Here is a 144,179-nt window from a genome sequence, read left to right as displayed (position 1 = left end):
GCTCTTTTGGAATTATGTTTATACCTATCCACCCCTGCTGAAATGCTCATCTTCATATCTGCCTGACATTTCTGGCTAGCGCCCTCTATAGGTTAATTTTTCACTATATTATTTTATACTTTTTATTTGGTATTCTTTTCCTTGTTGCTTTGGTTTCCTCAATGAGACTGTAAATGCAGGCCTTCTATTTGTGACTTCCCTTGTACTATCTCCTCTAAGGCCTAGTGTACCTACAGTGCCGGGCATACAGTAGCCTGCCATAATAAGTAAAGGCTTCCCAAATGGCTTCCTTGAGTCAAGATTGTTAGTTTGAAAATAGCTTTATATCACCTGATCTAAAAAAAAAACTGCTTCCCCAGGTATTCAAGTAACCACTGGAAGGGGCTTTGTTAGGGGCAAGATTAATCTCAGTACCCTGTTGGTTTGGGTTTGATATTGGGTCAAAATGAGGCACTCATAAGTCATTAAACAGTTAACAAAAGGAGTTTACTTTGCCCTAATACTGCAAGAATATGCAGCAAGAATACAGTGAACCTTAGCTTCTCTGGACATAGCTCCCTTATCTCCATATGGAAACTCATGGGGTTAGCAGGGCACGGTAGGTGACTCGAGTAATCTTCAGAAATCTATCAAGTCAGAGGGGGTTAGACCAGTGGTGGGATTCAACCGGTTCTCCACTGAACCAAGCCAAGCAGCCAGCCCTGCCCCTCATGTGGCAGGCGCCCCCTAAAAACTGGTTAACGAACTCAACCTAAAATTAGGTAGTGGTTCTACTGAACCGGTGCGAACCAGCTTTATCCTGCCACTGGGTTAGACTCCACATGAGTGGGGTTTTTAATACCTTTAGGTGATCAGGGAGCTGCATTAAGGGAAGCAGAGACCAATCACGTCTCAGGGACAACTTTATTGTCTTTTAGAGAAAACTAAACCCCTTTTCACGGAAATGGGGGAACTCTGATCCTATCACATACCAGCCCCATTTTGGCAAGGTGCTAAAGATCTTCTAGCACAGGTTCCCAAAGTGGGCAATACCGCCCCCTGGGGGGCACTGGAAAGACCCAGGTGGGGAGGTAGTAGTTTGAAATGATGTAGATTAAAAAAAAAAAAAATTAAAGGGTTAAAGAAAGTAGATTTCCAGGGGGGCTCTGAATAATTTTTTTAAAGGGGGTAATAGAGAGGTATCAAAAACATCTCTGTAACACTCTAAGTATTCAAAACCAGATGAAAATGTAATTGGGAAATATTCCACAATGTAAATAAAAATACAATAGAACATAGAAAAATGCAAGATATGGTTTTCTAAGTCAATGTGCTTCCCAGAAGGGTCCTTATGTGTTGTTTAGTGGCCCCTGTTTCTATTTGAGTTTGACACCACTTTTCCAGAGGACCATCTACTATGATTTCAGATTTTTTACTGGACAATCCCCCTAGTATAGGCTGTACTAAGAGGAAAAGAAAAGAAAAAAAAAAGCTACATCCCTCTCCTCCTAAGAGTCAGCAAAAATAAAAAGGAGAAAAATGTGGAAGAGGAAAAAAGTTAGAAATTCTAGGATTTTTCTCCCTTCCTCCCCGCTCAAAAAGTTCAAGTCTCCCATCTCAGTGATCTGCTCTGTATGGTGGCTGATGGCACATCTTCCCAGTTCATAGAGGGCCTCCTATTGAAAAGTGGAGATGATGACCCGGTGAGTCAATGAGGCAATGCAGTACCAGAAACATCAGGGCCATAACACAGATGATGGCACTTCTGGAATAGCCTATCATACATCAGGGTCATCTGTAGCAAAGTGGCTGAGATCATAAGCGGTGTGCCAGTAAACATTTAACTGACTTGGGGGTTCAGGTCAGAAGTATACTGCAGGACACACTTTTAAGCTTAATTAACATAATTAACATTTTTCCCTGTCACTTTTTAGTCTAGACAAGCAACAAAACAATAAAAAATACCCTGATTTATAGGCTTGGTGATTTCCATGGTGTAAATGCTATGACTGAAAATTTAAAAATTGACTCTCACAAGCTGGTTCCAACACAGTCCTGGACAAACCTTTTGTCTTCAACATTACCAGCTTCTGCTGGGATAAAACTCTGAAATTCACTCCAGATGACTCTTCTCAAAGTCCTCCTGCTGGCCTGGCTACAACATCAAGCCTGGATTCCTAGAACCCCAGATTCCTGTAGTTATGGTTCCAGACTTTGAAACTCCCGAGGTCAGAAACCTCATTCCCTCTACCTAGAACAGAAACAGCGGAACAAAGAAGCCAAGGATCCTGACTTGTTTCTTGGGGGCCATATGGCCTGGGGGAATGGGGAAAAGGAGGCCCTAAGGCCCTTCTTCCTTTACTGTGTGGTCTCATTGGTAGTGAGCTAAGAAGTTACCTCAGTCTCCCAAATGCAAATGCAGCAAAGAGAGATCCCTAGAAGTGCCGACTCAGGCCTATTTAAAGAAGCCAACTAGAACCAATTACAGAATGTCCACGTGTGCTCTGGTCATCTCAATTCTAGAAGAAGCAGCCTCGTAGCAACCTCCACCTAAAGATGAAATCTCAGCAAGGTGATGGGGTCTACACTTGTGCCCTACCCCTATTTCACATTCATTTATTTGTTTACATGACGAATATGAAAAAGACACAAAAACATGGAAATTTGAATGAATAGATACAAAGCAGAATCAGAAATATACATAGTGACTACAGTGATGTAAAGGGAGAAAATAACAAAAAAATTCCTTTGAGTGCTCTGACTAATTATAATAATCGAATTTGTCTCCAGAGACAATATTGGAAAATGCTTCTCCCTTCTTTGCAGAGGTGGAGAACTAAAGGTATGAAATGTTGTATATACTGTTGGCTCAGCTGACGGACTGATTAGTTTTTGCTGACCTGCTTCCTTCCTTCCTTTCTTTCTTTCTTTCTTTCTTTCTTTCTTTCTTTCTTTCTTTCTTTTTATTCTTTGTTGCAAGGTAAACCCATCGGAGGGGGGAGAGAAGGATATATTCAGAAATGAGGGTGATATAAAAACAAAATATATCAAAAACCAAATTCAAATGAGCTCTCCATTAGAATCATTAGGGAATTTTGGAGGATGTTTATCCTCTCAGTGAAGGATTAGATTAGCTACCTTCTAGTCATTTAACTTCAAGTTCTTTCCAATACTGAGATGCTAATATTTTGATGCTATCGATGCTGGATGTGACTGAAATGACCAATGCATGAAAAACAGCTCTTTCTACACCATGTGTGCACAAGTGAAGTTAGCTCTTTGTGTTGTACTTTATTGGATGTTGGCAGATTAAATCATTCCACGCTAAAAGGGACTTTAGAGTTCCTTCATTTTAAGGAAATCAAGGCCCAGAGACAAGAAGTACTTTATCTGAGGTCACATGGATACTAAACAGCTCTGACTTCATATCGAGTGCTCTTTTCCTTCATAACAGTAGTTCCCAAAGTGTGGTCCACAGATCCCTGAGAGTACCCAAGACCCATTCAGGAGGTACTTGATATAAAAATCATTTTCATAATATTCATAATACTACTAAGATATTTTAATTTTTAATATGGTAAATATCAATAGATATAACCCATACAAACAAAAGCTCTTTGGGGTCCTCAATAATTTTTAAGAGTGTAAATGTATCCTGAGACCAAAATATTTGAGAACCACTATGCTACAACACACTATTTCTTAGTCTTCTGCTGTTTACAAATCTTATCTTTAGACTTGTGATTGGACTGAAAATCCTTCTACTTTTGACTGTTCCTTCTACTTGCTTTTTCATTTTGTGTGTTTTTCAATTTTGAATTCCAAATCAACACCTCACTCTCTGGCAAGAACCCATATCCCTTTTCTCTTTGGCTCTCACGTGCTTGAAGAATGGGATTTGTTTTTAGCTAAAGTTGAATGAAGGTAAATCTGATGGAAACCATTCCTAAGTCCACTACATTTAAAGTATCATGAAGCATGGACCACTCCTATAATTCTCTTTTGGTTGTCCATGGCAACTTGCATATTGTCTCACTGTAATGCCAAGCAGGGTGGGACTTTTGGATGTTTTTTGTTTGAGTGCTCCTCAGCATTAAGGCAATTGAGTGCCTTTCACTGAGTCTTGCCTTTGTTTCAATCAAAAGTCTTTCATTGAATCAGGAGTCTTTGATACCCTGCTTAAGTCACAAGAAAGCCTAAGTTGAGTGGGTTTGAGTCACATGGTAGTGATACCCTCTGACCCTGAAGAAGTGTATATATATACTCTGTCAGCGTTTTGCTTGAGGCTCTCACTCACTGGAAGAGTGTTGTGTGACTTGGCCAGACCAGACTCTGGGTAGCCATTGTCAAGGAACTCCCTGGCTTTGCAAACTCAGATGTTGGTGCTTCTCTCTCTGGTAACTGTTTATGTATTGCTATGGTCAGGCAAAAGCCCGTCTGTTGATCTGTTTATATTTTCTCTGTTTGTAATTTCTGTTTGTATTTGCTCTGAAGTTCAGGGTGCTGACTGTTTCCCCTGAACCAAGTGAATGATATATGTATGTTTAATTAAAGTAAGATTATTAACTCCTTAAAATTGCTTTTCTTAGAAAAGCAGATCAAAGAATCTGTGCTAGTAGCCCTCCTGTGTGCTGGTATTATTGGCCTTTCACAGCCACAGTACTGGCAAGTGGCATTGTTGTTACACTTACATATACCAGGATTTTTAATAAATATTTACTGATTCTTAATTGTTATTTTGCATTATCTATATTAATGCCATTACTCAAAGAATAGTTGGAAGTTTACTATACTTTAATAGCTACATTTCTTAACTAAACCCTTAATCTGTACAATAAAAAAAACATACCCAAAAGTTACCCATCTTATGACCTCACATTTTTAGAAAGAACTTTAAAAAAAACCCAAAACATTTTTGTGCTTTAAAAAGGCTGCTTCTTAGTAGTAGGCTGGATAATGGAGAAATCTAATGCCAGTTGTTTTTAGGTAGAAAGAACTAACTGGTTTGTGAAACATCAAAACCCCCAGAACCTACTGACTCGTTTAACATTAAATGAAGATGCAAATCCAGTACCAAATCCTCTTTAATATTAGGTTCCTGCATTGTAGTTTCTTACACTTGACATTTCCCTTTCATTATGTTATATTCTGACATTTGAGATAGAAAATAGCAGGCTCTTTTGTTATTATTTGTGGAGAGCTGACAATGTACTCAGAACTATTTAAAAAAAAACTATTTAAAAAAAACCATAGAGGCAAGTGTGATTTTTATCCCTGGACATGAGAGACAACAAGCATTGAGCAAAGTTGTTTATGTTCTTGCTACTTCAGCATCCTGACCTCCTGTCTTTCTATTTATATTGTAAATCCACAGACTAGTGTCTACTCCCATCTAGTACCTAAAGTATTGTTGACACTGTATGTTGTTGACACCAGAGTTAATGATAGCAGGATCCTGACTTGGTTCCCTAAGTACTGGAGTCTGAGGTGGTACAATGGAAAGCCAGGTGGGCAGAAGAAATGCAGCCAAGGTCCAGATGCTCCTAGGAAGACGAATCTGGCTTTATGACCCTTCTGCATAAAGGATCCAGAAGGGAAATGTGAGAACACTTGGATGAACTGATGGAGAGTGGAATAAGCAAAGCCTGGAGGACCATTTTTATAATAACAATAATACTGTAAAGAAAAGCAATTTTGCACATCTTGAGAACTCTGATCAATGCAATAACCAATTTCAAAGAATGGATGATGAAACATGCTACCCACCTCCTAATGAGGTGATAGAACTTAGGATGCAGAATTACAACAGGTGGGTTTTTGGGTTTTTTTGGAAATAGACTATGTGGGGATTTGTTTTGCTTGACTACACATATTTGTTTTTCTTTTTGTTTAGTTGAGGGGAGGGAGGGGAGAGGGACAAGCACTTATTAAGCACCTACTATGTGCTAGTCACTGTGCTAAGCACTTTACAAATATTATCTCATTTGATCCTCACAACCCTGTGGGCTAAGTACCATTATCACCCTCATTTTACAATGGAGGAAAATGATCAAAGGAGATGATTATTGTAAAGCACTTTGGACAGTGCCTGGCACTGCTATGTAAATGTTAGCAGTTATTATTAAGGCAGACGAAAGTTAAGTGACTTGCCACGGATCACACAGCTGAGTGTCTAAAGTTGGATTTGAACAGTTTTCCTGATTCTGGGCCCAGCACTCTATCCACTGCACCACCTAGTAGCCTCTAGAGAGGAGAGAGGAAAAGAAAATAAATGCTTGCTTAATTGAAAAAAAAAAGTAAAAAATGAATGATACACAAAAGCATGTTTTCAAAAGGTGATACAAGAGAATAGCAGTGCGGTTGTGTGGCAAATACTAAATTGAGAGTCAGAATCCCCATTCTCACCCCTGTTCTGCCCCTCACTATCCTTGCTGGGTCTCAATTTCCTCATCTGTAAAGAGAGGAATGGACTAGACATTTTCTAAGATCCAGTCTATCTCTAACATTCTAGAGTTATTTTAAAGACCTAACTCTAAACCGCAGAGCTAGGGCAACCATAGCTTTGACCAAGATGCTGACATCCCTGACTCTCCTCCCTCCGCTGATATCTGGCTCCTCACCTTTCCCCTTCCCCTGGGCTGCCACCTTCCAGAGGATTTTCGGCCAGTGCTCTCCTCTTTTGAGAATTGAGTTCCTCCAGATATGCCAGCTTGCATAGAGACCAAGCAGGATGCTAATGGTTACAGTGAGAACCCTTGGAGGAATCAGCTGTGATGACAAAACACACTGGCCCCACTGGCTAATTCAATTCCTACTTTCTCTCCCTATTTGTGATGTTTCTCCTGAAAAAAATTCATGTGAAAACAGAAAGAGAATAGATTCTTAACAGAAGCAAGAATGGAGAGATGGTCTTGGAGATATTAATTTCTCCTTTGAGAGAATGGGAGGGTGAGAAGAGAAACGTCTAAAATAGGGACCACTAGCTCTATTCTCAACAGAGTAACACATACTGATAGGCTCCCTGCTAATGCTCTGTTCAGCTTTCTTCAGCCTTGATCAATGGTCTGTGTTATTTTGATACCTCAACATCCTTTCATGCTTTGTATTTCTTGGTCATGGCTCAGGCATGCAGGTTATATCAGGGGTGGCAGCTTCTTGCCCTCTATCAGAAGCAACAGAATTCCAACTCTCTCTGTTGGGAGTTCTGTGAAGGTCCCTATGGCTACTGTAAGGGTACTTCTTGCATCTTTTGAGATTTCACAATCTCCCCCTTGACCTTAGAGAGCAATATTTCTTTAATTCTCAATCCTCTGAGCTTGAGTAGAGGGGAACCCTGGAAGCCTCTGCCCCCCATCAGATATTTTCTCCAGCTCCTTGTACATTCCTACAATCCACTGGGAACGTTGTCCAAAACTCCATCCTGGGCCTTCTCTTCTCTTTCTTTCTATGACTATCAGTTCCCATGGATGCAATTATTCTTTATGAAGATGGCACTCAGATCTATAGTCTTTTCCTTGAATTTTAGAGTCCCTCATGACCAAATACCTACTGGACAGTTCCAACTGGATGTCCCATAGTCACTTCAAATTCACCATGCCCAAAACAAAACCCATTCTCTTACCTTCACACAGACACAGACACAGACATACACACACAGACACAGACACACACACACACACACACACACACACACACACACACACACTTCTCTCCCTTCCTAACTCCCCTAATTTTGTTGTGGGCACTACCATTCTTCAAGTCACCAAGAACCAAAGCCTCAAAGGCATTTTGACTTTTTTTCTCTAGACACTCCTCCCCTTATTTCTTTATCAGTTTCCAAGTCCTGTTGATTCTATCTCCACAATATGCCCAACATTCATCCCTTACTCTACACTGTAGCAACCAGCCTTACTTGAGGCCTTATCACTTCTCTCTTGGCCTATTTCAATAGATTCTTAATTGATCCCCCTTCCTCCACTTTCCCTTTTCCAATTTATCTTGCACACACCTAACAAATTGATATTCCTAAGTAAAGCACGTGTCTGATCATGCCATTTTTCTGCTCAAAAAGCTTCTGTGGTTCTTTATTGCCTCTAGGATAAAATAAAACCCTTCACAATCTGGCTCCAACCTACCTTTCCAAGCTGATTTCACATTATTCCCCCTCACGACCTCTGTGTTCAAACAAAACTGAACTATTTGCTATTGCCTATACATAATATTCTATCTCTTCTGTCAGTGCCCATGCACAGGCATTCCATACCTGGAATGCTCCCTATTTTCATTTGTGTCTCTTGGGATCCTTAGCTCCCTTCAAGACTGAGCTCATATGCTATTCCCACCATCAAGGCCTGTCTTTCCCACACATACACTTCTTTACACTCCCTCAAAAATAACTTTGTATTTGCTTAGGTGCATACATATTGTATTCCCCAATACAATATCAGCTCCTTCACAGTAGAGATTGTTTTATTTTTGTCTTTGTATTTCACTTCCTAGCATGGTACCTGTCACATAGCAGCCATTTAATAAATATTTGTGGAATCAGATTCAATTGAATCAAAAATTCAAGCTTTTTATGAACCAGAAATCTGTCAAAAAAAAAGTAGAATCAAAAGCAGGATCATATTGAGTAAATACAATAGTGACTTGCATTACTAATTAAATTTTTGTGTGTGTGATAGAAAGGAACATTGGTTAACTTTTGGTCCCACAAAGATAATAATCTCTATAATAATACCAACACTCAACCAAATTAAGCCATCAAAAAGTGTTTTTGGTGTCCAGAACTGTGCTAGACACTTATAGAATAAGAAAGAAAATAATGTGAAAATAGAACCCTTGCCAGGAAAGAACTTACAATTTGGTTGGGTAGATAAGACCTAGCCTTTTGAAACAATGAATAAGACAATATTATGTACAACCAACCAGTAAGATATAATCAGTCTCTAATTTGGTACAATTAGAGAACAGGGCAGTATGAACCAAAAGACATACAATGAAAAACATTTTTATTTCAAATGCATCATTTCTATAATCTGCAAAAGCAGCAAGCAAATATATGAAGTATCTATCTCCCCCCATTCCCTTTTTTAGTACCAAGCTTTCTCATCCCCTATAATTCTCCTCATCTCCTTTTCTTTTCACTACAATAGCTTCCCCCCCGCCCCTGTCCCCCGCCCCAGTTCATGGGTATTGCAGTAGACAGAATGCTGGGCTTGGATTGTCCACTTACACCATTTCACTTGGTGATCTCATTGACTCCCATGGATTCAATTATCCATCTCTATGCATATAATTCTCAAATCTACTAATCTAGTCCTAACCTCTTGCTTATTGGACATCTTAAATTGTATGTCCTGTGGGTATCGTGAACTCAACATGTCCAGAATGGAACTCATTAGCTTTTCCTCCAAATCCATCCCTTTTCCAAACTTCCCTATATGCTGAAGGAGGATACCAAACTCCCAGTTGCCCAGGCTCAAAACCAAGATATCATCCTCAACTCTTTATTATCTCTCATTCCATATGATGTCAGCATCCCTCCCCAATAGCCAACAAATTGTCAAATGTTGTTTCTATCTTTGTAACATCTCTCATCTATGTCCCCCTTCTCTCCTCTGACAGACATCAACCTGATGTAGGCGCTCATCAGCTCACACTTGGATTATTGAAATAGCCTGCTGATGGGTCTTCTCCCTGCCTCAAGTCTTTCCCCACTCGAATCCATCCTCTATTCAGCTGTCAAATTAATTTTCCTGAAGCCCAGGTCTCACCACATCATCCACTCATTCAATAAACTTCAACAGCCCCCTAGCAGTTCCAGGATCAAAAATAAACTCCTTTTTGGCATTTCAAGCCCTGACACTGGCCTCCTTGTTTCTTGAATAAGGTATTCTATCACCCAACCTGGTCATTTTCACTGGCTGTTCTCCATGCCTGGAATTTTGTCCCTCCTCACCTCCACCTCCCGGCTTTTATGGCTTCCTTCAAGTCTCAGCTAAAATCCCACCTTCTGCAAAAAGACTTTCCTGTTGCCCCTTAATTCCAGTGCCTTCCTCAGACGATTGTCTCCAATTTATCCTGTACATAAACAGTTCTTTACATGTTGTCTCCTGAGCAAGCTCCTTGAGAACAGAGACTGGCTTTTTCCGTTTTGTGTATCCCTTAGTGCTTACTTAGCCCAATGCCTGGCACATAGTAGGCATTAATAATGTTTTATTGACTACTAATAGAAAGACGAGTTTGACTCCTACCTCAGGCACTTTAAAAGCTGTGTGACCTTGGCCAAGTCACTTTCTCCTCTCTCAGCCTCAATTTACTGATTTGTAAAAAGTGAACAATTAATAATAATAATAGCACCTCACAGGGTTGTTATGATCAAATGAGATACATATTTAATAAAGACTTTAGAAGAGAGCTGTATAAATGTTAGCATTACAATGTTTAACCACTCGTTAAACAATTATTTCTTGAAGCCAGGAAATAAGCATTTATTAATTGCCCAGGGACTGCTTAAGCACTTTACAAGTATTACCTGATTTGATTCTCACAATAATCCTTTGAGGTTGGTGCTATTTATTAACCATATTTTACAGCTGAAGAAATTGAAGATTAAGAGGCTTATGCAAGGCAATTCACCTAGAGAGTCTCTGAAACCAGGAGCAACGTTCTATCCACTGTCCCACCCAGCCACCTCTTACAGGCTTGCCACAACTGAAGGGCTTTATGTAACTGCTAGGTGGGAAGGGTTGCAAATAATGACATGTGGTTCCTTCCTTCCCTGCAACTACAGCTGGGCAGATACGTAAATATTTTTCTTTAACAAACTTGTTTTCATTAATGGGTGTGCTCCCTCTGTGTATCAGATTACAATCCCTCTCATTGGTGGATGGTATTCATAAATTACCGTGGTCAAAAATTTCGTTGTCAGGTAGCCCACTGTCTGGTAACGAGCCCCCGCACGCATCACTATGCTGATCCTAGGACTAGAGACAGCACTTTTCAGCCTTGCTGAGTTCGGGCCAATAGCAGGAACGGGTCCTCAAAACCCACGACTCATCACCCCTACTCCATCCAGGAGGAGCCATTGCCGAAGTGCTGCGTGTCTGCGTTCGACGACAATTGCTAGGGGGATTAGGAGAGGAAGGAAAGCGAGTCTATTTCTTTTTTATTTATTGTTTATTTATTACTCTGTTTTCGCCACTTTCTGTGCCTGAGGTCTCAATTCCATCCACAGATTCTCGTCTCTGTCTCTTTAAAGCGGAACTCTGGGCACTCTACCAGCTTCAGACATGGCCACCCAGACTTCTCACGTCCGGCAGTCTTTGCGCATGTGTTCTAAACGGGATAACAGGATTGGTGGAGGTGACGGGGGTTGGTAGCGTCACAAGATGGCGGCTCTCAAGCCGGTAGCAACTACACTTCCCGGCGTGCTTTGAAGCTGGGGCCCGAGCTGGGCCGGCGGGTGATGGGGCTGAGTCGGCTGCCCAGGCCGAGTCAGGGAGAGCGGCCAGAGGCAGCAGGCCTCCGGAAGGAGGAGGATGGAAGCGTGGCGCTGTGTGAGGAGGGGCTACAGCCGCTGTGCGGTGGGAAGAGGACGGTCAGTGAGGCTGGGAGGAGGCGGGGGCGGGCTGCTGGGGGGCGGGGGCGGCCCGAGGTATGTAACCTGAGGCGGGGCAGGGGTTAGGAGGAGGAGGAGGAGGAAGAGGGGGAAGGGGAAGAAGAAGAAGAAGAAGAGTGGGAGAAAGGTGGAGGCCGCGGCCAGCGGGGGACCTGGACGAGGTGACTACAGAAAGACCCACGGAGGTTGGGGGTGGGGGTCGGCCCCGGGCCCCCGGACCGGACGCGGATGCACTGGCGGCCTCTGTCTCCCTCAGGCCGCAGTCTTTCCTCTCCGATCCCCCTCCTCCCCGGCCCGCCCCCAGATCCCCAGCCTGCGGCGCCTCCTCCCCAGTCCGCCTGTGAAGGGGGAGGTAGGAGTGTAGGCGTGAAACTACTCTAGATTTACTCGTCTTCGTTTGTGGGGCGACCCCCTTCTCCCCGGCACCCCCAAAACTTTAGCTCGCAGAGGGCCAGGGCCGTTGTTGCTGTTTTGCCTCGGAAGCCTCTTCCCCCTCCCCCTGCCCTGCCTGACCTGGTGCCTGTTGATTTAAATATCAGCTTTTTGGATTTGGTGACGCCTCACTCTGTTACCCGATTATTAACATTAAATCTATTAATTTGTTTTTGGCACAGAAAACTCCTGGTGATAGGGATAAAAGTCTAAATCTCGTCGCAGGTTTTTTTTTGGGGGGGGAGGTTGTGGGGGCTTGTTTTGTTTCTTTTTGTATATGTAGTCTGCTTTCTTTGCAGGTAGGGAACTCTTGAATGGGAAACATGCCCCAAGTTCAAATGACGAGGCCTTAGATGCGTGTGTAACCCTGGGCAAATGGCTTTACTGCCGTCAGCCTCAATTTCCTCATCTGTAAAATGGATGTAATAATAGCGCCTAGTTCCCCACGTTGTTGTGAGGATAAAATGAGATATTTGCAAAGCTGTTTGTGTACCTTAAAGTACTGTAAGTGTTACACGCTGCAGCGTCTACTTTGCAGTTTCTAATAATAGCTAGGTTTGTATAAGCCACTTGCCCAGGGTCACACAGGTAGTGTCCAAGGTGGCAATTTGAATTCAGGTCTCTGACTTCAAGTAAGGCTAACACTCTGTTCACTCCCTCTGCTAGTTACTTCCAGATTTCTCCTCGGAGAATTTTGGGGGAAACTGAGAAACTAAAGTACTTGCCCAGGGTCACAACAGCCTAGGGTGTCAGTGATGGGATTTTGACTGGCATGGTATATCAGATTACTTTTAGAAAAACTGCTTTCTAAATAGTTTCCAAAGTAGGGTAGATTCCTTAGTTTCAGTTGTTGTATTTATTATGACCAACTTTTTTTTTTAAAAGAAACTTCTTAATGTTATTGCTGTTAAAATCGTGTAGGAGCCCTAGCACCAGCTTGGTAGAGTAGAAAGAGTATTGGATTTAGAGTCCGAGGATCTGAGTTTGAATTATGGCTGCCATTACTACCAGTATGATTTTGGCCAAGTCGTTAAAAATTCTCAAGACTTTCATCTGTAAAAAAAAGGTTGAACTAAATTACCTGTAAGGTAGAGTTGTCAGACGCATGGCCAGGCAACTCCTGAGTGCGGCTCTCCAGATTAAAATGTAATTGGGAAAGGTTTGATACAATAAATAAGAATACAGTACAACATAGATAATTTTAATTTGTTATTTTCTAATTCAATATGTAGCCCACAGATCTGTTTCTATTTGAGTTTGACACCACAGCTCTAAGGACCCCTCCATTTCTAAATTTATATATTCTATGACCAGTTCTTTCAGTAATTCAGGAGTCCCTGATGTATGTCTAACATTGCTTTGCATTATGGGGAATACAAGAAGCCTCTGTGGTCAAGAAATTTATATTTAATTGAGGAGAGGAGGCAAATAAATATAAAGTAACCAGCCAAACACAACAATGTACTAAACAATAATAATAATAGCCTTTATGTAGTACCTACTGTGTGTAGAGCTGTGTTAAGTACTTTACAAATATTATCTCATTTGATCCTTGAAACAACTGTTGGATGTGGGTGCTGTTATGATCTCTAGTTTATGGTTGAAGAAATGCAGGCAGACATAAGTTAAGTGACTTGTCCAGGGTTACTTACACAGCTAGTAAATTTCTGAGGCTAGATTTGAATTTACATCTTCCTGGCTTTAGGCCCAGCACCCTACCCACTGTACCATCTAAAGTTGCTTCAGTGTATAGACGTATGAATCTGAGTAAATCATATAACTTCTTTGGACTTCTGTTTTCTTACTTGTAAAAGAAGGATGTTGGTTATTTTATAATGTACCTTCCAGCCTAAAAATTAAAATTAAACTAATGTTTAAATATCATTGTTTTGAGTGCAGGGGATTCACAGATGGGGTTAAAAAAAAAAACCCAACAACCACCAGCATTCCTTTACCTCAAGGAGTTTTTTATCTAATAGGAGAATAATGGGAGAATGTAATAAGGGTGAAATCTAGACAAAATACTGTAATATATTTAAGGAGTGCTCAGTTCCTGTTGAGTGGAAAAGGCAACTTGGGCTTTGAAGGAAGAGCAGAATTACAGCAAGTGGAGATTTTTATGATAGGGGTTTATTCTAGCTGTGCTGGCCTGTGCAAATGCACAAAGGTAGGAGAGGGCAGAAAGAATTGAGTAAATAGCTAGTAGTCATTCAGTTTGGCCAGAATGTGGAGCACGTTAACTTTGTGAGGATCAGCTAAAAGTGGAATGGACTGCCTTGTATGGGTTGGAGTAGATGAGCTGAGGTCCCTTCTAGCTCTCAAATTCTGTGATTCTATGATAACCTCTCCTAAATAGTCTTCAGTGAAGGTTAGATATGACTCACTACTTATTTGGGGATGTTCTAGGATTCCTTTAGAAGTATAGGTTGAACTAGAGGAACCTTCCAACTTGTATTCCAGAAAGGGAGTACAATAAGAGTGGAAAGGTAAGTTGGCATTGAATTGTAATTGACCTTTGGTGCTAAGTCAAGGAATCTGTGCTTTGAATTGATAGGTAAAGATTTTTGACCAAGAGAATTACATGGTCAGACTTGTACTTGAATCAATCAATAAACATAAGCATTTATTAATCATCTATGTGTCAGGCACTAGCTATTATTTTTGTGTCTGTGGAAAGGATGGCTTAGAGAAATGAGAGAGTAGTTTCAGGGAGGCCAAGTAGAAATTGACGTGTGTGATAAGTGTGATGTAGGGTGAGTAGAGAGAAAGGGAGTGCTGCGAGAGATTGTGTGGAGCTAAAATTGACAGGACTTCATAACTGGTTGAATGAAGGGAGCAGTACACAGAGGGAAGAGTTCAAGATGATTCTGAAATTTTGAATTTGGTAATTGGATTGTTGTAATTTAATGATGTCAACAGAAATAAGGAATTTGAAGGAAGTGTAGGTTTTAGAGGGGAAGATGAATTTAGTTTTGGACATGTTGAGTTTGAAATGCTATTGAAATATCTAGTTAGGCAATTGGAAATGTCAAACTGGATTTTAGTGGGAGGGCTGGTTTAGACATAGATATTTGTAAATCTCTGCGTTGTCATCGTCGAAGATTCCTGGTCTCCAGCTTCAGGTGAGAAGAGGAGCAAAACCTTACTCTGACTTTGAACCTTCCATCTCCTGCTGCACATGTCTGCTGAAGGAAGGCTACTAGGAACCTGCTTCACAACTTCTGTTTGCACCATCAAAAGGAACTTCCATCTCCTGCTGCCAGCCTGCTTTTCCAGCTTGGATGTGAGAAGAGGATCCAACTTCCCTTTGACCTCAGGCCTTCCATCTCCTGCTGAGCAGGTTCGACTTCCATCTCCCCTTGCCTAATCTCCAGCCTTTGGAGGGAAGAGTAGTGAAACAGGACCTCCCATCTGACCGTGTGTCTTCCATCTCCTGCACCATCTTGCTCTGTGCTTGTCTCCTGCTTGATCTTCAGCCTCCTCTAGGAAGAGGAGTAGCACCTTCCACTCAATGATGAACATTCTTACATCTGGTCATACCCTACATATTACAGTGATTCTGAACTCCTGTAGATCATCATTTAAACTTCATTCCCCATCTTCCACCATCTGATTCCTTATTGCTACCCCCCTCAACCTTCCCATCCCAAAGTCCCAACCAAATGTCACCCACACCTTCCACTGTGCCCTCTAGAATGCCTATTCTATAGGCAACAAATTTCTCTTCATCCTAAATCTTTTCATCTTCTATTCATTCTATTTTCTACAGTCACTAAAACCTGACTCCCCACTGATGATATTGCCTCCTTGGCTACCCTTTCCAGCACTGGCTACAATCTCACTCATTCTCCTTATCCCACTGGTTGGAGGAGTTGAAATAGTTCTCACTCCCTATTGCCACTTTCAGGTTCTCCCCCTAACTCTGTCACTTGGTAACCTCACCTCCTTTGAAGTTCATGCAGTTTATATCCACCACCCAAACAAAATCCCGGAATAGCTGTTGTCTAGACTTCCTGGTCACTCCTATTCCTTCAACATGTTTGGTACACAGATCACAATTTTTCTTTCTGTCCTTCCTATCTCCTGCCCTCATGCTTGGGATTTCAACATACGTATTGACTTTCCCTCAAACACTTTAACCTCAACCTACTCACTTCCCTTGACCTATTCTTCTACCCCACCTCAACCACACACAAATGCACCCACCACCTCCATGTTTAAGAATTCCAAAATCCATCTGTCTGATCATAATCAATTGGCTTTCCACCTCTCCCTCTGCCTTTCCTTATCAAACTCTACTCTTTATCTTTACTATGCCTCCATTCTTTGACCTCTCAGTTCTCTCCCAGACCATTTCCTTTTTACTTGCTGCTCTCTCCTCTTTCCCCTATTTTGACCCCTTGGTGAACCAGTTCAACTTTACACTGTCCTCTTGAGTTCCTGGTCCCATTATAATATTACCAGTTTCACCTCACCAATCCTTAGCCAATCATTGCCAGCAATCTACTGCCTTCATTCCTACACACACATATGTGAATAAAGGTATAGAAAAATCACAGAACTGTTATGACTGAGCCCACCACAAATTTATGTTACACAGCCCTTCGCTGCTTCTAGGCAATCCTTCTGCATCTTCCTTAGCAACTTACTATCCCGCTTTCCAGGAGCTTACAGTCTAATGGGGGTGACAACATGAAAACAGTATATACAAGGCAAACTATGTGTAGGATAAATAGGAAATAATTAATAGAGGGAAAGCACTAGAATTAAGAGGGGTTGGAGCAGGCTTCCCGTAGAAGGTAGGATTTTAGTTGCGACTTAAAAGAAGCAAGGGAGGTCAGTCCCTCCAAGGAGGGAGAGTGTTTCAGATGTGGAGGACAGCCAGAGAAAATGCCTGCATCTGAGAGATGGAATGTCTTGTTCATTGGATAGCCAGCGAGGTCAGTGTCACTTGGTCAGAGAGGGGTTGAATGAATTGGATTGGAGAGAGACTTGAGACAGGCAGACCCATGAAGCGGATGTTGCAGTAATCAAGAGTGGTGGCAGTGTCAGAGGGAGAAGGAGGCATGTTCAAGAGATGTAGAGGTGACAACAGCTTGGATATGAGAGTTAGAGATAGGGAGGAGTCCAGGATGATTCCTAGGTTTTGAGGCTGAGGGACTGATATTATTGCCCCCTATAGTAATAAAGTATATGTGTGTGGCAGGGGGAGGGAGGAGTGTTTAGGGGGAAAGATCTGTTTTGAGTTTTAAGATATCTACTGGATATCTAGTGTGAGATGTCTGAAAGACAGTTAGAAATGTGAAATTGGAAGTCAGCAGAGAGCTTGGGGCAGGAAAGGTAGATTTGAGAATTATTAGCATCGAGATGGAAATTAAATACATGGGGACTGATGAGATTATCCAGTGAAGTAGTATAGAGAGAGAACAGAAGAGGATCCAGGACAAACCCTGAGGGACACCAGTGGTTAGAGGGCGTGATCTTGGAGAGTACCCAGCAAAGGAGAAAGAAGAATGACCAGATGGGAGAACCAGGAGAGAGTACTGTCCCAAGAACTTAAGAGAGAAGAAAGTTTCAAGAAGGAGAGGGTGACCAACAGTGTCAAGAGTCTGCAGAGAGGTCAGGGAGAATGAGGATTAAGTAAAGGCAGCCAAGTGATCTTTTGTAACTTTCAGTGGAGGGAGAGATCAGAAGCCAGGGGGTGGGAGGTGGGCAGGAAAGTGGAGGCATGTATTGTAGATGGAAATATAGGGTATGGAAGGATCTGGTGAGATTTTTCAGGATGGGGGAGATATGGACATGTAGGCAATAGGAAATGAGACAAGGAGAGACTGAAAACAAGTGATGAGTGGAGATGACAGAGGGGGCAGTCAGTTGGAGAAGACTGGATGGAATGGGATCACTTGATAAATTGATATTTTGATTCTCCTACTTGTGACTTACCAAAATCGTACCTTAACTACAATATTTATTTCTTTTAGATATCCCATGTTACCCTATCACCTGCAGAGTCTGGGCAGAGACAGGATTACGCCATGGGATATTTCTCAAAGATTTTGCTGGAACAGACACATCTCTAGTTGTATGAGGTGGCCTGGAAATTATTCTTGGGCTTCTTATCCATACTTCAGCAGTCAACATTGCCCGCTAAATTGGAGGCCACCTTATTTATTTCTACCTAATAGAAGTCAGTTTCAGCACTGGAATTGGAGACCTGACAACTTTGCACATACATCTTTGTTTCACCTTTCTAGTTACATCATGGATTCTGAGGGAGATAAGCCATCATCAAAACGTCAAAAAACCCAAGGTAAAGTCAGTACACTGTGTCTTGGGGCAGAAATGACCTTTAGCCATTAGAATGAAATTTGAGATTTTTTACATTTTACCCTGGAAAAAAAAAATTAACTCTCATAGGTGTTTGGGGCAATTGGTACTTGTTTCCCACTGATTTTAACTGTATAGAATGCCTTTCTTTCCAAAATTGTTTTGATTTTTATGTTCATTTAAAAACAACTACCTGGAGTAAAAATGGAAGCCTGTGATTCCATGGATGAGATACATTTGGGAATGAAAAGAAAAATTAATATAGCAAGGTAACTCTTAATTTTTTGTAGACTACTCACTTCTCTTGCATCTTTTGTCTGCATGTATTTCCTAAATTTGGATTTAGAGATTGTCATTTAATTTCATTTGTGTACATATTCCCTATTGGGAAGGTTGGTTAAATTTTGGAAGTATTTTATTGCAATTTGACTCATTTTGTCTGATCACACTTCCCCAAGTGTCTAATTAAGGGAATATTTCTCATGTAGTAGATTTAGAGATGATTTTGTCCAACCCCCTGATTTTACAGATGAGGTACTTGAAGCCCAGAGAAATTAGTTAACTTGCCCAAGGTCTCAGAGTAGAAAGATTGTTTTTATCCTATCAGATATTTCATGGCAGGATAAGGGCTATCAGTCAAGAAAACAACAGTGACTCACTTTAAGGTAAAACTTGAAGAATTTTGCATAACTATTATGGTTCTAATTGGCACCCTAAAATTGGATCAAGCCTCCCACTTTTTTGCTCTGATCATGGTATTTCTCCTGACATTTATAGGTTATATAAACTTTTGTTATATGACTTGAAGCATATCAAGTCTAAGAACCATACCTACTATATCTCAGTGATTCTTGTATTATAACAGGTTTGGAACCCGAGCATTTCATGAATCACTTTGGAAGGCTTGATTTAAAAAATTGCTCAAGATCAACTTGTGTAAACTGTGCCTGACTTGAGCCTTTCTCTAATATATCTCAGAGGTGGAACAGATTGCATAAAAAAGTGCAGGAGGGGTCCACAAACTCTGAAAGCTTCAAAATCCCTACCATAGATTACCAGTAGCACTAACAAGACATTGTGAAAGTGAGTTTGTAAACTTTATGAATGATAAGAATCGTAAAATCCTTATTAAATTTTCAGCGTATGCATGTAGGTCTGCATCTGTATATGCACCATTGTCCGTATTTTAATAAGGCATTTCAACAGTCTTGCTATCCATTTGTATGACTACAGGTTATAATATTCTTAGAGAGTCTTGCTCTTTACATATTATATACATATGCAGACTTTTTGTTGTTGTTCTGTGGTGAAATGCACCATAGGCAGTACCCAATTTATGAATGAATAGAATTGTAGAGGTTCATTTTTAAACTAATTGTTTGGACCTTTGAAGATACTTTTCCACAGAAACAAAATTTAAAATGGTAACCCCAAAAGCCTTTTTTAATCAATCAACAAACATTTAGTATGCATCTAGAACTGTACTACTACCACTAGGTAACAATAAAGACAAAAATAAAACAATCCCTGCCCCCACAGAGCTTGCATTCTATTAGGGGAGACAATATGTACACATGTAAATAAATATACTAACTAACTAATAATATAGGTAAATTCTAATATTAATAGTTCAAATTATGGATCCAAAGAGTAGGGAAAAAGAAGGGAGTTGACTCCTTTTTTCTTGGGTGCAGGACCATAGGCAAATTTTGAATAGGCTCAATTTGTTTTTGATAACCTATTCTGTGATTGCATAAATTTTTAATTTAAATCCAAAAGAAGCAGTTATATTTGAATATTCCTATAATGGAGCTCCTGATGTTCAAAACATAGGCTACTTGAGATGCAAAATTTTTCGGTGTATAATAATAAATTTACTCTCTCTGCTTCTTAAGCTCCCCATTGTGGTAGTTTCCTCTTGCTCTCTAATAACCCTTCACATCTCTAAACCCTACTTTTAGATTTCATCCAGATCTACTCTCCACCTCACCCTAAAATGTTCCATATTCAAAACTTGTCTACCTCACTACCCCTTCCCATCTCCAAACCACCACCCCCAAAACAAAACTAAAAAATATACTTTTCACATTTCATCTCGGTCACATTAAGGGAAAAAATGATGTAAACTATTCTCCTAATATGTATGATTAACTACCTCCTACCCACCCAGGAATATTCTTAGTTTAAAGAGAGGATGCTTATTAAAGGCCTATTAAGGAATTGTTGGATTTTAGGCAATGTAACAGTGAAGTTAAAAAAAAAACCTGCTGTGGGGAAAAGATTTGGAAGGTTGGAAAGAGAGAGTCATATTGTCTCCACTCCTCCCAGGAATGAGTTGGTGGAAGTTAGAGGGAGAAAGATTTAGCATCAGTATCAATAAGAATTTCCTAAAGAACTGTCTGAAAATGGAATGGGCTACATTGTGAGTTTGTTGATACCTTGTTACTAGAGGTAGTCACATAGGTTGGAAGATCACTTGTTTGGGATGTTGCAGAAACTGATTAATGTTTTGGGAAGGGGATTGAAGTAGATCCCTTCAGATTCTTATATTTTTGCTAAGTATTCCTCCAGTGTTAGTTCTTCTAAGATGTTCTAGAGCTTCTACCCTTTCTTTGCTTTTGAACTCAGATTCTCTAAAAGTTTGAAATTTTTTTTCAATTCTTTCAAAACAACTTCTGTGGCAGCAGGGCCTCCACTAATGTGGAGAACATGTCAGAACAGTGGCAGACTTTTGTCAGATTGTTTGTAAGTCAGTGACTGCCTTTATTTGTAATAGGCATGCATTGTATAAGGTATCTCTGATTAATTTTGTCTTGCAATCATGTTACTAATACATTATAACTAAGTCCCACTATAGTCATGAAGGCATCCAATCCCTATAGCTATCAATTTCCACGTCCCTTTGATTGGTGGAAAACAGGCACAGTATATGCCCAAACATCTTTAATATACATGTCAATCAAAAAATAGTTGCTGGGCCAAGGATCTTCTCTAAATTATCTCTGTATCTCCTCTGGCCCCACATTACACACATAGGTGTATAGTAAATAGTTGTCAGGTGAGCAAGTCCAAGGTAGTATCCACAAAACTTAAAAGGATTCATCTTCCTTTCTCTCCACTTGTTGGACCTAATGCCCTTGAGGTGTCCATGTATGCTATAGGCATGGGCTCAGCAGGGATGGGTTCAGACAGCATCTACCAAACACCCTCCAGTCTATGACCTTAGGGCCTCTATCCCTTATGGTCTCTGGCAGGGAAGGGAAAAATATTTAAGAGAATTCTGCTAATTGTTCAGAGTTTGAATGCTGTATTCCTAGGACTATAGTTTCCAAATTATTATAATGTTCCTTCTTAAGGAACTAAGTTTGTCCTAAATATGGTATTTCTTCTAACATTGGAACCAGATAATGATATTTGGTGGGATGTGCCTATAACTGCTACTGTTTGAGGCTGTGCCTCTTCATCTTACAGGTTGCCTGATGACTTTATTGAACATAAACTACCACGTTTCTGTTTGCTTCATGCCAGATTGATCTGCCAACCATGGTTGTTAAACCAGCACCCTGCAGCCATGCCACATCGCTTGACTTTTGCATTGGTGTGTCCTGATAGCCTTTCTTCTGCCTGGACTGAATCAGAGTTACTCTGCTTCAGCTTAGCAAACAGCTACTGCCTCAGTGTTTTCATCTTTGACCCCCTCTTCCCGTGTATTTCTCCCAGGATGCCAGGCTTAGGAGCCATTCTGGCATGAAATCACTTGTGGATCTTGTCCTGAGGGAATTTAAGTGGAGGATTGGGATGGGATGGTTTAAAAGAAAAAAAGGGTTAGAAATTACTATCTCTGAAACTAGTTGTGTGACCACAAATTCTCTGAGCTTTGGTTTTTCTTCATCTGTAAAATAGGCATTGTATTGACACTGCCTACCTCCCAGGGTGGTTGTGAGCATCAAATGAGATGATGTCTATAAGGTTCTTTGCCAGCTTTAGAGTGCTACATAATACCAGGTATTATTATTTCTAGACTTTTAATTTTTTCAAGGTGCATTGTGCCTAAAGGACTTATGTCCCTGAAAGGTCCTCAAACCTCTTTTCTTCTTCAGGATATCATTTGACTGGGGGCTGCCTAGGTGATTGAATTTGGTAACAGCTTTCCCTAGTGTCAGGGAAGACTCTTGGCTATACGTAGTGCTAGTCTAGTGATGAGGTTGCCCTGAAGTTAGAATTCTCAAAAAGCAGAGAGTTGTATATATAGGTAAATGTGTTTATGCTTCTGAGATTAATTCTTTATATTCTGTCTACTGTATTTTGACAGGCGTGATAAAGCGGCATTGGGAATACCTCTGTCACCATAATAAAGAAAACATGAAGATCCTAGGAGATAAACATGTTGACCAAAAATATAAAGATGAGAAGGAAAAATTTGAGTTTTCAGTCATGTCCTATAATATCCTTTCACAGGATTTATTGGAGGATAACTCGTATCTCTATAGACACTGCCGAAAGCCAGTCTTGATCTGGGGCTTTAGGTTTCCCAATATCCTAAGAGAAATTAAACACATGGATGCAGATGTAAGTGTACAATATCATTGAAAATGCCTCATACAAGAAAAATTCGAACTCTAAACTTTATAAATAATTTAATTACTTAAGGAGTAGGAAAGGAAGAAGTTTAATAACAGTTATAAAATTGATTTTTTAAAAAGTACAAGACCTGCAGAAAGATTTTAATGATACATTGGTATATTTAGACATATACCTTTTCTAGAAGGGACTTATGGAATAAGTATACTCAAAAAACAAAGTAACATTCTTGACAGGGAGCAATTTAAGAAATGGTAAGGGGTATTGAGCACATATGTTCAATAATACATTAGCCAGCTAGCACTTTCTAAATGCCTACTGTGTACCAGGCACTGTGCTAATCATTGGGAATACTAAGAAAGATGAAAAACAGTCCCTGTTCTTAAGGGCACAGTCTAATGGAGGAGACAACAAAATATATACAGAGTAAATTAGAAGTAATCTCAGAGGAAAGGCTTCTTGTCGAAGGTGGGACTTCAGTTGATATTTGAAAGAAGACAGGGAAATTAAGAGGGAGAGGATGAGGAGGGAGAGCATTCCAGGCATGGGAAACAACGAGTGAAAATAATTGAAGGCAGGAGATGGAGTGCTGTGTTCAAGAAACGGCAAGGAGGCCAGTGTCATTGGATCGCAGAGTATATGGAGGGGAGTAAAGTATGAGAAGACTGGAAAGGTAGGAAGAGGCCAGGTTATGAAGGGCTTTGAAAGCCAAACACAGGATTAAAAACCAAACAAAAGGATTTTGAAAGCCAAACATCAGACTGATTGGAGGATTGGAATTTTCATGTAGGTATAATTCTAGATTTTTATGTTAAAGTAAGAGAGTTGATTTGCTTTTAGAGACTTTTGTGTAATATGATATAGCAATAGTGAGAATTTTATTTTTTAAGATTTAGGGCATGCACAGTAGTAATTAAAAATATTTTACTTAAAATGTAATTCTCATATTAGTATAATTTTAAAAGACTTTTAAGACTTTGTTAAGTCTTAACTTTCAATAGTGAATGAATCATTTAATGTATTTTTTGGTTCATATATTTTTTGGTTCATCTAATCTTAAATTTGACCACAATTTGGTTCATATAATCTTAAATTTGACAACTCTTCAAACAACCCCCCCAAAACCCTGACCCCCAAAAACAACTAAATCTCTTAAGTCTTCTCATTAACTTCTAATATGATTAAAAAGGTAAATTCACAACCAGTGGAGATAAATAAAAGGAATTATGACATAATTGTAAACGGATAGTTTAATGGAATGGATGAATATTTGCAAAAATATAAGTTGCCCAGATTCTAGAATAGGAAGTAGATTGCTTTAATGGCCCTATCATATAAAAATAAATTGAACTAACCATAAATGAACTCCCTAAGAACCATAGGACCAGATGGATTTACAAGCGATTTCTAACAAACATTTAAAGAACAATTAATTGCAATACTGCGTAAGCTGTTTTTTTTTAAGTAGGTAAAGAATTCTACCAAATTCTTTTTATGATGCAAATTTGGTATTGATATGTAAACCAGAGAGAGAACAGAGAAACAAAATTGTAGACCAATTTTCCTAATGAATACTGATGCAGAATTTTAACATGAAATACTAGCAAGGAGATTATCACAATATATCACAAAGATCATATAATATGAGTAAGCTAGATTTATACCAGAAATACAGGGCTAGTTTAATATTAAGAAAAGTATAAGCATAATATCGACCATATTAACAACAAAAGCAACAAGAAGCTATTAATAAATCAATAGATTTAGAAAAAGCTTTTGACAATATGTAATACCTGTTTCTGTAAAAAAAAAAAAAAACACTAGAAAGCACAATAATAAACAGAGCTTTCCTTAAACTGATAAGTAGTATCTGTCGTAAACCAAAGCAAACATCTGTAATGGAGATAAGCTAGAAACCCTTACAGTATAATTCAAGGACAAAGCAAGGATGTCCATTATCACCATCATTATTCAATATTGTGCCAGAAATGCTCACTATAGCAGTAAGACAAAAAGATATTGTAGGAATCAGCATAGGCAGTGAGTAAACAGAACTATCACTCTTTGCAGATAACAAGATGGTTTACTTTGAGAACCCAGAGAATTAAAAACTAATCAAAACAATGAACAACTTTACTAAAGTTGTAGGATATAAAATAAACCCACTCAAATTGGCGTTTTGTATATTACTAACAAAACCCAGCAAAAAGAGATAGAATGAGAAATTCCATTTAAAATATGTACAATTGGGGCGTAGGTGGTGCAGTGAGTAGAGCACTGGCCCTGGAGTCAGGAGGACCTGAGTTCAAATGTGACCTCAGACACTTGACACATGTACTAGCTGTATGACCGTGGGCAAGTCACTTGACCCCAATTGCCCTGCCCAAAAAAAAAAAATATGTACAATTATAAAATAATTGAGAATCGTTTTGCCAAGAGAGAGAACTATATGAACACAATTAAAAAAACACTTTTCCCACAAATAAAGACAGATTTAAGTAATTGGACAAATATTAATTGCTCATGAGCATACTGAGCCAATATAAAAATGGCAATACTATCTAAATTAATTTACCTATTCAGTACTGTACCAGTTATCAAATAATTACTTTATAGAGCTAGGAAAAAAATTCATGACAAAATTCATCTGGAGAAGCAGAAGGGTCAAGAATATCAAGATGATCAGTGGAACAAAAAAAAAACTTGACCCAGAAACAAAAAATTGAGAAAGGGGCCTAGCAGCCCTAGATCTCAAATTATACTAAAAGGCTATAATCATCAAAACAATTTGGTTCTCTGATAAAGGTCTCACTTCTAAAATACATAGGGAACTGAGTCAAATTTACAAGAATAAAAGCTGTTCCTCAGTTGTTTAATGTTCAAAGGATATGAACAGACAGTTTTAGGAGGAAGAAACCAAAACTATCAATAGCCATATGAAAAAATTCTGTAAATAATTTGAGACATTTGAATGAAAACAACTGGGGTAACACCTCACACTCATTCAGATTGGCTAAGATGACAAAAAAGGAAAATGACAGTTACTGGAGGGGATGTGGGAAAATATGTACAATAATGTACTGTTTGGTGGAGCTGTGAACTAGTCCAGCCATTATGGAAAACATTTTGGAAGTGTACCCAAAAAGCTACTAAACTGCACATACCTTTTGACCCAGCGATACTGCCACTAGGTCTGTACCCCCAAGGAGGTCAAAGAAAGAGGAAAGGGATCTGTATATACAAGAATATTTATAACAGCTCCTTTTGTGGCAGCAAACAATTAGAAACTGAGATGCCCATCAGTTGGGGAATGATTGAACAAGTTATAGTATAGGAATGTGATGGAATACTATTGTGCTCTAAGAAATGAAGGAAGAGGTGGTTTCAGAGAGACCTAGGAAGACTTGTCTGAACTAATGCAAAGTGAAAGGAGCAGAACCAGGACTGCAGTTTACACAGTAGCAGCAATATTATAATCAACTCTGAAAGACTTAGTAACACTGATCAACACAATCAACACAGTTCCAAAGGACTCCTGATGAAACATGCTATCTTCCAACATAACTCACAGTGCAGATTGAAGCATATTTTCTTTTTTATTTCTTGGAATATGTCTAATGTAGAAATTTATTTTGCATGTCTATGCATGTTAGTAGTGTTTTTTAAATTTTTCTTGCCATCTCAATGGATGAGAGCTAGAGAGCAAGGGAGGGAGCACTTTGGAACTGAAAATAAAATAAATTTGATTAAAGCTAAAAAAAAAAGGAACCTAATATGGCAATCATAACACTTTGGAAACTTATTTTTAATGATCAAAGGAACATAAAATTTTTTTTCAGTATCCTTATTGATGTGCTGAATTCATATGTTACTTTGTTTTATTTTCCTTCCAGATTCTTTGTTTACAAGAAGTACAAGAAGATCATTATATAAAAGAGATCAAGCCAAATTTGGAATCCTTAGGTATGGTATAATGTTTAGCTAAATTTATGCTTCTAACAGTTTAAAATATTAAATTATGATGGTCAAAGTAGAGCTGTACATAGCATGCTTGGACAAAAAAAATTCCAAGTTTTCAAAACTATGGCACCATTTATTTAAGAGATATTTGAAACATTAAGTATACCAATTGACTGTGTTATACTAATTTCCATTTTTCAAATTGAAAGTTCTACATTAATCTTAAAAATAGTGGAGTAGCACAGTATTACTTCTATGATTAAAGCTAACAATACTAATTAAACTTTATTTTTTATAGGATATCATTGTGAATATAAAATGAGGACAGGAAGGAAACCTGACGGCTGTGCCATTTGCTTCAAGTGTTCCAAATTTACACTATTATCAGCAAACCCTGTGGAATTTTACCGCCGTGACATACCGCTGTTGGACAGAGACAATGTTGGACTGGTATTACTCCTGCAGCCCAAATTTCATTGTACTGTCTCTCCTATATGTGTAGCTAATACACATCTATTATATAATCCAAGGAGAGGTGATATTAAATTGACTCAGCTGGCTATGCTGTTAGCAGAGATTTCCAGTGTTGCCCATCAGAAAGATGGCACTGTCTGTCCCATCATTATTTGCGGTGACTTTAATTCAGTTCCTGGCTCTCCACTTTACAGCTTTATAAAGGAAGGAAAATTGAATTATGAAGGACTTGCCATAGGAAAAGTAAGTACGCTATATCATTTTTTGCTAACTATATTTTTTATTAAAATTTATTATCTATTTATTTTAAGCATTCTTTTCTTTTAAATTTTGAGTTCCAAATTCTCTTTCTCCATTCCACTTTCTCCCACACCTACTGAGAAGGCAAGCAATATGATATTAATTATACATGTGAAATCATGGAAAACACATTCCCACGCCAGCCATCTTTCAAAAAAAAATGCAAGAAAAATGAAGTGAGAAAATTATACTTCAATTTGTGTTCAGAATTGATCGCTTCTCTCCGTGGAGGTAGATAGCATTTTTCATCATGAATCCTTTGGAATTGTCTTGGATCATTGTTTTGATCAGAGTAACCAAGTCTTTTCACAGTTGATCATTATTACAACATTGCTGTTACTGTATGATAATCTCCCAGTTCTTCTTACTTCACTTTGTGTCAGTTCATATCATTCTTGCAATATTTTTCTGAAACCACCTCCTCCTCATTTCCATAGCACAGTAGTACCCCATCATCATCATATGCCACAATGTGTTCAGCCATTCCCAATTGATGAGCAACTCCTTGATTTCTAATTCTTTGCCACCACAAAAAGAGTGTCTATAAATATTTTTTGTACATTTTTCATTTTCTTCGATCTCCTTGGGATACAGAACCAGTAGTGGCATTGCTGGGTCAAAGGTATACACAGTTTTATAGCCCTTTGGACGTAGTTCCAAATTGTTCTCTAGAGGGGTTAGATCAGTTCACTCCACCAGCAGGTCATTAGTGTACCATTTTTCCCCTTATCCCCTCTAGCATTTTTCATTTCTAATAGGTATGATGTGGCACCTCAGAGCTGTTTTAATTTGCATTTGTCTAATCAGTGGTGATTTGGAACGTTTTTTCATTTGACTATAGATAGCTTTGACTTCTGAAAACTGCCCATTTATATCCCTTGAACTTTTTATCAGTTGGGAAATAGCTCTTATTTTTACAAATTTGACTCAGTATGTATTTAAGAAATGAGGCCTTATCAGAGAAACTGGCTGTAAAAACATATTTTATATACTTTATTGTCCATGGTACCTTTTAGCATAATGTGGTTTCTCCAATTATCTCTTTTAATTAGGTTTATTTTTGCTTTTACTTTGTCTGAGATCATGATTGCTACCCCTACCTTTTTTTTTTTTTACTTCAGCTGAAGCATGTTAGATTCTGCTCCAGCCCTTTATTTTAACTGTGTAGGTGTCTTTCTGTTTCAAGTGTGTCACTTGTCGACAGTATATTGTTGGATTCTGGTTTCTAATCCATTCTGCTTTGTGCTTCCATTTTATAGGTGAACTCATCCCATTTCCATTCAGAGTTATGATTACTGACTGTATTTCCCTCTATCCCATTTTCTTCTATTTCTTCCCCCCCACCCATTTTTATTCTCTCTGTCTTCAAAATTACCTGTAACCACTGCCTTCTGTAATTTGCCTTCTCTTTTATCATTTCCCCACTCCCTTTCTATTAACCCTGTCCCCTCCCACTTTCTTGTTGGGTCTGTAACATTTCTATACACAACTGAGTGTGTATATTCTTCCCTCTTTGAACCAATTCCAGTGAGAGTGAGATTGAAGCATAGTCCCAGCCCCACCCCCAAATTTTCCCCTTCATTGTAAAAGCTCTTCTTTGGGCATCTCTTTTATGTGAGAAAATTTTCCCCATTCTACTTCTCCCTTCCCCCTTCTCCCAGCACATCCCTCTTTCTCACCCCTACATTCTTTTTTGGGAGATCATCCCAATGTAATTGACTCAGACCTGTACCTGCTGTCTATGTAGACTCCTAATTGCCCTAATAATAAAGTTCTTAGGAGTCACATGTATCGTCTTCCCATATAGGAATGTAAACAGTTTAACTTTATTGAGTCCCTTATGATTATACTTCCATGTTTACCTTTTTATGCTTCTCTTTGAGTCTTCTGTCTGAATGTCAAATTTTTTATTCAGTTTTGATCTTTTCAGTAGGAGTGTTTGATAGTCCTTCATTTCATTAAATGTCTAGGTTATTACATATCTAGGTAGGTTATTCTTGGTAGTCATCCTAGCTCCTTTGTCTTCTCGAATATCATATTCCAAGCTCTCTGCTCCTTTAATATAGAATGGCTAAATCTTGGGTGATCCTGACTGTGGCTCCATGATATTTGAATTGTTTTCTTTCTTGCTGCTTGATGTATTTTGTTTTTGACGTGGAAGCTCTGGGATTTGACTGTAATATTCCCAGTAGTTTTCATTTTGGGATCTCTTTCAGAATGTGATTGTGGATTCTTTGAATTTCTGTTTTACCTCTGAATCTAAGATATCAGGATGTCTTCCTTGACAATCTCTTGAAATATGATATCTGTGTTATTTCTTTGATTTTGTCTTTCAGATAATCCAATAATTCTTAAATTATCTCTCCTTGACTTCTTTTGTCATTTCTTTCCAGTGAGACATTTCACATTTTCTTTTGTTTTTTCATTCTTTTGACTTTGTTTTATTGTCTCTTGATGTCCCATGGAATCATTACCTTACAGTTGTCCAATTCTGATTTTTAAGGAATTGTTTTCTTCACTGAACTTTTGTACCTCTTTTTCCATTTGGCCAATTTCTACTTTTTAAGGCGTTCTTATCTTCACTGGATTTTCGTACCTCTTGTACCATTTGACAGATTCTGTTTTTTAAGGTGTTATTTTCTTCAGTATTTTTCTGTGCCTCTTTTGCCAAACTGTTAATTCTCTTTCCATAATTTTTTTGCATCATTCTTATTTCTTTTTCCAATTTTTTTCTCTACTACTCATTTCTTTTTTATAAACTCTTCCAGGAATTCTTATTGGGTGTGGGTCCAATTAGCATTTTTCTTTGAGGGTTTTTTGGTAACCGCTTTCAAATTGTTGTCTTCTTCTAAGGTTAGATCTTGGTCTTCTCTGCCACTGTAGTAGCTTTTTATGGCCAAATTCTTTTTTTTTTGTTGTTGTTTGCTCATTTTTTCAGCCCATTTCTTGACTGTGAACTTTATGTTAAAGTTGTGTTCTACCCCCCTGAAATTAGGGAGTCACTATTCCAAGCTTCAGACATTTTTGTGCTGTTTTCAGAACTAGTTCTTGGGGTCTGCAAGTTTTTGGTGCTTTCATGGTGGCGTGATACTGGGAGAGGTATGGTCACTGATCTCCTAGTGTACACTCTGGTCTTTACCCTTGACAGGCCCCTGATCCCCTGCAGCCACAAGTGCTAGCGCTCCTCTTTGCTTTGAAATTATGACCAGGACCCCCGTTCCCTTGTGGCCAACCGTCAGTGCTCCTCTCTGCCCTGTAACTGTGATACAGAACTGTGCATGGGCAGTGCCACAGTAAAAGCTGTACCCATTACCAGCAGAGGATCCCCTGCAATCTTTATGACCAGTTGTTCAACCCCCCCTTACCATCTCTAGGCTATGAATTCCCAAAGTTGCTGTTACTGCTGTTGCCATTGCTGTGTGGGGGAGGAGCTGCAGACTATCTTCTACCCTGGTATTACAGACTTCTCTTGCCAACTTTTTAAGTTGATTTAGGTTGAATTTTTTAGATCTCACCCTGACATTTTGTTGGGTTTGCTGCTTTTTGAGGCATTTGATTTGAGGCATTATTTGAAAGTCATTTGGAGGGGAATGTTGAGGGACATCAGCTGGGTGACTGCCCCTAATGTGCCATCTTGCCTGATGACTACTATTTATTATATCATAAAGAGTTGGTACCAAGTTACTGGGAAGGGCATTTAATTGTATTCCTTTTACCTTACTTCAGTGTGAGGGCAGGGGCAATGTGTTTTGAAAACCACTGATAATCAGTAGCTTCCTTGTGAAAAATTTTAACTCTTCTCTGGAATTGTTAACAAGTAGCCAGATTGGCTAGTTTGATATTCTTCATCCTAAAGCTGAGCTTTGAAAGAAAGTAGGGATTCTAAGGTGGAAGGAAGGAGAGAATGTAATCTAGGCATGAGAGATAGCCTGTGATGGAATGTTGTGTGTGAAAAACAGCAAAAGGTTCAGATTGACTGTCTGGAAAAGTACATGAAGCGGAAGTAATGTATATAGTATGATTGGAAAAGAATGTTAGAGGCACTGTGTAGTGGGCTTTATATGCCAATCAGAAGAGTTTGTATTCAATTAGAGATATCTACTAGAATTTATTGAGCAGGGGAGTGACATGGGGAGCTCTGTGCTTTAGGAATATCAATTTTGTATTTTTTGGAGGATATATTGGAGAGGGGAGGAATTTGAAGAGTGGAGACCAGTTAATTGCCTATTGCAGTAGTTCAGAAAACTAGTGATAATCAAGGTCTGAACTAGGGTAATATGAATGGAGTATGAATGGAGAAAAAAGGTCAGACGCAAAGTATGTTGAGAAGTAAAATCACTTGGCAGCTCTTTAGCAATGTGGATTTAGAAAGAATGAAGAGTTGAACATATGAACCTGGATGACTAGAGGGATGGTGGTACCTTCAGTAGAAATAAGGAAGTTTGGAAGAGGGTTTGGTTTTGGGGAAAAGCTAATGAGTTTTGTTTTCAACATATTGAGTTTGAAGATACCATGTGACATCCAATTAGAAATGTCCAATAGGAAGTTGGCAGTAAGGGACTGAAATTCAGGAAAGAGATTAGGCTTAGCTAGATATATAGATCTGAAGGTCAACGTAGAATATAATTGCATCCATGAGAGCTAATGGAGTCACAGAGAAGAGAAGAGGGTCCAGGACAGAGCCTTGGGCAATATAGACAATTAGAGAGTGGGCTATAGATGGTCTTCCAGGAAAGCAGACTTGAAAAGGAGAGGAGAAAGTAGTGACAAGTGTTGTAGAGAGGTCAAAGCTTTAGGATTGAGAAAAGTTCATCAAATAAACCAATTAAGAGATCCTTTAACTTTGAAGAGAGCCAGTGATGAGATTGGAAAACATACTATAAGGGTTGAAAAGTAAGCAAAAAGGAACATATTTAACTCCTCAAAAAACTCTTTTAGGTGTACATTTTGAGAGATGGCAAATCAACTTTGAGTAAATCCTCAGGAATTAAGAATGGAAGTTATAATATGGATAAGATAAAAGAAAAAGAAAAGGTGTTGTATAGACAAAACCACAGTGTTCATACCTTGTTAAAAAATCATTCTCATATTTAAAGATGATATTACATGAGATAGAGGAAAAATGTTGACTTCAAATGTAAACGTTTAAATTATTTCTTAATTTTAAGCAGATAAAGTTTTGAGGTGTTAAGCCATTTTACATGTTGCTTAATAAAAGTTGCTTTTCCCATTCTGAGATTCGATTTCATGTTACATACTTTATATAGCAATTTCTTTGAAATTAAAAAATAACTATTTAAGAACCTTCACCAAAGTTTTAAAGACCTTATGCCTCATTCTGACTCGATTATCCATGGTTCTTAAAGGCTATGCCTGCTGAACAAAAATTTTTTCAGATTTGAACCATTTAGACTTTCACTGTGGTTTTGGTGATAAATTATGTATCTGTCATCCTAAAATCAGCCTAGCTCAATTCAGAGAGGCTGATCCACCAGGAGATTGGCCAACAGTTGGTGAAATTTTTTGGCCATACAAGCTCATGAAATATTTACTGTTTGCTGAGGCATAGGGGATGGAGGTTACCACATCTCCATTGGTGGAGGGAGTACTTACACTATTGAAGCATCAGATCTTTATTAAAGTATTAATATAGTTTGTTTGAATTTTGTTTTAGGTTTCTGGTCAGGAACAGTCTCCCCGGGGACAAAGAATTTTGTCTATTCCAATATGGCCTCCAAGCTTGGGTATTTCACAGAATTGTGTCTATGAGCTACCACAAGTAACAAGAGTAGAAAAGACAGGTAAGTTTTGACAATACGTTAGGCCTTCTTTGTGTGTGATAGAAAATATAGAAACATTTTTTTTTAGGGATTTCTAAATTATCTTTAACAGCAAAAAGTTGAACTTCAAAAAAGTCTATAATAAATTGCATGTGATTTTGGTTGTGTTTGTATTTTATTGCTATTCAGTAACCTTTTCTGATCATCAATAATATATAGCTCCTTGGATGAAACATATAACATCTATTTAAAATATCACTTAAATATACTAGATATATGTGAAAAGAATGAGCTAAGAACATTTAAATCAGCACACTCAGATTTTAATGTTTCTCTTACTTTTATAGAAGAGCATGATGTGACAGAAAAACAGCTGGAAAAAACAGAGGTCCTAGTGGCAGCTAAAAAGTGAGTTCTGAAAAATGACAAGCAATTCATCTGAAGGCATGGGATTGTTAGAGTTAAAATACATTTATTTTTTAAAGCCTTGCCACTTAAAATTTCTCTTGTAGCTGATGTTATGCTTAAAGAGTAAAGGTAAAGACTTATGGATAGGATTGAACAAGGAGAGATGTTCATTGAAATTCACCACCACTTACTTGCCATGTTTTAATACTAACTAAAGTTGATTTAGCATATCGAGACTAGGACTGACTACTGAAAATATTTTGATTAGAAATAAACTAGATTTCAGTTAATAATTGTATATGAGCATATACTCTTTTATTCTTATCACTGGGAGTTGGGTATGTCTGAAGATAATTTACCTAATGAATTTAGGGGTTGTTGGGTGCTTAGTGTTTAGAGCTGTATACTCTCAATTCTAGCAGTTAAGTAAATATCAATTTAAATCAGAAAAGTTATGATTGACATAAAACAGGTTGGACACAATTTTTTTTTTATTTAGATTATCTTCAAACTTACACCACCATTTTAGCTTGTCATCTGTATATTCACATTACCTTCCCAACACTGGAATTCCAGAAGTGACAACTTGTCATTCAAAAAATGCTGTAACAGTGGATTACATTTTCTATTCAACAGAAAAGGAAGCTGTTAACACGCAGCAAGGTAAAAATGGTTTATCTACTAATGTTTTCACTAAAGAAGCACAATAGTTAATTATTTTTTTAATAACTCAGCTAGAAAAAAAAGGTTCTGGGTTTAGAAATTAATTCAAGATTTTTGACAGGGAGTGTTCATATATATTGTCTATTCATTTTTGGTTTAATTACATACTGGTTAGGTGGGTTATAGAGAATTACAAAACAGATGATCATTTTGGTTTCTTTCTTACCACATGAGGAAAAATAAAGGCTGGGGTTAGGTGAAGATAGGGTTGAGTATTCCTGGGGAGAGGTCACAGAGAAAAGAGGCTTGAAGGGAAGAGGCAATTGGAGTTTGCTTAGTACCAATTGATTGAAATACTTAATGGGTTAGAGGGTCATAACAATGGTGACTGTCAAGGTAACAGCCCCTAACTGGGGCATGAGAGGTAATTTGTGGTCAGTTTGAGTGTTACACTGGTACCATGAAGGTATGAAAAGAAACAGAGGACCTCCCAACATATTGAATGGATGTTTTCTGAAGAATTTAGGGAGGGAGATGGAAATAAATTGCATATAATGAGAAAACTTAGAAATCTGCACTAGCAGAAAGCATATCTACATAGATGATATGACAGATCCATCAGAGCACTGAAACCATGAATCACATTTCGCATGGGAAGAAATCTTTGTACTCTGCATTGCACAGACAACATCATCTGTAGTATCATGTTCACTTTTAGGTGCCACGTTTTAAGTTGAGCATGCTCAGAAGAAACTAACAAAGATAATAAGTAGTGGAGAGGAAGTGTTCTTAAATCCTGTCACATGAGGAATAGGATCTACTGTGTTTAGCTTAGAGAAGATGAGATTGTTTTCAAATATTTCAAAGATTGTTATGTGGAAAAGCAGTTCAACTAATTCTGTCTCTGGAAGGAAGTCATATCTAGTTGGGAAGGAAGCAGATTTCAGTTCATTATGAGGAATAATTTTCTAATGTTGAAAACTGTCCAAAAATGGAATAGTCTGCTTCCTAAGGTAGTCGTTCTCCATCAGTAAACGTGTTCATGTAGAGAAGAATCCAGCCACTTTTCAGGAGTGTGAAGGAGGAGGGGGTTGGATTAAGGAACTTCTAAATCCCTTTCTACCTGTATGAATGTATAGAATAACTGGTGTTTTTAAAAACATTTATCTGTGAGGTATTGAAAATGCCTGTCCAAATCAGAGGTAGGTAGCCATTCATCCAAGGACTTTGGTCCGTATCTCTCTGCGTCCCTCTCTTTTTTCATTCTGCGCGACTGTTGAATTCTGTTGTTAGCATTAGTCCTTGTCCGCAATCTGGCTAGGTCTGTCAGACTCCTTTGGCTTTATGGGCCTTGCCACTTCAGCAGAATGCCACTAGGTGGTGCAAGAGGATTGTGGCATAAAATCCAACAACTCAGGATTAAAGGAAGAAAAAGAGCCTTCTGCTCCGACTAGTGCTACTAAACTTGATTTTGTGGAATGGCAGAATGGTTAGTGAATGACATTTTTATGTGGTCCATCTTAAATGATTCTTTTTGAAAATTTCCTATGGATAAGTCTTCTGTACTGGTGTATTTGCAGAGCTTGTCATAGGAAAAACTTTAAGATCATAGGAGCATAAGATATAATTACCCAATAATAATATTTCATTAATATTTGAGGAATTCATCATGCTAATCTTTTGGTGGTGTCTCAAATTTCATTTGTCTCTGTCACTAGAGTGTTAGGGCTGTTTAGGATATGAAATAGTTCATAATTAATTTTATGCAATCTCATCAGTTGTTTTCTTCTTATGTAGGAACAGAAGTTGCTTTGGTTGGTGGCTTGAAACTTCTAGGTAGACTGTCACTTCTGACTGAAGAAGACCTATGGACTGTTAATGGACTTCCTAATGAAAATAATTCTTCAGATCATCTGCCTTTATTGGCCAAGTTCAGGCTTGAGCTCTGACGCTATTTCTTTCGTGCAGTCTTCTTCCTTATTATTCCATTCAAGGAATAGCAGTTTGCATGCTGATTTTGTGTGTATAGTTTCTACAGACATGGTGTTAAGTAATTATAGTAATTTGTGATTTAACATAATATAGACCTAAGGTTTTACATTAATGTTCTTTTTTATAAACTATTTGCCAGACTAGTAAGAAAATGGCATTTTTTTCAGAGATGTAAATGCTTTTTATTGTAAATTTCAGTAAAATTGACTAGTTCTTAAAAACAGTTCACTTTCCTTAGTTGTTTTAGTAAATTGTACACATTTGAAGCAAGTTTTACTTTGGGCCCAATGTAGCTTTCCTGTGATTTTGATGAGCAGTGTTCTTTCAAACTACAACTAGCTACCTTTCCAAGTACCCTAAATTTTATTGAGAAGATCCCATGATTACAGAGCACTAATTAGTTCAGGTCTGAAATTGTTGTGTGGGGAAGTTATATTTACACATGTCCAACAAAGTATGTTAAGCATGCTTTAGAAAGGACTTGAAATTTTTTTTTCTTAAAAATACAAAATCTAATTCTTTTATTACCATTCTGAGCCTTCAGTATGCCTTCATTTTGCTGAGGAAAGGTTTGGAAGACCCCTAAAAGGACCAATTGCTTTACAGGTATTCATTCTTTTAGGCCAGGGGTGGGGAACCTGTGGCCTTGAGGCCACACATGGCCTTCTAGGTCCTTGGGTGTGCCCTTTGACTGAGTCTAGATTTTACAGAACAAATCCTCTTATTAAGGGGATTTGTTCTGTGAAGTTTAGATTCAGTTAAAGGGCCACACATGGGGACCTAGAGGGCCACATGTGGCCTCGAGACTGCAGGTTCCCCACCCCTGTTTTAGGCTCATCTCTGGAACAGAGTAGTCAGCTTCATACCAAACAGACCAAGGCTGCAGGCCACTTAACTGCTGTTGAGCTGTTCTGGGCTTTCTTTTGTCCTAGTCACTCTCAGGGAAGGATCAGCCCATTCCCCCTTCTCTTTTTAGAAGGAACACTTGCTTTTATTTAACTAACTCAACATTCAGTAGACATTCCTTTCACTAGCAGAATTGCAGCTCCTGCCTTCAGCAGATACTGTTTCAGCTACTGAACAGATTGCTTTTTCTTACGGCTGCCTCAGAAATTTGAGGAAACCTGTAGATCTGTGGGTGGTGACAACTGTGACCTAATAATTTTTCATTACTATTTTTAATTACTTTAGTTGTTGTTTACTCATTTATTTCTAAGTTCTTGGCTATTTTTTTTTTATGAACCGTGAATCTGCTTTTTAAAAAAGCCATGTTTATTACATACATTTTTGGATCAGATCAAATGAATGCTGAAAATAGTTTTCTTGGACTGTTGAATTCAAATGGAAGAAATAAATTATTTACATATATATATGTATGTATACACACACATACACACATGTATGTATGTATATGTGTATGTATGTTTGTATGTATAGCAATTGAGGAGGAAATCTCCTTGTTTGAGAATCTGAATCAAAAGACCTGTACTTTTTAAGAAAAAAAATTGGTCCTTTTAGTCTTATTTTTATGGCTTTCTTTTTTAACATCACCTTTATTTCCAAATATGTCCTTTCCAACTCCCTTATCCACTGAAGAATACCTTGTAACAAAGATTGAAAAAGAAAGAGGGGGAAAAAGTATTCCAGCAAAACCAACCAACACATCAACCACCAGATCCTATACTTTTATACTAAGTAGTCATTTTGTACTTGTTATAAAAATGAATTAACAATGAATTTCCTTTACCTAGGATACTTCTGCCAAAAGATGAAAGCAGTAGGGAAAAAGTTAATGCTCTTAAAAAACACTTAGTTCAATGAGTTTTTAAAAATAAACTAAAAGATATACCCAAAGGAAGTAGACCTTAGGGAACCTGTGATGGCATATAAGGATTTGTTCAGTAAAAATTTTACCAAACTACTACTTGTTCATGTTTATAAATTTATTGGGTTTTGAAGTAATATATTAACTGCATTTCTAGGGTTTTCTACATTTCTTTTGTGCTGTCAACTTCAGAGCACTACTGAGATACTCCATTTTATGCAAGTTAAATACAGTAAGTATTAAATCAGAATGACATGAGAATCTCATTTTAGTGTTGGGAAAAAATGGTGACTCATCACTGATTGTGGTTGTATATGAATGAACTAACAAGGACCTCTTAATAGATTTCTTGCTGTTTTGCTATCAAATTAAGCATAACTCAAACTGTGATTATACAGTTTTCAATGTTCTTTAAAATAATGTGGCTTTAAGGCATTTTTTCATATAATACTTTGCTTTGGCAGATTGAAGATATATTGCACTTAATTTTGGTATCCTCACTGCAGAATGAACTAACTCTTATTTTTGGACTCAAGCCAAAGGCTCTCAATAACATTCTCATTAATTATTGGAACTTGAGTAGGAAGAACTAATTATCCACTTTTCTTGATTGTCCTGACTCTTGGTCAAGTGGACATTTCAGCTCCTAGAAATTGGGCCTCATCTCCACCAGCTAATGGCAGCAAAACCTGATAATACTGAAACAGAATCCTACTAGATTGTTTTTGGTTCTATATGCTTCATTAAGAAGAAGGGGCTATGAGGGCAGCTAGGTGGCGCAGTGAGTAGAGCACCGGCCCTGGAGTCAGGAGGACCTGAGTTCAAATGCAGCCTCAGACACTTGACACTAGCTGTGTGACCTTGGGCAAGCTACTTAACCCCAATTGCCCTGCCTTCCCCCCTCCAAAAAAAAAAAAAAAGAGACTATGAAATACAATGTACACTTTTTAAGTGAAAAGCAAAGTCATGGCTTGAAGAAAATGTTCAGGCATTACCTTTGGGTATCAGGATATTGTACATGACAATTAAAAATTAACAATAGTCTTCGTTCTTAATGATTGACTGTCCCACTAAGACAACTTAGATAGCCTGTTAAACTATATTGTACCCCAAACTGAAAGGTTAGTGATTTTCTAGGAGTCTGCGGACACCATAATTGTACTCTTAATACCTGTTTGGTGGTGGCACCAATAGAGAAAGTACGGACTTTGTGAATGTAGTAGGCCATCCAGCCTTCCCATGACTCCATTATTCTCTTGCCCTCTCAGGTTTTAAGATCTAATATGCTGCCAAGTAATAGGGGAGCTATTCGAATATTTAGTCGGAAAGATAACTTGTATGTAAAGAGGAGGTGGGGTGGATAAAAGTACACCATAAAGAAGTTTGAGAATTTATAGGATATTTGAAGTTCACATGAAGCTTAAAGGATAGTGAATTACGCTCTGTATTAGACAAAAACAAATCACGCCAGTTCACATTTTTATAAGAACTAAACCCCTGAACTTTCAAGACATTTTTATTAAAGTTCCATGCTGTGTAGAAACATACAAGTGATAATAAAAGCAAAACCTGAAACATGCACCTGTCTGGTATTCCCTAAAATACCATTGTACAGGTTTTCATATACCTAGAAAAATATTCACTGAAACAATCACAGTTTTTCATAAGTATTAAAAAAATGCATTTTCCAGAACAAAGTCCAAGAGAATAAACAAGATTCTGATTGTACTTAAAAAAAATAATACAAGTTTTCACATGGCTATACAGCTTATAAAACGTCAGGTGTAAGAAGACTGAATTAAATTTTAAAAGCTTTATTTACCAGTATTAATAACATTTTTAAGAAATAATTGACTTAGAAAAAGTGAAATACACATAATTATAGAATAATAGAAAATACTAAATATCACTTATTGAAATCAAGTGCACTCAAAACAGCACAAACCATATTTAAAATCAGGGTTTCTGATACACATTTAAACTTTACATGTATTTCCATGATACAGTTTGATAAATTTCTCTCTGGATTAATAATTGATTTTGTTTACAAGATTACAAAGTCTTGAGAAAAAAATTTGCCATACTTGAGGCTGTTGGCAATTAAATAAAACTTGATCAGTTTGAGGTAAAACAACATTTTTCTTACCCATTTTAATGTTTTCTTAATGTAAATTAATTTTCATCTTTGATCTTGGAATATCAGTACATACAGGTTTGGTGGTTTAAGCTATCAAGACTTGTGCTTTGTTCAAGCCTCATTCCATAACTCATAAAAAGGAAAACCTGTAGTTCAATCCAACCTATTTTTGGATTCCCTCTTTTAAAAAGAGCAGAATACAATAGAAAATCACAGTGATATACTGATTTAAGATATACTGCTGATTAAAGAACATTTTAAATGTACGTACTACTTACACATTTACATGACTACTTAGCCCTTACTTTGGAGGAGTGAATCTCCAAAGTAAGGAATGAATGTGGAGGACATAATTTATCAGTTGACTAACTAAACAAGTTGGCAGTTTTAAGGATTTCATATCAGTACATTAGAATCAGGATACATTCTTGTTTGTTTTTTCCCCTTCTCTCACAAATGACAGGCTGTGCCACAATTTGGTATTGCTTCATATATATCCCTCCCCGCTTCCTAAGATGAGTTTATACTATAACAGTGTTACAATAAATCTGGTTACAGGCTCAAGAAGAATGGCTTGCAACTTATTCAAAAGCATACTCACCACCCTACAAACCTTCAGATGGTGTTGATGAATGTACAAAAGCAGTTATGCAAATATGGGCACCAGTTCTATAGCACTGTTTATGATCTACTTAATGATCACTACAGGATGTCCTTGAACTCTGGACACAGGAAAATTGACAGCAACGTGGAGTTATTGCATTGAGTTCACGTGAATCTTGCAAAGCGCATCAACCTTTGCATCACAAATGATGGCAATCATATTGAAGGTGTTATTTGTTAATATTCCAATTAAATAAAATGTGGTTGAAAATTTCATTCATTTCCTTTCTTGAAAATATGCATTTTTGCCTATGTGTCCAGACTTTAGGAACACCCTATGTAATCTGAATTTTAAGGGCCAGTAAGGTCATAAACTTCTCTTTTAAAAGGTATAGAAGAGTAACATTTTAAGATATTCAACCTGATAGGTATTTTAGAAGACTGTGTGGTTTTATTTTGCTGGCTCTACTACTTTTTAATAATAGTAAGTTTTCTGATTATCTCATGCTGTGTGATTTAGACCTCCCAATCAATAATTGCCACTAATTCCAATTTGTTGAAAGTAATCTTATTTGTGCATTAATGAATATAAGGAATATATTAATTTCCATCGCATTCACCAAGTTGTAATTAAGGTTTATGTTGATTTAGGACAGACAGGTTCTCATTTTACCTACTTTCTTATTCTTCTGGCCAAATGAAAGAAAGCAGAAGGGGAAAATCCCACTTGCTAAAAAATAAGCTTTGCCTTCCTTTTACAACAGCAAAATCCATCTTTAGCTTTGACCTACTAGTAAAGAAGTACTCTATGTCATTGTGCTGCAAGAACTATAATCTATAGCCAGAAGTTACATGGTAATCTGGATCTTAAGGCCAGAAGTTAATGGATAAAGTTAATGGATAGTACTGAATTTAATGGACAAAGATAGCACTATCAGATGTTTTGCTGTACTGGGACATAAATGCTTAGCAAATTCTTTCATTTTTATCCTCAAAAGTTTTGTTTTAATCATATTCCTAAATTCATTCTACTTGCTGAGTAAATAGATGGAACGGCATTGATGAACAAGGGTGACAAAAGATCATATTGTCATGTCTAGTCTTAATATAAGACATCAGGAAAAAGTCTGTGCATTTAACAGCAGTAAATCCTTTGGAGACAAGGCCTGGCTCAGTATCCATATTAAATAAAACATGAAAAGAAAGGTCAAGTGGTGCTCAAACACATTAATTCATTCTTGGCCTTGGCCCACTAAGAATATATGCCACTGTCAGAGACAATCCTAACAGCACCAACTCTACCTCAGAGAGCTCCCAGACATGGGCTTTTTGCTGGAATCTATAACATTTAAATGTCAGTGACAAAAAATAGAACAATGTGTTGTTTTTTTTTAACCCATTTGTCAGGGAATGCCTTTAAGGAAGAGAGACAGGATAGTCCTGGAGATGGTTTCCAGTGATGCCAGTAGAGTTCCATTGCTTTTGAAGAAAACACATGCATATAATAATACCTTAAATTTCAATATAGGCATGCATGATGAGAGCCTCAGATTACAAGGAAATCCCTACTATATAAATGTTAGGGAAACAACACAAATCAATTACCAGAAAAATTTAAATACCATCAAATTTGCATATCTATCAGGTATTGAGGTAATATAAATGCTTTTAAAAACCATACCCACCTCTGCTTCAGTTATTGCTGAATATTGCTAATACTGATCATGAGTTAACCCTTCTGTGTGTGTGCCAGTACTGTCCAAACACCAAAAAAGGGAGAAGAGACTTCATAAACTTGTCTCTAAGATTACCAGTGTAGCACAGCATTCAGCGCCAGTTAAAGGAAAGAGAGAGAAATTATATGGATCCACCATTGAAGTAGTAGTCCTCTCATTTTGGAGTAAAGGAGATAGTTCAGCCCCAGGTAGGGCTTATCATAATCATAATTATTATTTTTTGTCTTTTCGTGGTTGCCACTTGATAGGTTTTTTTAAAAAGTAAATATCACCCACTTATGCTATTTCTAGGTGACTGCTTAAAAATAAAATTCACAGGATCTTGATAAAGAGTTGCAAATCCTCCCGAAGATGCCATGTGCTGGGTAAAGTGCAGACAGAAGCACCACTGGCCATTATGGCTTAGTTAAATTCGGATCTGATAGCCTACTTCATTCAGAGTACTGAGGTCAGCCACCTTCTTATTTGGGAGTGCTGGCCTAAGAATAAAAGAAGGAAGGGGGAGAAAGGTAGTTAGCTTCTTTGAACAGGGCTTTGTTCTCGAGGCCCTCAGGCACTTATCTATGCCTTCTCCCCATTAGTACTTAGTACCTACCACAAATTTGGGTGACATACTTTTCAGGGTCAAGTTATACATTTTCAAATTTGATAGTCCTTCTTCTCCTAAGACTAGTCACACTAGCTAAAGCATAGCTCTGGCTAAAAGCCTCATAAAGACCTTAATAATAAAATAAATTTTTGTGGAAATTACAGAATGGGCCAAATTTTCCTTAAGAAAATGAACATCACTTTTTGATATCCCTGATGTGGTTTAGGGAAACAACAAAAAGAGAAAAGGGCTGTATGTGTATCAGATGTTGTTATCATTGAAGCATGGTTAATTTTCTAGATTTAGAAATAAAATCAAAGTGCATGTTTTATATGAGATCATGAGGGAAAAATATGGTGCTATGAATTTTTTCTATTGTTTGAAAATCACGTGCCCATTTCCCTCACTGTAACATAAACTCATAAGTAAGAATGAACAAGTAGAGAGATTTAAATGTTGCAGTTTGGAAGAAATAGAATTTGCTTTTCATTGTCCTCTCTGAATGCTCATATACTGAGCAGAATATGATTGGAAGAGTATTTATTTGATGATCTACCACCTCTCTTTCTTAAAAAGATCAATCCCTTCCTACTATGTAGACCAAACCTCAGCATTCCTACAATTGTCCAACTAAAAGATAGTGAGGCCCCTTTCACCCTCTTTCTAATTCTTTGGTAAAAGACATCAAGGCCTAATAAAAAGTTTTCCATGAATGACTGATTCTATTTCAGTGGGTTTTGTACTTTTCCTGAGAGGATGAGATTTCCCAGTCGTAAATGAACCTAGTGCTTTTTTTTTTTCCCACAAATGCTAAAGGAAGCCCAAAATGAAAGTGTGATCTTGTTAAAGAGTTCCTTGATTGATGTCTTTTAAGGCATTCTTTCCTTACAGTGAATGATTTTCTCTGGTATGAACATGGGTGATGTAATTTCATATTGATGGAACTAGAAATAGGTAAACAGCCAGGTCTCACCACTGCCTGAGCCAAAGATCATAGGTTCCTGGACTTCTAGAAGCAGAATCTTAACTGTCCACTGAAAGGTTGGGGAGGAGAAGAGGCAGGGTAACTTGTCAACAATTTGTGTTCTCCTTATCCTTCAAAATAACTAAAAAATTCGCTCCCTTGGAAAATATCTCCAACTTAGCTCCATCCCAGCTGTCTGCTTTTCCATCTTGTTACAATAACTTCTATTTATTGACATGGTACATAGTGTCAGCTTCATGTAAATATCATTAACTACCCTACCTCACAGGTTGTTGGAAAGATCAAATGAGACAGTGAATGTGAAAATGCTTCATAAATTGTAATGTGCCTTTCAGGAGTCACAGATATCTCTTATAGTTCACATTAAAGAAAAAGTGGTCTAGGGACAGTAGTAGTGCATCAACTTCCAATTCTTTTTTCCAGCAGCAGAGATCTGTGAGTATTAACCAAGGTACACCTGTAATGTATCCAGTCCTTAATTAGATATAAATGGCCTTTGTGTTATCTAATGTTTTTAATTATCCAAGCCTCCAACTCCCTTCTGTTAACTTAGATGACAGATAACCATATTTCAAAGCTGTTCATTAACATTGTGAATTGGTGTCAATAGAAAAATAAGCACATTTTGGCAAGTCCTTTATAATTTACTCGAGTAAGGACAATTGACTGTCTTTTAAATTACTCAGATTTGGGGGTCTGGGTATTCCGTTGAGATTACTGCCCTTGATTCTTTTCATTAGTAAGACAACTTGTGACCTCAAACTATACAGAAGCCATGATGTCTCCTCAGCTCATTTTAGCGCATTCTTGGTTTTTTTTTGTCATTTAGCACAAGATTCCCTATAGGCCTCTCAATTTGTTTACTTCTCCTGTTGAACTTTCACATACACTGGGGAGGGGGGAATGGCATATTCATTTATATGGCACCTATACTATGTGCCAGGCACTGTATACTAAGCACTTTTTACAAATATCTCATTTGAACCTCACAACAATCCTGAGGGGTAGGTGCTATTTATCTCCATTTTACAGTTGAGGAAGCTGAAGCAAGCAGAAGTTAAGTGATTTGCCCAGGGCCACAAAGTTAGACAGTGTCTCAGGCCAGATTTGAGCTTGGATCTTACCAACTCCAGGGGCTCTATCCAGTGCCTCACCAGCTGCCACATGGCATATTACCGACCTGGAATGTATTAACTCTGCTTTATCCTGTCTCTGTCAAACTGTAGCCATAGTTTGTCTATTAAACCCTTTAAGTAATGTAGAGACACTTTGCATGGATAAACAGTTCTGAATATGACTTTTCCTCCTGTCAAACCCTGCCCCATACTTGGAATTTGCTGCTCTTTGCATAAATAGTGACCTAGGGACCTGCCATCAATACAGTATGAACTACCAATTGTTTTTCCAGCAGATGCAGTAAATTTGCATAGAACATCCACTCTGTTCTTTCTGTGGCCAGCTGTGCACATCTGTAAGATGATAGGGCCAGTGAGTACGATCTAAGGCCATGGGAGGAAGGGGAGAAATTAAAAACCCCATACCTACAACCCTGGCTTTACTAGTTTCATGCTCTACCAAGCTAAGCTAGCCTGCAGACACAACATCCTTCATGAAGACTTCCAGTTAACTTCACCTGCCTTTGATAGCATCTTTATGTTTTTCCCCTTTAGCATTACATTAATTTGTACTACATGCTGCTTTGTGTTCTGGAGGTCTGTGAGAGAGAGTGCGAGGTGATGTTTGGTAGTAGTCGTGTGCTCATATTCCCACATCTCCTCTGCCCGGGGCTGGCCATAGGCACACTTGTAAAGTACATAGAATTCCTATTTGGAAGCTTCACCTCCACTGTCTAACCTGTCTCAGCCCTTTGTTAATGAAGGCTTTCTGCCACCCTATATCCTTAAGCTGCTTCTCCCCAGCGTAAGGAGAACCAGTTGTCAAGAAGTGGTCTAATAGTCATTTTACAATTCCATATAAATTGATACGGCTTTATGTAGTTGCGTAGCTGTCTCATAGGTAACTTTCTTTGAGTCAAAGAAATGAAATCTAATGGTAAAATTTCAAGCATAAGAAATAATAAAGGAGGCTTAGTTATTTTTCTTGGCAGGGGAGCCTTTTTTGGCACCCCTCAAGTTATGACACAAATGTAGCAGTCTCCCAGGCTTCCTGGTGAGTCTGATGCTGGTTTTACCTCCCATTATGCTAGGAGCTCCCCCAGGGCATGAGTTGTGGTCCCTTTCCTCTTGATCCTTCCCAGGGTTTGCATTATGATGACTACCCACAAAGCATAGTTACTGCCTGGCTGATCATAGTAGTATAGCTTATATTTGGCTACTTGTAATGCTATCTCTGTGGGGGAAGCTACAGTGATATTAGTGATGATTAATCACAAAATTCATTGTTGGGTAATGAAACATTTTTCCTCCTAGCTACTACTGTACCTGTAGTTTCCTTCATGAGGGAGGGAAGTTGGGTTATGACAGATGGCCACTGCAGGTGAGGGTTTGCCTAAATTGAGACAAGTTGCTCTTCAACTTTTGCCATCTAATTTTGCTAGGCCAAACCTGAGAGAGTAAGCTATTATGTGTGAAGGCCTCCTCTAGTTTCTCCCTTAAATATAATTAGAAAGATTACAAATAGATTTATTTTTAAGAATCACAAGTGTTGAGATGATGATTTTAGCTGGGGTTGTACTTAGCCAAGAACCTTTCATTAGATCCAGAGTATTTTTAGGGATTAGTCTGAACACCCTTTTTCCAAACCCCTTCTCCACCCTCACCCTCTAAAAATGGGGAGTGGAATCAGAGATTTCTTATGTCTTGTGTTCATGGGGAAAATAGAAGAAAACTGCCTCTTTTAAACTAGTTTTCTTTTTACTCATTTTATTTGGAGAAGAGGGCGAAGGAGTCTTCATTTTTTCCCTTACTGAAGGACAAGCTGATCATTTTGGGGTATTTGTAGTACTAGATGGATAATTTTCTAGGGAGCCTTAGAAATATGGGTATTTGCAGGGGGAGGGAGGAGGGAAGTAGCTGGCCAAAAGGACAGCAGACAGCATGCAACCATTTCTAAACAAGTTGAACAATACCAACCCTGCCATTCTGCTGTGGTGAAGAGGACATCACAGAGATAAGAGTGAACCTGGATAAAACCGCTGTGATCCGGCCCCTCCTTGGCCAATTCCCCATCTAGCTCAAACCTGCTGCTACTGTTACAATGGGTTGGACTATTCCAGCCCTAAAATTCTTTGATTCTGAAACGTCAGATACAGAGTTTGTCCTAGGCTGAATGGAGACTGAACAGGTATTCTGTTCTCTCTAGAGAGAAAAAGCACACTGATAAATGAAATAATATAAAAAAAACACTTTACAAACCTTGGTAAAATTATTATTATTATACTGTGGGCTAGCTTCAGACTGAGGAGACTTTGGAGAAGAATATGGGCTCTAAGCATCAAAGAAGCTTCAGAACTAGGAAGTTATGTCAGGGACACCTCTGATAACACATTTCCTGATTCTAGGTTGGGGTGGGATGAGACAAGTTGGTAAAGTGGAGATGAAGTGATTTTAGGGTAAGGAGGTGACTATAAGAATTCTAGCTTCCTCGCCCCTACCTCCCACCCCTATTACTCTTCCTCCTTTTTCAGAGCTATGCCTGAGATAATTTTTTCACCCTGTGGTTGCTATCTAATTGGAATGACTCATTTTACTGAAGAGTCTGGGGAAATTTTATGGTCCAATCTTCAGGGAATTGGGGAGAGAGGCCTTTACAGATCCATAAGGTAAGTATCCAACAGGTAACTTTTTAGCTCTTGCTAAACAGATTAAACCAAAAATATCAGCAATAGGAAGCTAGACTATGGTCCCAGCCCTAGCCCCTCTTTTGTTGTTAGGTCCAATGGGAAATTGACAGTGGCTAAATTCTAAATTTAAAGTGTTATATGCTTTTGGGGAAAGGACAGTATAAAAAGCAGCCTCAACTAGGGCAGATGCCTGATGAGGGAGATTTCATTCACACTAGTCACTCTCATTGAAAGCCAACCTCCTTCCCTCACATTCCTTACCCACTATGATTACAAGCACAAAAGGCAGCTAACCAGCTGTTAAGGCCAACAGCTGAAGTTGCTACATAAACAGACAGGCCTTAGCCAGGCCAGGTTTGGCCTCTGTCACATTCCCCATTCTTTGTCTCTCCAGCTTGTCACTAGTTCAGATGGCAGGCTCTGATTAGAGTTATCAGACTGCATGTCAACTTTTATGGCCAGACCCAGTGTTCAACTCACTCCTCTCTTCAACTTGTCACCATGAACCACCTCTATAGCATGGTACTAAATGGCTTGGGCCCTTCAAATACTGTCCTTCTGTCCTCACTCCACCCCTGGACCATTTAACCAGCCAGGGCTTGGCAGAGGATGTGAGCCAGGACAATTCTGAGAATTCTATTTTCCCTTTCTCCTGATCTCCTAATTCTTCAGGTACACAGTTTGGTTTTTGGAATGTAAACAGCAGGGAAGAGTAGCAAAAGTTTCCCCTGGCACTGAGAGTTAATATTGCACTTACAACGATGATGGTATGCTAACTTCTGTCTTCTGTAGGCATGGTCCTTCCATTTGGCTGCACAACAAAGTAGCCAGAGATTAGGGAGTTAAGCTTAAACTAAAGAAACCCTGGTCTGGGGACATTTCTACTTCCTGGGCCCACAAAGGAGGATGGCAGCTTGTGCCCCATCCATGGCAGGGTCCTTCACTAAGGTCAGACTGTGAAAGGCAAGGTCATTCCATTTGACCTTATTGATAAAGCCAAAACAAAATTTCAACAGCCCCCAAGCTCTACCAGACTCAATGTCCAAAGACACTTTTTACAATAACTGGGTTGAAGTTAGAGCTAATAGTGGAATCTATGAACTTTATTATCCCATCTGACTGAATTAAAGCCTTGGGCTCTATTATGGTTGGAGGCTTTACTTTAGCTCAGAGTTCAGTAACCTCTGAGATCTTTAATCACATTTTAGCTGGAGGGGGAGGAAGGGAGTGATTGGCAGCCATAAGGGAGAAAGAGAAGGAAGACAAGAGAAAGTGAAAACAAAATTCCCATAGTTCTGGTGACAATTACCATAAATTGCCCATTGCATCTTAAAAGAAATACTCATTTGCTCATTCTAGAGAGCGTGGCTTGTTTTGGCCAGACGTGGTTAGAGCATCCCCTCTATCCTTTAACTGGAGAGAGAGCTCTAACACTCAGAGCCATGTCACAGGCATCAGTGGCCAAGAAGGGTAGTCCTAAGGAGGAAACATTTGGCACTTTTGAAAAATATGTATTTCTGTAACTCCTCTTTGCCTCCTCTAGGAACTGAAATGATGGGATAGGACTAGATGGATCTCTAAGGTTTCTTCCAGTTCTAAATCTGCGAGCTATAGGGTGAAACTTTCTGTTTGGTGTAGAAAAGGTTAACACTGCAAGGAGGAAAAACTGAAAAGAGTGGAGGGGACAGAAGATACGATGAGAGTGACCTTAGCTTCTGTTTCAACCCGCTAATACTAGCCCAGCAGTTGCTAACAAACCTCCCAGTCATCTGACCTCCTGTGTCAAGAATGGGACGTTGATACCACTTTCCAGAATGAATACTCAGACAACTGTGGAAAGGGCAAAAGATCTGGAGCTGGAAATAGCCCTGGCTGGATGAGGACCTGGAGCCATCTGTACTCTTTACATACCCTTACTGGGAATAGGGCATGTAGCAGATGGGCTCTGTGTCCAGTGAAGTGCCTGTTGTAACTTTTAAGCTTGCCAGCCATGTTTAATTCTCAGTATAGGCTCTGACATTTAAAAATGACCAAATGGTCTATGAATTGCTAAAATAACTAGCAATGAAAAAAGGGCCCAACCCCCTCCAGACCTGAATGGGGCTCAGAAAGTAGTGTGAGCTAACACTGAGTAGGAGTCAGACCTGAGTTTGAGTGCTGGCTTTGTCACTGATGAGACCTTGTATGTTGGACAAGTCACATAAACCTGAGCCCGTTTCCTTATTACTAAAATAGGGCAAATAACGCCTACGCTGCCCACCTCACAGGGTGGTTGTGAAGACCAAAGGAGAGAATGCACATAAGGTGTTCTATTATTTTGTCTCATCAGAAGCAACCGTCCCTGGAGAAAATCCTGCTTGATGAAGGAGCTGAGAAATGACTATTTCCCTGGACGTACTGTAGGAACAAGTCCTCTGTTTTAATTATAGCTCACTCTGTGGCGGTGCTAGAGATGGAGGAGCTGTTGTTGAAGTCATGGGGAAGAGACGCTTGGTTTCTTTTGGAGGATTTATTCCGGCCCCCACCTCTCCAAACCATTCCTGCCACCTTTGTCTCCCTTGTCTGTCTCCCTTGTCCATCCCTCACCTCTTTTTACCACCCTAAAACCCAAAGCAGTATCAGGATTTAACATAAGAGCAATTTTGGAACTGTAATAGACCTTAGAGGTCATCTAGTCCAATCCTTTTACAAATGAGGAAATGGAAGCCCAGAGAGATTAAACCACTTGCCCAAGGTCACACACATAGCTTGGCAGGAATTGGGGAAAGAATTATTTTAGTTCCATTTTTTCTATTGACTTCATGCCCTCATCAGTAAACTTTGGCCGTGAAGCCTTTCCTAATCTTCCCTCTCTCCCCAAACTGTTCATGCTGTCTTCCTCCTCAAATTACCTTGTATCTACTTATTGAGTATATATTATATCCACCCAGGAAAATGTACGCTCTTTGAGGGTAGGAACAGGGCCATAAGGTCATATATAACAGACATCAAGCTGGAAGGTCCTAGAGGCCATCAAATTTGACACCCCACCCCCATTTTATTTCCAATGAGAATCACAGGGGTAGAGTGACTTGCCCAGGTTCCCACAGGCGACAGAGCTGGGATTTGATCCCAGATTCTCTGACTCCAAATCTAAGGTTCTTTTCACTGTACCCAAGTACCCTGATACCTCACCAACTGTTTTTGTATCTACAAAGCTTAGTACAATGCTCTGCTGCATAATAGGTGCCAAACCAGTGTTTGTTGACTTTGATTGAAAACTAAATTTGGCGAGGCAATGGAATTCCAAATTCCTTCAGTGATAGGCAAAAGGTGAGGTTAGGGGTTCCTGTAGCATTGACTCTGCTTTGACCTGTTTCACATTCGCTAAAAGCTTCCTCTTCCAGTAAGGAGTGGGGCTAAACATCACTTTGATTATCCAACTGTGGTCAAGGTCAGCAAATTTTGGGTGGGAAAATTCCCCATCGCCTTCTGTCGCTGGGAAGAGTTTCTGTGAGAGGCAGCACAGTGTAATGGAAGAACACTGGATTTAAAAGTAGGAAAAGGCAGGTTAGAATCTTGCCTCTGGGATTTACTGGGTTTGTGACCATAGGCAAAATACTGAATGCCTCCACTCCTCAGCTTCCTCATCTGTAAAATGGGAATGATAACCCCCCTAGTGTCTGCCTGTCTTGAGAATCAGATAATGAATGGAAAGCAATATCAAATCTTTCTTCTGGTCTCACTTTCCCATCCTTGTACCTAATATTTCTGCCTTTTCTTTGTCCTTCCTCTTGTCCTTAGGACCCAACATTCTTCAGGTAACCAATCTGAACTTGGAATCATAGGTGGGAGGGAGGAAGAACCGGTGTTTCTCCTGCCACCAAAAGTTAAAAATGCACTCACAATGATGCTGGCATGCTAACTTCTGTCTTCAGTAGGCCTAGGCATGGGCCACTTTTGCTGCAGGTTGAAGTAGTTAGAAGTTAGGGAATGGAGTCTGGGCTAAAGATTCTAACAGTGGTCTGAAGAAATTTCTGGATCTAAAAGGAGAATGAAAACTTGGACTCCATCCATCAGCATCTTTAGTAGGAACATGCCAAAGAAACTAGAGTTATTTTTTCCTGTTACTTTACCCTGTCCCCCCTACTCACCCAAATTGGACCTAATGACTTCTATTCCACAGTCAGAACTTGTGATATTATCTGAACTTGTGACTCTTCTATCCACCAAAAAGACCTGGTTTCCTCATTACCCCATAAGCAGGTAGAACTTCTGTCAGACCTAATGGCCTGTTTGTCTCTCATCAGACTATCTGACCACAACTATCCTCCCATTTATATTCTATAACAATTACTAAGCCCCTATTAGATTGCAAACACCCTGAGAAATGTTACCTATCTTGCTATAACCAGTACCTAACCCAGCGCCTTTTTCATATCAGATGATAAGTACTTATTGAGATAAAGTGAAATAAGATGAAAAAATCCTTATCTAAAAGGCAGTTATGACACAGTGGAAATAGTACTAGACTTGCTGTCAGAAAACTGACTTTCAAATCGTGACTGATGTGTATTAGCTCTATTGCGTCTCTGAGCCTTCCTTTCCTTATCTTTAAGAGGCGGATAACATACCTCCTAGGGTGATTGTAAGGATCAGATGAGATCATGTATGTAAATTACTATAGAGATGACCAGTTAGACCAGGGGTGGGGAACCTGCAGCCTGGAGGCCTCATGTGGCCCTCTAGGTCCTCAAAGGCAGCCCTTTGACTGAATCCAAACTTCACAGAACAAATCCCCTTAATAAAAAGATTTGTTCTGTAAAACTTGTACTCGGTCAAAAGGTCGCACCCAAGGACCTAGAGGGTCACATGTGGCCTTGAGGTCACAGGTTCCACATCCTTGAATTAGACTTTACGCTATGGTCTCCTGGTCAGGCCCCAGCATCTAATCAATCCTACCTTTAGATGTAAAGTCCCTTTGAGTTCCAGCTAAATAAACTTGTCCCTGGAGTCAGTCCCCATATTCTTCAATCTATGAATAGGTCTCCTGTGCTAGCTCAAATGCTTAGGCCCAGAACCCTGTTCTAGAAGCCATTACGAAGGAGAGGATGAATGGAACAGGAGTTTGAGGACTAACAAGTTTTTGCTAGATATTGGGGATCCTGTTGAGTTGGTTCAGGCTCCCCTCTGACTGAGGCTGTGGACTGTGTATAAACCTATCAACCTGGCTATTAGCGCAGCCAAAGGGAACTTCGGGAGTTCCTTTCCTTTCTACCGTTTTTTTTTTTCCTTACCAGACCTGTGATTTCATTAACATGGGGAGTTCTTTGAAGTTATCTGATTTACCTAAGGTCACACAGCCTTTCTATGTGATAAAGGGGACTTAAACTCAGGTTTTCCTGATTCCAAGTAGGCTATCTACTACACCATGCTGTCTCTCACCCCTCTACCCTGTCTGATTGAAATCTCTCCAGGAAGCAAAGGACCATTGGCTTAAGTTAGTACAGAGATCACTAGATTTTAACTGTCACCTTAACTCACAAATGCACCTGGATTTAGTTTCCCAAACAACCCAAAGCAGGAGATGGTTAGGGTTAGTAGTGGTTGGAGTGGATGGGATTGGCTCAGAAAGTCATCTTACTTCTTGCCTAAGGGGCCTGAAATGATCCTATTTCCTCAAAAATTCTTCTTTAAAAAGAATAACTTATAAATAAACTATCCTGCTTTCTCATTTCTCTTGCTAAAATGATATCCCCTTTCCTTATTTCTCTGACTTCAAGCAATGAATACCAGCTACTTTTATCAGGAAGGGTATCATCCTTGGAGTTAATACCGGGACCTCTACCATTATGGAGAGACTGAAGTCATTTCTATTTCTTCCTTAGATATTTTCCAAGCACTGAGCCATAAGTCTAGAGGTCTGGGTTGCAAGCCCAGATATTCCACTGGTTTGTTTTGTGATCATGAGCAAGATACTAAATTTCTCTGTGTCAGTTTCCTCATCTATAAAATACCACCCTGCCCAACTGCCTTCCAAGGTCGTTATGAGGCTCTAATGAGATAACAGATGGAAAAGTATAAAATATTATGTCTGTTGTATTATTGTTAGTGACAGTTTTTCTAGTATATTTGATCATTATCTTTCAATCTGTCATCCATTTTATGAGCTATATTGGGATACCCCTTTAGCCTCTCAACTGCACCCATTTAGGTCCTCTTGAACCAAAAATGGGTGTGGGATCACTGGCCTCTGTCCTCCTTGAAAGAGGACTAAACCAGAAGAGGTGAATCAGGACAGGGATGAATATGTGGATGTCTGGGTGTGGGTCTTGGACTTAAGTTCCCCAAATCAAACAGGAATGGTTTGCAGGTTATCTTTTTTTTTTAAGTATTACCTGTGCTTCTCTTTCCTCCATTTGCGTAGATGATTGAGAGCTGACTATTGTCCATACTATAATGTGGTTCACGTTTGTGTGGTCATGTGTAATGATAATAGATGGTGTTCACTCTACATTGTGTCAATTAAAGGAGATATATTCCTCTTTCATTCATCTCTGCTTATGGATATCACCATCTGATTCAAAATGCCAGGTCCCAGAAGTAGCTAGCTAGCATTGTCCCCGTGGACTAAGAAAGCACCAGATTTTGAAGCATTAAAGCACCATAGGTGGGACCAGGGGAAACATTACTCACGATTTGTCTCGCCTCCCAAGCCGTCTTGTAGGGCTTGATTGTCTCCGCCGGGGAGATAGTGACTTTCCTCGACTTCTCTCCAGGGGAGGAGAGTGGGCACTTGTGGGTTTCAAGATCTAAGAGAGAAAAAAAAAAGTGCCATCATTGATCCCAAGAACATCTCCCCACCCCCTACCCACACAGCATATTTTTCTATAGCCCCAGTCACTGCCTCCAAGACTACAGCCTGGGAGGCTCTAAGAAAGGTGGCTTCCACAGGGGGATGGAGGCATCCTGGCTTAGGATGTCAGGAAGAGGATGCGTCACGCCATAGATGTCACTTTTTGCTCTTTTCCCTTAGCTCAAGAGCACCAAAGGCTTGAAGCCCTGCAAGTTTGGTTCCCAAAGCTGAGGAGTTCTTCCTCCTTCACTTCCAGGAGGAGGAGTCACTTTTACAGTGTTCATGACAAGCAATATAGTTCCAAATAATCAAGAACCTCTCCCCCATTTTCTCCCAGAGATGAGAGGTCAGCTCCCCAAGTAATAATCACAACAAAACCTCTGATGGGCATTGTCCTTTCCCCTCTCAGAGCCTAGTTTTCACATGCATAGTAAATACAAAGAAATCGGCTCATGGAAATATGGATTTGGGAGTTCCTCTATGACTTATAACTTACTTAGTAGCTAGGTCTCAGGGTGATGCCTGAAGCACATGTAGGTTAAGTGACTTGCCCAGGGTCACCCAGCTAATAAATGTCTGGGGAAAGATTTGCAAACAGCTCCTGACTTAGAAGTTCTAAAAAATGAGGAACAGGCAAGACAAACATGATGGGAGCATCACGTTGTTTTTGAATGCCATCTTCTAGAGAACACAAATCCTGTTTGTGTGTGGTCTGGACAGAGCTCAGCACAGTGATTTCCAAACTTTTGTGAAGCTACGGTGCTCTTCTTTGTTTTATCTTGTCACATCAGGTCAGAAATATATCATGTTAAGCCAAAGGCCATTGCAAAACATAGAGCAAAAAATAAAGTTTTGTGGGGGATTTGCGTGTGTGTGTGTCTGTGTGTGTGTATGTAATGAGGCCTTGGAGCGGGGGTGGGAAACCTGCAGCCTCAAGACCACATGTGAACCCCCTCGGTCCTCAAGTGCCGCCCGTTAAGGTTATGGTTAGAGTCAGAGGCATTTCAAATTAGGGTTAGGGTTAGAATCAGAGGCATTTAGGTAAGGGGGATTTGTTCTGTGAAGTTTGGATTCAGTCAAAGGGTCACACTTGAGGACCTAGAGGGCCACAAGGCTGCAGGTTCCCCACTCCTGCTTTGGAGTATGCCCAGATTGCCTACTGTAGAAACATTCCCCTACCACATAAGTGGGAGTAACCTTCAGTTGGCTATGTAGCCATAACAGGATGCAGCTTTAAAACTGCCAGACTTGAACAGCCTCTCTCTTTTCCTTTGTGGTCTTTCCTGCTTTCAAAGGTTAAAGATCACACACAATTCACCTACTGTGCAGGCATCATGAAGTGAACCAGGACATTTTGTTTCAGGTGCCAGCAGCAAATCCCACCAGATATGGGAGTTCGAGCCATTGCAACCTTGGAACTAGGATTCTTTGTGGGATATTGCAACCAGCCAGCCTGGTAGGGAAGAACTGGAGAAGCTAATCCCATAGAGAAATACAGAAAAGTATGGTGTCTCATATTAGGCAATCTGGGCTGTTTTTGGTAAAGGATGGGGGAATTGAATTATATTCCTTAGGATAAATTGCTTCCACCAGTCATGCTGCCTTTCTTCTGTCATGCCCCTTGCCCTTATACCTACCTTCATTCTCAAGTCCCTGGCATATTTCTCCAGCTCTTTCCTTAGGTCCGACCTCATCATCTTTGTGACATTGAGAACCAGTTGCTTCCACTCAATAGGCTGGAAGCTGTGGGGCTCATGGGGGACATATAGCCCAATTTTGACTTTCTTGACTGTGTGTAGATATTTCTTGTAGGAGTCTTCAAAGTCAAAGATGAGGTCACTCAGAGTCCGAAAGGTTAGAGGTTTGTCCATTAGGTCGGACCTCCGGCTCATGCCCAGTGAGCCATAGCGGCCATTGCAGTAGATCCCCAGTACAACATGATGGAAGTAATTTCCTGAGAATTGGGTTTTAAAGCTAATGGGGAATCGCTCAATGGAAGGCTGCCCATTTGTTAGGTATCTTAAGTGGTCCAGGTTAAGGAAGATGATGATGATCTTGAAAAATCATAGAGGTATCAACTCTGAGGAAGACAATGAGATCTGAGTCCAGGCTAGCCAACCACACCCTTGTTTAGCATTTTACAGTTTATGGGGGCAGGGCCAAGATGGTGGCTGGAAAGCAGCGACTTGCATAAGCCCCCCTCCCCAGGTCCCTCCAAACGCCTATAAAAATGACTGAACAAATTCTAGAGCTGCAAAACCCACAACGTAGCAAAGGGAAGCAGGGCTCCAGCCGGGGACAGCCTGGATGGTCCCTGGGAAGGGTCTATCACACACAGCTGGGAGCGGAGGGGAGCAGAGCCCAGCCTGGGCCGTGCCTGGACCAACCAGACCAGGAGCTAGGCTGAACAGACGTAGCACCCTGAATCAGTAAGCTGTGGCAGTTACCAGACTTCTCAACCCACAAATGCCAAAGACAACAGAGAAGGTTAGTGGGAAAAGCTGCTGGGACAGAGTGAAAGGAGTTCACAGTCGACCACCACCCCAGGGAGCAGTGGAGGTGGTGCAGCTCAGAGGCTGCTTCCAGAGCTACAGCTGCAGTTTCCTCTGGCCCGAGGCCCGCCTGGTGGGAGGAATTAAGCAGCAGATTAGAGCAAGAGTGCAAAACCTGCTTTGCCCAGCCTGAATCTGGGCCATAATTTTGGTTGGCAGTTCTCGGGGGAGAAGGAGCACTGGTGTCACAGAGCTTGCCATGTAGAAGTAGCTCTGAAAATAGCAGCACAGCCCCTCAAGCTTGGAACAAAGTACTCTTCTCCTCTACAAGCAGTCTTACCCTGACAAAAAACGCAAGGGTCAAGTAGTTGGCTGGAACAGGCAGCCAAAACGGTCTCAGATTCAGACTCAGACTTGGGAATCTTTTTTGGTGACAAAGAGGCCCAAAACATATAGCCAGAAGAAGTCAACAAAGTCAAAGAGCCTACATCAAAAGCCTCCAAGAAAAATATGAATTGGTCTCAGGCCATGGAAGAGCTCAAAAAGGATTTGGAAAAGCAAATTAGAGAAGTAGAGGAAAAATTGGGAAGAGAAATGAGAGTGATGCGAGAAAACCATGAAAAACAAGTCAATAACTTGCTAAAGGAGACACAAAAAAATACTGAAGAAAATAACACATTAAAAAAATAGACTAACCCAAATGGCAAAAGATCTCCAAAAAGCCAATGAGGAGAAGAATGCCTTGAAAGGCAGAATTAGCCAGATGCAAAAGGAGGTCCAAAAGACCACTGAAGAAAATGCCACCTTAAAAATTAGATTGGAGCAAGTGGAAGCTAGTGACTTTATGAGAAATCAAGATATTATAAAACAGAAACAAGGGAATGAAAAAATGGAAGACAATGTGAAATACCTCATTGGAAAAACCACTTACCTGGAAAATAGATCCAGGAGAGATAACTTAAAAATTATTGGACTACCTGAAAGCCATGATCAAAAAAAGAGCCTAGATATCACCTTTCAAGAAATTATCAAGGAGAACTGCCCTGATATTCTAGAGCCAGAGGATAAAATAGAAATTGAAAGAATCTACTGATCACCTCCTGAAAAAGATCCCCAAAAGAAAACTCCTAGGAATATTTTCGCCAAATTCCAGAGTTCTCAGGTCAAGGAGAAAATATTGCAAGCAGCCAGAAAGAAATAATATGAGTATTGTGGAAACACAATCAGGATAACACAAGATCTAGCAGCTTCTACATTAAAGGATTGAAGGGCTTGGAATATGATATTCTGGAGGTCAATGGAGCTAGGATTAAAACCAAGAATCACCTACCCAGCAAAACTGAGTATCATACTCCAAGGCAAAATATGGATTTTCAATAAAAGAGGACTTTCAAGCTTTCTCAGTGAAAAGACCAGAGCTGAATAGAAAATTTGACTTTCAAACACAAGGGAAGCATGAAAAGGTAAACAAGAAAGAGAAATCATAAGGGACTTATTAAAGTTGAACTGTTTTGTTTACATTCCTACATGGAAAAATTATGTGTATAATTCATGAGACCTCAGTATTAGGGTACCTGAAGGGAATATACATATATATACATATATATATATATGTGTGTGTGTGTGTGTGTGTGTGTGTATATGTATATATATATATATATAGACAGAGGGCACAGGGTGAGTTGAATATGAAGGGATGATATCTAAAAAAATATATGATTAAGGGATGAGAGAGGAATATATTGAGAGAGGGAGAAAGGGAGAGATAGAATGGGATAAATTATCTCACATAAAAGTGGCAAGAAAAAGCAGTTCTGTTGGAAGAGAAGAGGGGGCAGGTGAGGGGGAATGAGTGAATCTTGCTCTCATCAGATTTCACTTGAGGAGGAAATAATATACACACTCAATTGGGTATCTTACCCCACAGGAGAGGAGGAAGGGGATAAAAAAGGGGGATGATAGAAGGGAAGGCAGATGGGGGAGGAGGTAATCAAAAGCAAACACTTTCAAAAATGGACAGGGTCAAGGGAGAAAACTGAATAAAGGGGGACAGGATAGGAGGGAGAAAAATATAGTTAGTCTTTCACAACATGAGTATCATGGAAAGGTTTTACATAATGATACATATGTGGCCTATGTTGAATTGCTTGCCTTCTTAGGGAGGGTGGGTGGGGAGGGAAAAGGGAAGAGAATTTGGAACTCAAAGTTTAAAAAGCAGATGTTAAAAAAAAAAGGTGCAACTGGGAAATAAGGTATATAGGCAGTGGGGCATAGAAATCTATCTTGCCCTACAAGAAAGTAAGGGAAAAGGGGATGGGGGGGAGTGGGGTGACAGAAGGGAGGGCTGACTGGGGAATGTGGACAATCAGAATATGTGCCATCTTGGAGTGGGGGGAGGGTAGAAATGGGGAGAAAGTTTGTAATTCAAAATCTTGTGGAAATCAATGCTGAAAACTAAAAATATTAAATAAAAATGTAGATATTGTAAATAAAATAAAATAAAATACAGTTTACAAGGAGCTTTCATATCTGTGATCTCATCTGATCCTCACAGCAACTCTTAAGGTAGAAAAGGTATACATTATTCCTATTTAACAGATGATAAAACTGAAATTTAGAGAAAGGAAGGAACCTCCCAAAAGTCACACAGTTTGTCTGGCTCATTCGCTACCTGGCAGTATGGCCTTGGGGAAGACATATCTCCCTTAGGAGCTTCTGTTTCCTGGAATGTAAAGTGGGAGAGTTGATCGAGGAGGCCTGTACAGGGTCCCTCCCAGCCTTCAATTGGTGGTCTTGGAATCTTATGGAACGTAAGAGTGGGGAGGGGAACCTTTGAAAGCATCTGATCTAATGAGAGGCAACTTTTCCAGGGTCCCATAGCTAATGAATGAGAAAGCCAGAAGAAAACCCAGGTCCCCTGACTTCCAGTCAAGTATTCTTTCCACTATGCTATGCAGCTTTCTCCACCTTCTAATTCCAAGTCCATTGATTTTCCTACTGCATTGGACTCTCTCTAGAAACCATTCCAGACCAATCAGAATACAATCCTTTTATAAAAGATCAAAATCTTGCAAAAGTGGGAAAAGCTTCTGCTCTCAGCATGAGTTCTATGTAAGAACTGGCCTCTGTACATCCATGAAAACTCTCTTACATAATCAGTCCCTTTTGTTACCATTGGCACACATTGGGTTTACGGATACAATTTAGGGAAGTTTTTTGCTGTACTAAGCTACTCTTGTTTTCCAATACCTCTTGTAAACAAATTTAACCCCCTCCCCATCACCAAAAACCATTCTGTCATTCAACAACTACTTGTTGTGACTATTCTTCATATCTAACATAATTTTCTCCTGTCATAGCTAAAGTCTAGACCAGGGGTGATGAACCTTTGGCCTCAAGGCTACATGTGGCCCTCTAGGTCCTCAAGTGTGACCCATTGGTCTAGAATGTTCTTTCACCTCTACATAGGCTGAGCATATCCTTCCAGAGACAGCTCAGATCTCACTTCCTTCAAGGAGCTCTTCCTAACTACCTCCATCCACAGTCATCTCTTCCACCTCTGAACCAGGGCACATATTGTCTGTTCCAGCCATCTGGCACTTTTTGACATACTGCCTAGTATTGCTATCCTAAAAAAAAACCCCAAAACCCAAAACCTGTAGGTCATGTAAGCTTCTTACTGGCAAGACTCATGTCATGTTAATCTAGGTTTCCCCATACCTTACCTAGCATCTGGTCTTGTAAAATTAATGTCTGTTTACTGGCATTTTTCTATTGTGTCTTTCCCTACACTGAGGTCACTGGGGTCTGCAGTAGCTAGACAGCATTTACGTGGTACTTCAAAGTTTGCAAAGCAATTTACAAATATTATTTCATTTAATCTTCACAACATCCCTGTATGTTAGGTGCTATTATTATCTTCATTTTACAGGTGAGAAAGACTGAGGCATAGAGACATGAGTGACTTGTCCAGGGCCAGACAGCCAGTAAGTATCTGAGGCAGCATTTGAACCCCGTATCTTCCTAACTCCAAGGCCAGCACTCTATCCACTGTGCCACATAACTGCCTGCTTAGAATAGAACACTGCAGCTTTAGAGGGGCAGCACAGAGACCCCAGAAAAGTGGCTGGGCACACCCAACAACTCTAGGAGGCTGAGGCTAAAGGTGGGCTTCAGAACCCAAGAGTGAGAGACAAAAGGTTACAGAAGGCACCTTTCCTGGCAATAGACTTTACCAGCCTTATAACTATGAAGTACAAAATGACCCTGTTATGAGATGCAGCCTTATGAAGTGGATAGGGAACCAGTCGGGAAGTCACATGTTCAAAGCTTGCCTCTGACCTCTTCACTGTGTCTTTAAGACTCTTAAGTTACAGACAATTTGCTTATCTGTGTGGATAGAGGGATTTTCCATATTTGGAGTTCTTAACATTGTTGAAATCATAGGTTCTCACCAAAAAAAAATTATTAAAACCTAAATCCTGTTAAAACAGTTCAGTATTGCTGATCATTTAGTTACATTATGGGTCCCAAGGTCATTGGATTTGGAGCCGCAAGGAGCCTTAGAATTTATCCAATCTATTCTCTTCATCTTATGGTTGGGGAAACTGAGGTCCAGACAGGGTAAAAGATTTGCCAACTCATCATTCAATTAGTGGCACAGCTAAGGCTAGAACTCAAATTTCCCAACTCTTGGTTCACTGTCCTCTCGACTACATAGGCTTCTCTTAACTTAACTCTTAATCTTCCTACTGCATAGGGTTATCCACTCCTCAGAACCTAATCTTATTCAGTTAAAACTTGAGCTAACATGGGCTGGAACCAATATGTCAGATCTGTCCCTCATCATGATGTTCTTTTTGCAAAAGGAGTTGGATCTAGTGCATAGCTGTGCCATTGGCCTACTCTTACCCACAAGAGATCACACCAGCAGGGAAAATGAAATTACAACCTTCTGTCTAGTCTTGTGTTCGCTCAGCTAGCTCGGTAAAGAGTCTCAGATGGGTCAAAATAGGGAGGCAGAGGAATGGACCTCTTGAGTGTTGCCCAACCTCATCATCTTAGAATTCCCTGATGTTTTTATTTTTTTCTCCCCTGATGTTTTTAAAAGGGTTTGTCCCTTTGTTAAGCAGAGTTCTTGTGTTCCTCATTGATGGCAAAAGTACACCTGCTCCAGAGGGTCATTCAGATGGGGCTTTTGGTGCCTACAAGTCTGGGAGTCAACTTCACCTTTTTCAAAAAGGGGAGACCTGAGTGCCTAGAAATCCCCTAACCTTCCAGGAATGTGCTAGACTACTCAGATCTCACATCTAAGGACACACAGCTGTTCAAGATGAAGCATCTGATGACAGCTGCCCATGATTTGGAACATAATAGGGAATCAAAGCTCTATCTGGCATGTGTAGATTTACACAGGGCATACCCACAGGACCAAAAAGACAGTCAGTAAAAAACCTCTTGTGCTACATTAACCCGGGCTATGACTTGAATCCAAAAAAAGGGAAATAAATTATCTTGCTTTCAGATACAGAAAAGCTCAATAATAACTCATTATATAGGGCCTTCAGCTTTATATAAAGTGCTTTCCAGATAACACCCCAGTTAGGAAATAATGGGGTATTATCCTTCTTAAAGATGAGGAAACTGAGGTTGAAAGACTCACCAATCATACAACACAGCTGGAAAGTGACTGGTAAAGGTCGTTGATAATAGAGCTACTTACATGACCCTTTTCCTCACCCCTTGACATCCCCAGATGGAAACAAGACTACCAAGGCCTACCAAAGGGCAAGGAGAAAAGAAAAGGGTCTTGTAACGAGAGCCTTTGATGTCTTTGTCCAAGAGTCAATTTCCCTTGAGCCTGACAGCTGTCACAGCCAAACATCTCCCAGCCTCAGTCCTCTCTAAATGTTACCTGAATTATGAGTTTATGAAAACCTGGAGCAAATTACCCATTGTTTTTTGGCCCTATACCAAAATAGGGGGTGCATGCGCCCATGGGTGTGTGTATATGCATCTCTGGAAGGTGCCAGCACATTAATCATCCATACTCCCAAGAGACTCCAGGAATTTTAGTGACCAAATACATAATTTCAAGGCACACTTGTGTCTGGATTTGTTCGTCCTTCTATCAACCTAGAAAATCCAGAGTTGGCTACATAGTCCAGGAAATGAATTAGATCTCATGTTCTTCCCCCATCCCCAATTGTTCACACCCATAAATTTTGCATGAGGCTATGCTGAGCAGCTGTAGTTGGGGCTCTGTTAGCACAAAAGGGTATGGTCCCAAAGCCATCTGCTGTTGCCTTCTCAGTCCCAAGCCTATTGCTGCTGCCCGGCTGCTGTTTTCCTCAGCCATGTGGGAGCTGTCTTTTTATTTCAGTTTTAAGAGGGGAGGGATAGGAGCAGGAAGGGCTCTCTCTTGTTTTGCTTGTTTTTTTCCTCTTAGAATTATCTTCATATTGGCAAAGAGAGAACAAAAATGGTAAACAGGGAGTTGAAACCCTTCACAACCTGTCTCCAATCTTCCCTTTTCAGCTCATTGCATACATTACTCCCCTTTAGACACTATATGGTCCAGCCAGACTGTCCCTCATATATGACATTCTGATGATTAAGTCCCAGCCTAGGTACAGACTGTCCCCTATGCCTGGACCATTCCACCCTCACATCTTCCTCTTAAAACTCCTACCTTCCTTCAAAGCTCTGTTAAAATGCCACCTCCTACAGGAGGCTTTCCCTGATCCCCTCAACTGCTAGTGCCTCCCCCAAACCAATTACCTCATATTTATTTGCTTCCTATGTATCTGGTATCTACTTAAACATGTACCGTTTTCTCCTGTAAAAGGAGAGGAGCTCTTTGAGAGCAGAGAGATTCATGTTGTCTTTGCATCCCCAGGGTCTAAGACAATGCCTGGCACAAAATAGGCATTTAATAAATACTTGATTGGTTTAAGGGCCCAGGTGAATTCTATCACAGTCTAGGGGAAGAACTGCTGGATATGATTGTTGAGCTATGATTGGCAAAAAATGACAGTGAGAAATGGGAGAGGTGTTCCTGAACTGGAAAAAAGGGCAAATAATTCTGTTTTCAAAAAGCAGGGGGGGTAGGGGGGTGGGTAAGAAACTAAGCTAAATTAGACCAGTAAACTTGACTTAGAATCCTGGCAAACTCGGCTGCACTGAGACACAATAAACAAGGATGAATTCTCTCCTCATCTTCCTATCAAGTATTAACTAGCATTAATTTCTCCAGTCACATTAAGAATTCTTGTTAGGCATAACAATCTTGGGCTCCACTAGGATTTTCAGAGTAGCCACATTCAGGAGGACAAAATAAATGGGAGAGCCAAAGTGTATAGGGATGTATATCAAGTCATAGGACCAAAAGCTGGAAGGAGCTTTCGAGATAATGTAGCCCAACCATCTCATTTTACACATGAAGCTCCTAGACTGCCCGAGGTCATATGGATAGCAAGAGGCAGAGCCAAGATTTGAACCCAGGTCTTCCGACACCCAGATTCATGTCTAGTGCTCTTTCTCGTGCACGTCAAGAGGTATCATTGAAGACTGGAAACAACAGGGGATTTGGGGTCAGAAGATCTGGGTTTGGATCCTGGCTCTGTCCATTACTGCCTCTGTGACTTAGGACAAGTCACTTAATTTCTTTTGGCCTCCATTCTCTTATCTATAAAATGAGAGGGTCAGACAAGATGTCCTCTAAGTTCCTTTCCAACTCAAAATCTATAATCCTACCTAAAATTCAAACACATTCACACACAGAGCCAATCCATCCCTCCAGCCCAATTTTATTATAAGCTCCTTGAGGGCAAGGACTTTGTTATTTTTCATAGTATCATCCTTAATGACTAACAAAATGCTTTGCACACAGCACAAAGTGTTCTTTGAATTGAATCTGATTTGCATAAAAACTGGCATCTCATTTGCCCATACAGGCTCAGGGCATTTCCAAATGCTTCACATCCATATGATGGTCATCTCCTTTTTTTTCCTTCCTCTTCATGGTCCTTTATGTCTTGCTCCATCATTACAGCAATATATCATATTTAAGTAGTGCTTTAAAGTTTACAAAATGCTTTATTCACAATAACCTTGCGAGGTAAGTCATGTACATATAATTTTCCCTATTTTACAGATGAACAAACTGAGGCTCAGAGAGGCTGACTAACTCCCCTGTGGTCACAATGCTAATAAGTTCCAGAGATGAGACTACGGCCCAGGCCTCCTCGCACTCTTAAGTCCAGTGCCTTTTCTTTTCCCTCTCCTACACGGAGATACCTCTTTCCTTTCCCAGATATTTGTTAGAGAATCTTAGAACCAGATGGAACCTCTGATTTTGACACGACTCATGACTGAGCTGAGACCAGAGTATATTCTCTATATGAGAGAACCAAGAAAAATGGAGGGAGTGGCAGGTGGAAAGGCCACGAGAAGTCTTGGCTTCTGTGTCCTAATCACCACATACCAAACACACGATGCATGTGAGATTCATAGGAAGTAGGAGCCAGGAGAGAAGGACAGTGAGGCACTGTAGTGCAATTAAACTCAAATAGAAATGGGCCACCAAACTGTAGATAAGGATCTCTGCAAGGTGCATATCAACTTAGTTTAAAAATGTAATGTTATCTACGTGCTACTGTATTTTTATTTATTTTGTTAATTATTTCTCAATTACATTTTTAATGTGGCTCAGGCCACATTCAGGAGTGTTACAAACCACATGGGACAGCATGTCTGATAGCTCTGTTGTAATGGTTATAATGTTGGACTTGTAATCAGGAAGCCTTGAGTTCAAATTTTCCCTCAGACAATTACCTGCTAGCTGTGTTACCCTGGACAAGTCTGATTCAACCTCTTTGAGCCTCAGTTTCCTTATCTGTAAAATGAAAGGGTTGGATTCAAAAGGGCCTCTGAGATTCTTTCTAGCTCTCAATCTAAGGTGCTATGATTTTCCATTAGCCCGAGAGAAGCATGGTCCTATCCTCCAGAAGCTTCCTGAAACCTCTCTCCTGAAAAAAGAGACAAGTCCCTGTCCTCAGGGAACTCCTAACATACAGGGAAGAATGCAGTCCCTGCCTCTGGGAGCTCCGAGTACCGTGGAGGAGACACAGCCACTGTCCTAAGAATGGAGCTATAACAAGGAATTTTAAAATCTGGGTAGGGAATCATAAACCATAACTGAGACAGTTGGTACAACAGATCAGGGCTGGCATACCACCCTCAGAGGCAGACAGAAACCTGGGACTGAATCCCAGAAACCATTTGGAGGCTTCCTATTTTAACTAATTGCTTTTGCTAACTAGGTGCTAAACTCTGTTGTCTCTATATTGTTGAGGGACCACAAGTGCTGTCATTACCCTCTAAATTCAGCACCTTGAGGCAAAGTTCTGCTCATTGCTCCCTAGTTACGGCTCTGCCACAGGGAGTGCCTAGTGTGATGCGGGAGACACTTCTGGTCCAAAGGCAGAGAAGCAATGACTCTTGGCTCCCCCCTCACAAGACTTTCATTATTGAAGATGTCCTGCAAATATGTTACCCCCATGTAACTGTTACACTGTTACACTGTGTTACACTGTGACTTTCCCCAGTGCAGTTTTGATACATCACAGACTGGCATAAGAAGTCAAGCAGGAATTTTGGGGGGAGTTTTGCAGAAGCCACAGATGACACAGAAAAAGTTTAGAAATTCAAAAATGCCTAAAATATATGTATAGTATTACATAGTATCATCATATTTCATCTTTTAATACCATAATAACTCAGACTTCTTCTCTGGTACAAAGGGAGGGCCAAAAAATTTTCATAGATTTTCCAGATAGTGGGGGCGCTGCTCTCCTAACCCTACCTTGGTTACTGGCCCTAGCACTAGCCTACGGGATGAAGGAGGCTAATGGAAATGGTCCAAGGAGTTAACCACTCCTTTGGACTTGGTTTGGCTCTGGGTCCTAAAGTCAAGAAAAACATCCGAAAAGTTTAAAACTCACCTCCAGGGGATGGGGGCAGGGAAAGCATCACTGAGAATCAAATGAGCTGCATCTTTGCCTATGAAAGCCTTTGTTAACTATGACCACCACGCAAGTGTAATCCACCGTATTAGGTGATTGTTGTAATGATTGTTCTACACCATCCAGGATGCCCACTGGCACATGATACATTTATGCATTTATTTATTTTTATTTTATTTTTTACCATGTTTGATGCTATCATCTTTGGAGTTTGCTTTTCTCGCTGGTCTTTTCTACAGATGTAAAGCTTATGCAAGAGAAAGGATACATGCCCAGGATTACAGCTTCGAGACATTTGATAGGTAAAGATTCTCGAGTCATTTCTTTTGCTGTTTCCATCAATCTGTAATGCAAAGGACAGCAAAGGGTCTCAATATTCATTGCTTCAGCCAGTCAGTTAAGTCAACCTCAGCACCATAGCCTGAGTGGGAAGTCCTGTGCTAGGGAGAGAGCTGTATACAAAGGGACAGAGAAAGGTGTTTCCCCAACTGTTTTCACTGGAATGTGCTGGGTATTTCTGAATCTGTCCATATCCTTAGCTCATGTATTTAGCAGTCCTAGGATTTCAAGCTTCCTGCACATACTACAGGCCAGGATGTTTTCTCAAGAGCTTGCAGTGGAGCAATGGAAAGGTTGGAAGATACCCATGAATATACTTTAAAAGCTCTGAGCCCACAGGGTAGCCCCACCCCTGCCTCAAACTTGGGCTGTGGTGAGGAACACAGCAGGCTCAGAGTCTCAGAGTTGGAAGGGAACTTAGAGAGGATCTCATCTAACCTCCTCATTTTAAAGCAGAGGAAACTGAGTCCCAGGCAGTTACCCACACCTTAAGGATGCTGCTGTCCCTTACAGTTTGGCAGATATCAGCATGCTTGAGTAGGGGTGCAGGGTACAATGAAGATTGGTTGACTGCTTTAGAGAAAGAAAAAGGAGGGGTAGCCTGGAGGCTGGAGATACAACTTACCCACTCAATGGCCTCATTTTTCGAATTTCAAAGAACTGCGTCCCTGTGTGATTGTATCTGTGTGGAGTCAGTAAAGGGAAAATGATGGCAAATTCTCAAAAGTTCCAATATCCCAAAGAAGGAAGCACATCTCTCATTTCAGCAAGGAAGGCTATTCATTCTACCACCACAAAAGAATAAGGTAAAGATTGAGAGAGGGTGATGTTCCAGAGGCTTGTCTAGTGGCTTCCAGTAGCCTCAGTCCTGACCTGGAGATTCAAGATGACTGCAAAGTTGTGGCAGAATGTGGTGCTGCAGAGTTAGAACAGCTCCCAGTGAGCCACACCTGGGGTGTCCCGAGTTAGTGTTGCCACTAGCTTCACGCTTGACACTGATTCCTAAATCTGAGAAAATGCCCGAACCCTTTGGGAGCACCATTTTTTTTACCTTTCTTTGTATACCCAGCACTTAGCACAGCGCCTAACACATAGTAGGTGCTTGGTAAATGATCATTGACTAACTGGCTGGTTACTCTGAGAAGCTAGGCTGTGAAAGACTAGCAGAAATGGGCCGTATTCTTCTGAAGAGAGCAAATATCCCTGGCTGTGGGTTTATTAAGATTGAACCCTGTTCTCTCTGTATGAATCTAAACATATGAAATAATTTGTGTTTTTCATCTCTGCCTCAAAGCCAAGAAGGGCATGTGTGCCCACAGAGAAAATATTAATTATTAAATATTAATTACAACTACCCTGCCTTGGTCAGACCATATGCAGACTGTGTTCAGTCCTGGCTACCATACTTAGGAATGGCCTTACTAAGCTTGAGAGAATCCAGAGGAAGACTCTCAGGGTGGTGAAGGACCTCAAGATCATGCCATAACAAGCAGTATTGAAGGAATCAGAGAAATTTAGCTTGAGAAGAGGAGACTTAGAGATATGGCCATTGTCTTCAAGTACGTGAAGCACTATTGTGGGCAAGAGGGATTCATCCCATTTTTTCTGGCCCTAAAAGGCAAGACTTTCTAAAAACTTTTTCTAGAATAAGAAACAATGAGTGAAAGTTGTAGGGAGGCAAATTTAGGCTTGAGGTATGGAAAAACTTCCTCACAATTACAACTATTAGGAAGTGGAATGGAAGGTAATGAAGTCACCCTCACCAGAGATTGGTTAAAGACCAACCAAAGGCTGGATGCTGTGGACAAAAGGAAAGGGCACATTGTGGAAGGTCCCGATTGTTTAAATATTGAGAGGTGGTGTGGCTAAGCAGAAAATGTCCTAGGTTTGGCATCACAGGACCTGAGTTCAAATCCCAGATGCTACTACTTATGTAACACTAGGCCAGTTCCTTAGGCACTCGACCTCAGTTTCTTCACCTGTAAAATGTAAAATGAGAGAGTTGGGCTAGATGATCTCTAAGGTTCCCTTCTGACTATAAATTGATGATCTAATTCTATGAGATGCCTTCTGAGGTCTTTTTCAATTCTTTTATTCTGCTTTTTTTTTTTTTTTTTGCCTAGACACAGATCATGAAAGCTGGCGTTTGTCTATAACAGAGGCACAGGTGGCTCCTGAGCATATTGGAAGTCCCTACCAGTAGGAAACTCTCCTGAAGGCAACGAGGGAGTTATCGGACATCCTTAAAGTTTCATATTCTGCAGTCAGTCAATTATCATTCATAAATGCCTACTGTGCACCAGGTACTGGGCTAAGCACTGGACTCCATTAGGCCATGTTGTGAAAAATCGTGCTTTTGGATGGGGCTTCCCTACACCTGTCATACAACAGGAGATTTCTATTCTATTATCAGACTCTCATTGTGTCCTTAGTCATTTGGGTCTGCACTGTTTGTTAAGTGAATTAAGATTTCCTCAAAGCTAAGAAAATAAATTCTAAACAAGCCATGTATCTACAAATCATCTAACTTCCATTTCTAAATAAATGATCTTATTATCTAAGGTAAAGAAAATAAATTCTAATTATGCTGGCTGTGTGACCCGGGGCAAGTCACTTAACTTTAGTGCCTCAGACAACTCTCTACAATTCTAAGTTTCCAAACAGGTGTTAATTTACATTGGTGGGGGGAATTTCCTTGGTAAAGAGATCCATACACAGACAAAACTACAATTCTGGGCCAGAATACAAAACCAAAAATTACAGGTGGACCGAGCTTCAAGTGAATTTAATTTATAAAAAATGCTTAGGCTTAGAAAGCAGTTAAGTGAGGCGATGAACATTTGGATTATAAAAGAAGTCTTCACTTTACCAAAAGTTCGCTGGATACTAGGATTTGCAAGGCAATTAAAAGAGATTTTAGTTTGCAAAAATCCAGTCCACAAACTTCTTTTCAACAAGTGTAAATAAAGCAAGGCCCACTCCCATCCTTGTGGCTTTTCTTCTTTCAGTGACAAGGTAGGTTTTGACTCTATTTAGGGGGAAAGTGTCTCACTATCCATTTGAGCTCAAAGGGATGCAAAATCTGGGTAGCCTTCCTTCCAAGCTTAAGGTCAGAGAAAGGCTCTATTTAATATCAAAGGTGGCAGTTTGCTTCCTAAGAATCATATTACATGAACACTTATCATTACAAAGTGCTTATGTATCTTATTGGATCCTTACAGCAATCCCGTGATGTAGATAATTTAAGTACTATTATTCCTTCCCCTTCCAGGGGGTCCAGACCTGTGTGATCATTGATATGGGGAGGTCCCAGCATGGAAATTCCCTCCATTGATACGGATTAGCCAATTGTCTGTAATTTCAGAGTTTTAGAGACTTGAAGAAAAAAAGTAATTTGCCCAGGTATGCAGGGACAGGACCTGAACCTAGATCTTCCTGACTCTGAGGCTAACTCTCTATTACCCAAGCTGCCTCTCATAAGGATGTGTATTTGCAGTTATACCTAATGGATACTTACTGCCTCTCTAGAATCCTTGGTCATGCAGTTTCAGCTTGAATACCTCTAGTAATAAAGAGCTCACTGATTCATGAGGCAGCCTGTTCCATTTTTGGACATTTTTAATTGTTAGGAAGCTCTTCCTGATACCGAAGCGACATTTGCCTCTCACTGACTCCCACCCATTAATCCTAAGACTCCTTTTTGGATCCAAACAAAATAAGTAGTCCTTTGCCCATACAAGAGCTCTTCAAATATCTGAAGACAAATATTTTGTGTTTTCATATTCCTGCTCTTCCCTGAGCTAAACATGTCATGTTCCTTCAATAAATCTTCCTAGGGCTTATTTCAGATCCTCTTATGATCATGCCCTTTCTCTGGACACACTACAGTTTGTCCACATGTCTCCAAAAATGTGGCATCACGATGTTGATGTAATATTCTATATATAATCTACATGTACATATACATATATCTCTCTATATAATTCATACATATCTATATCAATATGTCTATATCTATATCTATATAATTCAGTGAGCACTCTAATTTTATCATTGTGGACCCATGATGACATTAACTTTTCTGGCTTCTGTATAGCAGCCTGGACTTGAAATTAATTCTTTAAAAAGCACATTTTTCTCACATAAACTGCTATTGATATAGGTCTCCCTAATTCTGTAACTGTGTAGTTGATTTTTTGAACCTAAGTTTAAGGAGTTTGGGGGCAGTGAGGTGGTGCAGTGGATAGAGTGCCAGGCCTGGAGTCAGAAAGATTCATCTTCCTGAGTTCAAATCTAGCCTCAGACACCTACTGTCTGGGTGATCTTGGGCAAGTCACTTAACCTTGTTTGCCTCAGTTTCTTCATCTGTAAAATGACCTGGAGAAGGAAATGGTGAACCACTCCAATATGTTTGCCAAGAAAACCCCAAATAGGGTCATGAAAAGTGGGACATGAAGAAAAGACTGAACAACAAGCAGCAGGTAGTTTGCATTTATCCTAATTGAAGTCCACTCAGTTCATGCCTAGTCATGATATAGGGGTGACCCTGGGTTCTTAAGAGCAATATGTCAGTGACTGCAAGGTCATGTGGATCCTATCAAACTAGAAAGTAGGCAGGTAGGTGGCCTAGTGGATAGTGCACTGGGTCTGGAGTCAGGGAGACCTTAGTTCAAAGCCAGCCTCAGACACTCACTAGCTAGATGACTCTGGGTAAGTCATTTAACCTCTGTTTGCCTTACTCCACTAGAGAAGGAAATGGTGAGCCACTCTAGTATCTTTGCCAAGAAAACCCCATATGGGGTCACGAAGAGTTGGACGGGACATCCAACAACATCAAATTAGAAATGTTTTGAGTATAGACCTGGTGACAATCTGTATGGATGATATCCTAGAAGAGTTAAATTTGGAAAGTCTTATCACCAGAAGTTTGGCCAGCAGACGATAGTTATTTTTGGCCACAGCAGCTAACAAAACTGCCTATTAAGGCATTAGTATAGGAAGTCTCCACACGGATAACAGTTATAGCTGGTATTTATATAGCACTTTACAAATACCGTCCCATTTGATCTTCACAACAACCCTGAGAAGCAGGTACCATTATTAGGTAGGTGCTATTATTATCCAATTTTACAGATAAAGAAATTGAGGCAGACAGAGATGAAGTCACACAGTTAATAAATGTCTCAGACTGGATTTGAACTTAGGTCTTCCAACGCACCACCTAGCTCTTTTCAAGTACCGAAGCTGGAACTTTCATCTAATTAAATATAGCCCACTGTTCCAGTCTATTGAGGTCTTTTTGGTTCCTGATTCTGTCATCTGACCCAGTAACCATCAGTCCAAGCATTTTGTTATATCCAAACTTGATGAGCACGCTCTCTACGCCACTGTCCAAGTCACCAATAAAATGTTGAAAAGGACAGGGCCAAGGAAAGCTCCAATGGATGCTCCACTAGAGACCTCCCCTAGGTTAACACCAATCCTCAAATCACCATTCTTTGTATGTGGCTGTTTAGCCAGTTCTGAGTTCACCTAGACTTTACCCGACTACATCTCTCCAAGAGATAGCCTACATATCAGCTTCCTAAGGTAAGAGTCTGAGGCAACTGGAATTTATATCTGACACTAAACATCTGCCATTCTGGACTATTTTTTCCCCAATCCGGAACACCCTCAAACTATAGACCTCTGGCTCCCTTCATTCAGAGTTGTCCATACCCTAGAGCAGAGGTCAGGTCAACCTCCTCTGCAATCCTGAAGGCCAAGGATGGGGCTAAGTAATAAATGCCAGGGACCACTGATGGACCTAGAACAAAAGCAGAAGTTGAGAAAAGGGAGACGAAAGAAGAAGGAAATCAAGAAGAACAGAAGAGGAAGAGAAAGAGGAGAGAGACCTATGGTGAGGAGAAGTAGAAGGTCACTCACAATTGCCTCAAGAGTGCCAAGGTGACCCTCCTCTCCAATACCCTAGCTCCAATCCAAAGAAATATTTCATTTCAATTATATTCTCCTGAAGTTTCAGTGAATCCAATTAGAGGATCCATGAGGCCTTCTTGGATGACTTCACCAATTTTCATGAAGCCCTTCATTAACGATCAGACAGCCTTTTACCCACTTCCCTTGTCCCCTTACTCAGCAGGCTCCCAGTCCATGGTCAGAAGGATACTGTAGAGTCTTCATGTAATTCTGGATTGCGTGAAGCCATTCTGGGATTGACATGGATATCCTGTAGTTTGGAACTGGGGGCACTGAAGGCTGCAGAGAAAGAGAGACAAAGGAAAATATAGAGGGGGGAAAAATTGTACCAAAGGGCAACTCTGGGGTCCAGCCCTCAAGCAAGAGACAGGAACCGGGAACTTCTGAGAGATGAGAGAAGAAGGCCATCACTGTATTCTCTGTTTCACCAAACAAGGATTTAGGAATAGGGGCTAAAGTGAGTAGTAGAGGGGCGTGGCATGGGAATCAAAGATGGAAAGCTTGGGATGATGCATGCTGGGGAAACCGAGTGGATGTTAATTAAATCCACTGATGGATTTGGTCCAGTGCCTCTGGAGGGAGAACTTGTCATCTGCAGGTCTGTCAACAAGGAGAGAAGGAGAAGGTAAGGCCACATGTCTCAGAATATCTGTGATCCCAGGCTCAGAGACAGGAGCACATAGGCACATGACTTCCGTAGAACAGCAGACTAAGTGCATACCTACACAGAAAGGTCCCAAGGCAAGATGTCCCAGGACTTGGTTTACTGCTAATCCCCATCCCAAAAGAGGGGCAAAGAGTGAACATTCCCCATATACCTGCCCACACCCTACTTCCTCCATGAAGCCCACTTATTTTAATCAATTAATAAGCATTTATTAAGTACCTGCTATTTTACAACTCACCCCAGTCCTCAGGATCCTTATTCTATTTGCAGCCCTCAATATTCCAAATTCCACACTTATCTAATCATAGCTCTAGAGCTAGGAGGGACCTCAGAGGTCATCTAGTCCAACCCTGTTTTTACAGAGAAGCTGAGGCCCAGAGATGTTGAATGGCTTGCCTAGGGTGACTGTCAGGTGGGATTTAAGTCCAGGTGTCTAGCATTCTTTCCACTGTACCACCATGGTCTTATTCTCATTCTCTGACTACTCGGTGTGCATTCATAACCTCTCCTCAATAGGGCTGCAAGCTTCTTGAGGGCATGGACCACATCTTATATTTTTGTTTCTATCTCCCAGAGCACCTAGAGATGAGACAGGATTGGGCCATTGACTAGCAACGTGAGGCTGCCAGGGAATGTCTCCCTCCCCTAACAACCTTTTTGTTCTCTCATTCCAAGAGAAGTTAGAAAGGGTCTCTTCCGCCTGGCTCAGGGCAGGAAAGTCCCTCTGGTTTCCCCTTCCATCTCATCCTTCTGCCTTGCCCGCCTATCCTTAGATCCCCATTTCTTTACCAGCCAATCGTCATTGAGTGTCTACCATCTATACAGTCCCTATCCTAGGAAGAGTGGGGAATAGGTAAAGGAGAAGGTAGATAAAAGAAAGTACAAGGTCTTCAGGGAATCTTAACTATAACCAGGGAGACACGTGCATGCACACGCGCGCACGCACACAGACACACACACACACACATTCTATTCAGTCAAGTTCAATTTAATCCAATAAACCGTCCAACATTCAGCAGAGCCTATATATGTACAGCACATAATAGGCAGCAAGATGAGGTCTCTAACCCCAAACATGCCTGGACGGTAAGGAATACCAAATAGAAAGGGGCTCAGATCCCTTCCTGTTCTGTATTCCTCTGGGCAGTCTCCATCTTACTGGTTCCATAAGACTGGTATACCTCCTGGATAGGGAGAGAGGCCTTATCTGGCATAAAAGCTCAAATGAATGCTGACTGTGGTGTTGCTTGGGCACGAGGGAGCTGAATGGCTCCTGTGTGGGTGGACCACATAGAGCCTTAATATAAAGGGAAAGAAAGAAAAGAAAAGAGAAATCTCAGTTAAAGCAAAACACTAAGATCCTTTCCTCAGGGAGAAGCCACAATGGGAACAAAGTCTTTCCTCAGAGCTTAGAAGATTCAGTCCATAAAAACAGGAATAGGGATAAAGACGGCAGGACCTTTGATTTTATTGATATAAGGAAACTCTCTGCAACATACATTCCTAAAGAGTTGCCTAGACCAGTGCTTCTTTAAGCTGTGGGTCTCAACCCAGTACGGAGTCGGGGAAAAATTTGGCAACAGTGAAAGGTTTCTGAACACACAACAGCCAAAATTAATTAAAAATCAAATCTGAGGTGTTTCTGGCAGTGTTTGCCCATGTTGTACTGCAAAACTTCACCGAAGCCTTGATGCTGAACACACAACATGCACACTGCGCACTGCGCATGCCATCACACCATGCAACACCAACAAACGCTGCTGAAATGAAAAAAGGGGTCATGAGTGGAAAAAGTTTAAGAAGCCCTGGTCTAGAGGATTGAGAGGTTCAGTGGATTGACCAGGGTCAAGATGTGTCAAAGCTGGGCCGTGACCTCAGGGTTTAAGTGACCTGCCCAGGGTCACACGGCTAGTAAGTGTCTGAGACCGAATTTGAACTCAGGTGTTCCTGATACCAGGCCTGGTGTCCACTTCATGGCCTAGCTGCCCAAGTATGTTTTGGCACATTTTTCAAATGAGGTAGGTCTGGATCCTAGCTCTTCCAGGTCCCTGCTCTTTCATCTTTAAAATTTCCTATTTCAGTCAGTCAATATTTACTAAGTGCTTACTATGTGCCAGGCACAGTACTAAATGCTGGGAATATTTAAAAAAAAAAAGGCAAAAACACAATTCTTGCCCTCAAGGAGCTCACATTTTAATGGAGACAACATATAAAACTATGTACATACAAGATATACAGAGCGTATACGGAGGGTAAACTCAGAGGGAAGCCACTAGCAGAGGGGGAAAGATCAGCAAAGACACTTGCAGAAGGCAAGGTTTGAGCTGAGCCTTAAAGGAAGTCAGGAGGCTGAGGTGAGGAGGGAAAGCATGAAAGGCACGGGGAACAGCCAGCACAAAGGTGTGACCTTGGGAGATGGAGTATCACGTCAGAGCCACAGCAAGAAGAACAATGTCACTGGATTCAAATGTACATGGAAGAAAGTAAGCAGTGAGAACACTAGAAAAGGCCTAGGTGGTGGAAGTGTTTAAATGCAAACAAAGGATTTAATATTCGATCCTGGAGGTAATGGAAAACCACTGGAGTTTACTGAGTATGGGTGCAACAGGGTTAGACCTAATATAATAGAATATAGACCTAATATAATACCTAATACAGTATAATATGATATAATATAATACAATACAATAAAATGTAATATAATATGATACCTTAGGAAACTCAGTTTGGCAGGTAGATGGATTGGAGTGGGGATGGACTGGATTGGGGATGGACTGGAGTGGGGATGGACTGGATTGGAGATGGACTGGATTGGGGATGGATTGGAATGGGGGTGGATTGGATTGAGGATGGATTGGAGTGGAAAGAAATTTGTGATAGAGAGACCAACCAACAGGCTATTACAATAGTCCAGACACAAGGTGATGAGGGCCTGCACAAGAGTGGCAACTGTGTGAGTGTAGAGAAGATGTATATATGAGGTGCGGGAAGGCAAAAACAAGACTTAACAATAGACTGAATTTGTGGTCTGAGAGTAAGTGGAGAGTTGAGGATGACACTAAGGTTATGAATGGGGGTGACTGAGAGGATGGTGATACTCTCAGTAGTAATAAGGAAGTATGAAAGAGACTGGGAAGATGGGGAAGATGAAATAAGGAATCAATTAGGAAGGAATAAAAAGTCTGCCTTGCAGCAGTGAGGGCCCAGCTGAAGTTGGATAACATGAATTCATAGTATATCCATTCAGGATGGTTGTGAAACTTCCTCATTTCATGGCTAAGGAGCCAGTATATGATTTATCTTAACTCCTGCCTTGAGGAAAAGTAGGAAAATGTGAAGGTCACCATTAGGAATAAATTAATCCAAAAACCAACTAGGAGTTCCCTAAGGGCAGGGAACCCATTTTCTTCATCAGACAGTGGGCTCCCTAGAGGGTGGGGCAGGCATGAACAAGTCTCACTCAGCACCAAATAGTAAGCACAAACAAACCCCAATTATAGTGGGTAATTGCCTGATTAACAACCCAGACTAGCCCTTTCCAAAAGCCTAACCAGAACCTGGTAAGAAGGGGAGAAGAGAAGGAATTAAGGAAAACAAAAGGACCCTGGAACAGTCCTTCTAAAGGACAGTCCTAGGATTCCAAAGGTTTAATGGGATTATAGAAACCCAGAATTGGAAGGGATGTCAGACCTCCCATAAATGCACAAAAATTCTCCCTCTCTAATACATGCAACAGGTGGTCATGCAGCTCTTGTTCAAAGTAGGTCCTCCAGTGAGGGCAAAACCTTCTGCCACTGAGTCAGTTCATTCCACTGTCAGATGGCTCCATTTGTTAGAAAGTTTTAAAATTCACCTCTTTTTCAACCATTATTCTTAATTCTGTTTTCTGGGATCAAGGAGAAAAAGTACATTCCTTTTTCCATGAGACAGCCTTTCATATACTTGAAGATGGTTATCATGTTTTCCTTGAATCTTTTCTTCTAACATCCCTGGTTCCTTTATCTGATCCCCCCGTTGATCCTTACAGGGCACTGGAATGAATCCTGGGGCGGAAGTGACGTGGATGAGAGTACCTCAAATAGGTCTCATGCCTCTATAACCAGCCTGGCCTCAAGACTTCCCTGACACAGGTGAAGACATCAGACAGGACCAGGGACTAGATATTTGTCCCATACCCTCTCCTACTCCACACCAGCCGCCAGTCCAAGAATTTAAAAAAAAAGAAAAAGAAAACCACACACACATACCACTTTTTTGGACGCAACTTTTATACACGCACACGCACGCGCACATACACATACAAATAAAAAAAATTAAAAAAAAACTCTAGGGGAAATTGGAATAAGTCTTACAGTAGAACAGACTTGGCCAAAGGTAAGTACCTCAAATTTGCCTCCCTCTCCATAGTCAATAGGGTCTCAGGACTTGACCCTTACCTTAACCATCCCACCACTTTCTACCTCTTTCTCAGGGATAACAATAAAACCAGTATTACATTTGCCACTATGAAGAGGATGACAATCTACTAGCTGTTGCTCAACCTCTCTCAGCCTCAGTTACTTGATCTGTTAAACAGGAATCATGATAGCCTTTACCTTACTGGGTTGTTGTGAGGACAAAAGCAGGTAACATATGAACAGCACTTTGTAAACCTTTAAGAGCTATGCAAACAGTGGCCATTATTATTATCATTACTACATTATGTTTTTACTCAAAATATTTGGGATTCAATCACAGAATGCAGAGGGAAAAGCTCCCTTCCCTGAGCACCGCTCCATCCTTCCTCACACTCATCCATGTTAGCTCTATTCTTCCACTGTGCCTATCCCACTCTTTCCTCCTACTTCAGGTACCATGACTGGGAAAGCTATTTAACCTTTCTCGGCCTCAATTTCCTCATGTGTAAGATGGGGGTCATAATGACATAGAATAGTTGTGAGGATCAGTGGATAGAGGGTCAGTCCTGGAGTCAGGAAGACCTGAGTTAAATTTGGCCTCAGACATATGCTAACTGTGTGATCCAGGGCAAATCAACTAACCCCGTTTGCCTTATTTTCTTCACCTATATAATGCGGATAATAACAGCACCTACCTTGAAGGGTTGTTGTAAGGATCAAATAAGATAATAAGGTTAGAGCAGTTAGCACAGTGCCTGGCACACAGTTAGCACTATATAAATGTTAGCTATCATTATTATTATTGTATAGATAAATATATGTGTGTGTATGGATACGTATGCACACATATTTATATGTCATTTAGCAAACCTTAAAGCATTGTATCAATGGTGACTATTATCATGATCATTCCAACGTGTCCTCTGAAACCCTCTTTCTGTTGTTGACAAACAGCCCATCATATTAGATCAATGTTCTCTCCCTGGAAATTTCATTATATGCATTTTTTATTTATTTACATGGGTACATTTCCTCCACATAGAATGTAAGCTCTTTGAGGAGAGGGATTATTTTTTTGGAGTACCTGGCACATAGTAGGTGTTTAATAAATTATTGTGGAATTGGACAGCATAAACTATGGAGAGTGCAGCTAGAGGAAGAAAGGAGAATAAAAGAGGTGCTTTGGGCCAACGTGTTCTATTCTGTGGGGTAGGCTAACTCTTCTTGTCAAGGTACCCATTTCAAAAACCTCATACGTGGCAGGGTCCTTGGTGAGGGTGGTGGAGGGACATCACAGAAGAACTGAATTATCTCATCTTGTTACAATTTACACTGACATCTGGAATAACAGGCTGGAGTTCAGATGCAGGACTAACTTCTCAATTAGCGTTGGAAGATTCCCAGAGTGAAGGGGCAGGACTATTTTGGGAACAGCTATCTCACCCTTGTTGGGAGAAGATGACTAATTATGTCCCTTTCCCTCACTGAGAGGAAGCCCCCACTGCAGGGAGACTCCCTCTTTGACTCCCCCCTCCAAAGGGTAGGATTTCACAAGCAAACACAAATCCATTCCTGAAAGGTTCTTTTCCTGGCATTCTGATTGGTGCCAAGAGAAGACATAATTTTCATCCTCTCTCTCCCTGTTTGTCTTTTTCTATATATCTCTGTTCCTCTCTCTCTCTCTGCTCTCTCTCTATCTCTCTGTCTGCCTCTGTCTCTGTCTTTCTGTCTCTGTCTCTGTCTCTGTAGTCAGAGGTTAGGAGTCAGAAGCGAATAGAGGAAAGGCTGGTGGAGGTGAGAAGAGAGAAAAGTCTCTATTTCAATGATCAGAAAGATAGGAAATTGAACCCTTAGCACATAAGAAGACACAATGGTGGGCACTGATGTTTCCATTAGTCTTCTATTCATTGAGGGTTGAAGAGAAATCAGAGATAGCAACCTGCTCTGGTGTCCTGTCCCAACCCTATGACCAGCCTGGACATCAGCCGGTGTACAGCCTTATTTCTAGGCAGTAGAAAGCTCCAGCAATGACATCATCATCAGCTGGGAGCCTGGTGACTAGGTTAACAACAACACAACAACAGGCATTTATATAGCATTTTAAGGTTTGCATAGTGCTTTTTTTTTGGAGGGGGGAAGACAGGGCAATTGTGGTTAAGTGACTTGCCCAGGGTCACACAGCTAGTAAATGTGTCAAGTGTCTAAGGCCGAGTTTGAACTCGGGTCCTCCTGACTCCAGGGCCGGTGCTCTACTCACTGTGCCACCTAGCTGCTGCTGCATAGTGCTCTATGTCTATTATCTTATTTAAGCTTTGAAACATCCCTGGGTGTTACAAATAACTGTACCATCATCCTGAGGTGTGAAGGCGGCATTTTAAGGAGATATTTAAAGAGAAGAGGGAGTGACTCCTATGGCTCTGGTGACTCTAAAACTGGCTGCAAGTCTTTTGCTTTGGGACAGAACTGGCTTAGCGCTGACCCAAATGAGCTTTTAGGACAGAGTACAGCTGTACTTGGTCAGCAATCCAGGAAATCCTGCTTTTTCTAAGTGTTCCGGATGGCTGGAAGGGGGAGGGGGAAAATTTCAATGTAATGTGTTTTTGTATTCCTAATAATAATAGCAGCTCACATTTATATGGCACCTACTATGTGTCCAGCACTGTGCTAAACACTTTACAATTATCTCGTTTGATCCTTCCAACAACCCTGGGAAGTAGGTGCTATTATTAGCCCCATTTCATAATTAAGGAAACAGGCAAGCAGAGGTTAAGTGACTTACCCAAGGTCACACAGCTAGTAACTATCTGAGGCTGGATTTGAACTCAGGTCTCTCCTGACTCCAGGCCCACTCTACTCACTTTGCCACCAAACTGCCTAAACATCTCATGTGTCATGATCATACTTGGTACCACCCAAGGATGTCTTTGATGACATAGTGATTCAGGTACAGCTTAGACTGCATATAAATGAATGAAAAAGCACCTACTATGTGCCAGGCACTATCCTAGATGTTGAGGGCACAAACGCAAAAGTAAGGTAGTCTTTGCCCCCAGCGGGGCATGTTATAGTTTAACAAAGATAGATAACACATTTAGCGGATTGTTGGCTAGGTAAGGAAATTTGGGTCTGGTGAATCATAGGGAAGGTTAGTACAGCCATAAGTGGTGATTGTCAAATCCTTTACAGAAGTGACGGTAGGATAAATTTGATTACTGTCCCTAGAGTAAGAAATGGAAAAAGATGGGGGTGGAATACTATAGGGGTAGTCAAAATTTTGCATGCAAGAAGGGTAGGATAGATGGATGGAAAGCTAGATGGATGGATGGATGGATGGATGGATGGATGGATGGAGCTGATGGATGGATGAATGGATAGATGGATGGAAGGATGGATGGATGGAAAGCTAGATGAATGGATGGATGGAGCCAATGCATGAGATGTGAAGCATAGCTTGGAACTGGCTAGACACAGTGAGTGGGTTAAGTGGGTTTGTACTCATCATTTTTATGGAAATGACAGGAGATTCTGCCCTATACTTCTAGCAGCATTTCTGAGAGACATTACACCTACCCACCCCTCAGGGATGGTATGGAGGTAAAATATAAGCCTAGATACAAGAGCACTTTATGAAGATAGAAGTTATATTAATCTAAGTAGTTACTGTTATTATTATGATGATGATTCTCTAAGCTCAGACTTAGGAAAGAGAGGGAAGCTCTTTGTCAGAACCTGAAGAGGAGAGGATCTTCAGACAGCAAAGAGCCATTTCCTTCCAACCAGAGAGGAGCCCAGTGCACTCTTGTCCTAAAAGTCTTTGAGAAAGGGATGGCTGAGGCCTCTACTTAATTGGCCCTAATAATAGCTATTTCCCAATCACACCCTCTTCCTCTGTGACTGAGTAGTTCTTCATCGCAGATGATCTTCCCAGGCTGCAGCAGTCAAATGCAAATTGAAATTGGTATCCAGGTTGCCTGTCCCTTTCCCCTTACATGACCCCCTGCTGTTGCGGCAGTAGGGACAAACTTAACTAGAAATGGGGGCTACTAATCTGTATAAAGAGCCCTGTGGGCCACATATTGACGCAGTTTCAAAATGTAATGTTATCTATGTTTCACTGCATTTTTATTTATTTTGTTAAGTATTTCCCAATTACATTTTAATCTGGTTCAGGCTGTACTTGGGAGTTTTGGGGGCCATGTGTGGTCCTCTGACTGCATGTGGTACCTCTGCCCTAGGGCATGTAGTCCACCTGTCTGAGGCACTTCCTAGAGGTGCCCTATCATACCACAACATCTCAACTCTGTGAACCTGTGCCCAAGACCTAGGGAAGAGAGCTGGGCTAGCCCAAAGACCAGGAGCTGGGGGTATGGTCAGGGAGACCTGTAGAACAGGGCACAAACAAGCATATGGGGACAGGCTTCGATTCCCTTTGGTCTAGGCAAACACAAATTGGCCTGCTGGGAAAATATAAGGAAAAATCATCTCAAGCCTAAGTGGTGTGTGTGCATCATGGCCAAACAATGGTGGATGCTTTCTGGAGGGGAAAACCGGAATTCTTTAAAAAAGAGTAAAGAAAGAAAAGTCTTTGGCTGTCCCTATCCTGAAAAGAAAAGACAAGGAAGAAAAGTTATCTCTGGAAGCCTGGGAGAACAGCTGGAGAATGTACATTGTGATCACATGCTCAGGCTAGACCAGGATTCTGGCCCCAGGGCAGTCAGGAATCTGAGCCTCAGACAAAGATAATCTGGTAGCAACTGGAGCTGGTGCCACCGCAGCTGCTGGCAGAAATGGGGCCAAACTGAACCAGAACTGAGTAATAGGGAGAGGCTGAAGGAATGAGGGGCCCTAAAGAGAATGGTAGAGAGGGAGGGAGGAATGGGCTGACTACCACAAACTGACTGCAAAGCTTTCTCCCCACCCCTATCCAGACAGGAGGAGCTCACCCCTCAAAAGTATGAATGATCTTTCAATGTGCTCTTAGATTCTATTAATGGAAACATAATGTCCTGAAGGAGGGCAGTGATGGCCCTGATAGTCCTCCCTTGGGCAGATCACTTCTGGAGGACTGTTTTCTGGGGGTCATATTTTACTAAGGCCATTGGCCAGCTAAAGAACATCCAGCAGGAGGTAACTAGTGTGGTGGTGGTCAGGGTTAGAAATGAAGCCACATAGGACTGGTTGATGGAACTACGGATAGTCAGAGGGTAGAAGATATTTAACATGTTGGAGGCTGGGGGACCACGAGTGGGGAATGAGAGAAGTCTTCAAGTATTTGAAGGGTGGCATGAGGCAGAGAGATTAGGCTTGTTCTTCTTGGCCCCAGAGGATAGAACTACTAGTGGTGGCTGGAAGTTACAGGGATGAGGATTTTAGCTCAAGATAAAGAAAATCTTCCTGACAATTAGAGGTGCCCAAAGGTAGAACAGTCTACCTCCAGAAGTACTGAGTTTCTTACTGTTAGAAGCCTCCAAATGGAAATGGGACAACCGTTTTGTAGAAGAGATCTCTATTTAGTTGGGAGTTGGATTAGATTAATTCTCTAGCTCCTCCAACTATGAGATTGGAGAGAATTTTGATTCTGTGATTCAGTCAGCCATCAATTCAACACACTTTGTGCTAAATTCTGAGTATATGAAGATATCTAAGACATAGACCTTACCCTCAAGGAGCTTACAATCTAATGGGGGAACTCCATTTAGACTAGTAACTATGATACAAGATAAGAGTAAAAGCAAAGTGTAAGCAACATGCTATCAGAAATTTGAAGAAGGAGAAATACCTTTCACTTAGGGGAAAGGGGGAGGTCATGGAAAACACAGGACCTAAGGTGATTTTTGAAGGAAGGAAAAGACTATAACACAGAGAGATTTGGATGGCATAAGTGTCCATTTCAGACAAAGAAAATGAATGAATATATGAATAAATGAATGAAAAATATATATTAAGTACTTAAGGTTTGTGAAGCACTGTGTTAAATGCTGGGAATACAAATATTAAAACACTCCAATTGGGGGAGATAACCCATAGAGGAGGGTTCAGCTGAGGAGCAGATGGAACGACTTGTTAGTCCTGAGGGTTTAACTGCAGGGCAGATGGTAAAGTCCAGGGGTCCTTAGGGGGCAGTAGCAAGTCAGATGGCAGTATTTGGGAGACTAAAGGGTGCAGTGGCAAAGCACATGTTAAGGGCAAATTGTCTTCCATCTCACAGCAAAGTGTGTAGTGAGAGCTGGTGATTCACAGCTCATCTAATCAGTGCGAGTAGCCAAGTCCAGGCAGCAAAGGCATTGACATTGAAGGGCCTGGCTTACCACCTTTGAAGAGGGAAGAGTGGGTCAGAAGGTTGGAATAGAATCAGAACTCTGGCAGAGGATAGGGTGTGGGGGTCAACATTCAGCCAGCAGGGGGAAAGGGGGAAAGAATCATTGACAAGAAAGTCAGGAAGTGCTTTCCATGGTGGCTGTTCTTGCTAGGTCCTCAAGATGGGATGTAGACCTGGCAGTGCAGGAAGGCTGGGGAAGTCATTAAACCTCTCACTGCCTAAGGCAACTTTCTAAGACTAGAAAGAGTCAACCTGAATTGGCAGAGGGAGTATCCTCACCGGGGATTCCCCTATACCAATAAAATCACAGGTCCAGTCCCGATCCCCGTATAAGGGTAATCACTAAAGCCACTGGCTATAATCACTGAGGGAGAAAATAGAGAGAGGAAAAGAAGGCCAAGGACAGGGCTTTGGAGATATCCACAAGTAAGGGGTGGAAGGACAGCAAGAAACTAGCCAGGTAGACAGAGAAGATTCAGTCAGAGAACTAGGAGGAGAACTGTGAAAGGGCAATCAATGTCACAGAAGCCATGGGAAGAAGGGACATCTGGAAGCAGATGGTTCAGTGTCACATGTCAAGAATAAAGAGGTCAAAAAAAGAATGAAAGAAGAAAAGACCTCAGATCTCATCCAAGTCTGAGATTCTATGACTCTGGTCCTTTAGAATTTTAAGTAAGAATTCAAGGTTAATCGTAGGCTCAGAGCTATTTGTCCCAGCTTGGGAGAGACTCAGACTAGAGTGTAGCCTGAGAGAAACAGGTCAGTGTCTCGCTGATTCACGGGGAAATACCCGGTAAGGAACAACTGAACTCCAGACTGCAGCCAACTCTCATCCTCTCTGTCCTATACTTGTCAGGCTCCTGCCAAAAGGCAGGCAGATGTATTTTCTAGTGCCCCCAAATGGTCTTTAATAGACAAAGAGTGGGTTTTTTTTTTCTGAGCCAACAGTATTATTGATTAAACTGCTAGGGTTGGGAGGGGAGAAGAGGAAGCTAATTTGATCTTAAGTTGCATTAATCGAAGTATAGTATTCAGGTCATGATATGTAATAGTCCCACTGGTCAAACCACATCTTGAGTATTGTGTTCAGTTTGGGGACTGCATTCTCAGAAGAAAAAAGCCAGTCTTTCCATGCCTCATCATGACATAGATGAGACCTTGAAGACTATTCAGGCAAAGAACAACCTGGCAGCTCTTACCAAGCTGGAAAGGCTGCAAGGATGGGCCCCAGAAGGTCTCTCTGTCTGTCGTTTAAGGATTAGCCTCGCTAAGTGTAGAGAGCTCAGAAGGCTGCACATGAGGTTATGAATTGTTTGAGCCACAGCAAGTCAGCAAATTATCCACCTAGTCACAGAGAGGCTGCAACTTTTTTTCACATTTAAAATTTTTTATTTATTGGTTCAGATACGTGTTTTCATTATTACTGTATCTGAAGTTCTTGGTGAGGAAACACCTTTCCCTTCATATGGATCCCCAGTTGCCTAGGGCACTGAGTTGCTCTATGCCAAATGACTTGCCCATGGTCACAAGTCATACTCAAGATTTGAGGCTAGGGGCAGCTAGGTGGCCCAACGAATAGAGCACTGTCCCCAGAGTCAGGAGGACCTGAATTCAAATGCAACCTCAGACACTTGACACTTACTAGCTGTGTGAACTTGGGCAAGTCACTTAACCCTGATTGCCTCACCTCCCCCCTCCAAAAAAAACAAAACAAAGACAAATAAAATTTAAAAAAAAGACTTGAGGCTAGATGTCTTTGAGGCTGCAACTTTTGATGAATGGAATAAACACACACAACAAATTAATCATAGTCAAGTGGCACAGTGGGTAGAGTGAAAGGCCTGGAGTCAGGAAGACTCATCTTTCTGAGTTCAAATCTGGCCTCAGACACTTACTAGCCCTGGGACCCTGGGCAAGTCACTTTACTCTTGTTTGCCTCAGTTTCCTCATTTGTAAAATGAGCTGGAGAAGGAAATGGCAAGCTGCTCCCGTATCTTTGCCAAGAAAGCCTTGATGGGGTCATGAAGAGTCAGACGTAATTGAAAACAACAAGAATTAATGAATAATTGATTGCATCCAGAGAAAGGTAAATAGAATGGTAAGGCATCTAGAAACCCCATCATGCAAGAGTCATTGGAGGAAGTTGGGATGTTTAAAAGGAGACTGGGGCATAAACTAGAATATTTAAATGCTGTAAAGAACTTTAGAAATCATCTACTCAAACCTTTACATTTTCTAGATGAGGCCCAAAGAGCTTAAGCGACTTGCTCGAGGTTATGGAGTTAAAAATAGCTGACATTTCCATAGCTCTTTACATATATTATCTCCTTTGATCCTCAAAATAACTCTGTAAGGTAGAGTAGTGCAAATATTATCATCCTCATTTTTATATTAGAGGAAATTGAGAATTGGATAAGCCAAGTGACATAGAGTGAGTCCTAGAGGTAGTAATTGGCAAAGCTGGTTGAAGACAGGCCAGGCTTCAAGCCCCATAAGATTTTTATTGTATATCAGTGGGGTCAAACTCAAATAGAAATGGGGGTCACTAAACCCTACATGAGATCCTTATGGGACACATATTGACTTAGAAAACCATACAACACACTAAAATCAGAGAGGAACTACATTTTAATTTAGTTCAGGCAGCACTCAGGAGTATTGTGGGATGTGTGTTTGGCACCTTTGCTACAGGCCACTGCCACTGAGTGAAGACTAGAACCCAGGCTTCTTGGGTGGAGGAGGATTACTGGATTTCATGTCAGAGAACCTAGATTCAAATCCCAACTCTGTTACTCACTACCTGGATGACCTCCGCCAAGTCACGACTTCTCTGTCAAGTGAACATGGGTGAGGCTGAAGTCCTTTGAGCTTGAAATCTGTGGTCCCCACTCTTAGCTTGCAGCTTTTTCCACTTACTACACTGAGTAAAAGCTGTCTTCAAATATTTTTCTGTGTTGCGCTAGCAAAGGGGCATCAGACACATAGCCTGCACGAAGCCCACAGCCCTCCTCCTGAATGTGGCTAGAACCTAATGGATTACTGGAAAATATTTAACAAACCGAAGATACAATAGAACATATATAATGTTGCTTTGTGGTTTTCTAAGTCAATATGTGGCCCTCAAGATGGTTTAGTGGCCCTTTTCTATTTGACTTTGGCATCTGCTCTAGAAGGAAGAAATATAATTATGAAATGTCAAATTTCATAGCTGGATATCTGTCCAACCATTCAACTGAATTAAGTGCCTACTTTGTGCCAATCGTTGTGCTACGTGCTAGGGATACAAAGTCACAAATGAAACAAAGAAGCTTATATTCTATTGGGAGAGACTACATGAGTACACGTAACTATTTGCAAAATACATGAAAAGCAAATACAAGGTCATTTGTTTGGGGTGGGGGAGAGTGGAGAAGGAAGGAAGGAAACAAACATTTCTATGCACCAGACACTATTTTTAGGGCTTTCCAAATATCTCATTTGAATCTCACAACAACCCTGGAAGGCTGATGATTTTACAGTTGAGGTAACTAAGGCAGAGGTTAAGTGAATTGTCCAAGACCACACAACCAGTAAATGTCTGAGGCCCAGGGTGGAAGAAGGAAAGGAGGGTCTAGCAGCAAAGGGAATCAGGAGAGGGTCTTACGGAGGAGGTGTCACCTGAATTGAACTTGGAAGAAAACTAAAGATAATAAGAGGTAAGTGGCGGGGGGCATTCCAGCTATTGGTGGGGGGTGCAGTTGGTTCAAAAGTAAGGAGACAGGAAATGAAATGTCACACAAATAGGCTAGTTTGGCTGGCCCACAGAATACAAGAAGTAGAGTAATGCTCAACACATAAGGCTGGAAAGGCAGGCTGGTACCATTCTGTGAAAGACTTTAAACACTAGGCTGAGCCGTGTGTGTTTTATCCTAGAAGCAAGAGGGAGCCACTGAAGAATCAAGAGGAGTGACACAGTCAGATCTGTGAGTTAGGAAGATTGCTTTGGCAGCTGGATTTGAGAGGAAAGAGATGGGAAGCAGGGGGAACAACTGAGAGGCTGTTGCAATAGCCCAGACAAGAGGGGAGGAGATCTAAAACTAGGCAAGGACTATGTTAACAGAGAAGAGTGACAGATGATGTGGAGGCAGAATTGACAAAACTTGGCAACTGCCTGAGGGAAAGGGAAGAATCAAGGGTGAACCTGAGGTCTTAGTGGTGCTCTCAGCAGAACAAATAAAGTTTGGAAGAGGGAAATTGATCCACTGTGTTTGGAACATGTTGAGTTTAAGATTCTTCTGGTATATCCAGGTAGAAATGTCCAGCAGACAGTTGCTGAGGGATAAATGGAGCTCAGGGGAAAGATTAGAGTGAATTCTACAGATGTAGAAATCATCTCCATAAAGATCATTGAACTGATGGAAGTAGTTGAGATCACCAAAAGAGGGCCTGGGATACAGCCTTGGGTACAAATACCTTTTGGGGAAGGGGGGATGAATGGTGACCTAGCCAAGGGAACTAAGGAGAAGCAATCAAACGAGTAAGAGAACCAGGTGAGAGGTGTGACGGTCAGTCAGTAAGCATTTCATAGTGCCAGGCACTATGCTAAGTGATGGGGACACAAAGAAAGGCAAAAGACAGACCCTGCCTTCAAGGAGCTTACACTTCAGTGTTGGAAACAACATGTAAACAACTACCTACAAACAAGACATAGGATAAATTGAAGCTAGTCCCAGAGGGAAGACACTAAAATTAAGGAGCACTGGGAAAAGCTTCTTGTAGAAAGTGGAATTTTAGCTGATACTTGAAGGAAGTCGGGAGGAAGAGATAAGAATAAAGAGATTACCAGGCCTGGGGGACGGTCAGTGAAAATTCAGTTTTCAGATGGAGTGCCTTGGGTGAGGAACAGCAAAGAAGCCACTGAATTGCAGAGGAAAACATAAAAAGACTGTTAAGGTGGAAGGGGCCCAAGTTATGAAGGTCTTTAAAAGCCAAGCAGAGCAGGCAATGGGGCATAGAAATCTATCTTGCCCTACAAGAAAGTACGGGAAAAGAGGGATGGGGTGACAGAAGGGAGGGCTGACTGGGGAACGGGGCAGCCAGAATATATGCCATCTTGGAGTGGGGGGGAGGGTAGAAATGGGGAGAAAATTTGTAATTCAAAATCTTGTGGAAATCAATTCTGAAAACTAAAAGTATTAAATAAGTAACATAGAAGCTGCTCAAAAAAAATTAAAGGGAGAAATGATAGAATACATCCGTGGAAAAAAAAGTCAAGCAGAGGATTTTATATTTGATCCCGGAGGTGATAGTGAGCCACTGGAATTAATTGAATATAGGGGTGATAGGGTCAGGACCTGCATTTTGGAACATCAGTTTGACCACTGAGGAGTGGATGGACTGGATATTAGTAGAACCAATGAATGGAAGTTCCTGAGAACTACATTTGGTGAAATACATATGCAATACATGTGGTGAATACAAACTATATGCAAAGTAACTTTGCCTAAAGCATAAGAAGTTCTGCCCATTGCTTTTAGGAGACAATATAAGCTCCTTTTCCCAGCATTGAAGGAAACTTCAATTTACCTTTCCAGACTCATTTCATATTAGTCTGATACCCCTTTATGCATGCTCCTGCCAGCCTGAACTACTAAATTGTTCTCTGACCTCCAATAAACATTCCCCCTGCCTGGAATGCACTGCTTCCCCACCCCCTCTTTTTAGAAACCTCCATGCCTCAGTTGAGATGCCACCTTCTTCAGGCAGCCACTTCAGATTCCCCAAACTAAAAGTGTTCTTCCCCCTCCTCTAATGTTCTAGAACACTTGTCTAGAACAGATCTCTCAGGGGCAGCTAGGTGGCACAGTGAGTAGAGCACCCACTGGATTCAGGAGGACCTGAGTTCAAATTTGGCCTCAGACACTTGACATACTTAGGAGCTGTGTGACCTTGGGCAAGTCACTTAACCCCAATTGCCCAGCCTTCTCCCCTCCAAAAAAAGATATAGTACTAGAAGAGATCTCTCCCTTGTTCCTGTTGTAATCTTTGCGTTGTATTTGTCTATATACATGTCATAGTTCCTTCAGTAGAATATAAGCTCCTTAAGGGTAGCAAACAGGTCCATTTTTATCTTTGTCTCCCCAGTACCTAGTGGAATACCATAGTTTTTGAAGAATTAAATTGTCAGTTGCGCAAAGGGTTATGGAGAGGAATATGGTAGGCATGAGTTGGTTAAAACATCTTACCAAAGAAGGAGTTGCACAAGAGAAACAGTAAAAATACCAACAGAGATATGTATTATCATAAGGGGAAAGGTGAATGGGTCAAGTGGAGAGAGTAAAGGTTAATGTTAAATTGAATGGTGTCTGTCAAATTCAAAATATCTAGAAGAAGGCTCCCAGAATGGAAAATGGACTTCCCACTGGGGGATTTACGGGAAGACAGTATAAGAATTAATTGGGATCACAAAGCATAGATGGATTGCAATCTCAACTGTTGGAAGGAACATTCATATTGATAAGATCATAAATCCATCAGAATATTGGAATATCATAAGATCATAGATTTAGAGCTAGAAGAGACCTTAGAGGCCATCTGGTATCCCATCCGCATTTTACAGATCAGGAAACTAAGGACAAGGAGAGGTTAAGTGATTTGTGCAAGGTCACATAGCTATTAAGTGGCAGAGCTGGTATTTGAACCCAGGTCTTCAGTGCCCAGCACATACTGGACACTCAAGTTGAATCAAATTGACCACCAGAGTTATAAAACATCATCATTAACAACTGAACGGTGGAACAAAAACACAGCTATCTTGAAAGTAGTGCACTCCTTATCACCTGAAGGCATTCAACTTGTCAGGGATGCTATTAGAATGAAATACCCAGATTCTAAGGTTCTTTCCAAAGGTTCTATAATTCCATGACAAACGGTGGAGGAACTTAATAAATCCTAGGACCAAACCCTAGGCTTTTCTTCCATCCTTCCTCCAGGGTCAAGTATGGGAGGTTGAGGACACAGCAAACAAGCACCATCAATCCTACCTTAAACTTTACTCGGGCTCCATAGGAGTTAACAGCATACTCTCAAGGAGAGGGAGGGTAGGGAGGGGACAATCTGATCCACCCACAGAACAGTCACAGTGTAGTCATGCTCTCTTTCACCTAAGACTGCACCAACATTATTCTCTTACAAGTGGTTTAATATTACTAGGGCATCATTAGGCCACTCCAGGTCTCTGGCCTGTGACATATCCATTCAGTCACCTTTCATGTAATCTGTATATAATTTGTATTTACCTAAGTTATTCACATGTTGACTCCCTCCCTCCTCTCCCCATAGGTGAGCTCCTTGAAAGCAGGGACTATTTTTACTTTTTTCTGTATCCCTAGTGCCTAGCATAGTGCCCGACACACAATAAGTATTTAATAAATGCTCGTTGGTTGATTGGTCCTCAAGCTGTTTAGCGGGCATTTTACCCACTTCACTCTGTCTCATCTATCCAGTAAGAATATATCCTGGTATTTAATTGAAAAATCCTTTTATCTACAGTCGAAACGCCAATTAAGAGGCAACAACTTCATCCCAGATTACCCAGAGGAGCTAGGAAGATGAGGACTGCTCTTTTCTAATTTCGAGGGTGAATGCCACTGTCATGCAAAATTGGCACTAAGCATAGAAATGATTCACGCTGGGGAAACCTGACTGAGTGACTACAAATTCATTCATCTCCTGCTAAGTCACTTGCAAGAGGGAGGAAACAAGGACGAATAGCAGTAGGGCTGTCTCCCCTTGGGGGGGAGGGGGGCGCTACGTGTTATTGGTTTAGGCGGTATTGAGTCGTGTCCATAGCTTGTTCGCTCTCATTGGGGGGATGGGGAGGGGGAATGGAAGTGGAGAATGAAGGTACATATTAAGGAATATAGCCCCCTGCTCAAGGCTCAAGAATGCCCAGGCATAGTCTTCCGGGACTGAAATCCCTGAATTGAAAGCCTCTTTTCTTCCCTGTCCTTTCCCAATTTCTACATCTTCCATGACATCCATCCCAGTGAGTAAAGGGGACGGGGTGGGGGGGGGGGGGAGAAGGAAAACCACCTCCAAAGATTCCAGGCAGATCCGATCAATCAGCTGGGGAGGGGAGAGGGAAAGGGTGCTGGGAGCAAGGTTACTTACTTTTGCCAGGAAGGCAGCATTCCTGATGGACCCCACCATTTCTCCTCCCTTGGGGTGTACCTTTGCCACGTGCATCCACATCCGTTCCCAGGTGTGGCTGTCAATGGGGAAGCCGCTCTTGTTGACATGGAACAGCACCCCTCCTTCTTTGTCTTCCTCCTCTGACCCCCCATTGTTGGTGAGGCACATGGATCGTGCGTGAGTGCTCCTGGACCGCGCTCCTTTGCCACCCTTGGGGTGGGGGCAGTGGTGAGCGCTGGATGTGGAGCCAGTCATGATGGGGTGGGAAGGTTGGGGGAGAGTGTGGGGAGAAGTGAGAGATATGTCTGGTCACCGGGATCAGTGCCCCATAAATAAGGAAGCTTTCTCCATTGCACTCTTGGCTGCTTCAGGAAGCAGGCAAAGGAGAGACTACTATTAACAGAGAGATGGCAGCCGGACCTCTTCTCTTAGGGACTGTGCCTAAAATCAGCAGAGACAGAAGAGACATACCGTCAAGTGGAGAAGGAGGCGAAGGGTAGATTTGTTTTGTCAGGGGGGCGGGGACTGTACTATGCTCGGCGTCCTTGCACTGGGTCCAAACATCCTTGCATTTTCGAAAAGCTGACAGGAGAGGGGGGTGCCTTGAACACAACCTCCCCTGCATCACCGAGAGGGTCCGCTCTACGATCAACACAATGCACCGCGCCCCCTTTCCCCGCCCCACTTATGTGGATAGACAGACCGGGACAGAGACGGAGGGAGATGGGGAAAGGGACAGGAAAAATAAAGGCAGTCCGCGGAAAGTGAAAGAGGGACAACCCGGGAGTCCAAATGCACGGTTTCAAACCCCACTGCGAGCCCAGATGCTGCTAACCGCGAAGCCAAGGCAACAGCATGTGAGCGCCCCGGACCGCAGAGCAGAGGCGCGGTAGCCTCGGACAACCCCTCTTTCTCCCAAGGACCCCTCCCCAGTCCCTGCAGGAGAAGTGAGCAGCCCGACCCCGGCTGAAGCACTGAATCCCTCCCCGCCCCACCCCCTTACCTCCCAATTCCAATGCAGGATGCTCGGAGGGACTGGCCGAGTGGAGGAGAAACTGAGCGAGCTCCGGCCTCTAATCTCTTACCTCCGGGCAGTGGGGGTTCATTGCAGCAAAGCCTCTCCGGGCGGCTGAGGCTGTTGCTGCAGCTGCTGCTGCTGCGGCCGTCGCTTTATTCCATGTTCCATTATCGAATGTTATTTTGTGACATATAACCATGTCACCCGGCCGCCGCCGATGTTCCGAATGTACCCATTGGCCCGCGCAACAAAGAGGGGCGGATCCCCGGGGCCACAGCTCTACAACCGGACGCTTCGAGGTGCTCTGATTGGCTCAAGGAGATCCCCGGGAGGGAGGGAGAAAAAGAAGGAGAGCCGGGCCTCCACGCGAAATCGGATCGCTTTAGTGCCATGGACATTCATCTCCTAGCTCGTGTGGATGGAAGGCGGGATCGTGGGGCTGATGTACTTACGGCTGAGTTTTCCCCGGGGACTGCAGTCCATGGCAGGGGAGAAAAGAGAGAAGGGATTCCCTGGGCTCCGAAAGGGTGGCGGAGGGATTGGTTATATTGTTGTGTGCATTGGCAGAGACCCTGACCCCACCAGGGATGAAGGTTCAGGCAGGTGGCCCTTTAAAAGATATGTGTAAACAAGTTCATTATTATAATTTTTATATCATATGTTCAAATACCTAAAACCGGCCAAGAAGTCATGGGAAATGATATCTAAGAGACTAGTGCGGATTAAAGTCCTTTAAATCTGAGTTTATAGGCCCGCATTCAATCCCGGGAAATCAGCCAAAAGGATCAGCAGCCAGCCTGGTAGGTGCCTCGCTCTTCTAGCTGGGTTTGTCAGCCTCTGCCCCAAAGGAGACCACAGAGCTTCTCACGTGAAGTTCTGAACTCTCACTATAAAGTAGACCCTTTTATTTTAATTTTTGGCTATTTTTTTTTAAAGAGTGCAATCTGGGCAGCTAGGTGGCTCAGTGAGTATAGCACCGGTCCTGGAGTCAGGAGGACCTGAGTTCAAATTCGGCCTCAGACACTTGATACACTTACTAGCTGTGTGACCTTGGGCAAGTCACTTAACCCCAATTGCCCTGCCTTCCCCCCTCCAAAATAAAAAAGCGCAATCTATCTTCTGCCCTCACCGAGGTCCAATGGGATGCCTCTTTCTGTTGTCTGCACAGCCCTCCAGAGTTTGTGCTAAAGGAATATCCACAAATGTGCCTAGCACAGTTGTCTTGCACACAGTAGATTCTCAACACGCAGGAGTAGAATGAATGAATGGATTCAACTAATATTAAGTGCTTACTGCATAAGAAGCAGAGCCGGGGAGTAGGTTAAATGTTGGAGCTGGAGTTAGCAACAAGTGATACTCTGTATCAGGTACGAGTTATTAGCTGTGTGACTGTGGGCAAGTCACTTAACTCAGAGCCTCAGGCAACTTCCTGAAGCTTCTCTGAGTTCAAAGATTGCAATCTGCTTTGGTAGAGGGTATAAATTACACCCCCACCCCATACTACATGTGTACAAATCCTTGCAGGCAGGCACAAAGTTTTGACAAGGCCTGAACCCAGCCCTCATGGACCCTACAGTTTAATAGGGTACTAAGACACCTTGCAGAAAACAAATTTGCAGTCTTACAAGAGGTGCAGCACAGGTGATGTGTCAAGTCTCCCAAGGAGATGAATGAATGGAGCTAGTAACTTCCCAGGGGGATAGAAATCTTGATCCTAGTCAGGGATATGTTTAAAAGGGGACTGTTGGATGACTGTTTTGCATATAGTAGATGGCCCCCCAAAATACTGTTTGAAGTCTTCCAAGTCCAAAGTAGTGACAATACTCCTGCCTGTATACTAGGTCTCTTCCTAAGGGTCCCCAATTGGAAATATGTCTTTAATAAGACCAGCTGGTGGCTAAGTAGAAAGTGCATTGGCCTTGAGAGTAAGGAGAACTAGATTCTAGTTTCTAGTCATAGCCAAATGAACAACCTTGGGTAAGTCATTTTGCTGTTGGGTCTCAGTTTTCCCATCTTTAAAATGGGTATCCTATTATTTACCAGTTGTTGGCTGAAATTAAATGAGAAGAACAAGGGAGTTCCCATAGAGAGGCAGTGTAGTGTGGGGAAAAGAACATCCATCAGAAGAAATGGGTTTCAGTGACCTTGGGTGTATCATTTACCTTTTCTAAACTGTAGTTTTATCTTCTCACCTGTAAAACCGTTGCCCTGGTATTTCCCTTTCCCACCACACAACGTTGTAGTCAGGATTGAGGGAGATAATGGATTTCAACCAATTTCTGCAGCTGCTACGTGCAGAACACTTCATTAGACACTGGGGAGGATAACAAAGTTTAGATAAGGTCCCAGTCCTCAAACTTCCATATTGCTTTGCCCTTACAGATCCAAGCTTTCTCAGCTCAAACATTCATTTCTCCCTTACTCAGCAGTTTCTCTCTGCCCTCCCCTCCCAATTCCCCTTTGTCCTTCCATTCTCTCCCACCCACCCTCTACCAATATATTATCAGGAAATCCTAGGTGTGGAGGGTCTAAGGGCATATGACTAAAGACCTGAAAACTGTGATCAGAAACTTGGCCCAAGAACCTCTTACAAGAAAGTCAAGCCTCTTAATCATGAGTGATCAAACCCATCTGTGAATGCTGAAGGATCCTTGGCAAGGGCCATCTTTTGGAGTGCCTTCCTAATATGGTCCCCTTTTAGCCTAGCTCTAACCAACTGTTATTCTCCTTGTGATTCAGGTCCTGCTTTGCTTGAATGAAAACCGTGGGGCTAGAAAGGACCTGAACAGACACCTTAGGTCCACCAGGTCATTGAGAGAAAAGCATTTGAGATCTTGCTTAACTCAAATGCTCAGTCAGTCAATTATTCAACAAGCATTTATTGTGTCTGCTATGTGCCAGAGCTAGGTGAGCCTCCTCCCTTTTGGGGTGAGGGGGGGAGGGGCTTTCTTGGTGTACTCAGTGCTTAGCACAGTGATAGGTCCTTAATAAATGCTTGTTGACTTAACCTGGCAAATGATTCATATGACAGTGTTTATACCAACCAGAAATCTTTGGAGCTGTATAACCCTGGCATCTGAGTGCAGAGATAGGATTTGACTGCTTGGCAAAGGAGGTGGAAAGGGAAGCATCAGAAACCATCTAAGGCTGGAGAATAAGGTAGAAAAGCCCTTTTATTCTGAAGAGCCACCCAGATATAGTGTTAATATCTTAAGGCATTTCTATTAAACAATATTCAGGTGAGCCAAGGCTAGAACCTTGCTGTCCCAGACTCTGATAAGAACATCTCACGTCTATGAGGTGCTTTAAAGTTTAGAAAGCACATACACCTCATCAGCACACTCCTACTTGTGAGGTTGATGGAGGGGCAAATATTAGCGTACCCATTTTGCAGATGGTAAAACTGAAGCCCAGAAAATTCAGTGTCACACAGAATTGGAGCCCAGATCTTCTAGCTCCCAGTCCAGTACTTTTTCCACTCTACCACACTGCTTTTAATATGAATGACATGACCACATTTATACCCATTTAGATGAAATTGGGTTGTTTTCTTCTGATGGAGACTTTTGTGGCATGAAGCTTATTCTATGACATTCAATTCGATTCAACAAACTAAGCACCTACAATGCAAAAAGTCCTGGGTCCGGTGCTGGTCAGACAGTGATGCTAACCAACAATCCTGTGCACAGAGATCTTCTAACCTAACAAAGGGGATATGAAATACATACAAACAAACATGGACAAATGTGCTTTCCTCCTTTGGGATAGGGAGCTCCCAGGTAAGGAAACTCCCTGTCCAAGTGCAGGTCAGCACCTGCCCTTCAACTTCAAATCTTACAGAATTGTTTATGTGGAGTGCTGAGAGGGTAAGGGGCCTGTAGACAGTATGTGTCAGGTTGTTGTTGTTGCTCAGTCGTGTCCGACTGTTCATGACCCCATTCAGGGTTTTCTTAGCAAAGATACTGGAACAGTTTGCCATATCCTTCTCCAACACATTTTACAGATGAGGAACATTATACTGTTTAAGTTTAACTTTGTGTGACTAGAGATTGTTCGAATCTACAATGTTGCCCTGATCTCAGGAACTCTCCAGGAATGCCAGAGATAAATACAAAGAATTTTGGGTTTTTCCAGGTCCTTTTTGTTGTTTAGTCATTTTTCGGTTATGTCCAACTCTTCATGGCCCCATTTGGGATTTTCTTGACAAAGATGCTAGAGTGGTTTGCCATTTCCTCCTCCAGTTCATTTTACAGATGAGGAACCTAAGGCAAATAGGGTTAAGTGGTTTGCCCAGGGTCATACAGCTAGTAAGTGTCTGAGGCTAGATTTGAACTCAAGAAGATGAGTCTTCCTGACTCCAGCCCAGCCCTCTATCCACTTCACCACCTAGTGACACTGGTCTCCTTGCTGTTTTTTAAGCAAGACCCTCTTGACATTTTCCCTGGCTGTCCCCCATGCCTGGAATGTTTGTTTGCAAAACTACTCCAAGGGGAAAGACAGGTTATAGACCATTCATGTTCCTCCATGGTAAGGGGAATCAGGGAGGATCTGGAGTTCAATTACAATTATAGATAATCCTTAAAATCTCATTTTAAATGAAGCATTTCCATTTCCTTTCCCCACTTTTTATTTCACAAGACAGAAAATATATATTCCGAACTTTGTGTTTTCACCTTTTTTCCTGGAAAATAAGAGCTAGCCTACCAACGCTTAATCTCAACATGCCCTAGACCAAGTGAACTGTTGCCATCGCCCCTTGACCTTCTCTTCCTTCTGACTCCATTGTTTCTGTTTGTGGTACCACTGTTCATCCAGTTTTCCAGCTATGAAAACTTGTTATTTTGACTTGTCCCTCTTTTGCTGTCTCTTATATCTAGTTAGTTAGGAAGTCAAAGAGTCAGCAAGCATTCATTAGGCCTTAGATGTGCCAGGTACTATGGGAAGGTCAGTGGGACTTACCTTGGCAATATTTGCTCAACTTAGTCCTTCTCTATTCCCACTGCTACCACCCTAGACAAAATATTCCCTCCCACTGAACTTGGCAACTGAAATGCCCTTAAATGTGCCTTCCTTACTCTATTATCTCCCTCCTTCCAGTCCTTCCTACGTACCACTACCATTCTTCTTTATGCTAAAATCTGATCATGTCACACAGCTCTAATCAAAACCCTGTTGCCTACTGACCAAGGTTCAGATTCTTTAGCCTGGCACTCAAGCCCCTGCATAATAAATTGGAGTCACAATGAGTGCAAAGCAAACTGAGCTTTGCCTCAGAGTACCAACTTTTGACTGGGCTATGCTTATTCCCCCTCAAACCCAGTGGGCGACTATGTTACCAAGTATGACTGCTGCTTCCCTGCCTACCCAAGCCATTTCTCCTAAGGTACTGTCACTGTGGCTCCCCTTTCCAAAGGGTTGCTTATTGTTGTCTCCTCTCTCCCCCCGCCCCCACCTCTGTCCTCCTCCCAGAAGTTGAAGGATCCACAAAAGTATCGATGGTTGCCTTCAGGGGCACAGTCACTCATTCTATGGTAAGATCTGGCTATATACAACTTTTGCCCCACCCGAATTTTCTTTGGATTTAGGAATTCCTAGTAATAACCCTATTCCTTACCATCTCGCCAGCCTCATCTCATACTATCCCTATTCATGTACCTTAAACTGTCGCCAAATTGGCCATATCATCCCCTATAACTTTCCATATACTTTTTTGCATTTAAATTTTCGCTCACACTCTTCCTTGTGCTTGGGAATAACCACCCACCCTCTTCCCACCTCCCATCTCTACTTGTTGCTTTCCTACCCATTCTTTAAAGCCCAGTTCAAATGTCAGTTCCTCTGTGAAGTTATCCTTGATCTCCCAAGGCAATAATAATCCTTACCTCCTTGGATTTCAAAGAATTTCACTCATATTCTCTTGTTCTTACTATTTTTGTACTTTAGTTATTTGTAATTGTCATATCTCCCTATGAATTATAAGCTCCATGAGGGCAGGGGCAGTGTAGATTTTCTCACAATGCTATGCACACAGTTGGTGCTTGATAGATACTTTTAAAGTTCAGAGGTTCTTTTTGTGTTGGGGACCCCTTTGGAAGTCTTGGGAAGTTTTTGGACCCTTTTTCAGAATCGAATTTTCTGTCAACATTCACAATTGAAGGAAATACTAAATTTTAGAGCTTAGTGAAAATGTACTTTTTCCCAAAAAAGTACAAAAAAGATGTACTTTTCCCATTCAAGCTAGTGGACACCCTGAAATCTATCCACAGACCACTTGGGGGTTTTGGGTACCTCAGGTTAAGAACCCTTGGTTTAAAGGAATTAGAATTTGATTAATTGAGTGAAGCAAAAAGAACTGGTCCAGGAAAGACATTTGGGTTCTCTTCTGTCACAAATGAGACTTGGCCAAATTGCTTCATCTTTCTAAGCCTCAAGTATATCAAAACGAAAAGACAAGATTCAATCTCTGTGGTCCCTTTCAGCTCTAGCTTTCTGTGATTTTCTGATCACCAGTCTCCCACAGAGGTGCTAATGTCCTGAGAAATGAACAAAAAGAGAGCAGAGTTTGGAGAAAAGGAGAAGCCAAGAGTTTGGATAATCCACCAGCTGCAGCCTCAGCCCTGGATAACTGAGAGTTGCCTTTTTGCCCAGGGTTTCGAGTTTCAGGGCTCTTTAAGGACAGTTGGCCATCAGGAGCAGAAATTTAAGACTTTCTTGATTTACAGCGACTTTCTGCCTGGAGAAGGAGCTGAGCATCTGTATGTAATTTTACCGCATTCTATTACAATGACAGCCTTTAGTGAGGAATCTTTTGTCTACTTTGCTGTAGCCTCTCCGTCGCCTCCCCCTCCCTCCTGAGGAAACCAGGCATCTTGCAAATACTTGGGGGGTGTGGTGCTTAATCAAGCCGAGCGCAGAAAGAGGAGGGAAGGTGTGGGTGACTTTGGGACAGCCAGGGACACCTCGAAAAAAGTTCCCCTTTTGGCTCTTTGGCACTTTGGGAATACAATAGTCAAGTAAGTTTAACAAGAAAGCATCTGTGTTCTAGAGGAAAATAGAAACACTGACTCAGGCCTATCCAGGCAGATAAACACAATATAACATTGGTTACAGCTCAGGCTCAGAATGGAGCTGCCTTCATGAATCACCACTGAAATCCGTATGCTGGGGGAGTAGCTGTTTGTGAGGGCTCCAGAGGTCCAAAAGAGGTCTGTAGCATTAAGCGATCTGGTAGTTTTAATCTCTGTTCTCCCTAGAGCAGAGATGTTCAAGCTTTTTTTGTGTCCTACACCCCTTTGGCAGTCTCAATTGAAGCCTATGGACGCCTTCTCAGAATGCTTTTAAATGTATGAAAATACATAGAATGTATGCAGTTATTAGAATATTTTTTAAATCCAGTTCAGGGATTGCTTAACCTCTCAGGGAGCGGGGAGGGGAGAGAGAGAGAGGGATAGAATTTGGAACTCAGAACTTTAAGAAATTGTTTAAAATTGTTTTGACATGTAATTGGGGAAAAAATAAAATATTAAATTTAAAAAAATGTTTAAATCAAGTTCAGGTTAAGAACCCCTGTCCTAGAGGAACCATCTTGGTGTAATGGAAAGAGCCTTGGATTCAAGAGTTCCCAAACCCAGGTTCTAATGCTGGCTGTGCCATTATCTGTGTAGTTTTAGGTAAGTCATTTAATCTTACTGGGCCTCAGTTTTCCTGTCTTTCCATCTGTCGGGTGAGAGGGTTGGCCTATGTGACAATTCAAATCCCTTCTAGTTCTAAGATTCAGCATCTCTATGTCTGACTGCTGTCAGCAGTCATCAGAGAAGTTAGTGAATCCTTATAGGGTATATACCATGTGTAGTTGGATTTATGGCAACTGGTGGGAAAATCTCTACAGTAGGCCAGGGATACCCTTGGGGCGTGAGGTCATTGTTACTAACCTTTCCCCCTGGAAAATTGCACAGCAGGTTATTTTCAGGGAACTGAACCCATGCCTCTTTGCCCTCAGGGGAAGTCCCATCGTATTGGAAGTTCAGAATAAAGAATATCCACCTTCCTTCTCCTCTCCCCACCTCCCGAAAAAGGTCTAATAAAGAAGACAAAATAGGCACCTGCCCAGACAATCACATCAACTGTGTCCAGAGAGTAAGCTAAGCAAGAAAATTGAGCTTGGGAATGTGTTGGCAGGTTCTGAACCTCAGTTCATCTTTCCTTGTACCAGGTGAACCAGATTAAGTCTCGATAGCTGTGATTCTTTCTTGGGTTCCTAAATTAAGGCAGGAAAGATGAAATCTAGAAATGAAGACAATTATAAATGTGCTATCTTCTGTTTCCCTTAAGGAGACCAATCTTTTTTCAGGGGGAGCTGGATGCCTATAGTAGGCATCAGAAGAGATGGAATAAGCCAGAAAGTTATAATGAAGCTTACACAAGTGACTCATGCATACCTGGTTGGTTTTTGTAAGTATGGTCATTTAACCAAAGAATTTGAGAGCTGGGAGGGACTTTCGATCATCTAGACACTGTTGCCTAACACCATGCCATGAAGATATAATAAATGTTCACTAAATTAATGAATGATACGATCTCTTCAACTGACAGATAAGAAGTTTAAGGTCCAAAGAGGTCAGTTATAAGTGGCTGAGGATCATAGATTTAATAACTGACACAGGGTGCTTTAAAGTATGCAGGGTGTTTGCATATATTATTTCATTTGGACCTCCCAACAACTCTATGAGGTAAGTATGATAGGTGGTATTATGATTTTATAGATGAGAAAACAGGCTTATCAAGGTCAAGTGACTTGTCCATGGTCACTGTTGTTCATGAGAACAAACCTCAAAATCTGAAATAGTTTTAGGAAAAAAAAATATATTAAGTCATTTGGTAGGGAGAGGGATCCAGAGAGAAGAGGTGGCTCCCTCTCCTCCAGGCTCTGGAAAGTTTACTTCCAAAATTTTGACAAGGGTATCAGTCAACAAATCATGTGTATTCAGTTGAGTAATCTTGCTGTGGGGGCAGCCTGTATAAAGAACATCTGAGATAGAAGCCAAAACACACAATGCAAGCTTAGGTGGACCCAAAATAAGACCTAGGTGTGGGGACCCAAAACAAGAATGTTTCGGGTGGATGTAGGATCTGGAGATGGGCAGCTAGGTGACTCAGTGGATAAAACAGTGGGCCTGGAGTCAGGAAGATCTGAGTTCAAATTCAACCCCAGACACTTACTAGCTGTGTAACCCTGGGCAAGTCACTTAACCCTATTTGCCTTAGGTTCCTCATCTGTAAAATGAACTGGAGGAGGAAATGGCAAACCACTCTAGCATCTTTGTCAAGAAAATCCCAAATGGGGCCATGAAGAGTTGGACATAACCGAAAAATGACTAAACAACAAAAAGGACCTGGAAAAACCCAAAATTCTTTGTATTTATCTCTGGCATTCCTGGAGAGTTCCTGAGATCAGGGCAACATTGTAGATTCGAACAATCTCTAGTCACACAAAGTTAAACTTAAACAGTATAATGTTTTCTGGACCATATCATAAATGATAAATAACAATCCATATCACATAGAGTGAGAGGTAGGATTTTAATCTAGATCTTGAAGGTCCAGCACTCTATTAACTACTGTATCACTGCCCCTCAATTCAAACTTGGTACCTCTGACTCCAGATCCATTGCATTGGAGTCACATAGCTAATTATCAGTTCAGAGTTAGTTTTAAGCAGAGCCCAGACTAAAACTCAATTATCTTCTCTCTCTCTCTCTCTCTCTCTCTCTCTCTCTCTCTCTCTCTCTCTCTCTCTCTCTCTCTCTCTCTCTCTCTCTGTCTCATTCTCTCTGTCTCTTTCTCTCCTTTTACCACCACCCCATCATCACATCACACTGTCTCTCATGATAGGTGTTATAAACATTCCATGGGGGACAAGGCAAGGGAGAGGCCTCCCCCATGGGACAATGAGACATATGCCTGGAGTATCTGACATGTGGTAGTTTAAAACCAGCACTCTTTGAAGGAGACTGGCCAAGAGGGAACATAAGCCCTTGGAAAGCAACCTAGTTGTCTGATATTATGACTGTGTGGTTGGCCCATTCCCAAATGGTTGTCTCCCTCTATGAACATTATATGCCTCAGTTTCCTCATCTGTAAAATGAAGACAAATGAGAATGCCAGGATAGGAATTGGACCACTGATTTCGTTGCTAGATGGAAAAGATGGGCGGGGAAACACTCTACCAATACCCCACTTCTTCCAGTTATAGCTTTTGAGAGTTGCCTAGATCACTGAGAAGTGAGCCTTGCCCAGGTTGACTGAGCCAGGATTCATCAGAGGCTGTAATGGAACCCAGGCTCCAGGATCAGTTTTCTATCCTCTATACCATGCTGCCTCTCATAACAATACCAACAATAAATCACAAGTCAATAATAATTCACACTTATATGGACCTTTAAGGTTTTACAAAGTACTTTCGTCATTATAATAGTAGCTAACATTATAGCGCTGACTGTGTGTCAGGCGATATGCTAAGCACTATACATTTATTATCTCATTTGATCTCTGCAATGACCCTGGGAGGTAGGTGAAAAAACTGAGGCAGACCCATTAAAGGACTTGCCCAGATTTACTCAGCTGGTGGGTTTCTGAGGCTGGATTTGAACTACGGCTCAGGGACAGGCCATGCCCACTTCAGTATTTAGAATACAAAAAATCTGTCATCAGTGATGTAGCATCGTCTGGGTTCCCACTTCATGGCACGTTTGTCTTAGCATCAAGGAGAATCTAAGTTACTGCAGGTAGAAGTCCTGGGGCGTCCAACCACAAACCAGGTACACATAGCTCTGAGGTCGCTGCTATCAATCAGATGTGATACGGTTTTGTCTGTAGATCCATAGAATTTAGAGCTAGAAGGGGCCTAATAAACCATCTAGCCCAGTCCTTTACTCTGCAGATGAGATGACGCTGAGAAAGGAAGTGGGGCTCTAAAATTGCGCAGAGCCAACATTAGAATCTGGAGATGGAAGAGCTTGAAAGGACACTGAATACCTAAACCTGGAGTGAGGAGTTTGTGGCTTGGAGGCCACTTGTGGCCCTCTAGGTCCTCAAGTTCAGTCCTTTGACCCAATCCCATTCAAAGGACTGCACTTGAAGATCTAGAGGGCCACATGTGGCCTTGTGACGCAGGTTCCCCACCCCTGACCTAAACCACTCAGGATGAATGTATAGAGATTTGAATGCCCTAAACACAGCTAACAAGGTTTTGTTGGCTGTGATATGGACAAGTCACTTGTCTCTCCTTATCTTGGGCAATTCTCTACAATATGCAGATGTGTTGGCTGACTGCATATTGATGGAGGAAGTTTCCATGTTAGGAGGGCCCTACAATTTGAAATCACAAGTCTGGACTGAAAAAAGAAAGAATCAATACAAAATTCACTAAGTGGAAATAATTTAGAAAATTTTTATTTAATTTTTTCTTTTTACTATGAACTTAAGAAATATGTACATTTTAGTATACAAAGAACAAAAAGGAGGTTGTATATTAAACTGTAATCTTCTGTTACATCACATACAGTTATTTTTATTGAAGCATGTATTAAGTTTAACATGGTAGTAACAACACTGCCCTATTTGTGTCACCTCCTAAACTTCTTTCTGTTCTCTTCTTTATATTTTCTCCTTTTTTTCTACTTTTCTTTTTGGAGGCAATTGGGGTTAAGTGACTTGCTCAGGGTCACATAGGTAGTAAGTGTCTGAGGCTGGATTTGACTTGAGGGCTGGTACTCTACTTACTATGCCATCTAGCTGCCCCTCTTCTTTGTGTTTTCAAAAATATTTCATTGTGCTCTTTAGATAACCTTAGAAAAAGAAATGAAGACTTCTCCAGGGGGCAAAGGACAATACTTGGAGTATAATACTCCAAATATCACTAGTACTACTACTACTACTACTACTACTACTACTACTACTACCACCACCACTACTACTACTACTACTACCACCACCACCACCACCACCAGCACTACTACCACCACTACTACTACTACCATTACTACCACCACCACTACTACTACTACTGCTACTATTACTACTACTACTACTACTACCACTACTACCACCACCACCACCACTACTACCACTACTACCGCTACTACTACTACTACCACCATGACTACTAGTTATATTCATATTTCTTATTACTTATTACAAGTATTACTTATGATAATTATTATATTGTCACAAGCATTATAAAAATATATTTGTAATAATGATTGTTATAGTATTGATTATTAATTAACATTGATTTAATTGATATAATTAAATATTATTATTAAATATCACAAGTAATAATACTTGGAGTGATAATAATATTATCACTTGGGAAATATCAAAGGATAACAGCAGTGATTAGAAATAAAAGAGCCTCTTCTGCATCTTTGGAGAGTTGGAAGGCATAATTAGTGAACGGGATTGCTAGAACTCATTGAAAATGCACCTCCCATATTTTATAGCTATTTGTAAACATTCCAGTGGGTCCATTTTTAGTTAGAGCCAATGAGGGTGGAAAGATTCCACCTTGCCCCCAAACCTCTGGGTAAGACTCTCCCTTTGGGACTTTATGGGCTCGTCTCAGATTAAAGAACAACTTATCTTGTTAGCAGCATCTTTCACCAAAGACTTTATTTTATTTTATCATTTTAAAACCAGGGCAATTTTTTTGTGTTCCAGCAAGGTGAGTGAAATTAGCTGGTTGCCTCTCTTTGAATCCCAGCAAGGATGAGAGCCTGCTTAACCCCCTTGGGGACATTCCTCCCCCTTCAGAGTGTCAGCAGCAAGTGGAGAGAAATGAAACTGGAGATGGCAAAACCCCATTGTCTTCCCTTAGTAGAGTGGGAGCTTCGTGAGAGGAGTGGGTTGGGGATGGCTCTTTGGGGAAAAGAGGAATGATTTAATCTAAAGAGCAGAAGAGGTGGGGAAAGGAGGGGGAATGATAAACGCTGGCAAGGAAAGAGAAAGAGAGAGATGGAAGGGAGCCAGCCGTAAGTGGAGAGAGGCTGCAGTACTGATGCAGCAAGAGACTTGTGGGATGGAATTGTCTGAGTGGGAGGTCAAAACCAGTGAAGCTGGGACAGACGGGTCATGGAATGGGGGTCAGGATAGCCCAATGATGCTATATCACAGGGTAGCTTAAGCTATAATAATGACAGAGATCATGATACCCGCTAATATCTTTAGGATGTCCTGTGTGGCTATGAGTCATGAAGGACCAGTCTTTGGAGAAATGAAGTTGAAAGTCATCCAGAGGGTAGTGGAGAGGTACATACATGGTAGATGTGAGTAGTCTACAACACATAACCAACGAAGAACTGTACAATGACTAATCACTTAATCTCTGTACGACCTGGAAGTTCCTCAACCATGAGTCCTTTCTATGCTAGGGGAAGGAAGAAGATGAAAGCTAGACTCCTGTTCAGAGTCCATGGGACAATGGAACTGGTCAAAGGAGAGGAAGCAAAGCAACTGAACAGTTCATTTGTTTCTGTTGTCACCCCTCTCATTTGAGTCCCCTCCTACTTGTCTGGCTGCTTCTTCTAAGCATCCTTGGCTGAATCACTAACTAGCTGTGGGCTCTATCTTGGGCCAACTTCTCTTTTCCTTGCATAGTATCTCATTTAGTGATCTCATCAGCTCCCATGGCTTCTATTGTCATGTCTATGCTGATGATTCTCAGCTCTGTATATCCAGCCTTAGTCTCTCCTGAACTCCAGTACTGAAATCACCAACTGCCTATTGGACATTTCAAACTGGGGGCCCCATAGGCATCTTAAACTCAACAAACTGAACTCATTATCTTCCCCTGCAAGCCCACCACTATTCTGAATTATTCTGAAGGTATTATAGTTATTAGTGTTGACGGCACCACCATCCTGTCAGCCACTGCTGTCATCCTCAATTCTTCACTTTCATTCGTGCCATATATCCAATCATTTGCCAGTTCTTGTCACTTTTACATCCATAACATCTCCTCCCAACTGAAGTATAAATTGCTTCATAGCAGAGACCTTGCCTTTTCCTTTTTTTCTGCATTTCCAACAGAACCTAGCCACCGTGTTGGGCCCAATGGACAATCAACATTTGCTGGTTCCCTTAGGCAGCGGAAATCCAAGAAAAAAGGGAGAAGCCAGGGTTAGCGCATTCTCAAGGATTGCTCAGGGCCAGATTACCCAAGAGGCATAAAAATGTATATTAAGGGCTCTCTAAGTAAAGTGGTTAGGAATCCAATTTGGCATTGTGTTAGGCAGTAGTATCAGCCCTGGATTTTCACCTAGGCACAGAGGATTCAAAGACAAAGAATTAAAATAAGCCTTCCTTTCAAAGAGCTTCAATTCCAATGGAAAACCCCCTGGTAATGGGTCTCTAGTCCCTTAATCATTCAAATGACGGCCTTGCTAGGACCATAGGCAAAACCTTTCTAACTTGGTAACATCTACCAGAGCATGCACTCTATTGGTCTCGTTTAAAAAAACAAACAAAAAAGGAGGGTCACTGACACATGACAGTGAGGCATGGAAGCACAAGGTCCCCCCTATGCCTGGAATTCTTTTCCTCCTCACCTCTGTCTCCTAACTGCCCTGGCTTCCTTCAAGACTCACCTGAAATCTCACCTACTGCAAGAAGCCTTTTCTGGGCCTCCTTCACGTTAGTTCCCTCCCTCTGGGATTTTCTCCAATTTATCCTGTCTGGATATGTCTTATTTGCACCTAATTATCGCATGTCGTTTTCCCCATTTGGATTATGAGTGCCTTGGGAGCAGGTACTGCCTTTTCTTTCTGATTGCTTTCATATCCCCAGCACTTAGCACAGTACTGGGCACATTGATGGCACATAGTTGTTGTTTAATAATTTCAGTTTTTAAAGTTCTTAACTTGACTTTATTTGAAATAGTCACAAAATCACAGAATTTGAAGGTTGGAAGAAGCCTCAGCAGCTATCTTGCCCGACCTAGATCCCAAAAGAATCCCTATTATAGTATAAATGACAGCTTCTGAATGAAGACCTCCAAGGAAAGATACTTATCAATAACAATGCTATATTTCTACCTTAAAATGTGAATTAAAATATATTAAAGAACTTATAAATAAAACAGCATTACAGTTATTCCATTTTAAAAGTACGTTTTAAATACATATGTATATGCTATAAATATATAATGTAATACAAATATACAAATTTTCCGAGTACAATCCCCTATTTTGTTTATTTTGTTTTTTAAATATTATAAACTATATATGAGACAAAGATCCCAGAGTGTTACTACATGTATTGTCTGGCTTAAGAGGCTTAAGAGGGTCTGAAATAGTTGGGCTAAATGAGAGATGTGGAGATAGCTTGAAGTTCAAGGGGGAGTCTTTGGTGCCTAGGGGTCCCAGAAGACCTTAATCTGCCTCTCTCATTGAATCTTCAGTTCAATTTCTTTTAGTCCTTAAGGACATGGGGTCAGCTGCTTCCTTACTTCAACATGGAACTCATTAATCATGGATGAAAAAAATATCTACGCACAAGCTCCCTCTTACCCCTGAGTTAGACTCAAGGTGGAAAGAGAAATGATGTGTTGGTGGGCGATGTGAGTCAAAGATGCCTGCTCTCAGCCCTCTAGTCTCACATCCCTGCAGATAAAGGACTTTCCCAGAAGGCCATGGGGCATATACCCCTGGGTAATCTAGGGAAAATCCTGCACTCCTGGTGCATTTCTAGGGGAAACAGAAGCTGGCCTGAGCCACAGAATGCGCAGCTCACCAGTTGGTTTAGAAGAGGTTCCCTCAAAGTTCAGAAAAGCCATATGCATGCCTTGGGCAAGGCTGGAAAATTGTGCCCCCTGTGTATAACTGTCCATCAAGGGCTTTGAGCTGTGACCCTTAACACATGCAAATTGATTTAAAATCCAGGACCCCAGGGGAGTGGACGTTCTGGCTTTACAAATATGTGCATTAGTTACAACTGCTTGAGGGTCTCTCATTGTGCACCTCCTCTCCCTACCCCACACATTTCGCCCTAGGCAGCTCCCTACCTTGCCTTCATAGCCCCGCCCCCCCCAACCCCCCATTCTAGCTCTGGGTTATCCCATGCGTCAGGAAGTCCCAGAGCTGAGAGACAGCCACACAACTGCCAAGAACAGTCATGTATAGAATCCTCCTTGCCCTTGTCACCCTCCTTCCTTCCTCTCTGTCCTTCTCTTGTTACTTCCCCCCTTCTTTCCATTCTTCGTCCCTCCCCCCCCATGCCAGCTCTGGCTCTCCTTTGGCTTTTGTGGCCTGAGAAAGGTTCATTGTTTGACTGTTTGAGTACTTGGGCGGAAAGGTGCTATAGTGATAGATCTCTCTGACAAAGAGAGAAATCGAATAACTGGATGGGGACTGGGAATTGCCACCTCCAGCTCCTGCCTCCTGGGGGGAGGCAGAATCTATTCCTCTGTTTCTTTGTAACTCTCAGCTTCCCGGTGATCCCCACTCATCCAGCCTACCAGACATTCCCCTCCCAAACCAGTCCAAAGCCTAGGGCAGGGCTGATTTGGCCTGGCTGGTTTTGCACGCCCAGTTTCAGGTGCCTAAACTACGCAGGGAAGTGGGGGAGGCTGGAGCAGAGAGAAGCAGGGACAGCAGCACAGTGAAGGGCAAATCCAGCAATCTGTGATGTGGTGCGGAGGTTACATTAGGGCACAGAGGAAGTGTGAGGCCGAAGTCACGGGGAGCCTTGGACCTTGACTCAGAATCTGCTCCCACCTTTAACACTTACTTGATGTGTGACTTTGGATAAGTCATTTCAATGACTTACCTCTGAGCCTCAATTTCTTTACTTAAAACAACAGGGAGAAGAATATTTGCACTCTTATTTCAGAGTGACGTTGTGAGTAAAACGTTTGGAGAAGCCTTAAATGCTATAGAAATATGAGTTGTTACTCAGATAAATTCAGGAGTGTTCTGCCTAATGCAAACTCTAGTCAAAAGACACCCCCTTCAACATGCGCGCACACGTATGCATACATGAGCACATGAGCTAAGTGGAGACTGATGTAGTGGAGGGAGAAAGGGAAGTCAATAAGCACTGATAAAGAGCCTGCTATGTGCCCTGTACTGTGCTAAGCACTTTATAAATGTTATCTTATTTGATTCTCACAATGAAGAAGTCATTATCATATTATTATCTTCATTTTTACAGTTGAAGAAACTGAGGCAGGCAGAGGTTAAGTGACTTGTCTGGGGTCATCTAGCTGGTAAGTGTCTGAGAGTAGATTTGAACTCAGGTCTTTCTGATTCCAGGCCCAGTCTTTAGCCATTTCACTACCTAGCTAATAAGGCAAGCTAGTCTGCTGCAACAGTTAAAGTGAGTAGGAATAAGCCTTCATGATAAAGTGCGGATTTTCACCTTCAGTTCCAGGCTTCAGAATATTAATGGAAGCATCAGGCGATCTCCAGGTTAAGGGCAACAGCCTCTGAGCAGAGCACTATTTCCTTCCCCTGAGATCTCAAACAGAATGCCAGCTGGTGCTTCCTCCAGTCTAGGCCCACAGGGTCCCCAGAGAGTCCCCACTGAGCAGAGTTGATCATTCTCAGGTCCTGTATCAGAGGAGAGAGAGAAAGAGAGGCCTGAGAGACGGAGACAGAGCATGAAAGACAGAGACAGAGAGACAAAGAAAGAAGAAAGATAGAGACACACAGGCGGGCATACAGATAGGAGAAGAGAGATGAGAAAGAGAGAAAAGGGAGGAGGAGGAAGAGGAGGAAGGGAAGAAGGAGTTGTGAAATGCAAATGATAGACCGACTCCTTCTAGGCACGATGTGGTCAGCAGTCAGACAAAACATGGAGGTAGGTGTGAAACAAAAATTATTAGCTAGGTAGAGTAGTGGATAGAGCCCTGGCCTTGGAGATGGAAGACCTGAATTCAAGTCTAGCTTCTGACAGATGCTGGCTGTGTGATCCTTGACAAGGCATTTAACCCTCAGTGCTCTGGGAGGCATTCTGAGTTGTAAGAAAGGTGCCGACCTGCATTGGTAGATGGAATTTCCTCACCTGAGAGTTTCTTATGTCACTGAAATACCAGGTTCTGTCCTTATCCCTATTTTTTAGGCATAAGGCATATCTTCTTCAGTGGACTTCATTTCACAGTATACTTATTGTGATTGTCCTTTGTTCTTGAAGAGGTGATCATCAGGAAGTGATGCCATGATTTGCAAGTGAATTGAATTTAAGTGAGGGAGGGCTGTGCAAAGTCACCAGCCTCACTTTCTCCTCAGGAGCCATCTGGGTCCAGTGGCAAAACGTAGATCACGATGGATGGAGATGGCCCAGGATGCAGTGGGAGATCTTGGCCTTTTTAAGCTAAGATCTTTCCCAGGTCTCAGTTTGTCTGGGACAATGACCATTCCGTGATTAAGACTAGGCAAGTATACTTACAGTATACTTGGGCTGTGCATGAACCTAGAGTGTGGTGGTATCACTAGGTGAAGACCCTAAGTTATAATAGAGGCCCTAGACCAGAGGTTCTTACCCTTTTGTGAGTCCCAGACCCCTTGAGCAGTCTGATAAAATCTATGGACACCTTCCTAAAATAGTTTTTAAATGCATAAAATAAAATACATATAATTACAAAGAGAACAAATTATATTGAAATAAAGATATGATTTTTTTCCATCTAAATTCACAGACCCCCTGAAATCTATCTCCAGAAGGACCCTAGTTCAAGAACCCCTGATTTAGTTCCAGAAGTTAGAAAGTTTAAAAATGGAAGCTGCTGCATCAGACATTGGTAGCAGTCCTAGTGTCCTGAACTGAAGGATCTTGTCTACATCAGTCAACTAGAATTTATTAAGCACCTACTCTGTGCCAGGCACTGTGCTAAGGGCTGAGGATATAAAGAAGGGCAAAGCCCCAACACACACACACACACACACACACACACACATAAACACACACACAAATTAGTTCCTGCTCTCAAGAAGCTCACAGTTTAATGGGGGAACCACTGCGGGGAGGGGACTCTAAAGAGTTGTGCCAAGGGCTTCCAGCCACTCCCCATCCTGCCTGAGGAAATGCTAGGGAAGATTCCAAAGAGGAGACTGGGCCCCATGGTGAGTCCCCCCAACCCACGGAGTTGGTACAGTGACTGTGCCCTCTCCCTGCACTAGGGAGTTAGAGGCATCAAAGGAGAATTAGATTAGAAGGAAACCCACTATACCTTGTGTCCCTACACATGTCCTGGAAATAGCAGAGAATGCTTTATTTGCTTAAATCAGGGAATGGAAGAAGCCCTTTGCCTAGAATGCTTTTGCCAGGCTATCAATGACCCTTTGTAGGCACAGCTGCAAACTGGAACTGCAGGTATAGGTCTGAGAATAGGGGGTGTTTACTGTGCCAAGCCTCACACTGAGCCTCTGGCTGCCACCCTGAATGCAAACAAACACCCTGGAAGGTCTCCAGCAGGCTCTGCAGAACCCAGTCATTAGAGTTTATTTTTGACTGGGTCGCCCACGGATGCAGCCTTTTCCTCTAGCCTGGGGCTAGAACTTCCCATCCTGGGAGAAGTGCAACACCCTCATTTTACAGAAGAAGAAACTGAAGCTCATAGGAGGCAAAGCCAGGACTCCTGACTCCTGTTGTCTTAAAAGTCCCAGGCAAAATGGAGAAAGATTGACTGAGACAGTGCTGAGAGAAGCACCTTCTCTGTCTACCAGTTAGTGGCACTTTGTCTTAGGATTTTCTCTTTGGGGCTCCATGGTCATCATTTGGTCCTTGAGGATTCTTTGCGGTCCATAGGTTGCTCCAAGATGCAAGTGATGCCAAAAAAAGTGGTTTTTCCTCCAAAAGTTCATTTCCTCCTACACATTTGAATTACATTATGGAACATGAATATCATTAACGCTTGAAAAATAATAATAGCTAGTATTTATGTAATGCTTTAAGATTTGAAAAGTGCTTTATAAATATTATTTCCCTTAATCCTCACAATAACCCTAGGAGGTAGGCACTATTTGTGGAAAATATTATACTATTTTGTATCATTTTTAATTTCAACTAGACCCAGAGCCTGAATTAATGAGTAACTGGATGAAGATCCAGGACCTGGGCTTCTTTGTTCTCTCTAAAAGTTTGCTCAGGAAATACCCTTACCTCTGTCAACAAGGCCAGATTAGACTGACCTAAGGACATTCTGACCTCTGTTAGCCATTAAAGGATGAGACCCTAACCCCAAGAGAGACTACCTCGATTAATATTAACTGACCTTTGTCAACATTCTTTACAACCCTATTCCATTAAGGGAAATCCTCTTCTCATATCACAGTTAAACATACATGGGGGCCGTAAAGGTGAGGTAACACAGGCTTGCTGGGTCTGCTAAAATAACGTATATAAGTTTTCTCATTCCTTTGTTCAGACAGCCAGAGCTTATGCTCTGACTCCTTGTATATACAAGTAAGCTAGCTTAGCTATGCTTTAAGGGAAAATAATAAACAACAGGGATTTTTCTATCACCTAGCTCTGTTGTATCCTTCAACCAAATTTTCAGGTTTAATATTTTATTGTCCTCATTTTAGAGATGAGGAAACTAAAGCAGTCAGAGATTAAATGACTTGTCCAGGGTCATGTGGCTAGTCAGTGTTGAAGACCACATTTGAACTTGGGTCTTTGTGACTCCAGGTCCAGAGCTCTATCCACTGAACCACCTTGCTGCAAATGTCATGACTCTCTGTTTATCCCTGAATTCTTCTCTTCTTTTGATGTGGGCGTTGATGGGATAGGTAATCCTTGGGATTTTTTTTTTTATCTAGCCCAACTGGCCAATCAATCAATAAGCATTTATTAAGCACTCACTATATGCCAGTTACTGTGATAACCATGGGGGATGCAAAAAAAAAAGAAAGAAAGAGAAAGAAAGGAAGTGAGGAAGGAAGGAAGGGAGAAAGAAAAGAAAAGAAAGAAAGAAAGAAAGAAAGAAAGAAAGAAAGAAAGAAAGGAAAGAAAGAAAGGAAAGAAAGAAAAAGGAGGAAGGAAGGAAGGAAAGAAGGAAGGAAGGGAGAAAGAAAAGAAAGGAAGGAAGGGAGAAAGAAAAGAAAGAAAGAAAGGAAAGAAAGAGAAAGAAGGAAAGGAGGAAGGCAGGAAGGAAAGAAGGAAGGATCCCTTCTCTCAAGAAGGACTATGTATATACGTAAGCATATACAAAATAAATATAAAGTCTTCACTTTATAGATAGCACTCTCAGGGTTACAAAATACTTCACTCATTTTTTTACCACATGGGCTAGGTGTTGTCATTATCCTCATTTTACAGGTGAGGAAACAGAGGTTGAGAGAGGAAGAGCCCAAGGTCACACAGCTAGGTAAAATTTGAACCGAGGTCTTCTTGACTCTTCTTGACTCTTCTTGATTCCTCTGTCTACCAAGATCCACCTAATGATTCAGAAGAAGTCCCAACAGCAGAATTCATCATCATCACTGACATTAAAAGGACCAAAAAAATCTCCGTGAATGGCCTTCTTCTTCTGCCTGCAGTCCTGATTCTTCCAACTTTCTGTATCAACGCACATCTCAGAAACCTCTTCACCCTGGAAGCTCAGTCCACCCCTGGGCATCTCACATGGGAAGCACCTTTGCTCCTCTGGCTCTCCCTCTAATTTGATGGTTCTTCCTAGAACTTCTACTTTCAGAAGAATGCGGAGGCCAACCATGTCTTCATTCCTCCCCCAGCCTGCATTCCTGCCTTTCTGGACTTTCTCTACTAGGTCCCCTTCACCCTCCCCTCCCCTCTCCTGCCCCCTTTCAGCTTTCTTTTATTCATTGTCTTCTCTCCTCCCCTCCCTCCCCTTGAAATGTAAGCTGCTTGAGAGCAGGGACTCTTTCTTTCTGCTTTTATGTATATTCCCAGCATTTAGCACAGGGTGTGGGCCATTGTGAGCTTAAGAAATGCTTGTTGATCTGACTTGAGTTGGTGTATCTAGTCACCACTCACTTTCACTGATCGGGAAGCCTAACATCATGCACATATGTATAGCAAAGAGGAGGCAGACCCAGATCCTCTAAGGGTTTGGAGCAAGGAGGAGGGAGGCATAATGAGAATCCTCAGCTCTGCTTAAGGACACTGCTCTATTGAGAGAAATGATTATTTCTTTCTTATATTAATAATCAGTTATTGAATTAGGACCAGGATTTTTTTTTCAGAAGCATGTAAATTGTTCAGTCCATGAAGGGTATTGTTGATGGATGAGATTACCCAAATCCCCGGAGTACATGCCTTTCAATCCACCCAACTAGAGAACCTTCCAAACAATTAAATCTAAGGTGAATTCTAGCCCATTGTGTTCCACTCAGCCGGTCTGAGCAGAGGTGGACCTCCTTTTGTCTAGATTACCCTAGGATGGGTGATATGGGTATAGATAAGTCTCTTTGACCAAGACCTAGTGATCAGTCACATCCCTCAGCCCCTCATTAGAATAGGTCTACTGCAGAAAGCTTCAGAAGTTTTTGATGTGATTAAGTAAATGGCTGTCCATCCTAGGATTTGCTCATTTTTGGCTTGCACACCTCCCCACCCCTTTCCTCCTTGGGCTTGAATGTTGGTTGTCCCTTTAATTCGTGAGCCATATGCACCCATTATATTTGCACTTACAATTATGTTTCTTAAATCTGGAGTACTTTCCAGCCTCCCTAACTTGGGACTCCAATGGAGTGTGACTTTATTAACCACAACTTAACTTGTATCCCAATAAAGCCTTTACTGCAAAGCAGGGGTTCTTGACCTGGGGACCATGAACTTTAAAAAAAAAAATTCTGGTAACTATTTCTATACAATTAGTTTCCTTTGTAATCCTATATATTTTATGTTATGCATTTAAAAATATTCTGATGAAGAGTACCATGGGTTTCAAGAGACTGCCATAGGGGTCTATGACAAAATAGGTAAAGAACATTTGCCGTAAAATCTAAATGCCTCCCATCAAAACAAAATTTTAATAACAAGAAGGAATGATGGAAACCCATTTTAGTTTGATTTTTTAACATTAATATTATTTTCTTAGTACATATTCAGCCTTCCCCACCACAGTTCTGGGCTCAGGTCATTTTCACATTTTTATTTGCTCTGTTCATAGTGTCTAATCTTTAATGATTCTTACAAAATAAAGTTAGGTGCTGATTTTTCTTTTAATCATTTTAATTAATGCTTAAATTAACACTAACATTAAAATTCTCACTGCACCTTGTTAAATCTATACTATTCTATTGCAAAATTCATACCAGTATACATAAAGTGACTTAAAAACTTTATGGGTTTTTTTTGTTTGTTTTTTGAGGTGGGAAGCTGACTAGACTGTGATTAAAGTTATTATCTGAAAATAAAAAAAAAGAATAGGTCTACCTCTCATCATAATATCCATTCTTCTCATTAATTGTTAACCAATCAAAGTCAGTTGCCACCCCCAGGAACACCCACTTTTCCAAGGGCATATAAGCATTGAGTGGGTTCCATGAAGGGTCTTCGGTGTCACTTTCAGAGTGTCACTGACCCCTTTTATTAATTATTGCTAGCATGATTAATAAAATGATTAATTACCCAGAAACACTGTCTCTCAAACTTTTTTATATATCACACTATGTGAGCTAATCAGAGTTAAGGAAGGGTATGGATGAGAACCTGCTAGTCTCTCAGATTTGTGGGTATGTACCAACTATACCCCCTATGAAGCAGCTCAGGGGACCTAGCTAACAGTTACCTCTTGGAGGAGGCATGGAAGGTCTCATTACAAAAACCTGTAATGTCCTAACTTAGAGGATTCTTGTGAGGAAAGCTTGCCATTAGGTGTGATCATCATTATTCTCATTGTTTTCAAGAGATTTGATCAGCTAATCGTCCTCATGGTGGATGATACTCTTCGGCTTTTAATTAGTCATTTTCCTCTGCATTAAAGTAACATGCCACTTGAGTTGTTCATACTCCCATGAATGGCCTCTTTCTCCTGTTCCCACCCATCTTCAAGGTCCTCAAGAAAGAGCCGAGACTCTTCAATCTGACAGCTCCTCATGAGACTTCCTAATTACTGCCACTGTAGGAGTCCATTGGTAGTGATCTTTTTTGGACGTACCCATTATGAAGCAACCAGAAATTGTCTTTCATTCCTACCTAGGCAGTTTCTGTCCCTGTTGAGGAGCTGATTGAATGCTCAAAATTAGCCAAAGAAATAGTGTTTTCCCTCCTTTCCCCCTTTAACTGTTATTTCCCAAAGTGGAAGAACATACACATTTAGTTGTCAAGACATGAGTTCAAATTGTACCTCAGACAGCAGCTGTTAACCTCTGTCTACCTCAGTTTCTTTGATGATAATAATAGCACCTACCTCACAGGGTTGTTGAGATAATAAAATGAGATATTTGTAAAGTGTTTTACAAACCTTAACGCAGTATGTAAGTGTTAGCTATGTATTAACATTGTAGCTATTGCTGTTAATTATCCTAAAATATGGGGTTTTTTAATTCAGTTGTTCCAGTGCTGTCCGACTTTGGGAATTTTGATATGCTGATTTGGTTTGCTGATGGTGATGACTGATATGACAGTGATGTAATCACGGGTTCCTCTGAGGCAAGAGGTGAGAGAAGGGTCTTAGAGAAGTTGAGACCAAGAGGGAGATAAGAAAAGTCTGGAGGTCAGATAATCTATAGACATTCCCAGCTAGAGGCAAGATGGACAAAGTATTTGGAGTTATAAAACAGCTGTATCAATAGAGAAAACCTAGGAGCAGAGATAGAGCTCTAGGAAAAGGCTACAGGAGAATTAACTAGATTAAGGAGGAACCAAATGGATTCAGAGAGGACCCATGAAATCACAGGGGTCAGAAGCAATGGTTTTACAAATTTTCACTTCCAATGTAGTTGTGAGTTCTGTTTAGACAGGGGAGTTGTGGTCATGTTTCTTTCCCTTACTTGTCATAAGTTTAGGCAGGGTGGGGAATCTGTGGCCTTGAGGCCATATGTGGCCCTCTAGGTTCTCAAGTGCAGCCCTTTGACCGAATCCAAACCTCACAGAGCAAATCAGTTCTGTAAAGTTTGGATTCGGTCAAAGGGCCGCACTTGAGGACCTAGAGTGCCACATGTGGCCTCAAGGCCAAAGGTTCCCCACCCTTGGTTTAGAGGAAAGGACCTTAGAGGCTGGCCAGTCCAACTCTTTTGTTTTACATAGGAGGAAACTGAAGCCCAGAGAGTCTATCTTTTCTAAGACTTGCATAGTTCAATACTTGAAGGTAGTAATGACTGTCCAAGATAGTAATGATTGTGGCAGAGTGGATTCCAGGCCAGGATACACAGTGCTGGCAAATTAACAGGGCTGAAAAAAAGCTAGGATCTAAACATGAGACTAAGGCAGGTGTCGATCTTTCTAGGTATGGGCATGTGAGCAACCAGGTGAGCATTCTACAAGGGAAAGGATAAGTCAGTCAAGAAGCATTTATTAAGCACCTACTATGTGCCAGGCCCTGTGCAAGAGAGGGAGTAATGACAGTCCCTGCTCTCAAGGAGCTCATGTCGGGGAGACAACAAGCAAACAAATATATATAAACAAGCTATATACAGGATAAATAGAAAATAGTTAACAAAAAGATTTTCTTTTGGCAATTTGGCAGTTTTACGGCAATCAAGTTCATGAGACAAATCTATGGCACATGTTAAGGTGATTCCCCAGATCTGTATATCCAGCACAAATATCTCTCCTGAGCTCCAGAGCTCACCGCCACCCCGTTGCCCCTTGGGAAAGAGGAGATCCACTGTTTGGAATGACAGCACAATGGAGGACGACCAAGACACCTTTTTGGGGGGGGGCGGGAGAGGGCTAAGAAAAGGTGAGTTTCAAATGCATCTTGTGTTTGGGAAAGATAAGTGAAGAAACCTCTTTTCCATGGTATGTATCTCATGTATGTCCAACGTGAGACATAGTGAAGCATGACCCAGGGAAGGGTGAACAGCTAATTCAGGGGATTAGAGAAGCTGCCATGTGGCAAAGATTAGAAGGATGAAGTCTCCAGTTTGTAAAGTCAAATAGAATCAAACTTATAAAATTCAGAGTAATTTGATTATAAACTTCATCAAATCCCTAGCAGGTTTGTCCTAACTTTCTCATGTTTAATATTAGAATTTTAGGACCAATGTAGTAAAGTTCAACTTTATCTAGCAGGTAAAATAAGCAAAATCCAGCATCCTCTGAGACTATACAGGCTGAAAAAATATAAACAAGTGTCTGAAAGGGCCTAGGTTACTTCATGAAAGTTAGCTCCATGAATGAATAATTGTTGGATGTTAGGGATGTCTGGAGCATCTCCCTGGAGGTCACTGTCTAAGACATAATGACAAGCTAAATGAATCACTTAATCCAGTGTGACATTTCTGATGTGACGTGTTCATGATAATTTCTAGAAAATGAAAACAGTCAACGGGGAGAAAGTGCCTCTCTGACAAGCTCAAGAAGGGAAGAAATGTCTGGATTTGAGAGATTTCTCCCTGACTTCTTGACTAAGATTGTATCCAGATTGAGATACAATGGAAAGGGCATCCTGTATCCTGTATCTTCACTGAGTGTTATCATTGAGGAATGGGTTAAGAGTGGAACTCTCAGTTCTATTGTTCTATAAGAAATGATGAGCAAGCAGATTTCAGAAAAACCTGGAAAGACTTATATGAACTGATGCTGAGTGAAGTGAGCAGAACCAGGAGAACATTGTATACAGCAACAGCAACTCTGTGCAATGTGACTATGATAGACTTAGCTCTTCTCAGCAATACAATGATCCAAGACAATTCCAAAAGACTCATGATGGAAAATGCTAACCATATCTAGAGAAAGAACTATGGAGTCTGAATGTAGATTGAAGCATACTATTTTCATTTTTTTTCTTTCTCCTGGTTTTTCCCTTTTGTTCTGATTCTTCTTTTACAACATGACTAATGTGGAAATATGTTTAATAGATTGTACATGTGTGACCTATATCAGATTACTTGCTGTCTTGGGGATGGGGGAGGGAAAGGAGAGAGGGAGAAAAATTTGGAACTCAAAATTTCACAAAAATGCATGTTGAAAACTATCTTTACATGTAATTGGAAAAAATAAAATACTACTAAGGAAAAATTGGTACTCTCAGTCGAAAATCTAGTTTGCTTATTTTGGGTTAAAATTTCATCAATGTCCATGCTCCTTAGCAATCTGATCTTCTCAGGCTCATTCTCTAGTTTCTTCCCACTACCCAAAGGTGAAGATGCTCAGGGCCCTACCTAGGGTCCCTATGTGGCCTCATGACTCTCTCCAGCTCAATTTCTGGATGAAGAATCTTCCTTTCTTCAGCCAGCTGCCATCTCTGACTCCTAAACCACTGTGCTGCTTTTCCCCTTTGGGTGACAGACATGTTGCTGCTACTGTCAGGCAGGTGTTAACACCGCCTGTTGCCCTTTTTAGAAACTGATTTCACTGAGAAGGTGTTGTTTCTAGGTGTTGGTTCTCCCCAGTCTCTCAAATGACTGGTTGACTCCTCGGCTTCCTTCCCAAACTCCACTCAATTTTCCTTTTCTAAGGACTATCCCTACAACAATTCATGAGAAAAGAGGAGAGAAAGAAAAGGGATGGTCTCAGTGGGATCCTCAAACTCAGACAGACCAGACTGTCCTTTCAGAAATCGGCCTCATACTTTTAGCCTTTTACAAGCTTTAGAAATTCATTTCTAATTTGTTTTTTCCACAGAAGCAATTGCCCAGGTATTAGGTTCCTCTGGTAGAGAGAAACAATCAGAGCTGTTGTCTGAATTCTTTTCTACATCAAAGTGAAAGATCAGCCCAAAGGGCTTTTCCTTTGGCACTTTAACTTTTAGTAGATCTAAGAAACTACATCTGTCCAGGGTATCTGGATATCATTTCTCTTTCATGGGGAAATGCAAAGATGACCTATTCATACAATGAGAACACCCAGACTGAGATACAATGAAAGGGGTAACCACTTTCTTCACTGAGTGTTGTCCTTTAGGAATGAGGCAAGAGGAGCTTCACTCTCAGTCGGAAGTCTAATTTTGGGATTGGGTCTCATCCGTGGCCATGCCCCTTAGAAATCTGATTAAATCAAGCTCATTCTCCAGTTCCTTCCCACTACTCAAAGGTGAAGACCATCAGGGCTCTATTCTGATAGGGATAGGGTCCTTGTTCTCTTAGAAATTAGTGTCCTTTGTGTCAATCCCAAATGAACTGACTCAGAGAGATACGAAAACTCAAAATAGGTCAGTTGAAGGAAGGATCCCAGGTACACTGTAAAATGGGAATTTCCTTGAGTAGAGGACCTGAACAAGCATCCCAACTGTAAAATTGCAGAGTTCCTGTTCCGAAAATACTTCTTTCAGTAATCTAAGGAATGAAGTCAATCAGATCACGGGCATCTGGGAAGTCGCTGCCGTGGGTCCTTATATAGGTATCTGGTTCAAGTGAGAGTAACAGCTGATGAGAAAATGGTCCCAGCTGTACCACCAATAAGGTTGCCCTTTCCATGCTGGGTGTCTACACCCTCCACCTATCTTTAGAGAAAGCTAGCTAGTTCCAGTGCCTGTGATTACAGAATGGCTCCTGCTAAACAAGGAAAGATTTGTTTACTTCCTGCTGGATTTCTGCATCTCAGAGCCCCAGGGGGTTTCCCTGTTGTCAGCCATGACAAATTTATGTTTCTGTTCTGTCTGATTGGAGATGTCATAATCAGGGCTCAAGTTGTGGCAGAGTGGACTCCAGGGCAGGATGGACAGTGTTGGCAAACTAACTGGGCTGAAAAAAGGCCAGGATCTAAATGTGGGAACAAGACCAGGTGTCAGTCATTCTACATACGGGCATGTGGGCAACCAGGAGAGCATTCTGCAAGGGAAAGGATGTCAGTCAATCAGTAGTATTCACTAAGCACCTACTATTTACCAGGCCTTGCGCTGAGCACAGGGGATAAAAAGGCAAAAGACAGTCCCTGCTCTCAAGGAGCTCATGTGGGAGAGACAATAAACAAACAAATATATACAGGATAAATAGAACATAGTAACAAAAAGAAGTCACTAGAATTAGGAGGGATTGGGGAAGTCTTTTTGTAGGAGGTGGAATTTCAGTTGGGACTTAAAGGAAGCCAGGGAGGTGAGTAGGTAGAGTGGAGGAGACAGAGCAATCCAGACTAGTCAGAGAGGATATCTGGAGCTGAGAGATGGAGTGCATTGTCCATGCAAATGTAAGGAGTCCAGCGTCACTGGGAAAGTACCTGTTAGGGAGGATGGTATAAGAAGACTGGAAAGGGGGTAGGTGAGGTAGGTTATAAAGGACTTTGAATGCCAGAGAATTTTGTATTTGATTCTGAAGGTGATAGGGAACCTGGAGTTTACCAAGTAGGAGGTTGATGTGTTCACACCTGAACTTTAGGAAAATCACTTTGGTGGCAGAATGGAGATGGATTGGAGTGGGAGAGACTCCAGGCTCACCCACCAGCAGCCGATTGTGGTACTTCTCATGTGAGGGGAGGAGGGCTTGCACTAGAGGGGTGGTAGTCTCAAAGGTTCAAGAGACATTGCAAAAGTGAAATCTCCAGGCCTTGGCAACAGCTTGGATATGGGGAGTGAGAGTGAGAAGTTGATAAGTGGTTTGTGAATAGGATTAGTTAAAAGTCAAAACTCCAGGATCTAGGCTATTTCTCTAATCTAAGACAGGAAGGGCTGACTGAGACACAGGCAGAGAAGCAGGGGAAATCTGTCAATTCGATTAAATTCATTAAGTTTATTCAGCATGTATGAAGTGCTTACCTCAGGCTTAGAACAATACTAGGCAGTGGAGATTGAAAGACCAAAAGAATCAGTCCCTGCCTTCGAGGACCTTGTATCCTATAGGAACAAAACAACATGGGCACAGGTAAGTAAATCAATAATGTACATGAAGCAGATATGTTAGGGACCTTGAGCATGCTATTTGATTCCCCCTCTGCCAAGGAGCCGACTTCTTTGCCGACTCAGATTGATCTGACGAGCTTACTGGGTTGGGAGCTTTTGGGGACTTCTCATCAAGTGGGGTTGAACAGTTTAACGGCTGCCTTGGAACAGACATGAATTGGACTTGGAAGTGCTCTCACCCCATGAGTCCTAAGAAGGGAATCCCTGGGTCTCAAGCCGCAAAATCCAGCCTTACATAACCAGAGAAGTCAGATTTCCTGGGCAGTGACTAGCTAGCACTTTAGTGTTTGTAAAGTTTTTTACATATGTCAACTTATTTGATCCTCACAACAATCCTATGCTGTAGGTGCTATTCTCCTCATTTTACATTTGGGGAAACTGAGGACAGAGAGGTTAAAAAGTAACTTGCCTAAGGTCATACAGCTTGTATGTATCTCAGGGAAAGGGAAATAAGCATTTATATATCGACTACTATGGCCAGGCACTTTGCTAAGCAATTTTTACAAATGTTATCTCATTTAATTCTCATAACAACTCTAGTTCTATTATTATCCTCATCTTACAATTGAAAAACTGAGATTTAAGTGCCCAGGGTCATATAGCTAGTGTCTGAGCTAGATTTGAACTCAGGTCTTCCTAATTCCAAGTCCTGTGCTTTCTCTCTAGTGTCACTGGGCTACTAGCTCAGACTTGATTCTCTAGTAGTTCCAAGTTCAGTAGTTAGAGGTTCCAAACTTCTAAAGAGAAAGTGGGGAGGAAGGCAAGTTCTCCGGGCAACATCAGCCTCTTGGGGGAGAAAAGAATGGAAGAGGATCACTCTCGTGTCTCCGAGAGATAGGAGAGCAGTGAGGAGTGGAGAGTGAAAGTGTGATGCAAAGCAGGGGATCCTTCTGTACTGATCTTAAGTTAGTATAAGCCCTTAGGGCAGTACCAAAAAGCTGGATGTAGATAAGGCTTTTTAGAGTGAAACTCAGAGAATATTGGGATATTGCCACTCTAGCAGTCCTAACTTAGTCTCTCTTCTGAGGGATATCTAAAATATGGGAGTGTTACAATGAGTCTGAGGGGCTCCCCTAGAGCCTGAGGAGGGGGAGGAGGAAAGACACCGAGGTGGGGGCCGGAGATGGGACTCCTCAGAGAGGAAGGAGAATCGTATTGATTGTATACGGATTACTATGAGTCTATTATATGTTTTCTGTATTTCCTGTGGGGGAGGAGGGATAAAAACTGCCCTGTACTTGACATGTATTACAACTTTGAGTTATAACTTCCTGCCTTCACACTGCCACTGCTCTAACTGCCTTTGACCTAGTCCTCCAAATCCTGCTGTGGGGTCATGCTCTCCTAATTGGTGAGACTTCACCATATCTAGTGGTCTCAGAACAACCCCACTGTACTCGGGCCAGCTTTCCATATTCCCCATAGGAATGCCTCTCCTCAGTGCTCCTCACTCTCCTCTCTTTCTACCTCTTGCTCTGAGAACAGAGGAAAAGGAAGGGAACAAGTGCCTGCTATGTTCCAGGCATTGTGTGAAGCGCTTTACGAATATTATCTGATATGATCTTCACAACAGCTCTGTGAGGTAGATGCTAGTATTGTCCCCATTTTGCAGTGGAGGAAACTGAGGCAAACAGGTTAAGCGTCTTGCATGGGGTCCAACAGTAAGTGTCTGAGACTGGATTTGAACTCAAGTCTTCAAGACTTCTAGGCCCAGCTCTCTATCTGCTTCATCATATAACTGCTTAAGTAGTAATTAAATGAATGCTATTGTTTCTGGAAAGATCCTTGAGGGCAGGAACAGTCTTACTTTTTGTATTTGTATCCCCAGAACTCAGCATAACCTGGCACATGGTGAGTCCTTAATAAATATATATATGTTTTTAGAATTCAAATTTATTTAAAAGTTCTAGCTGATATAGTTTTATTTCATTTTAAAAATTGTATTTATTTATTTTTAGTTTACAACATTCAGTTCCACAAGCTTTTGAGTTTTAAATTTTCTTCCCCTCTCTGCACTCCACTCCCCAAGATGGCCTGAAATCTGATATAGGCTCTACATATACATTCATATTAAATATATTTTCACATAGTGAAAATATTTTTATAAGTGAAGACATATTTTCACATTGTAAAGAAGAATTACAACCAATAGAAAGAAACACAGAAAGAAGAAACAGAACAAAAAAGAGAGAGCAAATAGTATGCTTTGATCTGCATTCAGACTCTGTAATTCCCTCTCTGAATATGGATAGCATTTTCCATCATGAGCCTTTTGGAGTTGTCTTAGATCCTTGCATTGCTGAGAAGAGCCAAGTCTATCAAAGTTAGTTGTCGCACAATGTGGCTGTGACCGTGTACAATGTTCTCCTGGTTCTGCTCCCCTCTCTCAGTATCAGTTCGTATAAATCAGAAATGTTTTTTTTTTTAATTCATTCATTTCAGTGCTGTCACAGGATCTGAGGACCCCTTTAACTCTTCTTTGGAATGATGTGAATCTAAGGAGATCTAGGATGGTGGTATTCAACTCAGATAGACATGAGTCACTAAACCATACATAGGGATCCCTGCAGGAAGGGTAGCATATGGATTTAGAAAACCACGCTAGCATTATCTATGTCCTATTGCATTTGTGTTTATTTTGTTATTTTTATTAATTTCCCAATTACATTTTAATCTGCTTTGGGCTGTACTCTGGAGTATTGCCAGCTGGGTTTGACACCTCTGATCTAGATCAGGGTTATATTTGGAACCATATTCTGAGATTTTCAAGAGGTGCTTCTACATGGAACCAAATTGGGTCAAAGAGAACATTTTAGGGGGCTGATTGGGCTTGGTCAGTGTGAACCTAGAGATTGCAGCTCTGGACACAGGTTACAAATTGAAGAAGTTTTTAGGGAGGAAGGAAGTATCCTACCAACTTGAGTTATCAGGAAAGTTTTTATGTAGGTGTTGACATTTGAGGTGGGCCTGAAAGGGAGCTGGAGATGACAAGAGGCAGTGGTGAAGAGGGAGATAGAAATAGAATATAGCAACAGAAGTAATGCAATAGAAGCAGTAAGAGTTGTGCTCAGGCCCTGTGGAAAGGCATGGAGACGAGAGATGGACTGTCCCAAGTGGACAGATCTGGCTTGAATGGAGTGTGTGAAGTGGGAGTAGCAAGTACTGGGGATCTAATTATGGGGAGACCGGGGTTCAGGGACAGGAAATGCAGTCTCTGGAAGGTAAAAAATCCAATCACTCTACCTCTCTTATTTCACATTCATTTCTGGTTGCTACAAGAACTGTCTTGGGTATGGGTGAATGAATTTGGGGTACAGTGAATGTGAGACTGTAATATTAATTAAGGTGGGACTTTTTTTTCTGTTTTCTCTTTTAGAATGCTAAAGTAATCAAGTGCCTTTGATTAAGTCTTACTAGGTGCAAAGCCCCAGGCCCACACCCTTTTGTTGATAGGTATGAAGCCTTTGGGACTAAGGAGGGTATATAAACTCAGAGGTAAGCATTTTGTTTGGGGGCTCACTCATTGGAAGAGTGTTGGTGTGGAGACTCTCGGCACCTGTTGTCAAGAGCCCCTCCCCCTCTCCCTCCCTCTCCCTCCGGCCTTGGAAAAACCCAGATGTTGATGTTTCTCTGGTAACTGTATATTGTGATTTTGATTAGACAGAAAAGTTGATCTGTTTATATTGTCTCTGTTTGTAATTTCTGCTTTTATTTGTCTTGAAGTTCAGGGTGCTGGCTTTCCCCTCTGAGCTAAGTGAATTATATGTGTATGTTTAATTAAAGTAAGATTGTTAGCCCCTTAAAGTTGCTTTCCTTAGAAAAGCAGATCAAAGAACCTGTGCTGGCAGCTCTTGTTGCTGGTCTTGTTGGGTCTTACACCCCCAGAGCAACTGCAAGCCACATTGTTGTTTCAGGGACAGAAAGGGACATGGGGACCATTTGGTTCTCTGAGTCAGAGAGATGTGAACAGGGTATGCTGCAGAGGATCCTATTAGGAAAGAGGAAAGGAAACCAGCATTCTGTGAACACTTATGCACTGGGCACTGTGCTAAGCACTGAGGATACAGGTACAAAAAAAAAGACAGTATCTGTCTTCAAGGAGATTACACACTAGTGGAAGAAGATGACACACAAAGGGGAGCTGGAAGGTGTGGGTGATAGGGTAATATCTTTGTGGGAGCATGGTGTCAGACTCTGGAAAGTCAGAAAGAAAGCTTGGAAGGAATTAAGGATGGCTGATCTATGCACCTCCTCAAAATGGAGGCTCTGAGAGGAAATTACCAATGGGAGAAGGAGGCTGACATGGTGGAAGGATGTTTTAGAGTGAGAAGGTCACAGAGGTTGATGGATGGTCCAGGAGTCCTCAGACACTTAAGGAAGGCAGCTGAGCCATGGATTTAAAGTCAGGAAAGTCAGAAGCAGAAGTGGCAGGGGACTGAGGAATGGCAGGAATATTAAAGAGGGAATAGAATGGATGGAAGTTTTGTGGACTGCCTCATTTGCGTGTGCCCATTTTGCAGCTTGTTCTCATTCCTACAGATTTGTATATGTGGACTAATTAACATTAATGCTATCAAGCAACTTAGAAGTAATTCAAATGATACATCATTATTCTTAATAGTCTTTTTAAAAATTCAATTTGATTTATTTTCAGTTCTGAATTCTCTCTCTCCTTCATTACCCATGGAGAAAGCAGAAAAACAAAACACATTACAACTATGTGGTTATTCAAAACAAATCCCCAAATTAGCCAAGGCCAAAAAAAGACAGAAAGTGAGAGAGAGAGATGAAAATATGCTTTCGTCTGCACTCTGAGTCTATTCACTCTCTCTGAAAGTGGATGGAATTGGAGTCCTTTGGAACTGTGGCTGGTCATCCTGTTAAAGAGATATCATTTTTAAAATCAAGATAAGAGTTGTAAACAGGCCTACAGATTTTCATAGTCACAGGGCAAGAGGGGACTTTGAGAGGTCATACATAGTCATGCCTTTAAAAAAGATTACTTCTAAACCATCTCATTTACACAGAATCTATTGTATTCCTAAGAAATCTCTCCTATTGCTTAATAATCCCATTCCACTGTATCTATGATTTCCTCAACTGGCATTCCTGGTGAAAGACTTCCTCTACAAATGCAGATCATCAACTTTTCTGCAACTAATACTTTTAAAGAGTTGCCAGGACGTGTTAGGAGTAGATTGCCTGGTTTCCCTTTAAGGAGAATGGCAGGTCTTTCTCAGGAACAGCAATGGTTTGGCTTCTTGGCTGATTGAAGTATAAGAGGCTCATCTGGAGGAGGAGGGAGGGAATTGTTGTCTTTGTGGGAATTATCTAGTACCCTAAGGGAAGATCTTTCCTTCATAGTATTGCATATTGTCACATGGTGATGAATTCAGAGTGAAGTAGTTTTATTTGAATTTAACCAGGAACTGTTTCTTTTTTTATCTTATAAGATAATTTTAGTTTTAACTGAATTTTATAGTTTAGGAGGGTTTCATTGCATTCTAACCTCTAGCCTGAATCATTATCCTGGCCAGAGCTAGTCCTGGCCCAGAATACAGGGACTTTGAGGGACTGACAGTCAGTTAACGAGCTTTTATTAAGTATTTAACTATGTGCCAAACACTGTGATGAATGCTGGCGATACAAATAAAGACATCAACCGCCTCCACATTCTAATACGGGCAACATGAAAATGTCTAGGTACATTCTATATATGTATCTGTGTATGTGTAGGCATACATTCTACATATGTATATCTATACACATATATAGTACATAATGTCTGCATATACATATACATGCATACATACATACATACAGAGAGGGAGGGGGAGAGACAGACAGAGACAGAGAGAAGGCAGAGCCAAAATGGCAGAGTGGCAGGAAACATTGACGTGAACTCCCCTCGTACAAACTCTTCCAAACAGATCTAGAAAATGCACCAGATCATATCCTGAGGTGGCGGGGAAGAAGAAGGGGGAATCCAGAAAAAGTAACGAGTCGTTTTTCTAGATTAGCTTGGCATTGAGAGACAGAGAAGTCTATGGACCCTGTGGACTGGGTTGGAGTAGAAACATGCTGTGCAGAATGCTCCAGTGCCTAACCAGAGGCTTTGTACCAGCTCAAGAGGAGGTCCCAGAACATACTGGGAATCCATTAGACCCATACTTGGGCATTATTATGGGAATAAGTGCCAACTGGAAGCTTTGTTGCCCACTACCTGAATCAGGGTCAGTGAGTGAGAAGGGAACTGTGCAGAGAGGTGGCATTCAAGGTACCAAGGCCCCAGGCAGTGTTGAGAAAAGAAGTTCAGAAGCCTGTAGCAGCAGCAATGATGTAGCTTAGGCTGCAACCTCAGAACAGGTTCTCACTTGTAGCATCAAGCTCTTCCTGCTGAGGAATAACCAGGGCAGGAATTCCATACCAAAGGGGAGTCTTCAACTCTGCTACTCTGAACTAATGGAGCTTTCCAGCTGACCAGTAGGGGCAGAATCCAGCAGCAGTTTATTCTTGCTTAGCCCCAGGAATTTGCAAAGTTCATACCAGGAAAGCAGCAATTAGATTTTACCCTGGGCCAGACCACTTGAGAAGGAGTGAAAGCTTGTAGACCTCTAACCTGTCCCTGAGAGATCCTGGAATAAAACAACACTCAGCATCCCAAGCAGCAATAGAACCTGTACAGATTTTCCCTCCAGGAAGGGAAGATGTTAGCAGAGAACCTAGTCCTAACATCAAATCCAAAGTCAAGAAATAGACTGGAAGAATGGACAAGTAGAAAAGCAATCCTATCATAATGAACCATCATGGTGGCAGACATGCTCAAGACATAAACCCAGAAGAGGAGAATGAGTCCATAACATCTGCAAGCAAAGCCTCAGAGAAAAACACAATCTGCGAACAAATTCAACTAGAATTCCTTGGAGAGATAAAGCAAGACTTTAAAAAGAGTTGAAAAATATTTTTATAAATAGAATAAGAACACCTAAGGGAAAAAATGGAAGAGAAATGGGAGCTATGGACGAAAGAAAAAGGAAGGGAATTAACAGTTTGGTACAAGAAATATAAAGCTTTGTCCAAGCAACAAACTTCCTGAAAATTAGAATGGAACAAATAGAAGCCAATGTCTTCATGAGGCAACAAGAAATACTAACAAAAAAGGCCAAAAGGCTGAGGAAATAGAAGAAAATCTATGGTTATCTCATAGCAAAAACTGAGCTGGAAAACAGATTGAAGAGAAAAAAATTGAAGAATCATATCTGAATACCATGACCAAAACCAAGCTGAGACATTATATTTCAAGAAATCTCAAAAGAAAATTGCCTAGATCTCTTAGGACCAGAGGGGAAAGAGGAAACAAAAAAAAAAATCTACTAGTTATCTTCTGAAAGAAACTCTCAGGAACATTATATCTCAAATTCAGAGTTTTCTAGTCAAAGTTAAAATATTACAAGCGGCTAGAAAGAAAGAATTCAAGTACCAAGGAGACACAGTTAGGATCATACACAATTTAGCAGCTATTACCATAAAGAAATAGAGAGTTTGAAATATAATATTGCAGAAGGCAAAGGATATGGGCTTATAACCAAGATTAACTTATTCAGTGAAACTGGGTATAATGCTATTGGAGGGAAAATGAATCTTTAATAAAATAGAGGACTTCCAAGTATTCCTGATAAAAAGACCAGAACAGGAGAGAAATTTTAAAATCGAAACACAGGAGTGAAGAATATCTAAAGCCTGCAGTGATGATGGAGTAGAAGTAACTCTGAAAACAGCAGTGCTTGGACCCTAAAGCTTGGGACAAAGTACTCTCTACTCTACAAGCAGTCATACCTTGACAAAAAGCTCAAGGGTCAAGTAGTTGGCTTGGAACATGATCAGGCAGCGAAAACGAACTCAAACTCAAACTCAAACTATAGAGTCCTTTTTTGGTGACAAAGAAGATCAAAACATACAGCCAGAAGAAGTCAACAAAGTCAAAGAGCCTACATCAAAAGCCTGCAAGAAAGATATGTGTTGGTCTCAGGCCATGGAAGAGCTCAAAAAGGATTTGGAAAAGCAAGTAAGAGAAGTGGAGGAAAAATTGGGAAGAGAAATGAGAGTGATGTAAGAAAACCATGAAAAACAAGTCAATGACTTGCTAAAGGAGACCCAAAAAATACTGAAGAAAATAACACCTTACAGAATAGACTAACCCAAATGGCAAAAGAGTTCCAAAAAGTCAATGAGGAGAAGAATGCCTTGAAAGGCAGAATTAGCCAAATGGAAAAGGAGATCCAAAAGACCACTGAAGAAAATACCACCTTTAAAATTAGATTGGAGCAAGTGGAAGCTAGTGACTTTGTGAGAAATCAAGATATAAAGCAGAACCAAAGGAATGAAAAAATGGAAGACAATGTGAAATATCTCATTGGAAAAACCACTGACCTGGAGAATATATCCAGGAGGGATAATTTTAAAATTACTGGGCTACCTGAAAGCCATGATCAAAAAAAGAGCCTAGATATCATCTTTCAAGAAATTATCAAGGAAAACTGCCCTGATATTCTAGAGCCAGAGGGTAAAATAGAAATGGAAAGAATCCACTGATTGCCTCTTGAAAAAGATCCCAAAAGAAAACTCCTACGAATATTATAGCCAAATTTGAGAGTTTCCAGGTGAAGGAGAAAATACTGCAAGCAGCCAGAAAGAAACAATTTGAATATTGTGGAAACACAACCAGGAAACACAAGATCTAGCAGCTTCTACATTAAGGGATCAAAGGGCTTGGAATATGATATTCCAGAGGTCGATGGAGCTAGGATTAAAACCAAGAATCACCTACCCAGCAAAACTGAGTATCATGCTCCAAGGCAAAATATGGATTTGCAATAAAATAGAGGACTTTCAAGCTTTCTCAATGAAAAGACCAGAACTGAATAGAAAATTTGACTTTCAAATACAAGAATCAAGAGAAGCATGAAAAGGTAAACAAGAAAGAGAAATCATAAGGGACTTACTAAAGTTGAACTGTTTTGTTTACATTCCTACATGGAAAAATGATGTGTGTAATTCATGAGAACTTTCTAAGTATTAGGGTATTTGAAGGGAATATACATATATATATATAGACAGAGGATGCAGGGTGAGTTGAATATGAAGGGATGATATCTTAAAAAATAAAATCAAATTAAGGGGTGAGAGAGGAATATATTGAGAGAGGGAGAAAGGGAGAGATAGAATGGGGTAAATTATCTCACATAAAAGTGGCAAGAAAAAGCATTTCTGTTGGAAGGGAAGAGGGAGCAGGTGAGGGGGAATGAGTGAATCTTGCTCTCATCAGATTTGACTTGAGGAGAGAATAACATACACACTCAATTGGGTATCTTACCCCACAGGAAAGAAGGAGGAAGGAGATAAAAAAGGGGGGATGATAGAAGGGAGGGCAGATAGGGGGAGGAGGTAATCAAAAGCAAACACTTTTGAAAAGGGACAGGGTCAAGGGAGAAAATTGAATAAAGAGGGATAGGTTAGGAAGGAGCAAAATATAGTTAGTCTTTCACAACATGAGTATTGTGGAAGGGTTTTGCATAATGATACACACATGGCCTATGTTGAATTGCTTGCCTTCTTAAGGAGGGTGGGTGGGGAGGAAAGAAGGGAGAGAATTTTGGAACTCAAAGTTTTAAAAGCAGATGCTCAAAAAAAGCTATTTTTGCATGCAGCTGGGAAACAAGATATATAGGGAATGGGGCATAGAAATCTATCCTGTCCTATAAGAAAGTAAGGGGAAAGAGAATGGGCAGGGGAGTGGGGTGACAGAAGGGAGGGCTGACTGGGGAATGAGGCAATCAGAATATATGCCATCTTGGAATGGGGGGAGGGTAGAAATGGGGAGAAAATTTGTAACTCAAAATGTTGTAGAAATCAATGTTAAAAACTAAAATATTAAATAAAAATGATAAAATTCAAAAAACAAACAAACAAAAAAAGAGTAACCTAGCCAAGAGATTTTGGCCTAGCAATAATGAAGGGCTTATGGCCTCAGGCAAATGCCTAATCTAGTGGGAAGATTCACGGGTAGTTCAAGGGGGCTCCTACAGTCTAAACCCCATCATAGGGAGATGATACATGTGTCCCTTCTGATCCCTCAAATCATCAGCATTCATCGAGACAGTCCAATTGGATAAGGCCTGGGAGTAATTTGGTTATATCTTGATGATTGTAAGAAAAATATGGAAAGAGAGGGGGAAGAGGAACACATTTATGGGGAAAGAGAGGAAGTTAGTGGAAATTATCTCACATAATCTGAGTATGCAATACAAATAAGGAGAAAGGGGTTGTGAAAAGTGGCTGACACTTGAACCTGACTTTCATTTGAACTGGTCAAAAGAAGGAAGAATACTCTAGTGGCTTCTTACTGCTCGAAGATCAAGTACAGAATGCTCTATTTAGCATTCAAAGCCTATTCCTACCTTTCCAGTCTTGTTACATCTTCACTCCCCAGAAAAACTGACCTCTTTACTGTTCCATGAATAAGACATTCCATATTTTGATTTCCAAGCATTTTCTCTGGTTGTCTCCGATTCCTGGAATGCTTTCCCTTCTCATCCTCACCTACTGGCTTCCCTGGCCTCCCTAAGTCTCAACTAAAATCCCATCTTTTATTGCAAGCCTCCCCCCAACCCTGTTTATCCTGTTGCCTACCCTTTGTTAACGATTTCCTCTGTATCTTGTTTATAGCTTGTTTTGTATATATTTGTTTCCATGTTGTCTCCCTCTTTTGACTGGAATCTTTTTGAGGACAGGGACTGTCTTTTGTTTCTCTTTGCATGCATGGTGCTTGGTACATAGGGGAAAGAGGAGGAGAAAGGGAGAAGGGAAGAAGGACAAATTAAAGAGAGGCTGGATTAAGGGAGGGATTAGTCCTGAGCAAAACAAATTAAGGATGTACAAAAATATCTTTTTTGAGATGGCAAAGAATGGGAATCTGAGGGGGTGCCTAAAAATCGGGGGATGGATGAACAAGTTATGGTACATAAATATATACTGAACTCTCTTATCACGGTGACCAACCAGGATTCTGGAAGATTAACCCACCCTAGAATGAAACAATTTTCTTCTTTTGGACATAGCCAAAGTGGAAATTTGTTTTGTTTGTCTATACATATTTACAATGGGTTTCATTTTTCTTGTGCTCTCAACGGTGGGGGTCAGAGTGGGGAAGAAAGCAGATCTTGGTTGATTAAAACAAAATATTTTCTTTTAAAATTTTTTTTTAAAAAAGAAAAATTTATTCAGAGTAGATGGAAGATATTCTGAGGGGGGAAGGCAATAGCAGCCAGGGAGACTAGAAGGGGCTTCCTGAAGAAGATAGGACCTGAACTGAATCTTAAAAGAAGCTAAGGAAACAAAAAGGCAGCGGAAAGGGGGAAGAACATTCCATGTTCGAAGAACAGCCAGTACAAATACATGGAGTTGGGAGCTGGAGCGTCATGTTTGAGGAACTCCAAGTAAGCCAGTGCAGCCAGATCATAAAGTTTGTGGAAGGGAGTAAAGTAGAAGAAGACTGGAAAGGTAGGAAGGGTATAGGTTATAAAGAGCTTTCAGTGCCAAACAGAGCAGTTTCTAACCTAAATGGGTAATTAATGAATAGGCATTAATTCTTCTTTTTCTTTCACAAGTAGGAATGGAGAATGAAAGTGGCTCTCATAGATGGGTGACTTTTATGAAGGGGTACTATATCTGAAAAACAAAGACATGTTTAGGGCAATGGAGGAAGACAGGGTGGGAAGGGAAGGAACCTAGAAAGTGTGCTTGGTTAATAGAGTTCTAAAGAAAGAGTTAACACCCTTCTCCTTGGCAGGCTCAGGCCCATTACTCATGAATCCACTCAGCACCTCTGAGATCAGTGATGAATCACTGGGGTCATTCCCATTTTAGAGGGGCAAAAACTCTGAGCCCTGTTGATTCTGAGCAGATCAATTTTGGTGGCACAGATTTCTCAGGCAAGAACAGTCATGTTGGACAGAAGCATTTGGGTCCGAGTCCAGTTTGCAAACTTGGCTTAAGAACACAAATGACTGCTGATGTCCGCTGTTTGGGAATGGATTGAGTATTACTATAACCTCATGGTATAGGGTTAACGCTGGTTTTGGCGTGAGAAGACATGAATTCAAATCTTGATTCTACTATTTATTAATCATGTGGCCTTTAATGAATCATTTTCCCTCTCCATTCGTCAGTGCCCTCATCTGCTAATTGAGAGTGTTGGACTGAATGATCTCTAAAGTCTGTTCCAGCTTTTGAGCTGTGATTCTATGATACTTTCATAGCAAGCCTCTGGACTCAAATTCTCCCAGCTGGGTTCCCAGAATTAGACTAGCTATATCTCCTCGCTCAGGATTCTAGGGGGTATCCTTTCTCTAATGTTTAGCAGCTCAAGTCCTCATTCTGATGTATTCCCTTCACTGTTAGCTGCAGGTAATTAGCATGCCACTTCCATTTAACTGATTAGCATAAATTAGTTTTTACCAAGGGATAATTACTTTAAAGATATAGCAAGAACATAACCATTTTCCCCCAGCACTTAGGTGCACATTGTCCTCCACGCCACCTGGAAGAGTGGGCTCAAATGTAAAGCAGTATCTACAAAGCATCTACCCTGCCGTGTTCTCTTCCAAATATGAAAGGCAGCACAGCCAACTGGATCTTGCATCTTGGCTACCACTGGACTGGGTCAAGCAAGATGTTCAGTAATTCACTCTGTATCTTTTGACTTCTGATAAATCCTAACATGGACATTGGTTCCCAGCTGTCTGGTGGCTTGACATTCTGACCTTTCAAAGCTCACAAAATCATAGCTGCCTCCAGAAGTTCTTCATCTAAATTTGGAAAGAATAGATGTAATGGAGAAAAAAGCAGAACCATGCTATGCTCTCATGGGCAACATTGTAGCAACCCCAGTAGGGAGATTAAAAACCTGAGGCTTCTGTCCTGGGAGCACCAAGGACTTTGAACATTTCTTGGTTCTTCATTGGGACATACCCAGGGGGGACTGAGGACTGCTCTTGGTTTTGGCCAGTGAGGGCCTTTTAAATGCACCCCAGTTCTGGCTATGCAGCCAATCAACGTTGTTATCTCTTTATCCCATTGTTAGCCGATGGGAACCAGTTACAGAAAGTCTGCAGGGCAGGGCACTTCTGTTACGTTACCATGCTTTTCTGGAAGTCAGCTCCCCTACGTCTTGCAGGTGGGAATGGTATCAGTCACACGTGTTACATGCACTCTGCGCCTACTGTTACATTCTGTATATAGGATTGAAGTGGGGATCAACTCTGACTATATTCTCTGAGTGGCTGATATTTAACTATGGGAGATGATATATTCCTACCCAGGGGTGTGCAGAAACTAGGTTGAACCTGATCAAGATAGCCGATTGTTAAAATTTCATTGGGAGCATTTATACCTCAGAAATAGTCAAACAAAATCAGGGCTTGATAATGTCTTATTGATTGTTTGGACTTAAGTTTGGACTTAAAAAAAGTGATGTTCATGTTAACGATGCAGATTAAATTTTAAAATGTTTTATGCATACATCCCCGCCCCCATCTGATTGTTGAATATTTACCAATAATATTTGCCAAATATTTACCTGGACCTACCCCTTCATTTTGCAAATGAGACTGAGATCCTAGTGAGGTTAAATGACTTGTCCAAAGTCAGCCAGGTGGTAAGACTAGCTGAAAGAGCTAGCTAGGGATGTCAAGTAACTTGTGAAGAAAGGCCCCAAATAAGAAGTCACATGTAAGATATTCTTTAAGTTAAAAAAAAAGCACTGAGCTGGAAGCCATGTGAAACAGGGAGAGGGGCAAAAACATCATCCACGACCTCAGTCAGCTTACATTCTGATGAGAGAGACAACAGACAGATAACTATGTAATACCAGATCATTTCAATGTAAATGGGAGGTGTAAAGATCCATGGGGGTGGGGCTGGCCTTGCGTTCCATTGGTGAAGAGTTCTGGCTGAGAAATTTCCTCTAACAATGCAGACTGGCACTTTCTTTCCAATTTACAGAGTTGCCAGGGTCACTGAGAAATGACATGATTTGCCCAGGGTCACTTAATCAGTTGCGTCCAAGGTGGGATTTGAGCCCAAATCTTCCTGACGTCAAATCCAGTTCTCTATTCCATGATGCATCTCTAAGGTCTGTGACTGAATGTAATTCCTCCACACACCAACTCCCATTGGTAAAACCAATTATATAGGGGGTTGTCTACTCAACAGATAAATATATGAAATGACCAGCAGAGGGGGCCCTTTGCCCATTTTTATAGCCAAGAAGGAAGAAAACCTGAATTTTATTTATTAATCCATTCATTTGTTTGTTTGTTAATTCATTCACTAGTTCATTCATTTATTTTGGATGCTTTTTTGTTTTTGTTTTTTTAGTTTTCATAGCTAACAGGAGTGTTTATTGAATGATTCATTACCTATATATGTTGTTTGGTCATTTCAATTGTGTCCAACTCTTCATGACTCCATTTCGGGGTTTTCTTGAGATATTGGAGTGGTTTGCCATTTCCTTCTCCAGCTCATTTTTACAGATAAGAAACTGAGGCAAATAGGTTTTCAGTGACTTGCCCAGGATCACACAGCTAGTGTTTGAGGCTGGATTAGAACTCATAAAGCTGAGTCTTCCTGATTCCAGGCCTAGTGCTCTATCCAAAGCACCACTTAGCTGCTCTGCAAATATATTTATGTATGTGTGTGTGTGTGTGTGTACACATGCACATATGCATATATATTTGAGTATAAAAATTTTCTGTATGTAAAAATGCCCTTTTCTGTGGACAGATGGAATCAAAACTGACAGGGAAACAGTTTCAGACCCTGTAGACCATGCATTTGGTGGTCGTATCCAGCTGAGGGCCCAGCTGCCTTCAGAATGAAGGTTTCAAAAGTAAGTATAAAATTGACATTAGAAATGGTTTGACCTTGGCCTCCAAGCTTCTTCATGGGTGTGCCTGAACTCAGCTCCTACTTCTGGGCCCCTGCCTTTTGTCAATTTCCCTCTGCCAGGATGAAGGCCAACTCTCCTCTGAAATGAGTTAGCCAGCTTTTAGCAGCCCCCTCAGAGAGAAAACAGCGTCTCATTTCACGATCTTAAGAGCTATCTTTCCAAAAACCATAGCCTCACCACCACATCCAGCTCAAATTTGTTGCCTCCCACAGCTGCTGGCCAGCACGTGTCTTTATCTGCCGCCACCTGGTTCACAGTTCTGCCATTGAAGATAGAGCTCTGAGCTTCAGTCTCACTTGGCCTGTTCAGATTATTATAATCCATTTCATTTTAGTCTCTTTAAAACTGACACATTTCATTAGGATATTAAGCCTTGCATTTTACTAAGTTCTAATAATTGTCATTTGGTTCCAAGGATTATAGTGCCCTGGAAAACAAAGTCAATATACCCTTGGGCAGCCCTGGTCCTGTGTTTAGATGAAGTCAGTGACTGCCAACATGAGGTATATTTCAGGGCAGTCAGGAGGGCTCTGTGTCTTACCCAATTACCTCCCTTCCACTGGCTGATACCCTTAGAACTTTACCCTTTTACCTTAAGGTCTTAATCCTTGTGAAAATGCCACACTCCTGGAAGAGATGAGGCTTTGAGAGTCCAATCCTTTGTATCTTGGTGTGATGAAGGATCTGGGAGCAGGTTTTTACAGGCAAAGCTGTAACTAGAGAGTTTTGCACTGTGGCAAGTACCCCGAACTATGCCTGGGGCAAGTAGCTTGAACTCAGGGGGAAGGAGCAGGGTGAGACAACGAAGCTTGGTAGTTTTTCTGTGTATATTTTCCATGGTTATCCATGTTAGTGAGAGGTCCAGAACCATTTTGACTGAAAGGTTTTTATAGTGTTTATTATGCAATATATTTCAGTCAATCAGTAAGTCAATAAGCATTTATTAAGCACCTACTATGTTCCAGGCACTATGCTGAGCACTGGGGATACAAGGAGAGGCAAAATACAATCCCTGTTTCCAAGGAGCTCATAATCTAATGGGAGAGACAATGGCCAACCCAATATGTACACACCAACTACATACAAGATAACTAGGAAGTAATTAACTGAGGGATAGCTTTAGAATTTAGAGGGGATAGGAAAAGCTTCCTACAGAAGATGAGATTTTGAGACTTAAAAGGAATCTAGGAGGCAGAGATGAGGAGAGAGGGCATTTTTCAGCCATGGGGGACAGTCAGAGAAAATGTCTGGAGTGAAGAGATGGAGTGCGTTATTCATGGAACTGCTATGAGGCCAGTGCCACCGGATCAGAGAGGACATGGTGGGTAGTAAGGTGTTAAGAAGATTGGGAAGATGGAGGGTGGGGGAGAGAGAGGGTTCTGAAGGGCTTTAGATGCCAAAAGGGATTTTTCATTTGATGTTGGATCCACTAGAGTTTATTGAGTAGGAGGGTGGCATGGTCTGTCGTGAGCCTTTAAAATTTTTTGATATTTATCTTCATTTTTCCTGTGTTGATTGATATAAAGGAAGCAAGATAGGGAAAAAATTGTTTCCTCATCTTTATGAGAGGTACCTTACCAGGCATAAAATTCTATTCATTGTTCTTACTAACTAAATGCTAAAGTATGTCGTTTTGGGCTGCTGATAGACAGCAAGTACTCTCAGTACCAACTGAATTTGGCACCCTGGAACAAAGCCCCAGCTGCCCTGAGAAGTTGACAGGGTAGAAGTAGAGAACACAGTATTACTGAGAAGTTTTTCTTTCTTCCTACCCATCTTGTTATTTTTATGTGAGATTATTAGAGTCAAGTGTTTTCATTCCAATCTGTCATAACCAGGTGGTCTGCCTTAGAGATGATAAGAATCTGAGTGGGGAAGGGTGGGAGGGATGGGGGGAGGGGTTTAGGCAGAGTTTTGTGTAAAGTCTTAGTGGGTGGAAGACAATGGGATCTTAGCAAAAGAAACTGAAAAGGTACTGTTAGAGTAAGTAGGAGGAGATGCAAGAAAGAATGGGGTGAATTTGTTTGTTCTTTTGGTTTCCAACAAAACTAGAAACCTGGTAGAAAAAATAAATTGTGCTACAAGAAGGAACTCACCACACGACACATATATTAGAAAGGGACTGAGACACATTGTTATGGGAGTATTGATGATTCTTAGCAACCAACTGAATCCAGATGTTAAAGGAGAAAGAAAAATCAGGGATGTTCTAGGGTTGCATGCCTGGAGGAGTGGAAGTGTTGAGGGTTGGGGGAGATGAGGGCCAGGAACCCCAGGACTGGAGTTCCCAGACAGGGTCATTGAGGGGGAGTACCCTTCAAGGACCTGAGTACTGGAGAGGATCGGGGCCATCTGGAATGAATTCACAATCTCAAGCATTCTTTAAATCAAGGTGGCAAAGATTTATTATGCTTTACAGTGGGCAAGAGTTCTTAGGGAAACTGCAACCTTACAGGATGCAGGAAAGTTTATATATGAGATTTGGGGGTGAAATATGTCAATTAGGTGTTTTGGGGTAGGATTAGGGAGTGGTTAAGGGGTGGTCAGTTCTTAAAGGAACATGCACTTTTTGTATCTACTGCGCAGGTGTCTTACCCAGAGTTCATTGGGAAATAGCCCAAGCGGGGGCTACCTGGGGGTGTGATTTTGACCATGAAACGTCACTAAGTCAATTAACAGTCAGGGCTGACTGGGAATATCCAGGTGGCTCTCATCAAATGTCTTGTTAAACAAGATGAATATAAAGGAGTATACATTTGGCTATATCTAGGATACATATCAGTAAGGTCAGTAAGTACTAAATATCATTATGACCCAGTGCACAGCACATACACAGGGAGTCCAATAAATTTTATAGGTGCAGCTGGCCGCAGTATCAGAAGGAGAGATAAGCGTTTTGCTAAGGCATGCTGCCCTTGAACTGGAGAGGAACTGCCTGAGACAGTATTTTGAGGCTAGGGAGAGATGTGATTTTAGAACTGGATGTGGTTTTGGAATTGGGGTCCAGGCACAGGCACCCAAGCAGAGGCTAAGGAGAAATGTGATGTTAGAATTAGGGTCCAAGGGAGTCAAGATGGCGGCTGGAAAGCAGGGACCAGCTTGAGCTCCCTGCCAAGTCCCTCCAAAAACCTATAGAAAATGGCTCTGAACCAATTCTAGAGCAGCGGAACCCACAGAACAGCGGAGGGAAACAGGGCTCCAGCCCAGGACAGCCTGGATGGTCTCTGGGTGAGGTCTATCCCACATGGAGCTGGGAGCTGGGAGCTGGGAACGGAGTGGAGCAGAGCCCAGCCTGAGCGGCGTGGATCAACCAGACCTGGAGCCGGGCGGAGCGGGCCCTGGTGCCCTGCGTCGATGAGCTGCGGCAGTTGCCGGTCTTCTCAACCCACAAACACCAAAGACTGCAGAGAAGGTTAGTGGGAAAAGCTGCAGGAGTGGAAGGAGTTTGCGGTTCGGCTTCCAGCCCCGGGGGCAGCGGAGGTGGGGCAGCTACAGTTGCTGCTGCTTCTGGCCCCAGGCCCACCTGGTGGGAGGAATTAAGTGGCGGATCAGAGCAGGAGTGCAACAGCCTGCTGAAGATCTAAGCCCCGTCCAGACTGGGGGTTCTTGGGGAAGGAGTAGTGCGGGTGTGACAGAGCTGGCACCTCCCCCCCAAACGTGGAACATAGAACTCTGTAGTCGACAAGCAGTCATACCCCACTGAAAAACTCAAGGGTCAAGTTAGTTGGTTGGGAATATGGCCAGGCAGCGAAAGCACACCCAGATTCAGTCTCAGACTTTGGATTCTTTCTTTGGTGACAAAGAAGACCAAAACATACAGCCTAAAGAAGACAACAAAGTCATAGAGCCTACAGCAAAAGCCTCCAAGAAAAACATGAACTGGTCCCAGGCCATGGAAGAGCTCAAAAAGGATTTGGAAAAGCAAGTTAGAGAAGTAGAGGAAAAATTGGGAAGAGAAATGAGAAGGATGCGAGAAAACCATGAAAAACAAGTCAATGACTTGCTAAAGGAGACCCAAAAAAATACTGAAAAATACACCGAAGAAAACAACACCTTAAAAAATAGATTAACTCAAATGGCAAAAGAGCTCCAAAAAGCCAATGAGGCTTTAGAAGAATGCCTTGAAAGGCAGAATTAGCCAAATGGAAAAGGAGGTCCAAAAGACCACTGAAGAAAATTCTACCTTAAAAATTAGATTGGAGCAAGTGGAAGCTAGTGACTTCATGAGAAATCAAGATATTATAAAACAGAACCGAAGGAATGAAAAAATGGAAGACAATGTGAAATATCTCATTGGAAAAACCATTGACCTGGAAAATAGATCCAGGAGAGATAATTTAAAAATTATTGGACTACCTGAAAGCCATGATCAAAAAAAGAGCCTAGATATCATTTTTCAACAAATTATCAAGGAGAACTGCCCTGATATTCTAGAGCCACAGGGCAAAATAGAAATTGGAAGAATCCATGGATCGCCTCCTCAAATAGATCCCAAAAAGAAATCTCCAAGGAATATTGTTGCCAAATTCCAGAGCTCCCAGATCAAGGAGAAAATCCTGCAAGCAGCCAGAAAGAAACAATTTGAGTGTTGTGGAAACCCAATCAGAATAACCCAAGATCTGGCAGCTTCTACATTAAGAGATCGAAGGGCTTGGAATGTGATATTCCGGAGGTCAATGGAGCTAGGATTAAAACCTAGAATTACCTACCCAGCAAAACTGAGTATCATGCTCCAAGGCAAAATATGGATTTTCAATAAAATAGAGGACTTTCAAGC

General features: G+C 41.2%; 2 protein-coding genes across 9 annotated transcripts; one reads left to right on the top strand and one right to left on the bottom strand.

Moving 5' to 3' along the window:
- Positions 1–11,098: 11,098 nt before the first annotated feature.
- Positions 11,099–36,742, top strand: ANGEL2 (angel homolog 2). Of its 7 annotated transcripts, XM_036757271.1 has the most exons (11): positions 11,719–11,763; positions 15,151–15,374; positions 18,016–18,344; positions 21,833–21,959; positions 22,674–22,930; positions 26,836–26,905; positions 27,201–27,619; positions 33,351–33,477; positions 33,804–33,864; positions 34,364–34,527; positions 36,325–36,742. In XM_036757271.1, the coding sequence occupies exons 4-11, from the start codon at positions 21,905–21,907 to the stop codon at positions 36,474–36,476; spliced, it is 1,305 nt and encodes a 434-aa protein (XP_036613166.1). In that variant the 5' UTR covers positions 11,719–11,763; positions 15,151–15,374; positions 18,016–18,344; positions 21,833–21,904; the 3' UTR covers positions 36,477–36,742. The 7 variants fall into 7 exon arrangements, with proteins under 7 accessions (XP_036613161.1, XP_036613164.1, XP_036613165.1 ...); XM_036757269.1 differs by lacking the exons at positions 11,719–11,763; positions 21,833–21,959 and adding an exon at positions 11,101–11,581 and having other exon boundaries at positions 15,226–15,374; XM_036757267.1 differs by lacking the exon at positions 21,833–21,959.
- Positions 36,743–39,701: 2,959 nt separating this feature from the next.
- VASH2 (vasohibin 2) lies at positions 39,702–94,693 on the bottom strand. Of its 2 annotated transcripts, none has more exons than XM_036755933.1 (8): positions 94,422–94,693; positions 93,398–93,859; positions 74,054–74,142; positions 68,513–68,569; positions 67,817–67,891; positions 56,669–57,050; positions 54,872–54,987; positions 39,702–43,299 (listed from the first exon to the last, which is right to left on the bottom strand). In XM_036755933.1, exons 2-8 carry the CDS (start codon positions 93,671–93,673, stop codon positions 43,227–43,229), a joined length of 1,068 nt encoding a protein of 355 aa, XP_036611828.1. In that variant the 5' UTR covers positions 93,674–93,859; positions 94,422–94,693; the 3' UTR covers positions 39,702–43,226. The 2 variants fall into 2 exon arrangements, with proteins under 2 accessions (XP_036611828.1, XP_036611829.1); XM_036755934.1 differs by having other exon boundaries at positions 94,504–94,685.
- Positions 94,694–144,179: the final 49,486 nt, after the last annotated feature.

The sequence above is a fragment of the Trichosurus vulpecula genome, chromosome 4 (assembly GCF_011100635.1).
Source record: "Trichosurus vulpecula isolate mTriVul1 chromosome 4, mTriVul1.pri, whole genome shotgun sequence".
NCBI classification, from domain to species: domain Eukaryota; kingdom Metazoa; phylum Chordata; class Mammalia; order Diprotodontia; family Phalangeridae; genus Trichosurus; species Trichosurus vulpecula.
This window is presented reverse-complemented; position numbering and strand designations above follow the sequence as displayed.

Bases quoted from the DNA above. Each gene is read 5' to 3' on its own strand.
- ANGEL2 (XM_036757266.1), top strand. From the start codon at position 11,523: ATGGAAGCGTGGCGCTGTGTGAGGAGGGGCTACAGCCGCTGTGCGGTG. The intron at 26,906-27,200 runs GTATGGTATAAT...TATTTTTTATAG, and splicing joins GCCAAATTTGGAATCCTTAG to GATATCATTGTGAATATAAA. The intron at 34,528-36,324 runs GTAAAAATGGTT...CTTCTTATGTAG, and splicing joins AGCTGTTAACACGCAGCAAG to GAACAGAAGTTGCTTTGGTT.
- VASH2 (XM_036755933.1), bottom strand. From the start codon at position 93,673: ATGACTGGCTCCACATCCAGCGCTCACCACTGCCCCCACCCCAAGGGT. The intron at 68,570-74,053 runs GTATCCTTCTGA...GACTCCACACAG, and splicing joins AATTACATGAAGACTCTACA to ATACAATCACACAGGGACGC. The intron at 67,892-68,512 runs GTAAGTTGTATC...TTTGCATTACAG, and splicing joins AAAATGAGGCCATTGAGTGG to ATTGATGGAAACAGCAAAAG.